Source organism: Meleagris gallopavo, chromosome 17 (genome assembly GCF_905368555.1).
Source record: "Meleagris gallopavo chromosome 17, MGAL_WU_HG_1.1, whole genome shotgun sequence".
NCBI lineage: Eukaryota > Metazoa > Chordata > Aves > Galliformes > Phasianidae > Meleagris > Meleagris gallopavo.
The window spans coordinates 12,592,186-12,729,122 of record NC_139420.1 but is presented as its reverse complement, the minus strand read 5'-3'; the positions used below and the strand labels follow the sequence as shown (position 1 = coordinate 12,729,122).

Below are 136,937 nucleotides of genomic sequence, written 5' to 3'. Positions count from 1 at the left end.
AAGCACGTGGCTGTGAAACTGGGCTCCTTTGGCCTCATAATGGCTCGATTGTCAACACATCCACAGAAGCTAGATCTGAAAAGATGTCTAAAAGAAAAACAAACAAGCAGACCTTAAAGAGAAAGGCCGGTGGCATGTCAGAAGCTGTGTCTCCTGCTGACGCAGGCTGACCTTGAGAAGGCGCAGTCTGGATTTCTTCAGCTGGTTTCTGCTCACTTCCAACTTGGGAGGTTTCACTGTCAGTGCCCTGAGTGCCCATCTCTGCTGCAGCATCTTTGGACTCACTCATGATGACATCATGTTCTTCTCCTTCCCCTTCGTTGTTCGATGCTGCCTCTATCACTACTGAAGGGATGCTGCTGACCTTTTCCTAGGAAAAGAAATAAAATACAACAAAGGCATCACGAGAGTATTTAGTACTTTATTTCAAGTTGAAAAACATGTTTCTTTACTTCTGCTGAAGGTGGGATTCTTACATCAAGACAGAGAACAATAATTGTGCAGAAAAGTAAAAGTTCTAAGAGCTTAGAGGAACACAAGGTGCAAAAGCAGAAGTGACCTGGACCTCTTTCAGGGCTGTCCCAGAGTCCAGGTGTGAAATCCATCATACACCAGAGCACCTTCAGGACTGAGGGAGGTTGTTGCCAAGGGCCATGGGACACATTACTGTACAGGACTTACTATGGGATGTTTAAGGGAGAAACCAAAAGCAGTGGGTGGATTGAGGTGATCTGGGGAGGAACAAGTGTGGGACAACAAAGGCACAGATAACAGGATAAATGGGCTGGTTGCATGTAAGCAGTGGATAGTTCAAATGTTATCTGGCCATGCCCTGCACCTGATGAGTGTGGTCTGTCCTATCTTCTCATTAAGTTGCTTGCTAACTCTTCTCCAGGGTGAGGGCTGTCCATTGTTCTTGCCCATGTATGCACCAGGGTCAGATCATGGACTGGAGGGCCTGTGTGCCCATCTGCCAGCTGCATGAGAGATCCAGGTGCCAGCCACTGGAGACACTCAGCTGAGCGGACTTGAGTGACATCAGCACGTATGTAAGAATATATATATTCTCACGAGTAGATCTCTACCCTGCTCAGCCAGAGGTGAACGTGATGAGGCTTCTGGTAATGCTTGTGTTTGTGTGAGTACCCCGCGTGTCTGTCTACGATTTCCATGGCTGTCTGTGCATGTTCCAATATCGTGTCTGTGTGTGCTCTGTGTGTGCATCGACTGAGAATACACGCTCATCCTCGCTGCTCGTTGCACCCTGGGGCGTGGAGCTGCATCAGCCTTGCCTGTGCTGGGAGCTGCTGGATCTGGCTGGATTCCCTACTGCTCCCCCACGCAACAACAGGAGGTACCTGAGAAACACCAACCTCCTTTTCTTCTCCCTGAGGTTTGTCACCTTCAGCAGCAGCCTCCTGTGCAGTGGGAGCAGCACCTCACCAGCTCTGCTGCCACCACCTCGCCGTCTTCCACTGCCACTGCCCCATCCGCAGCAGTCACCGCCTGCAGAACAAAAGGAGAAACCTTTCAGGACATGAGCTGTGAATATCAGCTGGAGATTTCCTGTGCTCTGCGATCTCCTTAGGTGCTGCCGGCCCCTGGCTTTGGTTTCACTGGGGTTTCTCCTGACCCAAGGGGGAAAGCAGCACTGCAGGCTGCCATCCTATACCTGAAGCACCATGTGGGGAGCACAGGGGTAGGCTTGCACAACGAAGCTGATTTACAGGCAGGAGAGGGACATTTACAAAACCTCCCTGCGAACATGCAGTAGAGTTTCAGATGGGTATTGCTAGTGTAGGAGAAATTTCTCAAGGCTCCTGTGTTTTTCACTCTCTTCTTTCTCAGACATATACAACGGCCTCCTCCCACTGCTCTCTGAAACAGTTACGTGACTGATTCTCAGGGCTGATTGGCCTCCAAGCTGTTTGGTGTGAGAAATTCCCTGCAGGTTCATGGTGAGTTGAAGCTTGGCAAACTGTCCGGAGGTCCACGTGCCAGTGAAAGGCTGTTCTTGGGAACAGGCTACAAGTCTTCTCCAGCTGCTGTCTCCAATCTCTGGACCTGGACTGCCTTCAAGAGCACTGCCTTAATTAGACTCCTTCTGAGCAGAGATGTGCAACTTGGGCTACATTAGCTGAAGCAAATATACTCTACAGCTAGATAAAGGTTAGAAATATTCAGATGTCATCAGGTATCAGAAAATGTTAGCCTACAGCTAGGCCAATTTTAAAAAAGAAAGAAACATAAATAAAGGCCCAAGTAGAACTGATATGACTGAATCATTTGTCATTAGCCTGTGCTGAAAAGTTAGTATGCATTTTATTTCAGTTATTGAAGGGTGGAGAGAAAAGTACCTTCCTAAAGGCCCTGTTAAATCCTTCCTCCGGCAGAGAGAGTTTATGTATCACCCTAACATTTGTGTTGGTACATACTGGTATTTGTTTACAGCAATATACTTGAATTAAGTTGACTGTAGATTCCTCTTAAGGCTTGATGGTGAAGGTGAATAAAAAAAACACATTCTGCCAATTCAATTAACTTCAGGGAGTTTTTAACACTAAAGAAAAGCTATTTTCTAGGTACCAACGTCAAGCTAAGTTTAGCAGAAATTCAGTTAACAGCCTGATTCTCTGTTTCTCAGTTTGATTTTCCACCCATGAATGAGACTAATTCAGCTATCTGAGCTCAACTTGAACTACCTGCATTCATGATCATTCTTCAGTCTAGTGACTGATCTTAACTGATGTGATAAATAAATTCTTCTGCAGTCTTTGGAAGCAGAAAATACTCTAGTGTTTTGCAGAAATCACTGCAGAAGTTTCAGCTTGAACTGAAAATTCTGCCAGGGAAGGATGCTCTGTCACAAACAGAAGTAATATCAAAAGACATGGATGAACGTTCACATCTTCTCCTGTGACTTGTAAGGCATGCAAGCCTGTCTCTCAGAGCATTACCAATTTAGCAGTCTTGACCCAGGTGAGTATTCAAATAAATGGTGGATGCAAAAGAGACCAGTATGAAAGGAAGGGAACAGAACGCATACCAGACTGATTTTATAAAACGTGCTTCATAGATTAGACGGTAGGCCAGGAAGTCTTTCAGACTCTGGACACTGTACCAAGTTGGTTTGTGGGTGTGTGCGTTTTGTTTTTTTTTTTCCTTTTTAGCAACTGCCAGCTATGAATCTGTTCTTCATTTTAGGAGTGCTGTATAAAGGATTAAAGGCCATGGTGTTTTTTGGAACTTACTGGTTTCCTATTAAGTTCATCATTTCCTGCTGTGGATTTGTGTATGTATACATAACCAAGTGAGGGCACTGATGGAGACACCTGCCTGGTACCTACCTGCAGTGTTGTATGATGTGAATACTGACAGATGGAATAGCTGACTTTACCAACAACACGATGTTCAAACCGGTTTCCAGGCTCTCTTCTCAGTTCTTTACGCGTTTTTGGAATGCCGAGTTAGTGATCACGTTCATGCTCATGTTTCCAGTCTCCCTGAATGTATTCCTCTCTGTTCATGTCATGTGGAAGAAGTCTTCCCCAAAACCAGAGAACGTTGACTGGCAGGGAATATGGAGAGGTTGATGCGTGGGGACCTGCAGTGCCATGGGATTTCACTCTTGAACACCTGTGGGAACCCGAGAAACTAAGCAAGTATTTAAGTCAGGGACGGTGCAGCTTAGACAGATCTGATGAGGCACAACTTGTTTGGGGCTTGGCTTGTGCTTACCGAGCTCTGTGCAATACTATTCTGGAGAGAGAAAGTTTCCGAGCTGAGGTTCAAGCCAAAGGGGGAAGTCTCCAAATCAAACCTGATCACTCACACGAGGTACCATTTTCGATGTCAGCTGCCCTGTGGAGGGACAGAAATGGAAATGGGTGTCCTCGCATTCAGAACAGAAAGAAGACGACGCTGAGGAAGTAGAGGAAGATCCAGGCCAGGGGCCCTCCCCAAAACCACCGTCACTGAGAAAGGCAATGGAAAAAACTAAGAGACGTGGAGAGGAGAGCGAGGAGGAGGAAGTCACTGTTACCATTACTCATCGAACTCTGAAGATGACTGAAATCCAAGGCTCAAGAAAGGAGTTTACATGCTGCCCAAACAAAGCTATTCACCTGGTTGCTTCGGAGCTGGGACAATGGGGCCAGCAGTGTGTTTCTAGATGGTAATGCAGCTCACCAACTAGGAAGCATTGCCAGGGACTTAGCTACTGTCAGAGGGATTGGTAGATGCTTGGACAGAGTTGCCACCCTGGGAACGAATGTTATCAGCCGTGAAGGAAAGATAGCCCTTCAAAGGCTTGATCTGAAGCCTGAGATGAAAAAGTGGAATACTGTTGAAAAAGGTATCTGGTCTTTGAGGGAAACAGCCGAGATGGAAATGTTGTATGAAAAGCACTGGTCACATACTTACAGACATAACATATACATTTTCATTACGTTCCACAAAAAGGGGCCGGAATTCTAAGAAATTATTAACATATTGTCCCACCCTCTTGAGCATGAGTCCTACAAATGTGGTGGGGGTCTCCAGCGGTCACTGGATGAGGGCCAGCAGTCTACCCCACTGTGAACTCCCAACCTCTTAAGGGGCAGGGACCCCCAAGTCCTTCTCCTCAGGGCTGCTCTCAAGGAGATCTTCCCCCATCTGTGTAAGTGCCCTGGATGGCCTGCACTTGGCCTTCTTGAACCTCATTAGGTCTTCATGGGCACGAATCCACTCCAGTTCTGTGAAAAGGCTGTTCTCACAATACGGAAAGGCTGTTGTCATGATTCAGGAGACAGAGCTGGGGAATGCATGCATGGCACCTTAACTCTGACCAGCAAGGAAATCAGGAGAACAGAATGCAGACACTGCCAACTTCTACCAGTTCAAATCTACTTCAAGACGCACTGCAAAGTCTTAACTGGAAAAAGTATCACCTTAGTGTATCCAAGAAAAAGAACAGTAAAACATCTGCTCTTTCTACTGCCACATTTGATTGATGGTTGTAAGGTACATAAAATACCCGTTGAATTTCTTCTTATTTTGCTTGGTTTTGCACTTCATCACGTGAGAAATGTGAGCAGGAGGTAGAACCACAACGAGCTCTCCCTTCACCTTCACACGCTTTAGCAGGATTGTCTGCTTGCAGTTTCAGTCCATGCTGGGGCTGTTGGTGCATCCTCAGTGCTGGGGACTGACTCTCAACAGATCGCAGCGAGGGAGCTGCTCTTCTGTGTACAAAGCCCTGACCCCGAATCGGATCATCTACACATCATTTAGCACCAGGCTCCCTAAGAACATGAATTACGTAGAATGCAGTGTTCTTCAGCTTAACTGGGCTGCTTCGTGATCGTCGTAGCCAAGACGGCCACCTGCTGCCACCTCACCTGCTGGACCCCTTCAGATTACAAGCAACAAGTTTAAGGCAGCACCTTTCCCACTTGGCACTCAGTGCATGTGCCAAGAAGTTATCACCAACACGCTTTAGGGATTTCCCGGGCCTGCTTTTTTGGCTGTGTGGTATCCCTCCTTACCATCTGGGAAGCTGGTCACCCATCAGGGCAAGTGAGGCTGTTCCAGAGATATCCCTTAATTCCTTAAAGAATAATTAATTGCTATCATTGTCCTAGCCGGGTGGCTTACACTAGTCTCCCACACTGACCCCCACTTTATTTCCTTGCCCCTTAATCCAGACCCGGAGCATCTCAGCCGCGTCACTGCCAACTATCAGCTCCATCCAGCCCAGCCCACCGCTACACACAGCAACACCATTCCATCTCACCTGTCCTGCTCATCTGTCCTGGAGGCCCAGAGCCATCCATCACACACAGCACACCAGTCACAGGACCCTTCCCACCACGCCTCATTTATTCTGCTGCTGATGTAGCTCTGGAGCCAAGCTAAACCTTCTAGCTCCTCTTGCTTATACCTCAAGCTGTGTATATTTCCTATAGAAACATGGGAAAAGTGCTCCGGTGTGCACAGCTCCAAGTGGAGCAGCCAGCTATCTTGGCAGCATGCAGTGCCTCAAACTTTGAATGCCAACGTGAAAACCCAGTAATGCTTAACAACCCTGCACATGGAGATCTGTAGGGCTGCTTGCTACCCTGGGAGCTCTGTCTGCACGGCTGAGTTGGTTCCAGTTGGTGCAAAGATGGCATGGGACAGAGGGCATTGCTTTCTGCCAGCTTACCTGCTTGCCCCTCACTCTCCCTACCTGAGCTGCTGACCCCTCACTCTCCCTACCTGGGCTGCTGGCCTCTCACCTGCTTTTTCTTCATGCTCTTGCCTTTTCCTGCTACTCGCTCCAAGTCTCAACACTTGCCTGCTCTGCTTGCTGCTTTGACAGCTTGCTCTCAGCTCTGCTTGCAGCTTCACTCCTTCTGCAGTCCCTTCTCTACTCCCTTCTCGTGCCCTTCAGGCTTTGCCTCCCCTTGCTGAGCAAGGCCATGACTGTAGCTCCCCTTCAGCCTCCTCCGCCCTTTGCCTCCCTCTACAGAGATACTTCTGGCCAGCACTCCTGCCCGCTGCCGTGCCCACAGCCCACATCTCTCGGGGAGATGCAAGGTGGCCTGGAGCTCCCCACACCTCCTCCCGGCCATGGCTTCTCAGCTTGGCTTCAAGCCCACGACCCAAAGCAGCTCCTCTTACCTTTGGGCCCAGCTTCTTCTCCTTCCACGCAGCTCCTGTGGCAAACCGGGCCTCAGCTCTTCCCACATTCCTCCATTCCTGCAAGGTTGCTTGCTGTCATTCACTGCCTTCCTTTGCTTTCCTTTGCTCTGCTACGCTTAGCTTTCCTACTTGCTTTCTCTACATTTACCTGCATTGCTTTTCACTTTTTATTCTCTTCTTTACCTTTATTTTTCTCTGTTTTCCTTTCAACACTCCCATTTGGTTTTTTTTTCTTTTTCTATCTTTTCCTTTTTTTTTTTTTCTTTTCATTCTTTTTTGTTGTTGTTTTTCTTTTTTTCCTGCTCCCTGGGGATACGTTATATCCTCCTATTCTCCCCCTTTATCACCCTCATCCTGCCTATATCTGTGCCTCTACCTACGCCTTCTCTCCCCACATTCCCGTCCAGCATCCGTTGTAGCCCCATATTACCCTCTATTTCCCTGGGCCCACACAAGCCCTCTATTGCCCCCCTACAGCCTTTTATAACCTTATATCTCTCCATGTGCCCCCTATGCCCACCCACAGACCCCTGTCAGGCCTGTTTCTCCATATCACGCCTATAGCCCTCCCACTGCTCCCTGTAGCTCCCACCCCCTTCTATCCCACCTCTATTCCCCTACAGATGCCCATAGAACCATATTTTCTTAGATCCTCCCCCACCCCCTATATCCCTTCCTTAGCTCTCCCCAGCCCCTCCCACCCCCCAACACTCCCTTTAGCACCGTGTCCCCCCATTACCCCTCACAGCTCTCTGTTGCCCTAAATCCCCCCGTACCCACCCCTATACCCCACATACCGATACCACAGCCCACTGCAGCCCCGTGTGCCTCCCCGTACCCCCAGCCTTCCCAGTCGCTCACCCCACAAGGCTTCCTTCCCTGTCCCGGTGCCGCTCTCCGTCCCTCCCGGCTCCGGCTCCGGCTCCGCCGTGCTCAGCACCGCTCCCGTCGTGCCGCAGTTCCGTCCCGGTGCTGCCCGGACAGCTCGGGCGCGCAGCGGCGGTGCAGGGTGGCCCGCACTGCGGGAGCGCCGCCGCCTGAGGGGAGAGCGGCTCGGAGCCGGCTGCTAACGGCCGCTCCCGCGCGCCGCACCTCAGCCAATCGGAGCCGGCGGCGCTGCTACTGACCAATGAGAGCCCAGGGGCGGGACGGACCTGCACCTGACCAATGAGAGCCCGGGGGTGGGGCGGTGCTGGGCTGTTGGTGGGAGGAGCACGGGCAGGGGGCGGGGCGGCGCCTCGGGGGGGCGCCCTACTGCTACAGGGGGTGGGAGACGGGACTGGCATTGACAGGTGGGAGATGGGGTTGGGACGTGGGGTTGGGAATGAGGTTTGGAATTGGGGTTAGGAGGTGGGGTTAGGATGTTGGATGTGGCATTGGGATGTGAAATTCAGGATTGGGGTGTGGGGATATGGATACGGGGTGGATGTGGAATGGGAGATGGGAAAATGGAACATAGATGGGATGGGCTTGGGACGGACATGGGATGGACGTGGGAGGAATTGGGATGGATTGGGGATGAAATATGGATATGGGATGGGATTGGGATGATAATGGCATGGGATAAGTATATGGGATGGACATGGGATGGATGTAGGTTATGGATTTGGGATGGACATGGATATGGGGTAGGGGATGGGGATAGGATGTGGGGTATGGATATGGGATGGGTTTGAGACGGCTGTGGGGTGGATCTGATGGACATGGGATGGGATAAAGTTGTGGGATACGGATAAGGGATGGCTACGAGATGGGGCTGCAGTGGTTATGGGGCCATAGGGGCTGTGGGGCCAGGATGCTGCTGTGACCTCCGTCCCCAAAGTTTACCCCGGTGTGACACATGGAGCCCCACAGCCGCTGCTCTGCCCTGTATTCTTTACCTGTGGAGGACATCCCCAAATCCCCACTATCAAAAAATAAACCTTAATTACAAATTGAGGGCTGCCAACCCCGCCCCATGGGAACGACGCTTCTGTGGGGGAGGGCACAGATGGGGTCCCCAGAGGGCTGTCCCAAACTTTGGGGGGTGTCCACAGCTCGGCTGCGCTCAGCTTTCCTACTTGCTTTCTCTGCATTCACCTGCAGTGCTTTTCACTTTTTATTCTCTTCTTTGCCTCTTTTTTCTCTGGTTTCCCTTCAACCCTCCCCTCCCCCTTCCCGCTCCCCTCCCCTCCCCCCTCCCTCCCACTTTTTCCTCCCTCCCCTCTCCCCTCTCCTCCCCTCCTCCCCTTCCCCTCCCGTACCCCCTCTTTTCTCCCTTCCCCTCCCCTTCCCCCGCCTTATGGGAAACTCACCTTTCTGCTCTTCACTCACTCCTTCGTTCTCCTGCCTCCTGCTGCTCCTCTTGCCTTCCCTGCCCCTGCTGTGCTCTGCTTTGCTTTCTCTGTACTCGTTGCCATCCAGTCTGTTCTCAACTGCTATTCTTTACTTTTTACTTGGATTTTTCTTCTTTTCTCCTCATCTCTTTTTTTCTTTTTTTATTTCTGCTCTTTTTTTTGCTTTTTTTTCTTTTAACTTTTTCTCTTTTTCCTTTTTTTCATATTTGTTTTTTTGTCTTTAAATTAATTTCACTCTTATTTTTTTAAAATCTTCTTGCTTTTTCTTTTTTTCTATTTTTCTTTTTTCTCTTTTTTCTCTTTTTTCATTTTTTTGTCTTCTTTCATCTTGTTTTTCATTTGTTTATTTTTTCTTTTTTCTTTTTCTCTTTTTTTCTATTTTCTTTTTCTCTTTTTTTTCCTTTTTTCTTTTTTTCTTTGTCTTTTTCCTTTTCTTTTTCCATTTCTTCTTTTCTTTTTCTTCTTCTTTTTTCTTTTTCTTTTTTCTTATTCTTTTTTTCATATTTCTTTGTTTTTTTTTCAATTTTCTTTCTTTTTTTTAATCATAGATAATCCTTAAACCCCCTTTAACTCCTCCCTTCGCTTCCCATTCTTTCTTTTCTCCCTTACCCTCACCTCCCCCCTTGCCATAGCCTACGATTCCCTTGCCTGCTCTTCTTACCTGAGCTGCTGTCCCTTCCTTTACCTACCTGAGCTGCTTCTTCCTAAAATTACTTAGCTGAGCTCCTGGCCCCTCACTTTCCCTGAGCTCCTGGCCCCTCGCTACGTACTTTAGCAGATGTTTTCTCACTTAGCTTCCTTACTGCTTGGCTCGTGTCGCAGTTGCTTGTGATAATCAGTGAACTGAGCTCCTCCTCCTCACCTTCTGCCATCATTTACTTCCAAAGCCTCCGTGCTTGTCTGTGAGCTGCTGTCCTGTGCCAGCATGGCAGAAATTAGCTCAGCAAAAGCTGGTGAGTGTTGTGCTTTAAATGGTCCGTGTAAGTTCCTGGTGAAGTTCAGAGCAAACAGGGCTGCTCTTGTAGTGCTACAAACGAATAGATTGGCTTGGCTGCCTCTTGAGTTGTGCGCACACTTTCCATGGCGTGAAAAGCTCTCCTTTGTTTTGCAGCTTTCTGTCAAACACTTGCCTTTGTTAATTCCAGGACAGCCTTCATCAGGCTGGGATTCTATCGGACAACCATCTTTGCAGAGATCTTGCTCGTGAGCACATCTGGATGTGGATGTCTGATAATAAACATTCTGTTACCATGCAAACATTCTTGTCTTTTCTAGATGGGAAAACATGGGTAATTCCCTGCCTAAGTGGGAGAAGTTACCTCTGCTATTTGAGGCTTGGAAGCCCATGCCATGTTAGGCTTGTGCTAGTGTTTTCTAAACCATGTGTACTGTAAGATGCAAGAAATGTAAAGGAAATTTAACAGCCGTTGTTTTTCTTTCAGCGTTTGGAAGAGGCTGGGCTTGAGGTCCAAACTCTTGGAAGAGAGTCCTTAGGGGTTATGGAAAGGCTGTGTAGGATCTGCACAGGAGAGTGTAATTTGTCCTGGGTTGGTCCGGGATGTGGTGTGATCTCTGGGAACTAAGCAGCACAAGGAATGTTGCTGCTGTCCCAGTGCATCAGCTGCACTGCCTTGAGTTTAATTTGCTATCCGATTCCTAGTGATATAAACAAAGCCAAAACTGGAGGCAAAGCCCTATGGTACAGGAAAAAGGAAACTCTAACCTCTAACATGCCTATGACTCTTCAGAGTCGGGGGGAAGTTGTTCACAGAGGGAGCTGAGGCCCTGACAGACCGTGGGTGCCCCATCTCTGCAGGTGTGCTCGACTCAGCTCCCATTGCAGTGAGTGGAGACAAAGGGAGGGACGTGGCTGATGATCTCAAACGAACGGTGGCACCGCAGGGCAGCGGTGCTTTCACCCTGGAAAGCCACCAGAGAAATGACCGCATCCACCTGCTGGCTGTCTCCCGTCACACATCCGCCTGTCACAGCAGCACAGGGGCCGGAAGGACGAGGTGACCTCACGTCAGCCTCCCGCAGCTGCAGCAGTTCCGCACAGGCAGAGCCTGCCAGCCGGGGAGCCGCACGTGGGGACCGCAGCTGCGGGACAGCCTCCCAGGGCCACCAGTCCTGCCCAGTGCCCACGAGCACCGATGCGCACGTGAATTCCCCAGGTTCCAACACGAGGCGACGGGGGCACTGGCACCCGCAGCTCTCGGGGCTGCCCACCCCAGACATCCCCCGCTGCCGGACGCGCCGTGTGGGACGGGCACCTCGGGCACTGTCTGCCGCTGCTCGCAGCCCGCCTGCGCAAGCACGGGGGACGGCGCGGTGCCGACTGCGGGGACTGCCGTGCTGCAGCGGTGCCCACGTGCCTCCGTCCTGCCACCGCAGGGCGCAGCCCGGCTCCGTCCTCTCCTGCGGGGACCGACGGCCGTGCCCGGGATCCCCCCGAGCGCCTCTGCTGCAGGCTGAGCCGCCCCAGCTCTCCCGCACGCAGCCCCGCGGCTCCGCCGGCGCCATCGTGCCGACCCTCCGTCCGCGGCCGCCATTGGCGGAGAGCCCGCGCTCGCCCCCCTCCTCCGCGCTGCCATTGGTCGGTCCGCCGGATGGGGCGGGCGCTGCGCGTGGGGTCCTTTCCGTCCGCGCCCGCGCAGTCATTGCGTCATCACCGCGCGCGTCCCGCCTGGCCCTGGCCCTGGCCCTGGCCCGGCCGGCCGGCCCGGCCCGGCCCGCCCCGCCCCGCGCCGTGCGCCCGCTCCGCTTCCAGGGCCCCGGGCCGGCCGGGCTCCGGCTGGGGCTGCGGAAGGACGATGAGGAGGGCGGGGGCCCGCAGCGAGGCCGAGCCCGCGTCCAGATGGCTCTGCGGGGTCTCAGTGTCCTCAGGCAGATAACGGGAGGATGCGGGAGCTGAGGGGGATGGGAGGGAGGGGAGCGTCCTGCCGTGCCGCCGGCAGCCTGGGGACCACGTGCTGTGGGTGCCAGCACAAAACTCCTCCATCCGTCACCACGGAAGCAAAATGGTGATTCTGACATTATCTTTTGCAGGCGAGGATAACCAAGTCTTTGAAAAGTACAGCACCTCCCCGAGGGTGACGAAGTGTGCCTTTCTGATCTGAGTCCAGCAGACATTGCAGTCCCCAGCCGGGATTGTGACCCGGTGTCTTTCCAGTGCAGCCCACCCCAAGCGCAGCCCGAGTGCCCGGACAGCAGCACCTCCATGAGGAGCAGGTCGGCATCGCTGAGGAGCAGCCGAGCCTCTTGGAGGAGGACTTAGAATCAGGCAGCCGGTCCCAGGCAGCGGGCAGCACACACAGCTGTGATGCAGTCACACTTCTGTGTGAATTCTGTGCTTGATTAAATCCAAACAGATCTCTATGCCATGATGAGCAAAGCTTGCTATCAACCAAACGAGGTCAAAATATTCTTTCTCACCATTCCCTTCCCTTTCCCTTTGCTGAGGTCTTTATTGATCACTGGAGGATGTCAGTGACCATCAGGGTCTTTGCTCTTCTTCAGAGGACTCCGTTGGTCAGCAGAGGATATCAGAAGGTGTCACTGACCATGGAGAAGCCTCGTCCCTGCAGGGTTTGTGGCCCAGGACTTTGGGCAGGAGGAGGGCTGTCAGCAGCCCAGGGCAGGATGTGGGTCCCCTGGGGACAGCAGCCACAGCCCCGATACCATCTCCACAGTGACCCTGGGCCATCCGTAGGACAGCTCGAGACCCTCCTCTGCACAGCCCCTCAGAGCACGAGGGAAGGTCTTGGGGTGGCAGTGGTCCTTCTGGAAAGGGGTAGGGGGATGGTGCCCTCCATCCCCTCCATTCCCAGGCCCTGATGCCCAGTGCTCAGGGCTCCAGAGAGCCCCAGGGTCCCTCATTGTCCCTGTTCCAGTGCCACGCTTATTGTAACAGAGTTCTTCCTTATGTCCCATCTAAAGACTCTGTCCCTTGCTTTTTGCAGCCCCCCTTGGGATACTGAAGGCCGCCCTCAGAAGGTCTCCCCGGAGCCTTCTCTTCTGCTGGCTGCCAAATTCGATGCACATCATGAAATGCTTCATAAAGACAAAGCAGTGGAATGTCTTTAACCTCAACAAAATAATTTTTAAAGGTCGGATGGACTCTGCTATAGAAGCAGATGTCGAATGTGGCTTTTCTCCATCGAAAACTGATGCCTGGCAGCTTGAAGACTAATGTATATATGTACAGAGATTTTTTTTCCCTTCCAATTATAATAGTAAATTGAGACTATACTTTGAATTCATGATGAAATGCTAAAAATGTGTACTGTCATTTTCTGCCAGTACTCGGCTGACGGAGTTTTTGGCCGTTCTGTGGCATGTAATGCAATCAGCATGGAAGCATCGTTGGTCGTTGTGGATTTTGAGTAAGATTTCTCACCCTCTGCTCATGATGGGTGAGAGTTCAGCTGTCCAAAGAGAAGACTTGAGCTCTGCTTTTCCTACGTGTATTTTTGTGTAAGTAAAATTGAACCGCTGACTCAGTGCTAAAGCTGACTAAGCTCTTTGGAAACGTGTGGCATTTCACTGCTATATAAAGGCTCTTCCTGGTGGCTCCCATTGTATATATATCTCCACTTGTTCTAGAACACAGCTGGCGTGGCTAATGACTGGTGTGAATGACTTTGACTGATCACTGCAGGAATAAGAAACTTGAGGTTAATCTGTTTTGGTCATCTGTAGCAGCAGACACGTGCTTACCACGTGTATTCGTTGATTATACATTAGGTTAAATTATAACGTGGGTGCCAAAAATTGTCTCCGTATTAAGCTACCTCATCATCTGTTTTCCACTACTTTTTGTTCTTTGCAGTAGGCATCGAAGGTGAGACTGAATTGGAAAGTGAACGTGTGACTACTTTGGAAAATCAACCAACTCCTGGGGAGAAAACTACAGCACAACCTCTGCAGGCTCCTTCTGCATCTGCCTGGGGCACTGGCAGCAGTGCTGAAGATGAGAGTCCAGAAGGCACTCAGGCAGAAGTTAAAATTCAAAATGTGAAAGTAAGAATGAAGGCTTTAACAGAAGTTTTTGTCACTAAATTCAGAGAATTATTCTCAAACCTCCAAGACGTGACTGTTTTCACTTTGTGAGGAATAAGACATGCAGCAGAAGAAACACTATCTGACTCCTTTCACTGTGGCTTTCTGTTATTTCCTAGAACCCTGCTAGTTTTCTTTGTTGTTTTTCTTTCATCTATTGCTTTGCTTTGCTCTTTTTTCCTTTGCTCTGCTGTATGAGAGCTGTTGAACCACAGCCTGAACCACTGATGGAGCAGCTGAGGAAAGGACCCAGCCAGCCCTGGGAGCACAGGTGAAGGCAGTTCAGCTCCGTGGCTGGAAGGGGCAGAGCCTGGCTGCCCCTCTCTTGGAGCTCGTTTGAGGGCTGACTGCCACGGGGGAAGGGTTTCTTTCTGGCAGTTTCTCCACTGTGGGGTTTGTTCTGTGGGTGTAAATCCTTGGAGGTGAGTGGGTGGGCAGTCCTTTTCCTACCTTCTTAATATACTGCCATTGCACTGGTGTTTCTGCTGTTACTTATGTTATGGCTTTCTTATTTGCTTTTGTGTGTGTGTGTGTGTGTGCTGGTGCAGGGGGGGAGGGGGCCGGGGGCCGGGGCCGTCACGGCCGGGCCAGGTTTCCATTTCTTTGTGTACTGGTGTGTTGTTAAAACACGTTCTCTCCGTGTTTGTTGTCATCCCACTTTCTTCCCTCTGTTTTGCAGGTCAGCTCGTGCTAGAAGTGATGGTGTCACTGTATGAATGAAGGTCAGTCCAGGAGCAGCTGCTGATGGAAGGAATGAAGTCCACGTTACTAAACTGAAGCATCTCCTGGTAAGGTGTCAGAGCCGGCAGCAATGATGTCTGTCACTGTACAAACCAGAGGGCTGGCTCCTCCAAGTGCTTGCTGACTGATGTGTGAGAGCATCTGCCTTCTCCAACTGAATGATAAAGCTAAAGATGCTGAATCGTTACAGCTTATGCAGAGGTTGTGAATGTGCTCTCAAATGTTTCCTTTAGTGATAGAGTGTGCTCTGGCACTGTGATGGTCCTATCTCTGATCTGGAGCACTGCATCTCTTGCAAGCCTTGAGTGCCTGTTTCCATGAACCTTCCTTTCTTTCGCTCTTCAGAATAAGTGCAGGGTGCTTTTGGGGGAATCATCCAGGAGGCTGTCAGAAAGCCAGCTGTGACACGAAGGGATGCAATGGGAATGGACTGTCATTGCCACCAAGCAGAAGTGAGCTGCTTATGTCACGAAAGATATAATCTTGATTATTAGTTATGAGCAGTTGCAGTTGCAATAGGCGACCTCGAGTAACTATTTGTTCTGGAGCTCAGGGAAGAGTCATGAGAAGTGAAGTGGTAGTTATTGGCTTGGCTGTCAAAATGGTGGAGCTTTACTGGGAGTGAAAGGTGTGGGCTTTCTGTAGGCAGGCCCCGGGTTTATTTCTGTAAGCAGCCCCCCTCTCAGAGATTGGTCTTTGTTTGCTGCTTTGCTGTGCCTACCTGCCTGCTCCCTGGGCTTGCTGCATCTCATCCCCTCGTTTTTTCATGGCATTTGAACTTGTAGTTTCACTTCTAAATGTGAGAGCGGAGCTGGATAAGGGGAGGGTAAGTTGCTTCTTTATTTTCTGTTCTCCCAGGTGGGTCTGTATATTTTGTGCCCAAGTTGTGGCAGCTCTGTAACTGGGAATGTTCCTAATGGTCATAAAAAGACACTGCTGCCAGCACAGAACTTGGCCACAGGCCTGCCTGCTGGATTAAATTCTGTAGATTGATTATATGCTGTTTGAGATGGTATGTTCTGTTTATTTTTTGCAAGACGATCAGGTTTTGAGGTTGCTGAGATGCACTGATTAATCAATCACTTGCAGCTTGTTTGAGCTTGAAGCAGCTGAATCATCCCACACAGCATTGTTAAATAAAACCTTATAATCGCTTTGGAATTGTAGCTCTGCGCTAGGCTATGCCACTGGTGTGAATGTCCTTCCTCATCCTCCCACTGTGCTCCTCACTGGCAGAGGGTATCACAATCAGCTTTCTACCTCACACAGCAGTTTCTATCTGAGCAGAGATTTGGTCACTTTCCAGTTTCTCTGTGGCACCCCCCTGTGCTGTTAGTTCTCTCTTTCTGTTTTGGTGTCCTGTCTAGTCTTCAGTTTGCCCCAGGATGCCAGGCCAGCTGAAAAGAATTTTCAAATTATATCCATCCTGATTTCTTTATGTGTTGTCCTTCTTCTTGATGAGGAACACCGTAGAGTCTTCTGAAGAAATCACCATTTCAGACGTGCATACTGTTTACCTGTATAACCAATTACTCCTCTCAAGGCTCTTGTTCTCTAATGTGTTCAGTTCAGGATCAGTCCATGTCCTTTGTCCTCCCTGCTTTGCTGTCCTGTACGGATTTACCTGAGGTTTTTCTTCAGCCTGCTTTCCTTTCAGTGCTGACAATCATGAGGAACTCTTAGTTGTATGCTGCTGTGTTTGTTTTCCTCTTGATGTGCACATTCCTTCTTGATGTATAGCAGGTGCTGGTGATAGCAGAGCCCCTGTTCTCTGTGAGTGACTTGTGCTGAGCCAGTGTTTATTGAGCTCTGATCTGCAAGATTAAACATAGCTTCAAGCTACTTGTGTGGAATTGTGGTTTGCACTGCTTTGAATTTAGTCCTGCTGGCCAGAGATGGATGAGGCAGGGATGTTGGGATACTGAGAAAAGTGTTGACGTTTGATACTCTTGGTGGATTTTATTTTTTAAGCGAACATTGGGAACCAGTGAAGTTTAGCACAGGAGCTTTAATGATGTGGTTGTATCAGGTGTACCTGATTTCATGAAGATATGTGGCCTTTTAGTAGAGTTTAGGCTCTGACCCCTCAAAGCAGTGAATGGAATGAGTTCTGGGTGATACCAAGGCTAATAAAATAAGGTTTCGATGAAGCTGTCACAGAAGAGTTACCTGTCCTTACCAGGCTGGGTGGTGTGTGATGTACATTACTGAGACACTCCTTCCTCTGTGTTTAATGAAGTAGATGCTGTTACATAAGGGCATTAAGGCATTGGGTCTTACCTTCAAAGCACAGTGAAGGCAGTTGGAAGGCAGGAAGGTGACGAGCTGGGATCATATTGTGAGCCCAAATTCAGCAAACCATTACTGCTAAACAGGGGCCTCAGGCGTATGTTGTTAAGTTTTTCTGATTCCTGTAAGACTTAAACGTCTGTTTATAGGTTTGCAGTGTAGATATCTAGGAGCCATGTTTTTCCTAGGGAGAACGGTGTGCTTGCGTATCTTGTGTGCTCTTCAGCAAGGACATGGTAAAAACCAGTCCTGGATGTTTGGTGAGGGAGCAAAGTGAGAGAGGAGAGCCCAGTTAGTGGTGGGAGTCCTGAGCCAGCGGGTTTCTGTGCCTCTGTCTAGAGCAGAGGCATTTGGAAATTTTCAGATTAGCTTTGGATAAGCCTCTGAGCTTCTGGATGCTTTTCATGACCAGTAGAGTAGAGTAGAGAACAGTTACTCTGATTTTTTTCATTTTACTGAGCAGTTGAAAGCATCAGAGAGGACTTGCTGGCATCTGGATGAAGAGAGAGTGTTGAGAGGAAGAGGAAGCCGAGTTAAGCCGAGTTGTTAAGATCTGTGAAGGAAGGAATTAATTACTGTTTGCATTGGTATTTCATAGAATCATAGAATGACAAGGCTGGAAATGACCTACAAGACCATCTAGTCCAACTGTCCTCCCATCACCATTGCCACCACGAGCACTAAACCATATCTCGTAGCTCCTCCTCCAGATGCCTCTTGAACACTGCCAGGGACGGCGACTCCACCACTTCCCTGGGCAGCCATTCCAGTGCCTGACCACTCTCTGAGAGAAAAACCTCAGAGAGGTCTAACCTAAACCTCCTCCAGTACAACTTGTGGCCATTTCCTTGGGTCCTGTTTGTTACCTGGGAGAAGAGGCCAAACTCTTCCTCGTCATCACAACCTCCCTTCAGGAAATTGTAGAGTGCAGTAAGGTCTCTTCTGAGCCGCCTCTTCTCTACACTAAACAATCCCAGCTCCCTGAGCCGCTCCTCATAAGATTTGTGCTCCAGACCCCTCACCAGTTTTGCTGTCCTCCTTTAGATGTTGGGGCCTCAGTGTCTTTCTTGTAGTGAGGGGCCCAAAACTGAACGTGGTACTTGAGGTGTGGCCTCACCAGTGCTGAGTACAGGGGGCTGATTCCCTCCCTGCTCCTGCTGGCCACACTATTTCAAATGCAGGCCAGGATGCTGTTGGCCCTCTTTGCCACCTGGGCACACTGTCGGCTGCTGTTCAGCCAAGCACCAACCAACACCCCCAGGTCCCTTCCTCCTTACAGTCATCCAGCTGCTCAGCCCCAGGCCTGTTGTGCTGCGTGGGGTTGTTGTGGCCAAAGTGCAGGACCTGGCTCTTGGCCTTGTTGAACCTCAGCCTAGTGGTCCAGCTTATGCAGATCCCTCTGAAGGGCTTCTCTGCCCTCAGGCAGATCAACACCACCTTCCAGCTTGGTGTTATCTGCAAACGTACTGAGGGTGCACTCAATCCCTTCATCTAGGTCATCAGTAAAGATATTAAACAAGATGGGCCCCAGTACTGACCCCTGGGGGTTGCCAGCTGGACTTAGCTCCGTTAACCACTACCCGTTGGGCACAGCCCTCTAGCAGTTCCTTAGCCAAAGAAGGCTATACCTGTCCAGGCCATGGGCAGCCAGTTTCCCCAGGACAATACTGTGGGAGACCGTGACAAAGATTTTGCTGAAGTCTAGGCAGACTATATCAATAAATAGCCTTTCCCTCATCTACCAGGCTGGTCACCTAGTCACAGAAGGAGATGAGGTTTGACAAGCACGACCTGCCTTTCATGAACCTGTCCTGGTTGGGCCTGATCCCCTGGATGCCATGCGTGTACCATGTGATCTCACCCAAGGTGATTTGTTCCATAAGTTTCCCCTATCTGGGGACTGGCCTGTAGTTCCCCGGATCCTCCGTACAGCCCTTCTTGTAGATAAGAGTCACATTGGCAAGCCTCTGGTTCCTCTCCAGTTAAGCAGGAGCGCTGGTAGATAGCGGAGAGTGGCTCAGCAGTCACCCCCACCAGCTCCCTCAGCACCCTAGGATGGAGCCCATCTGGTCCCATGGGCTTGTGACAGTCCAGATGGAGGAGGAGCGCTCTGTCTCCACATGAATCACTGGGGGTGTATTCTGCATAGCATCCCAGACTTCCAGATTGGGACATAAAGTGCCCTGATGATAACTGATCTGCCTTTTAAAGGCAGGTGTAAAAAAGGCATTGAGGACCTCAGCCTTCTGCTTATCCTCAGTGGTCACATTCCCCCTGCATCAAGAAAAGGATGGAAATTCTCCTTGGTTGTTCTCTTACCACTGATATATTTATAAAAGGATTTCTTACTCTCTTACTGCGGTGGCTAATCTGAGTTCAGATTGGGCTTTTGCCTTCCTAACTTCTTCCCTGCATAGCATACCTTAGCAACTTCCTTGCAATCTCCCCAAGTAGCCTGTCCCTTCAATTTTGTCACCTTACTGCCCTTCTTGTCTCCCTAGGGCCCATCTGACTTCTGGGATTGCTGAATAGCTGTGGTTTGCTACCTCCTGCCTGTAACAGCAAAAACCAGTGTTAGAAAAATCAATGGGAATTTGGTGGTGTAAGTTTTCGAGTATTGTTTATTTTAGTAAAATGCACTGAATGTCTCAGGATGAAAGTCCAAATACCTACCCAAGTGTATTACAGTAATCATGGAATTTCTATTTCAAAGTCTTTTTCAAAGCCCTTCAAATGGAAAGACAAAGGGAAATGCAGCTTTGGAGAAGTAAGTGGTGCGTACTAAGAAAACAAGCATCTAGAAATGTTAAAGAGGACTAACTTATGAAAACTGACTCCAGTAATGTTAGCGTATAGCTTTCTTCATGAGGGTACTCAGGAATTCTTTTGATAGTGAGTGATACAATAACAACTCCAGGTGCACACTCAGCTTGGAAATGCATGCACATCGTGTTTGGTTGGCCAGCTGCTTTGACTCCGTCACATTGCATCATCTTGTCCTGAACTCTTTCGTCCCTCTGTCAAAAGCTTTGCTCGATCTAGACTCATTGCAGGTGCTGAATCTGTTATTTTGATCCATGTGAGATTGATACAGAGATTAAACAGAAAGTAAGGTAGGGTTCTGCCACACTAATTCGAGTGTCTTAGGAGCACGATCTTGCTTAGGATAGGGTGTCTGCTAATGATCATCGCCCCACAGCCTTTGTGGGACTCAGACTTGTAGAATTAGCTCCTTGAAGAGAGAGGCTCCCAAGGTGTTAATCCACGTAAACTTCAGAGTGCCAGGTTGTGTGATGGCATTTATAGGGCAGAACCCACAGAGAATGTGCCTCTGTTGCCACTCTGTCTTGTGATGACGCAGCACCTGCTGTAGCATGGGGTCAGTGGGACTGCAGGCACAGTGGGGTGGGAGTTGAGCCAGCCACAGCCTGGTGTACGCCGTGCAGGGTGCCCTGCCTGGTGCTGGGCTTAGTGCTGCCCTGTGCTGGTGAGGCTGCTTGGGGGTGTGTGGGGCAGCACTTGGGGCAGCTTCCTGCCAAGCAGGACCCCGAGCAGCAGCAGGTCACTTGTGTGAGCAGGGGCGTGGGAGGAGAGCGCATTGCACTGCTGTTACTGCCTCAGAGGAATGTTGTTATCTTTAAAATGTTTCTATCTGCTGTAGGACTCGTGTCATTCTCACATCCCACTCTAGAGCGCTCTGTCGCTACATTTGAGTACAGGCGAAGAGTACAAGCTTGTTGGATTTCCTTTTATCTTTGCTATCCACAGGAAACAGTGGGTGGCTTCAAAAGTAGTTAGAATTGTCTCTGCTAAGATGAAGTTTTGCTGCATGTAACACAGAACCCTGAAGTTTTGGTATTTTACAGCTGATACAACCAGTCTTTCCGATCTACTGAAGAAGTAGGCTTAGGAACACAGAGAATAAGTCCCAGCTGCAGTAGGTGATCGTGTAGCTTGAGAAAGGCTGACCCTGGGGGCTCAGGCGGTTCAGATCTTAGTACCTTTTGGTATTCTAAAGCGTGAATAATTCAGCTGATGTACTTCTCCTTGTATTGTTGCTTCTTCATTGCTGATGGATAATTTCAGCAGTTTTTGCTGGGCCGGTTGCTGGTTAGCAGACAGGCTTTTGTACTTATCTTCGTAAGGCAGGTGGATGCGAAGAGTAACATTTTGCTAAAGGCAAGGTGGTTTTAAAAATCATGAATGTTCTGCTTCCGAGTGATTTTCTCCCGTTTTTTGATTCAAACAAGAGGAACTTATGATTTTTTTTTTTTTTTAATGCCAGGCATTGTGTTCAACTTAAAAAAATTAACACATTAAACTTAGCTTTGTTTACATCTTGGTAACTGCTGAGGCTTGGGCTGACAACAGCTTTCAGCTATGTCTGAACTAGACTGGATTTATCTCATGCTTTTAATATGTCAGTATTTCTCTTCCAGACCTCTGAATCAATGACTCCTCTGCTATCTGTCTTTTCTGGTTGCTGGAGAGAAGAGTTACTATGTTACATCCTGATTTGTAAGATCAAGCTTGGTGATTTTCAGTAATTCAGGATTTTCTTGCTTTTCTTTAAGTGAAATAAGTGCTAACCTATCATATTGTGACATTTCTTTTTCTTTTCCTGTGTGTAATGCAAAGGGATGGGGTTGGAGGTGCCTGCTGGTTCGTGTGGCATCCCGGATTTTCCTGTGCAGCTTAAGTTACATAACAGGAAATTCTCAAATATGGTAAAAACTTGATTTCTCATGTTTTGGTATGTATGTTAAAGTCACTGTGGTTCCAGTTCAGACAGCGTCGCCTCGCATATGTTTGTTGTCTCATAGTAAAAAATTATGTTAATAATTTGGCTACATACATACTCCACCCATAGTTTGCATATTGTCTTCTTATGGTGAGGTTTGCCTGTTAAGTAGAAAGACAAAGTGAGCTTAGATTACAGAAGCAGAGAAGCAAAGACAGCTTAGAGGCTCAACACAGTACAGATCAGTAGAGTTTTGCTTTGAAGTTGTAATGCTGTGGGTCTTACGTGGGATGAGATACGGGTGTGAATGCTACAGACAAGTGTTTTTCCTGGGTCCATTGTTTACCTGCTGCCATGCAAGCCAGCTCTTTTTTTCTCTGCCTCTGCTTTTATTGTTCATATCTATCTGCATCACAAAATCTCTAATAGATTTTGTTTCTAACATTGTATGGCTAGAAGAAGGGCTTATCTCAGCCTTTATATCATCATCGGATGGAGATTGGTAGTGTATGGGAGAGTTTGCATAAATTATTAGCATCTTACCAAAACCAAAGAACAGGAAAAAAAAAAGCCCAAAGAAATGATTATAGCCGAGCCAGCAGGAAACATTATCTTCAGTTTGTGGAGTCTACCCTTTGTCCCCATTTTGCTCAGCACTGGCTGGATGGGGTTAACATTGACCACTAATGAAAGCGCTCTGCTACCTGTCTCAGCAGTGCTCCGGTCTTTGTTGCTGCATTACGACTGTACTGCTCCTACTGATGTGTTTTCTCACATCCTCAGTTGTTATCTGAGCAGTAGTCGCCCGCACAAGCTGTACAGTCAGTGACTGCTTGCTCCGGGTGCTACGTAAGCACAGCAGAAGGATGCTAGGGGTTTGCAGATAGTGTCTGCACGCTGTTGCTCTTTCAAAGAAGCCTCTGTTCTGGCTAACTGTAGAAAAAACCATTTTTTTCCATCATAAGATCCTTGGAAACACAGTCCAAGTGTATGGAAGTTTGAGTGTAAATGTCTTTTTGCAGTAGGTGCAATGAGGTTCTCTATTTTTCAGGAAGATAAGTGAGACAGTAAGGAAAACTGCTGGCTCAGGCTTCACCTCATTGTTGTGTTACCCACTCACAGGTATCGTGTCTTTGGTAACAGGGTGTAACACAGTGACTCCTGTACCAAGACTGCTGTCATAGGCCAACAAGGGCCTGTGATGCCAGGGTGAAGGCTGATATTGCAGATTACTTCCAGTCACTGGAATAGATGGAGTTTACACAGCCTTGGACATGGGGCTGTGCTTTATTTTTCTTTTTTGTTTCCTTCTTGTTACAGGGAGACCCTTCTGCCCCTGTGAAGTCACTCTGTGGAATGAAAGGTTCTGCAGCTGTGGAAGGAGGATCACTGCATCAGGAGAGGCTGCACGTTCAGACACATGGAAATTGGTGTGTTTGCCTAAAGATGTGTTCTCAAACTCAATCCCCAAAAACACTGAATTGCTGTAGGAGGCTAAACGTGCTTTTATAGGCTAGATTCATTTGCTTTAAAATGATATTTGTTTTGATGACAGGGAAGACAATTGAACACTGCAAAGATCTGTGTTTATCAGACAGGAAACAGTGGGCGTTGGCCTCCTGTGAGCTGGGCTTGATACTGATCCACCAGGACTGCTCTGTCCTGGATTTCTGCAAAGAACATTGTCCTAACTGCTTGTAGTTTTAAAGTGTGGGGAAGGAAAGAAGGAGAGAGTGGTAAGGAACTAAGAACCTGCAAGATAATTTTGGATAGATGTAACCGAGGCAGTTAAAGCCAGTGTTTCCCTCTGAATAATCCAAGTGTTTTGTGCTGTGTGTTACTTCAACTCCCCCAGACTGATGTTTGAGTGTGCTTGTCTTCTCCAACTGAATGATGAGAAAGCAAAATATGTTAATTAGCTACAGTTTGTGCAGACTTTGTGAATATGTCCCCGAATACTTTACTTTGCTGACAAAGGATCCTCTGGAATAATGTTCCAGCACTATGATAATCCTGTCCCTGGCATAACCTGGAGAAGTGTCTCTTTGCAAACCTTAGGTGCCTATTTCCAATGAGATTGTGATTGTCTCAACTAAGCATATCAAAAGAGCTGCTCATGAAGTATTGCTTTCTTACAGTATGAAGATGATGCAAGTGGCCATCCACTGAAGAACAGAATTGCTGAAATACAGGGCAAGAACGCAGGGTCTGAAAAACGAACCGAGAGAGGTAGAGATAGAAAACAGGCGAACATACCTGTTCAGAGTATGTTTCTTGGCTTTGCTTTCAGTTGCAGCTTTGCTTTCCATTCTTTGCCTTGCCTTGCTTTGCCTTCCTTGTTTCCTTGCCCATGCCATTCCTCTTAGCTTGCCTTCACTTACCTGATGCTGTCTCTCTGCCTTGACTGCTGTGTTTTTTCCTTTCCTGGCTTCTGGAAGTGCAGGCAGCTCTCTAGGCTTTTGTGCAGTGCTTGCTGCATTTGCAGCTCCTTCTCGGTTTCCCAGGTGGGTCCACGCCTCGTGGGCATCCTTGCCTCTTGCCTTGTGCTGGCCTGGCGGCTTTTCCTGTGCTGGCTGGGTGGATCCATGCCCGGTAGCTACCCTTCCGTCCTCCTTGGCATGTCTTCAAGTGCTTTGCCTTCCTCCAGAGAGGTGTTTTGTTCCGACTGGCAGGCACAGACTCCTTCTGGGCTGGTGACCCTGAAGGTGCATGTGTGGTGGAGGCAGCAGCATGCCCAGTAGCTACCCTTTCCTCCTCCCGGGCACGGATGCCAAGATTTTGGCCTCCTGCACACTCGGTGGTCATCTGTGCTTTGCCATGTCCTTGTATTTTTTTGCTTTTTCATGTTGCTGCAGAGGCTGCTGCTGCTGCATGGGTTGATGTTGGTTTCCTTGGTTTGTTTTCCGTGTTGTTTTTCTGTGGTTTCTGCCTTGGTTTCCTGCTTCTTCTGCATTGCAATGCATTGTTTTTTTCTTTTTCCAGTGTTGTTTTTTTTTCCCTTTTATTTCTGTTCATGGAACTGCTTTTTCCTTTCCTAAGCGTATTCTCCTCCGTTTGTGAGGATTTCAATTGATTTTGCTTGGCTCTCCTTGGCTTTTTATTACTTACTCTTTCTTTTCTTTTGCTGGTTTTTCCTGGCTTTGGTTTGCTCTTTGGTTATTGTTGGTATCGTGGCCTTGCATTGCTGTTTAATTTTCATTCTTTCTTTCCACTGTTAAGCACTGGTGAGCTTTTTTCTCTCTTTACTTTGCTAGGATTCTTTGCTTTGCCATGCTAGTGTATTGAATTCATTGGCTTTCCTCTTGTATTTCTCGACCTCGTTTTGCTTTGCTTTGCTCTCCATCCTTGTTTTGCAATTTCTCATTTGTTTTTTTTTCTGTAGTAAGCCTTTTTTCTTTGCTTTGCATTGTCTTTGTTTCATATTTGTAGGTTCTTTGTCTTTCCTGCTCCTTTCTTTGCGTGATCTTGTTCCTTGCTGCAAGGACTCCTTTCCTGTTCAGAGTATGTTTCTTGGTTTTGCTTTGGTTTTTCTTGCTTTTTTATTGTTTTTCTTAGTTCTCTTCTTCCCTGTTCCTTTCTTTGCTTTCTTTTCCTTTTTCCGAAGAGTTTGACTTGCCTCTTGTATGGGGCTGCTGAATCACGGTCTGAACCTTTGATTGATCACCTGAGGCGAGCAATGAGTCAGCCACGGGAGCACAGGTGAAGGCAATTCACCTGTGCTGCAGGAAGGGGTGGAGCCTGGCTCCACCTCTTCTAGACCTATTGATGAGCTGACTGTCTGTGGGGAAGGATCTCTCTGGTGATCCGCTCCATCAGGAGTTCATCTCTCGAGCCCAGGACAGGGTGAGTGACTTTCTCTCATTTTCTCCCATATAAATTAAATTAGCCAAGCTCCTGGATATATATATACCATCTATATATCTATTGACTATATACCATTTGTCTATCCATTGATTAAACAATTGGCGAGCCAGGCCGGCCAAATCCACTTTACATCATGTTTCTCTTATGGATTTTCTATAAATGGGTCAAGGGGGAGAACACCATTCCCCTTGATGAAATGATCCCTGGGCAGATCCCAGGGTTTCTGGGATCTCCTTATTATCAACTGGCAACTATAATTGAGAAATGAGGTCCCCTGTGTTTCCCCAGTATGCTTAACAGAATACTTTCAGGGACTGGACAAAGATGTCTTAACTACGAAAGCAAGGCAATTAGCTGCATCCACAGTGGCATAGCCACTGTTGAATGCTTTAAATCAAGCAGAGACAAGATCAGGTAATTTAGAAAATGAAAATCAGCTACTAAAAGCTTGGATTGACAAATTGGAGGAAGGACTTAATGTACTGACGGGGAAAAAAACAATTTTACAATCTCTAGGTCAGGTCCGTAGTATTTCAATAGATGATAGTCATACCTCTGAAGTAGCGGACCTGGTTCAAGAGGAAAACAGGAGTTCCAAATCAGACCTAGAGGCTCCAGTTATGGCGGATCCCCTGGAACTCCGTCCTATTATAACTCAAAAAACAAAAAAAGTACAAGATAGACCGGCAGGGGTGCCCCCGACCAATGGCCCCCTGCCGAAACGCATTTGCATGTGACAGCCAGACCATACACTCCTACTGAATTAATGGACCTGGTGCAGCGATTTCGGCAGAGGCCGAGAGAGAGTATACCTGCATGGCTGCTCAGGTTATGGGATTCAGGAGCAGAAAGTGTTATGGTTAATGGGCCGGAAATGGCAAAGCTGGCCACCATAACATTACATCCTGCTGTCAGGCAGAGACTATACGCTGCCATCCAGTATAGCAATGAGAACCACTCAATAATAGATTGGTTAATGGCAGTATGCCGGATGGTCTGGCCAAATAAAACAGATATTCCATTAAACATAGGGCTATGGTCCTCCATGGAGGACCCTCAAAATTACATTCACGACTTAGGCATGAGAGAAGCAATATATGAAGACTCGTATGATAGCCCAGATATGATCAAGTTCTCGGCGGGCATGCGAGATTTAATTTTACAACAGGCCCCTTCCCACCTATATGGGACCTTGGTTTCAATATTAAACCCTCTGGTGACCTCGGAAGCCGTAGTTCAGCAGGCTGCTCAGATAGTTGCTGATCTGCGGGAGACAGAACGCCTACAGACCAGGTGCAACATTCGGATGTTAGAAGAAGCTGAGCTCCTGCCGGTGACTAAAACCAAGACGCCGGCTATTCGAGCTCCTCGATCGGGACCCATAAGGGTTTCCCAAAAACAAATGTTTAATGACCTAATTCGAGCTGGGGTCCAATTTGCTAAGATTGACCGCCAGCCCAACCATGTCCTTCTCCAGCTTTGGAGACAGCTAAAGGACAATCAAAAATTTCAAAACTACCCTAAGAAACCAAGGGTAAGAATTATAGAGAGGATACCAACAACAGCATGGAACCTAGAAGACTTCATTGTTCCTAATAGGAAAAAAGAGCTGCCTCAAGTGTCTCGGGCCACGATGCCTGAGCCATCGGAAGCAAAAGAATTGGCCCTAGCACAGTTCATGGCGTGACGGGGGATGTTGGGCCTCCAGACGGGACCGGAGGCCCTATGTAGAATTAACGATTTATTGGTCCCGAAAAAATATTCAGAGAGTTATGGCATTAGTGGACACTGGAGCAGAAACATCAATCGTTTACGGAGATCCAAACAAATTTCATGGAAACAGAGTGATGATTGGTGGTTTTGGGGGACAAACTATTCCTGTCACCCAAACATGGTTAAAACTGGGGGTTGGGCGTCTCCCACCCCGGGAGTATAAGGTATCTATTGCCCCAGTCCAGGAATACATCTTGGGCATAGATATTCTATGCGGTCTGGCTCTCCAGGCAACCGTGGGAGAGTTCAGACTCTGACAGAGATGTATCAGTATCCGGGCGGTGCAGGTAATATTAAGAACCCATGCGAAACATGGGCCAATTTGTTTGCCAAAACCGCGCCGGATTACTCATGTGAGACAGTACAGACTCCCGGGGGGGCAGGACAAAATATCAAAAACAGTGCAGGAATTAGAAAAAGTGGGCATTATAAGACCTGCCCACAGCCCATATAATTCCCCCATATGGCCAGTGCGAAAGTCGGATGGCACGTGCAGAATGACAGTAGATTATAGGGAATTAAATAAGGTCACGCTGCCTATTCATGCAGCCGTACCCAATATTGCTTCCCTAATGGACACATTGAGTAGGGAGATAAAAACCTATCATTGTGTCCTAGATTTAGCAAATGCGTTCTTCAGTATCCCAATTGCTGAGGAATCGCAAGATCAGTTTGCGTTTACGTGGGGAGGCAGGCAGTGGACCTTTCAGGTCCTGCCACAGGGGTACGTGCATTCACCAACATGTTGTCATAATCTAGTGGCGCGTGACCTGGCCGACTGGAAAAAACCTGATAATGTTAACTTGTATCACTATATTGATGATCTCCTGCTGACATCCGACTCACTGGAGGCAATGGGACAGGCGGTGGATTCATTAACCGCCTATTTACAACACAGGGGATGGGCTATAAATCCCCAAAAGGTGCAAGGTCCGGGCCTGTCTGTAAAATTCCTGGGGGTGGTTTGGTCAGGAAAGACCAAAGTACTGCCCAGTGCTGTCATCGAAAAGGTTCAGGCGTTCCCAGTCCCTACAACATCGAAGCAGCTGCAAGAGTTTCTAGGTGTATTGGGTTATTGGCGTTCTTTTATACCTCACCTAGCGCAGCTGCTAAGACCACCGTCTAGACTCACAAAAAAGGGGCAGCTTTGGGATTGGGGGAAAACAGAACAGGATGCTTTTCAACAGGCGAAACTGGCAGTTAAACAAGCCCAGGCATTGGGTCTATTTGATCCTACCCTCCCAGCCGAGTTAGATGTTCACATCACTCAAGATGGCTTTGGTTGGGGCCTGTGGCAACACCAGAGTTCTGTTCAGGCCCCCATTGGTTTCTGGTTGAAAAACAGTTATTGGCTGCCTATTCGGCATTGCAGGCAGTAGAGCCAATAACTCAAACAGCTGAAGTTATAGTCAAGACCACTCTGCCGATTCAGGGGTGGGTGAAAGATCTGACCCACCTTCCGAAGACAGGGGTGGCCCAAGCACAAACAGTGGCACAATGGGTCGCCTATCTCAGCCCAAGGAGCAGTCTGTCTTCATCCCCTTTGAAAGAAGAACTCCAGAAGATCCTAGGCCCACTAACATATCACAGTGATGCACCAAAACGAATACTGGTTGCTCCACCGCAGAAGAGTCCCATTCAGGAGGGAAAATACCCTATCTCTGAAGATGCTTGGTACACAGATGGATCCAGCAAGGGCAATCCGAGCAAGTGGAGAGCAATAGCATACCATCCGTCTACTGAGACAATCTGGTTTGATGAGGGGGATGGTCAGAGCAGCCAATGGGCAGAACTGCGAGCCGTGTGGATGGTTATAACTAAGGAACCCGGTGATGGTATCCTGAACATCTGTACGGATAGTTGGGCTGTGTACCGAGGGCTCACTTTGTGGATTGCACAGTGGGCCACCCAAGAATGGACTATCCATGCCTGGCCGATCTGGGGCAAGGACATGTGGTCAGACATATGGAATACAGTCAAACACCGGACTGTACGTGTCTACCATGTTTCTGGTCATCAGCCCCTACAGTCACTGGGAAATGATGAAGCAGAGATCTGGCCTGAGTTCGATGGATTGAGAATTCACCATCCAAGAACATCATCCGTTGGTTACATCAGAAGCTAAGGCATATGGGACAAAAGGCAATGTGGGCAGCTGCTAAAGCGTGGGGACTGCCCATACAGCTACCTGACATCGTCCAGGCATGCCGGGATTGCGACGCTTGCTCAAAGATGAGACCGAGACCGCTGCCCGAAACAACAGCCCATCTTGCTAGAGGACACAATCCTCTCCAGCGATGGCAGGTCGACTACGCTGGGCCCCTTCCTCAGTCTGAGGGGGCGAGATATGCCCTGACCTGTGTTGACACTGCAAATGGGCTACTGCAGGCTTATCCAGTACCGAAAGCAAACCAGGCATATACCATCAAGGCACTCACCAAACTGATGTCTGCCTACGGGACACCTCAAGTCATTGAGAGCGACCAAGGAACTCATTTTACTGGTGCACTGATACAACGCTGGGCAGAAGAAAATAACATCGAATGGCGATTCCACCTGCCATATAATCCAACGGGGGCAGGCCTCATTGAACGTTATAACGGTATTCTTAAGGCTGCCCTGAAGACAGACTCCCAGTCCCTGCAGGGGTGGACAAAGAGACTGTATGAAACCTTGCGAGACCTGAATGAAAGACCCTGAGATGGTAGCCCCAGTGCCCTGAGAATGTTGCAGACAACGTGGGCTACCCTGCTTAGGATCCAAATGACGGGCACTGATCATCAGGTAAGACCCCAGATTGGTAATGAAAATCATCTTCTGCTCTCTGCCCCTGAGAATTTAGATCCTGGCACCCACGGAATAAAATGGCCATGGAAGGTGCAGGTAGGACCCAAGTGTTGTGGCCTACTTGCACCTTGGGGGAGATGGTTGGAGGTGGGAGGCTCAGTAGTCCCTCCAGTAATAGGTACATGGCCTACTGATGTTGTGGTCAACACTCCGATTTTCATTGCTAAAGGGCCCCCCATCATATCCCTGTGGCAGATCAGGACACCTCCTTTGGTGCCTGATATTATTATGCAGCCGCAAACATCCAGCCAGAAAGTGTGGTACAGGCGGCCAGGACGTGCCCCTGTACAAGCAGAAGTGTTGACCCAGGATAGAAACACGGCCTGTATGTTGCCCTGGAGGGCAGACCTTCCCCTCTTGGTACCTCTGAAACATCTGTATTTCTCCCCGTGAGTCTTTGAGCCTTCAGGATCACCGGAAGGAATGAAATGTCATCAAAACGTTCCAGTGTTACTGTCAGATCATGTGTAACACCCGGTGATGGTCTGCATGGGACTGATGGAACATAGGACGGACCTGCACCTCACGACCGTATGCCTCCAGTAACATCATCGAGCGCTGGCCCGTAGAAGGAAGTCAACTTTCACCGATCGTCACTCATCTTGAAATTTACCAACATGTGTCGCGATGAAATTGTATAAGCGTCGCAGTGTATTGGATCTCTGTATTAGGGAAAGCTCACCCTTTTAGTCAACCTAATCATTGGTTCATGCAGTGAAGGGGTGGGGTGTATGGGGCTGCTGAATCATGGCCTGAACCTTTGATTGATCACCTGAGGCGAGCAATGAGTCAGCCATGGGAGCACAGGTGAAGGGAATTCACCTGTGCTGCAGGCAGGGGTGGAGCCTGGCTCCACCTCTCCTAGACCCATTTAAGAGCTGACTGCCAGTGGGGAAGGATCTCTCTGGAGATCCGCTCCATCAGGAGTTCAACTCGCGAGCCCAGGACAGGGTGAGCGACTTCCTCTCATTTCCACCTATATAAATTATATTAGCCAAGCTCCAGGACATATGTATACCATCTGTATATCTATTGATTATATACCATCTGTATATCCATTGATTAAACAAATTGTTCTTCAAATTGTAACTCGAAAGCAAGCAGGTCATATGTAACCCTCACCAAATGGACAGCCCGGAACCATTTGCTGTGAACGTAACTGGGAAAGCCTTAAGCCTAATCAGAACAGGGAAGCCTTTATACTTACACAAGAGGGTAGCCCTTAACCATGCCTCCATGTGGGAATCCTTTACTCCTATCCAATGTGGGAACCATTAGCTCTTATCACAAAAGGGAAGCCTTTCATCCTAACCCAGTATGGTAACTCTTCACCCTAAACTCTAACCAAAGCAGTGACCTTTAAGCTAAAGGGTTTTCCTTAAACCTTAACACTAAAGCTGTTGCCTTCCGCCTCGCTTACAGGCCCACCGCCCAGCCTTCTAGGCCCCGCGCAAGACCCAGGCCATCCTCCCATTAACCACACCAATATGATGTGAGGTAGAATGGCGTTTATTGGCAGTGTGTTCCTTGCTTATATAGATTTTGTGTCCCCGCCTGGAAGCTGCATAATCATTGGGTAATTGTTCATTCGCCATCTTTTGCCACGTATTATCAAGCAGGAGGCATAGGGAGGGATCCTACCACGTGACACCCGACATGGTGCCTAAAACAACGTCTCCCGCTCCCCATGCCCGAAAAAGCCTTGCCCCGTTTCAGCGTGACCGCAAACTAACTAAAAGGATTATTCTATAATGCTTCACGAATTGTATGGTACTCCATCCTCTGGCTAAAGGCATCGTCGAGCATCTTTTCAAGGCAGCCACTAACACATTGCATGATGCAAGGGATTATCGTAAGCAGAAGCAGAACTGCAATCAGCACTAAGAAAAACCCTCTAACTGAAGGGATTAGCCATGAGCCCCCGCTGCCGAAAAGGTTATGTAGCCAATCCGACAACGGGTCAGTCTGTACCATAATTTTCTCGGTGTGTACCTTCAGCCATTGCAATCTTTTATGAATAGACTCTGAATGATCGCTTAAATTGAAACAGCACATCCCGTCAAAGTCTTGGCATCCATGTCCATGAGCTAAAAGCAAAAAGTCTATAGCAGCTCTATTCTGGGTCATTGCATGTCTTATCCCGTCAACATCTGATATGAGTTCCGTCAGGAGGTCCGATGTCTCGTTGGCCTGTTTCACTGCCAGACACGCCAAACGCTCAATCTCCTTTAGTGCGTGTGCTGTACCAAAGAATGGTAATATGGATGCGAAAATGCGTGCAGTCAGCCCCCAGAGACTTACTTCGTCACCACAGTCTGGGCCCAATGTTTGTAATGATCGTTTTCTCTGTGCCACACCTCCTATACTGGCAGCATTATGTTTTATGTTCCTTAATGTGGTCTGATTGAGGGTCAACACTAATAACCTCCCTATGTAACACGGACCACCTAGGGGTTTTTGAGGAATACCCAGCCAAGCGCGATCCCCACAGATAAGGAATAAACCCAGGGGTAGTGCTTTAGCTGTGTCGTCCTTCCCCTGAACTTTCTTAGGATAACGTGGTATTGAACCGAAACAACAATCATCTGCTCTTGTTCTGGTCCGAGTGTGGTTACAGGGGGGTGATGTTCTCCGCTCCCCACTTGGAAGCGTGAAGGCATGGGTGATATTATAATCAAACCACTCTACATTGTATATGTCCCTGCTGCTATACCAAGCCACGTTTTTATAGACACAGCCTGCAGTGCTGTTACTGTATCCTCCATGTATCATGGGAGCGGAGAATCCACAGTAGCTCCCCCACTGCTTGTACGCAGGATCGTAAGGGCTAACAGATGTAAATCCGCGGGCTAGTGCAGGCCACCTTCCAGAAGCTAGACCGCCAAAGAATATGCATGCAGTAGGATATGTCCAGTTTCCAGCCAAGGTCCATTTTTCGTTCTCGATTCCCCGAGATCCTAATATATCTAGCTCCTGAGGGCCCCAGGGAAGAGAAATGTTGAGAGTCTTGAGCAAGCACTGTGTTATTTCAGCCTGATCCTCTACTTCTTGCCTCACCACACTCATAAAGGTTTTATTGGTTCTTTTAAAGCATGATCCCTTTTCACCATACTCCTCCCACTGTGAATGTCTGATATCTGGGTACCCTATTAGGCAGGTTCGAAATGGAGAACTTGCCGTTTGTAGGCTAAGGCAAAAATCTTTCTGCCCCGTTCTGTTAGCCCACTCCACCCACACATTGAGCGGCCGCGGTATCCGGTAAACCCCTTCCGCTTTACTAATTATGCACGATAGAATAACACACAGACACAGCTCCAAGATCTCAATGTTACTTCTCATGGACAACAATGGCTGTCTATCGGATCCTTCCTCCCTTTTTGGACCTTTGTGAAGGAAGGGTCTTGATCCTGATCCTCCAGACACTTTTCTTCCGAGATGTTTAGGGGTAGATCTTTCTGTTGGATCTCTGGGCCTTCCGAAGAGTAGATCCTACAAACAAATTTACTCATAACCTGATTAGTCCTTGCTAATATCTGGCCGCACCTTTCTGGAGGGGATCCAAAAGACCTTTCCCGAGTCTTGGTGTTTAACTGCGGCATACCCACGTCCCCACACTAGTATAGACCATCCTCTTTCCCAGGGACCACTATCTGACTTAATTTTAACCGGAGGTCCTTCACTCAGTATCTTTGGCTGCCAATATTTTTGGATCGGGGTTCAACTGTTCTCCCCCCGCTCAAAATGATTCAATGCAAATATTGCCCGGGCCAGGATTTCGAGTTGCCAACTTACTGGAATCCGGCCCCTATGTCCCTCCCCCTCCCCAAGGGCACGGATCTTGTCCTTGAGGAGGCGGTTAGCCCTTTCAATAATAGCTTGGCCCTGTGAGTTACCAGGAATCCCCGTAATGTGCGATATTCCCCAACGCAGTAGCCACTCCTGGGTCGACCGCGACACAAAGCAAGACCCATTATCAGTCTTGATTTGGCGTGACATTTCCAGCGTCGCTATAGCTGTCGCCCAGTGGTGCTGCGCCGCAGAGGAGTTGGCGCGTGCATGCTGGGTGGCAACAATGACAGAAGACGTGTCAGTCGTAACTGCAAGCCACTGTCTCGGCGCCATGCGAGGTTCTAAAGTAAAATCCATTTGCCAGATTTCCAGTGGGGCAAGGCCACAGGGATTGACCCCTGCCCCTATAACCGGTGCTGAGTTACAATGCGAGCAAGCCTGAACAACTTCGCGCACTAATGATAGCGGGATCAAACAGGTGCGAGCCAGTGCCCATGCTCCTATATGCAGGGTGGAGTGAAGATCACGGGCGGTCTGCAAGGTTAAGACCCGTGTTCCTGCTAATCAATCTGCGACCATATTTCCCATAGTAAAAATCCCTGGTACTGAGGAGTGGCTGCGAACGTGAAGTACAGCCATAGGTGCGGACCTGGTCGCAAGAGCCTCCTCTAACAGGGAGGCCACAATCGTGCTCGGCAGTCCCTCTTTTCCCATTCGGATAAGGAGCCTGGCAACAAAGGCGGAGTCAGACCCCAGGTCTTTAATTCTGCCGCCCTTTGGGTTGACATAGCTCTCTGAGAGAGAGCCGCGGTTAACGAATCCCACCTCCCAGGGTCATATACTTCATAGGGAGAATTTAAAAGCCCCTCCTTTTCGAGGAGCGTAAGGATGGCAGCCACATCCTTCCTAGAAGGAGTGGACTTGCCGCAATAGGTCTTACAAGCATGTAGCAATACCTTAATGACGGATTCCATAATGGCCCAGGGATCGTCCCTCCGCCCTTCCATGCCTCCAGGAATGCAGACGTGGGATAATTTACAGCACTGTGTAGCCCCAGGGGGGTCCACCCCCCTCTAGCTCTTCCACCGCCTTACCGCGGTAGGCTCCTGCGTCTGTCACACAGCCAGCGGGCGTAACTATAAGGCTCAAAGTGAACCAGATCACGTCGGGGTCACCATTTGTTGCCTTCCGCCTCGCTTACAGGCCCACGGCCCAGCCTTCTAGGTCCCGCGCAAGACCCTGGCCATCCTCCCATTAACCACACCAATATGATGTGAGGTAGAATGGCGTTTATTGGCAGTGTGTCCCTTACTTATATAGATTTTGTGTCCCCGCCTGCAAGCTGCATAATCATTGGGTAATTGTTCATTTGCCATCTTTTGCCACGTATTATCAAGCAGGAGGCATAGGGAGGGATCCTACCACGTGACACCCGACATGGCGCATATTGCCTAATACAACAGGGAGCAAACTGGTCTATGTGGGAGAAGATGCCATCTTCACTGGAGCAAGTGTGACACTGAGTAGCGTCAAGTAGTCTGATTGGGATGAAATGTGCTAGTATTTCTGGGAGAAAATGTCTAGTTATGGAGAGAAAATGTCCTGTTGTGGGGGCAGAAACTGGTATTTTGGGGAGAAAATGCCCTCTTGATGGGAGTAAGATTCGTACTGAGGAGTGTCAAGTAGTATTTGTGATAGAAAATGGGAGGTATGTGCAAGAGGCCCAGTATTTCGGAGAGAAAATGTCTTGTTTTGGGGGGAAGCGTTCACGTATGTGTGAGAGAAGTGTGTTTCTTGGAGCAAATGGGCGGAAGAGATGATGTATTTGCGAGAAAGCTGGTGTTTCTGGGAGCAAATGCCATCTTGTTGGGAAAGAAAAGGTATTTGCGGGCGAATGAGTGGCCTAGTTCTTAGCAAAGTGGTAAATGTGGGAGCAAATGTCATTGCTTTTTGGTGGAAGATGAGATCTTTGGGGGACTCACGTAGTGTTGGTGGATGAAAATGTCACGCATTTGCGAGAGGAGTGGTATTTCTGGGAGCAAATGGCCTGTATTTGGGATAGAAATGGTCTCTGAGTGATCCAATGCCCTATTTCTGGGAGAAAATGTCATCCTGTGGAGTGCAATGTAGTCTATTAGGGAGGAAATGGGAGGTATTCCGAAGCAAACGGGCATTTCTGGAAGAAAATGTCTTATTCTGGGGGGGAAAAGGTCATCTACCTGTGAGCAAGCTGGTGTTTCTGGGAGAAAATGTCCCCATTTGGGGGACAGAAATGGTATTTCTGGTTGAAAGTGCCACATATTGGTGAGGCAACTGGTGTTTCTGAGGGAATATGCCATCTCTTTGGGATACAAACGGTATTTCTGAAATGAAATGCCCCAACGTCTGAGAGTAAGTATCATAATGAGGAATGTCGTGTAGTCTATTTGGGAGGAAGTGGGAGGTATTTCTAAGAGTGCCGGTATTTCTGGGAGCAAATGTCCTACTGAGGGAAGAAATGCCCTATGTGGAGAAGAAATCTACTACTTCTTCCCAGAACTGTCATGCAATGTGGAGAAAATGTCCTATGGATGGGAGAAAAGTGGTATTTTGGGGAGAAATTGTCCTCTTCTTGGATGCAAGTGTCCGATTTGGTATTGTCATTGAGCTGGTATTTCTGGGAGAAAATGTCCTATTTTTGTTGGAAAAAGTCCCATTTGGAATTGTAATGTAGTACTTAGTGGATGAAACATGAAGTCTTCTTCTGGTAGCAGATGTTATCAATTTGGGGAGAAGACTAGTTGTTGAGGGAGAAAAGATCATTCTTTGGGGAGAAGATGTCCTATTTCAGATGGAAAAGTAGAACTTCTGGGAGAAAATGTCCTCTATTTGGGCAAAATCTCATATTTCTGGGAGGAAATGAGTATATTAGAATAGTGTTTCTGGCCGAAAAAGTCATGGATTTGTGAGAAGACTGGTCTTTCTGGGAGAAAATGTCATAAATGAGGGAGAAAAATGGTATTTCTGTGACACGGTGCCATATTCTTGATGGTAAGTATCACATTGAGTAGAGTTGTACTTCTGGGAGCAAATGTCATCTCTTTGGGAGAGTGGTGGTATTTTGCTGTGAGAATGTCATATGTTTGGGAGAAAGCTGCTATTTCTGTCAGCAAAGGTCATCCTTTTGGCTAAAAAATGCCATCTTTGGTATTGTCATGTTGTACTTTTTGGAGAAAAGGTGAAGTATTTCTAAGGAAACAGACCTTTATTTCCAAGTAACGGAAGCAAAGATGTCAAGGTGATGCTTTTCCAGTTTGCTGAAGCAATCGAATACCATGACTATCTAGGCCAGCTGCCAGCAGAACTGCACTTGAACTATCTTATAAGAGTGCCACTTCATATCTGCTTTAATTCTGTCCCAGAATTTCAAAGTCTAATGCAGGAAAGTACATGAAAGAATTCCTCCTTCAATCAACTTCTCCTTGTTCATATACAGAAGAGCGTCACCTTGCTTTCAAAAGATACAGGAAATAAAGCGAACAACCAAGGGCTTTTATGCCTTTTGAAAAAAGGAAAATGGAGCAGGAATGGATCGTGAATGTCTTGGTCGATACCTTACAGAGCTGAAATAATAAGCAAGAAAGAATGTCTTCTGGGAAGGAGCCTCCCTGCTTGAAGGATGTGCCTTGACCTGCAAATGGTAAGCAAGCATCTATATACTGTTTCAGTTTGAATTTGAAACAGGATGATACCGGATAAGAAGCCAAAAACAAGCAAAAAAGCAAAATCTGTTGAGATGACTTCTTGCCTTAAACAATACCAGCAATAGCAATATGCCTGCTGATAAATTGACCTTGATAGACCTGCTGGATACTAAAGCAATTTCAGTTCCTATCAGAGCTCAGTTGAAGAGTTTTTCCAAACACCAGCAAAAGAAGTGGTTGGAGAACAAGAATACCCTCCTGTAGTCCATTACCATCTTTCAGCTTGATTGCTCTCGCAGCTTCTATTAATCACATTGCCTACAGCCATTGTGAAATGAACAACTAGGTTACGAAAAGAAACAGTCAAGTGATGCCTTACCTCCATTAGTCTTTAGTTTTCCCTAACTCGAACACTTAGGGTCATAAATTAATTGCTTGTTGCTATTCTTTCAAGAGCTGACCTTAGCTGAAGAATTTTATGGCACTCAAATATCTCTCCAAGACTCTAAGGATTTGGTGTCCGCATAGAACTTCGAGGGAACAAACAAACCAACAAAACTTGGATATACTTCAATTCAATTCCCATGGGGAAAATAGCCATGCTAGAATCCGCAGAAGATCCACACTGCTGACCTTCAGCAAACAAAGCCAAATGTTTGTCCCATCAGCAACAGAGTACTGAAATGACAGCAGCAACAATTTCATTTGAAATAAAAGCAGGTAAGACAAAAAAACAGGGTGTGGTCCGGCCATGCGGAATTTAGCATTTAGCAGAATCAGAAAGGCTTTTCTATGCTCCTTAAAGAACACTGCAGCATGCATCAACCGGAAAGTTATTTTATATAGGCACTTAACATTCAACAACTCTCTCAAGAAACAGACTCTTGGTTTTGGATGAAGTTCAATAAGGGTACCTACCATAATCAGCAGATGATAGGAATGCAGTAACTAGAGATTTCTAGATGCCCATCTGCGTAAGTACATGGAGGCCATTGCTCAACAGTGCTCTGCAAAAAGACATGAGCAACGTTCTGGAAATATAAATGCCACACGTAGGTGATAGATGGTGTCAATTACTACTGACATCAAACTGAGAACTTCCTGGGTATAGTCAGAGAGCCCTTCTAGCAGCAGAATTCTGCTATTGATCATCTCTCTTCTTCAATGTGTCTTTTGAATCGAACTCGTTTCAAAGCAACATGGAGGTTCCTGCAGAAGGAAGAACTAAACCAGTAATGTTCAAGTCCAGTAAAGTAGAAAGAAGTTCTGGTCAGTTCAGCAGCAGGAATTCAGCATAATACACGCTTGTACTGGCAGCTCCAGTTCAAGTGCTTTCAACAATGACAAGTGAACACTGGTTCACTTCCATGATGAGTTGACAGCATCCCAAATGGGCTGTAACAACTCCTCATAAAGCTTCTCACTTGCCAAATCTGGCAGCTCAGAAGTATTACTTCTCAGGAGCAAAAGACCTCCATTTTAACTGCATCTCAAGGTACAGGAAAGGACGTTTCCATTTGCTAGGAGAACTTGCTAATATCCTGCTTTCTGCAAAACTGCTTCTTTGCCATGAATTTGGATCATACCAAACTCCTAACCATCCCTACCCCCAACATGTAAATTCACCAGAGACAATGTTATCAGAGGGCTACTTTGAAATTCTTCCATCTTAGACTTCATTAATTCATTACATTGCAAAGCAAATCTAATTTCACTACTTGACCATGGCCATTGCTCTGCAACTTTGTGTCTGTAGATGAACATTCAGGAACTGCATAGTTCCTGGTGCAGTGGTTAAACAACGTTGCACTTGCCTAGTCAGATGGAACCTGAATTTTCAAGCTACGCTTGTAGATACCAGCAAGCTTATCCCTGCTATCTACCTAATTTGCCCAAGGTCAATCCCAAGTTAACTATTCCACTCTTTACTCTCATGCTCCTGCAGGCAATTGTTTTCTCCCTAGGCTAAAGCAAAACTGAACTAAATTCATCTACACAAGCCACAAGACTTGTTCTATTGTGAATGCTTTCTTGATCAAACGTTTCGCCACTAGGAAGTCTCGTAGGTGTTCCAGTCATACCAGAACTAGCAATGTAGCATATTCCTTTTTAACTGAAATCAGTCTGTTAAAAGAGCTTGCACTCGCAGCTTGAAAAGCCCATCTAGAAACATAGGTGGCACCAGCAGTGCGTACCATCTCCTAAGCTATTCAGTGTATTTATCAGGAGCCAAGTTACTTGTTTCAGAACAAAATGTCACACTGAGCTGAGAAAAGGGGTTTTAAAATGTAAACTCTTACAGAGCGATGCAAAGATTAGAGAAAACTCATCTACAGAGGCTTACGAAGGATCAAAATTTTACCCTGGGATCAATGTTGCTTCTCCTACAGGTTCTTTTTTTGTTCCACTGTAAATGGTGCTAAAATACAGAGTAGCTGAAAGTGTAATCAAAGTTGCAATCCAACCATGATGCATCCTAATCTGGACATGAATCTAATTACACAGGCATCCATAGAACTGCAGAAAACAAGTGAGATTTGGGCAAAATTCACCCTAGAAATAAATTCAGAGCATACCATCTCCACTATCTCCACCAAATTCTCTCCAGGACAATGGATATCCCCAGAATGAGTTACCAGAACTCACCCTTAGAAGATAGTTTGGCTAGAGGAGGTTGCACTGCTTTGCCTGCTGCTTAGTACAAGAGCCATGTTAATGCACAGCTACACTAGAGAATGGACTTGACGTTACTTCTGTGATTACGGTCATGGGCACAAACAATCCGAAAGCTCTCAGAGCTCTCCTGAAACTCACATCTCCTGAGTAACTCATTCCAGGTGATAAGCAGATGGCAGATGTCCACCACCAGGCAGTGCCACTGCTTTGCTCCCACGTGTTGATGAAGGATATTTCTTTGCCCAAAAGCTTTTCATTCCCAACTTCCTCAGCTTTCAGGCTGGAAAAGAGGTCAAATCAATGAGACGTATTTTCACAAAATGGTTCTGCTAAGGTGCTATCTTTAACAAAAAGACGACGTTTTGCAATGAGAGGAGATTATTTTCTTCTCAAACTACATACTACATAGTTAACTTTTCAGGTTTGTGGGGACGAGGACAAGCTAACAGACAGAAACATTAAAAACTATATTTGCACAGTGGTTTGGTCTGGATTTTTTCTCTTTTGATGGCTGCTTATGTTGTATTCCAAATGAAAGCACAGCACAACATGAGGATTTGTCAGTTTGGGCATCATTTGCAACTCAAGGCTCTGTTTTTCTTACCATATGACAAAACACCCACTTTTAAATGCTGTGGCTGCTAGAAGAGTTTAACTTTTTTCTTTCAGATCCTCTGTTTGCATGGGGTTAAGAGAATACAATAAACAAGATGGTAGGGGAAATAGTCTAGTTCTTTTTTTGGTGTTAAGCAAGCGGGCATTCACCTGAAATGTTTGCCACCTTAGGGAACCATATACACAGGTCCTAAAGGGTTTTCCCTGCGGAGTCAGAAACCTTGTGAGAAAGGATTTCCAGCTGCTAGTTAATCTGGATGCTATCCACCAAACATCCTCACAATTATGGCTACCATATTATGGCCAGCTAGTCTGCCAGTTTATCCCAGAAATAGTTACCATCATGAACAACCCAAAACCATTCAGCCAGGTTGATGAATGCATGTTTACAGCAAATACACACAGCCATTTCCAGAAACTGCTCATTACAGACATAAAGCTAGGTCTGCACAAAGGGGGGCAGTGCAGCGCGACGGCTCATGTTCAAGACAACTTTGACTTACGTATCATCAGTCTTACACTGTGGTTGGACTGCCCTAGGCAAAAAACACAAAACTACAGCTTCCCTCTTCCTTCAACCTTTTCACCTCTTTCCCATACGCCACAAGAAAAAGCACTGTTGGTTCACAGTAGTACCTTTAGGTCACCACAATGCCTTTTACTTGAGAGTAAAAAGGTGCAGTTGCACTGAAACAAGTACACTGCCACGAAAAGAGAAGTAGACAGTCACAAAAGCAGAACTGGCCTCACCTGCAGAAACTTACCAAAACAGGCTCATTTTCCCTGGTGTTTTTCATTTCATTACCAAAAAACACTGAAGTAATCAGATGGAATTATACTCCAATACATATTGGTCATGTGTGAGATGTTCTTTTTTAAATCAAAAGCATGTCTTCAGGTAACGGGGAAATGTACAGCCGTGAGAGATATGCATTGTTCATCCAAAGCGAAACGAAAGAGGAAGACAGAAAGGAACATCATTCTCTTAAAGCCACAGCTCCCGTGGTTCCTCTCTACCGCTGTCCCCTTCCCACTTGAAGTGCACCAGTTTCTGCTGCCATGAGCTGCCACCTCTGCCCAGAAGGAAACTCCGTCAGAGATCTCAGTCATCAGATTTGGATCCATTCAGCTGAATTGATGTCAGATGCCATTTTTCGGGTCTGTCATCAGGCCAAACATAGGCATAGCCATGACAGTAGATTAGCCTCCTGCCAAATTTTCAGTCTCTTGCAAAACCCAAGGGATTCTCAAGTCAGTGGCTGCAAGAACCAATATAGCAGAACAACGTATTCCACCCTGTCTTACTTAAGCTACGAAGATCAATCATTTTGATTTCAATTAGTCCAGAAATGTAGGCTGAGGATTATCCCTAACACAGTTGTTGTCAACCTGTATGCCAAATGTCAACATGCATTTCAAGCCATCTGATAGTCCAGGGAATTATCGGAGAGCTGCATCTACTAGGAAAAGAATTAACCCATCAATATGTTGTGAATCAGAAAGATTCCGAAAGATTTCTTACAGAACAAAAGAAGGAATCAGAGTAGGAAAATCAGTCCGTCACAACCAGCAATCTAGATTGTCGAGAATAGTAACAATTCCTATTGTGTTCAAGCTGATCCTTCAGTTTTAGGCAACAGCATGAGCAAATGCAGCAACTGTAACAGCAAGATCCAGTAGCCCAGGCCACACGAGTTCAGCATATAATCTCTCGGCCATAGCTAATATCTAGAGGCTGCTTTAAATGTAGCTTCTATTTTTCTTAGACTTTTGAAAAGTTCCACCACAAAACTCCATCTATATTAACAATCTGTACTAACGATTCCCTTTTCTCTCAGAAAAAAACAGTGTGTTTCATTGTGAAGAAGTAGAATGTTCTGTCTTAATCATTTTTTCTAGGAAAGATCTCACTTATGTTTCAAGAAAGTAAACTTAGATTCCTAATAACCAGGAACAGAGGGCGATATTCATTTCTTTACAACTGTCCGTTGCTGGATAAGAGACCAAGAGATAAATAAACAGAAATGAATCCTCCTTTCATGTCATTCTCCGAGATTCTGTGCTATAAAAACATCCCATTTATAGTATTTCATTACTTTCTCCTCACCAATTTTCAGCTTCTCAATGATTAATCCCTTCCCCCTTCTCCGCAGTCTATCACCATGGCCACATCAGGAAGAGTTAGAAGACACATGTGTAGGGAGCCGGGCCCTTCTTCCTATGGCACCCCTTCCCTACTCTCAAGTTCTTCTGATTCCACCACAGCACTGCATGCAGCTGAATCTGCATGGTTCCAAGTTACCATATGTGACAGCATCTCTGATTTGATAAGGCACTCGTGAGCTCATGAAACTCTTCTGGTTCTGCATATACTCCAAGATGTAGACGATGAATAACTAAGTCCACAGATTCTCAAGCCGGTCAACTTTTCTCACCTGAAAGATTTTGCTGTGTAATTCCATTACCTTTGGAATACTCCCTGTCAGACCTCTGTCTGTCACCCAATTTCAGGCCATCTCTAGTGGAAAGCATTTCCCCAGCGCATGTTGAGCTCCTGGTTAGAAAACTGTTGGAAGGAAATAACTCACTCTGATTATGCCATGCCAACTCTGGGGTATCCTTTCTCAGAATGCAGTTGGATGATATTTGGAAGAAAATGATGGAAAGCAACAAGAACTCCAAAAAACTGGCCTTAATGTTCTCAATTTGCAGAACAACTGGTACTCATGGGCCAATCAAAATCGTTTTTTTTTCCATCTCCATGGACCAAACGCTAGAGTGCTTCCTTGAGTTATTCTTAAAGACTTGCTCCTAGCACTTTTCACTATTCCCTGTCTTTGTTCCCACACAAGTGCCAAGATCGCTACTCTGAAGACTAATGATGAAACCAGAAATCTGAAAATAGAGAGACCCTCCTAGATGCAGGACAGGCTCAGCATGGCCAGCAGCTGGGCTCATCCTACCCACAGAGATGAGGAAGCAGCAAAGAAAGATGAGTATTGTCTGGGTATTGTGTATGGTCCTCTTCTCTGACGCTTGCTGGTGACTTTTCTAGAGAAGCACAACTTAGTCCATCGAGCTCAAACAACCTTGGATTGACAAGAACATGCAGCCTTCTATGAGAATGGAAAGCAAGGCAAATTTATTCTCCCATCGTTCACTGCTTGGGCAAGGAAGTTATTTCTATGTGAAGCAACTCTTTTGAGATGCAAGTCAAAATTCAGTGTTAGACTAAGTTGTCAAAAGTCTTGATGACTGAATTGTTCAGGATCTCTAAATCAAAACTACAAGAGCTCATAATTTACAAGTAGAGGCCGTAAGGCCTTTCAAAAACTCATATACAGACATTCCTTGTCCAACACAGAAGGAGAATGAGTGGTGGCCTCATCAGTTAGACCCAGAGCAAAGTCTTTTTATTTACTTCAGCCACATTCAACTTCAAGATCAATTTAATCGTAACAAGAACTTCTCAATCTACCATGCTGAGATTCTTTTCACTACGTAGATTCAAGTGCAATCTTTCCTAATGTCAAGACTATCTGGAGCTGCTGGAGAGTTACAAGGCATCAAAACAGACACAGAAGAACAACTGTTTTGCACAAGTCATTTGTTCAGCATTGGATTAATATGTCAGCAATATAAAATCCTGCTCTTTTGAGACCATTTGATACTGGAAGAAAACGCTAGGAGAAAATTCCAAGAGTTACAATCAAGAAAGCACTGATCGTATCCGCGTAAGTGCAGAGCTCTTTCTGTTTTGTTATGCTCCAGTAATGGACAGAATGGTGTTATTTGCATCCAACCCAAATCCCATTAGACTGTAGCTGCTGCTTTCTGACACTCTTCAAATCATACTAGCTTCCTGAATTATCACGTCTGGGGCTGTTTTAAAAAACCTACACAAACAGTTGTTATGTTTTTATGAGGTGAATCATTAGCATCATACATTTAGAATGGAAACCCAAAAGTATTCAGAGTAAAAGACATTTCTTTTACTGCCTGCAGATGTGCATTCGCTGGATTGTCTGACTAAGGAAAGCTATGTGTTCCTGCTGCTGTTAGTATACACCAACAGGCCTTTCCTAAATGACAGAAAAATTGAAGCGAGTCACCTTTAGAAAGTAATACGCAGGAAAGTAACGGCAAGAAATCTTCCTCTTTTTCCTGAGGGTAATTTTCATATTGTCTTATTCTTAGAAGAAAAAAATCATTTTCTTTTGAATCTTCTTGATTCATCTACTCGCAGCGCACTTCAGTCAAACACTGCTGGGGAATCTAGCTGAGCAACAGTAGGAGCTGGGGCTGGGGCGTGTTACGTCCTCAGAAGGCCTACACTGCAAGACTGGAAGCAATCTATTATTTACTGTCATATCCTTTATACACATGACGTTAGTGTAGCAGAAAGCATTAGAGACTCTAGATCATATGGTAATTCAAGATTCTTCAAGAAGTTCCTCATCTTGTATCAAAAGACATCAAGTACGTCAAGTACTCATGAAAGCACCATCCTTTCAAGCCCATATGTACTGGCGGCTACTTTTGCTAATCACACTCACGCAGACTTTTCTGGAATGGTTTCTAAGTTGAAAGTACAAATCAGCCATCCTACTGTATCTGACAATATGGTTAAATTGGAAGTCATGTAACACCTCACCTCAGAGAACTGAAGAAGGAAATAGCTAATGAGAAAGTCTAATGACAACTCTTGCTCTGCTACCATTCAAAAAGCGCAGGGCAGGTCTTTGGCCAAAGATGACTTAACTCTGTCGTGATCTACTGCTGCAGAAAGGAAGAAACCTCACTGAGACCACTGAAATCTGGAGCAAGTTCAAAATGTCATCTTCACTATAGCATTCTAGTAATAATAAAGCAGAAGATGAAAAGCTGTTTCGAATCAGCATCCTGATGAATGTACAGGGTACGATGATCAGGTATCCTCACAGCACAGAACATAGCACTAGCCTCCCCAGTTCTTCAGCTACTTGCTGAAAGAGGCTGTCCTACAGCATACTCATTCTCAGCCTGTCCGTACAAATTCATAGGTAGCAGTAGATACAAGCATGCTTTTTAAATCATGCTTTTGAACTTCATGGACAGAAGTTTTTTATTACTGCCTGCAAAAGTGGAGTTTTTTCAGGCTTTGAGTTTCAAACCGGACTCTGATTCCAGTTATTTCTTAGCTAAGACTTCTGCCTGCAACCAAGACTAGGACATTTTCCCCAGAAATACCACTTTTCTCACATACATAGGACATTTTCTCCACACTGGATGACATTTCTAGTAAGAAGTACCAGTTTTCTTCTCCACATAGGGCATTTTCTTCCCTCATTTGCTCCCAGAAATACCGGCACTCTTAGAAATACCTCACATTTCCTCCCAAATAGACTACACTGCACTCCTCATTATGACACTTACTCCGAAACTTTGGGGCATTTCATTTCAGAAATACCATTTGTATCGCAAATAGATGGCATTTTCCTTCAGAAACAGCAGTTTCCCTAATAAATATGTGGCGCTTTCGACCAGAAATACCATTTCTGTCCTCCAAAAGGTGGCATTTTCTCCCAGAAACACCAGCTTTCTTACAGATAGATGACCTTTTCCCCGCCCAGGGAAGACATTTTCTCCCAGAAATAGCAGGTCTCTTAGAAATTCTATAAATTTTCGACGAAAAATACTACTTTACAATGCCAAAGTGGACATATTCTACCAAAAATATGACATTTTCTGACAGATATTCTGACAGAATATTACCTTACAATCACAAATATCAAATGAATCAGAAATATCACATTACCATCCAGATATACCACGCTCATTCCAAAAATTAGACCTTTTCAACGAGAAAAACAAGTTCCCTGCAAAAGAGATGTCATTTCACATCAGAAATATCAGCCTTCTCCCAAAAAAATACATTTTCTCCAAGAAACATCTGTTTTCTCCTAGATAGAGGATATTTTTTCCGTGAAATACAAGCTTTCTGTATGATTGTGAAGGGAAAAGATGATCTATTTGTGCCTGGAAAGCTGGCATTTCAGAAAGGAAATGCCATATAAGGGCAAAACAAGTTATTTCTGTGAGAAAATGACATATGTTTCAGATAAAAATGGTATATCTGTCAGAAAATGCCATATTTTTGGGAGAATATGTCCCCTTTGGAACTGTAAAATAATATTTTTTGTCCAAAATTTATAGAATTTCTAAGAGACCTGCTATTTCTGGGAGAAAATGTCTTCCCTGGGCGGGGAAAAGGTCATCTATCTGCAAGAAAGCTGGTGTTTCTGGGAGAAAATGCCCCCATTTTGGGGGATAGAAATGGTATTTCTGGTTGAAAGTGCCACATATTGGTGAGGCAACTGGTGTTTCTGAGGGAAAATGCCATCTCTTTGGGATACAAACGGTATTTCTGAAATGAAATGCCCCAACGTCTGAGAGTAAGTATCATAATGAGGAATGTCGTGTAGTTTATTTGGGAGGAAGTGGGAGGTATTTCTAAGAGTGCCGGTATTTCTGGGAGCAAATGTCCTACTGAGGGAAGAAATGCCCTATGTGGAGAAGAAATCTAGTACTTCTTCCCAGAACTGTCATGCAATGTGGAGAAAATGTCCTATGGATGGGAGAAAAGTGGTATTTTGGGGAGAAATTGTCCTCTTCTTGGTTGCAAGTGTCCGATTTGGTATTGTCATGTAGTATTTTGGGAAGAAAAGGTCCAATTTCCAAGTGGAAGGTGGTATTTCTGGGAGAAAAGGACATGTGTGTGTGGGAAAAGTGGGCCATTCTGGGGAAAGAGTGTCTTCTCTTGGAGAGCACGTGTGGCATTTTTGGTGTGAGAACTGGTCCTTTGGGGAGCAAGTAGGGTGTGTATGGGAGAAAATGTCCTCTTGAGGAGTGTCAAGTAGTATTTTGGAGAGAAAAGGGAAGGTACTTGTCAGAAACGTGCTCTTTCTGGGAGATAATAGCATCCTTGGTTGGAAAATGACATCTGTTGGTGAGAAAGCTGGTCTTTTGGGAAAGAAATGCCATGTTTCGAAAAAGAAGCTGGTATTTCCAGGGGACTATGTCTTATGCTTTGTGAGAAAAATGGTACATCTGTGAGAAAATGCCATTTTGACACTCCAAGGAATTCACACAGCTTTAAGTACCACCATTTAGACACAGACTCATATCACACCATAGCCACCAATGGCCACTGTCAGCCTCTCTATTCCTTCCACTATAGCACTACCATCAGTCACTCTTTCCACTCGAGACTCTCCTGTTTTCTCAGTTACTCAGTTATCTCCTTTGCTGCACTAAGGAAAGGGTATTGCCATTAGCTACCGCAACCACCACCAACCAAACTAAAACCAACAGAACTATCAGAAGGACCAAAAAAAGAAACAAAGCCACTCTGTTTGTCAAATGCTCAATGAGCAGTGCACAGAAATAAGAGAGATGGCTACTTGGCTTCTGACCCTAAACCTTAACACAAAAGAGTTACCCTCAGCACTTAACTATAAACATTGTACACTTCTGGATTGGGCTAACTCTTAGGAACATAGAACCAGCAATGTTAGAAACGACCTCTAAGGTCATCCAGTCCAACCATCCACCTAACACCTACATCTCCCACTAAACAGTGTCCCTCAGAACAACAGTGAAACATTCCTCAGGCACCTTCTAGAATGATGATTTCACCACTCTCCCCACCCAAAAGGATAACTCTTGACCTTTAAATCTAACCCAAAGGGGTATCTTGTAACCATAGCTCAGAAGGGTAGCTGCAGACAAAGGCAATATCAGATATAGTTGCTTTAAACCAGTCCTAAATCGCACATGCAAAAAAAAAAAAAAAAAAAAAAAAAAAACAACCACAGAAGCTAGTAAATAAAGACAGAATTGCTTACCCCATTCAGAGAAACAGGGCAAACAAAACACAACAAAAGAGCAAACCTCCAAGCAGAGATCCCTCCCTAGGGGCAGCCAGACCTTAAATGAGGTTAGGGATGGGTGCAACCAGGCTGCGTACCCTTTGTGATACAGATGAATTGATTCCACCTGTTCTCCACAGCAGAACAAGGTTTAAGCAAGATTAAAGCCCGTAAAATTAAATTGACTAATTTCCTGCTTCTATCATCATGTTCTTGTGTTAGCTGACTGTAGTTCCAACCAGGTGGTCTTACAGGGTCTTGTAAATGACAGCTGGAAGCAGCTACAGACCTGAGCAGGCACGGCACCCTGCAAGCTCCAGCTGACTGACAGCAGCCAAGGAGGCCTTTGGGCTTTGCAGGGTCCGAGTGTGGAGCATTACACACAGGAGCAGCTGAGCATCAAGATGAAGGCAGAGCTACAGAGCTAACCAGCACAAAGAGGCACAGTGGCTCAGCTCGTTTCCCGCTATAACACAGGAAATAAGAGCCATGATGAAAACAGACACCATCTACCCCGTCAGAGGGGAGGAATGAGCCATGCTTCCACAGAGACGTTCCTCTCACAGCCCCTCGGCTTAGAGCACTCCTGGATGCAGGATGGGAAAACAGCTCTTGCCTGATTGCATCCATAAAACATAAACAGAGACAAACTACCTATTCTTCCTGAATCTACGCAAACAGCCAGTCAAAGAAAGATGCAGCACCTCTAATTTCATTACTTTGTAGACAGTCTGCAAAAGCACAGCACTCACCCCAGTTAGCAAAGCATCTTGCAGGTCTGCTGACATCTCGATTTAATGATGTCTGTTCGGTCCTTATTAGCAGTGCCCCAGGATACATCAAAAGCTAGGACGAAGAGTTCATGATATTAAGTCGGTGAAAATTAGCATAAAAAAATATTTGTCTCCATAACTGCTGCAACTGGGGATGTGGGGAGAAAAAAGAGCAAAAGGAAGATACGGGTAAGGAAGAAAAGAAGAAGAGGAGTACAGATGCAGGAGAGGAGTGAGGGGGATACAAGGAAGAAGGAACAGCAGAAGAGCAGTGACTAAAACTGAGGGAGAAGAGCTGAAGTGTAGCTGAGGAAAAGAGCAGAAAAGGGAAGTGCAGAAGAGGGAAGAGCAGAAAAGACAACACTGTCTGTTTTGTCCTCGCTAGCAATGCCCTGAGATACAGCCAAAGCCAGGAGCAAAAGTCCCTGATAGAAAGTTAGTGATGTTCTTCGAGGCATAAAGGACAGTATCAAGTTGACAGTACCAAGCTTGGCATATGCTGCATGGGCACAGACTCATTCCTGCAGTGTTCTCAGCTAAATCAGGGCTGTCCTACAGAAATCACTCTTTTTCATTATAACCTGCCTAATTGGCCTAGCACAGCTGCTACCACTTTCAAGAAGTGGTAATTAATGCTGACAGTTTAAGTTCTTAGCCATGGGCTAGATAAAGATGATTTTGGGTGGTGACGACTGGAAATCACTTGGACGGGATATCCTTCTTGGGAGGGGAAACCATCCCCGGGGTGAGAACTCACTGCAGCGATAGCAAATCCCTACTGGGACAGGCAGACCCTTGGGAAGGAAGAGCACTAGGCTGCAAAATGCCCTCGGGATGGTCACTGATCATTGGGATGGGAAATGGCTGGGATGCGAGGGATACGCAAAGTCAAACCATCGCAAGCCTGGGGGAAAGGGGCTGACCCCAACGGTCACGGAACCCCCCTGGGGGGAGGGGCTCCCCTAACTGCCACTCTCCAGCTGTCGTGGCAGGTAAGGCAGCAGGCTCCCCCTGCTCTTCACACTCGGACCCTCCAGGTGATGCCAGCGCCGCAGATCTCAGCCCAGCGCCCCTTCTGGCATTTCCCTATAGAGAGATTCCCTCGAGGAGAGCTGATGGTCCCTCTGACACCTGACGCCACTTTCGCTATTGCGACTGTGCCACCACCGGACCCCGCCTGGATGCAGCCCACCGTCCGCGGACCAATGCCAACCCTTCCCTGTCCCCACTGCCACCCACCTGGCACCTCAGGCCTCTGCCTGCCTTGGGGTACCAGCTGTCTGAGGACAGGCAGCGCAGCTCCTACCTGGGGGGCCACCCCCAACTCCAACTCAGCTGCCACCTGGGGGCCTGACCCCAACTGCAGGGCCGCACTTACCGGTGCTGCTGCTCCTACCTGGGGGGCTGCACCCAGGTACGGTTTCCTCCACCACCGGGAACATCCCCTGCTGGTAGGGACACTGCTGCCCCAGCAGCCGTTGGGGCCGTGGCCCAGGGCCGTGCTCCTCCACAGGGAGCCCCCACAGTCCGCAGGCACCTGCCTGCCGCAGGCCCCTGGCCGCCCCGGCCCCCCACCAGTTCTTTTGCAGGTACCCTCACTGCAGGAGCAGCTGCTCCCTGTGCCCCGCATCCTGCCCGCCAGCTGGGAGGCACTGATGGAGCCCTTCCAAGGCATTGTGGAGGACCAGGGGCACCGACGTGTGCCCCCATCCTGCCATGGCTCCGCTCACCTGCAGTGCTGCCACGCTGGAATCAGGCAGTGAGTTCAGGGGCTGCAGGGCAGGAGGCAGGCTGTCTACTCTGTGGGGCTGTGGGAAAACTGGCATTGCCCCACTGGGGATTTTCTTCCATTTTCCAGATGCAGTGACTGGCGCAGATACTCTGGATGACTTCGCAGATGTCGATGATCTGCTTATCTGGATCAACCATGGTGAGTCTGGGCAATGAAGAACTGGCAAGAGGGTGTCCGCACTGAGTGGGTGAGCAAAAGCTGGCATTGACCCGCTGGGGATTTTCTTCCTTTCCCAGAAGCAACAGCGAGCACTAACATCCTGGAAGACAACATGGAAATTGGCAATTTGCTCATGTGGATCAACAACGATGAATGTGGAGGCTCTAGAGCTGGTGGGTGGGTGTTTGCAGTGAGAGTGTGTGGGAAGGCTGCCATCATTATTCTGGGGGATGCTCTTGCTTTTTCAGAAGTGCTGAGCACTCTGGAGGTCCCACAGGAGAACCAGGACCTGCCTTATTATCAAAAGGGAGGAGATCAGAGGCACTGGTGGAAGAGGAAAATCTTGGGGACCAGCTGCTGCCGGAACTGGACAGCCATGAGAATGAAGAACTGAGGAGGTGGATTGCAGCCACGGAGCCACCGAGCCTGAACGTCCCCAGCAGTCTCAACTCCTCTCCTTTTATCGCTGACTTCCCCAGGAGCAGCAGGGAGCACAGCAAAGAGACACAGACTGATGCCGGGACCCTCAGCGACCCATTCTGGAGGCAGCCAGCATCCAACTTTGACTGACACTTGGGGACATTAAGGGACACTGGGTGACATTTAGTGACACTGAGGGACATTTCGTCACTTTAAAGGACATTGGGGGACATTGAGTGACATTGGGAGACAGTGGAGGACATTGCAGGAAATTGGGGTACACTGGTGTATGGGAAATGCTTGGTCATGGACTGAACTTCTGATTGATCACCTGAGGCAAGCAATGAGTCAGCCACAGGAGTACAAGTGAAGGCAATTCTCCTGTGCTTCTGGAAGGGGTGGAGCTCTTCTAGACCCCATTTAAAAACTGACTACCAGTGAGGAAGGATGTCTTCTGGAGATTGGTAAGTAAGCTCAGGATATGGGTAAGCTTTCTATCTATTCTTTTTTTTGTTATTGTGATCTGCTTTCCCTAACTCTCTTGTTTATTTCATAATTATAGCATCTTAATATTCATTGATTATACATGCATAAACTCTATTATATATTTTACATGCAGCTCAAGACAATTCCTTTTCACTCAGTGTGGCTTGGCACTTGTGATTTAGAGGGATAGCCCACACACTTGAAAGAATGATATGTGTGTATATATATATCAAAAGGCAGGAAAGTTGATGGTAACCAATCAGGATGTAACTGTGGGACTTGAACATGCTGTAAATTATATGGAATAAGGAGCAGATATTGCATTGTTTCCAGATGGGACAGAGTTGATTTTCTTCATAGTGTCTGGCTTTGGTAGAAAAGTAATGTTGATAACACACCCACATTTTGTTTGTTGCTGAGCAGTGCTGAACAGACGATCATAGAATCTTTAGAGTTGAAAGGGACATTTAAGGGTCACATAATCCAATTTCCCTGTAATGAACAGGGATACCTATAGCTGAATCAGGTGCAGAGCCCCACCCAGCCTGACTTCCAATGTTTCCAGGACAGGGCAACCACCACCTCTCTGGGCAGCCTGTGCCAGTGCCTCATCACGCTTATTGTAATAAACTTTTTCCTTATCTGACATCTAAATCACCCCTCTTCTAGTTTGAAACCACTCCTCCTCATCCAACCACAACAGATCCTGCAAAGGAGTTTGTCCCCTTCTTTTTTACAGCCCCTTTCGATACTGAAAGCTGCTCTCATGTCACCTCAGAGCCTGCCTTCTCTATGCTGCACAGCCTCAGCCTCTCCTTGCAGGGAGCTGTTCCATCCCATGCAGCATTTTTGTGCTCCCCCTGTGGACGCTCCAACAGTTCCATGTCTCTCCTGCACTGAGCACTGCACATCTGGATGAGCACTGCAGGTGAACCAAGGACATTTCAGATTCTCATACTGTCCTGCCAGCAAGGAGCTGAGAGGGGACTGTGCCAGGACAGCTGACCCAGGGATATTCCTTACCATATGATGTCACCTGAGAAAGCTTTAAAATGGATAGAGTTGGCTGGGGGGCAGCCACTGCTCAGGAAAAGGGTGGATGGTGAGCAATCGCATTGTGCATCACTTGTTTTGTAAATACTGCATACGTACATAACATCATTGCTGCTATTATTTCTCCCTTCTTTCTTAGTAAATAACTTTATCTCAACCTACAAGAAGTCCCACTTTTTTTCCCCGATTCTCTCTCCTTTCTCACTAGGAGAGGGGAGTGAATGGCTATGTGGTGCTGAGCTGTCTTCCAGATCAAGCGACATGTGTACAGAGCAGGGAGTGTGCTAAGGCAGGAAAAGGTGTGAGACAGCAGAGGAAGGAGGATGTGGAATTCAGTTCTGGGATAGAGTTAAGAAAGAAGCAGGGATGGATCTAGGATATCTGGGTTTGGAGTCGGAAATCAGCTGTCCTGTTCAGTGAAATATTCAAGGGTTCAGGTGGCATCACCAGTCACCTGCACCATGCTGCTACCTGTAAGCAGTGCTCACCACTTCCCACTTTCTTTCAGCCCCAGGGAAAGGTACCTCCACCAACGCTTCCCTTCATGGCTTCATCATTAGTGACAGCCGTCAGGGATGCATTAAGAGCCCCAGAACCTGGAGGCTTGTGGCTGACTTTAATACTTCAAGACTTGTTCTGTTCAGGTCTTTAGAAGCTGCAGTTTGGAAACTTGGCACCAGAGGGCTCATGGAAACACACAGCACCTTTAGAAGCCTCTGCATCTTCTACATTATTTACTCTTCTGTTCCTGTCAGAGAAATCACAGAAACACCAAGGTTGGAAAAGACCTACAAGATCATCTAGTCCAACCATCCACCCATCACTGTTCTCACTGACTCCACCACCTCCCTGTGCAGCCCATTCCAGTGCCTGACCACAATTTCAGGAAAGTTGTATTTCCTAATGTCCAGCCTGAATCTCCCCTGGCGCAGCTGGAAGCCATTTCCTCTAATCTTATCACTGTTACACAAGAGAAGAGGCCGACCCCCAGCTCATTACAACCTCCCTTCAGGTAGTTATAGAGAGCAATGAGGTCTCCCCCTATGTGGTCTATTAAAGAGATTCCAGGAGTCTGGTGTAAATGAGTGATTTCAATGTGAAATAACAAGACTTTTTTTTTTTTTTTTTTTCCAGCATTCTTTGTTTTTCTGCTTCAGGAATAAGCAGTATCAACAATCTCCCGTTCATATTGATTCAGACTGTTGCATTTGAAGTCTGAATAGGTGGGGAAAGGATTTTTGTTAGATACAGTATGGGCAACCTTCATCCCAGCCCTCCTAACCTGCCACTTCTCTCATCAGTCACAAGGGACTTCCACTACTCAAGTTAAAATCTCAGCTTTTCCCAAGACAAAGCCATTGCTGGATGTTTCCACATCAGTTCCCACCAACTCTGCTTGCAGAACTGGCTGCACACAGACGTGGGTTTCTTCACATGAACAAAACAAAACGCATCTCCTCATTTCACCAAGGGTAATTTTGTGGTAACCGAACGCGTTCCTGACATCCACACATCTCTTTGTGGAACCCAAGCACGTTTGTTAACCACACAACTGTCTCTCGAGGGTACACAAGTACATTCCTGGAGCTTTTTCCCAGGGCAGTCATCTCCTTGGAGCAAACAGTTCTCCTGCGAGTCCCAGGGGGAGCCCAGCCATATCCCTGGGGATCCCACCCAGCTCCACACTGAAGCAAAGCACTTCCCTGGGCCATACAGGGCCTGTCACGTTGATGTGATGAGCATCCTTGTAAGCTTGGCTTTAGTGAGCTTGGCTGAGCGAAGGGCCACGTGTTTCTTCAGTGATCATTGCTTCCCTGCTGCCCACGTGGTCAGAATAGCAGAGCACTAATCAAATACATACAACACAACTAATTAACAGCAAATTACTTTTTGCTTTTTGTGCTTTGAGATGTTGAAAATTACAGGTTGTCAGCACCATGCAAGTATTCTGGATATTTCTTCTGCAGCAGGCCTGCCAATTAATGACTTTTACAAAGTCACAGATAACTTTAACGATCAAATGAGAAAACTTACTTCTGCTTAATAACAACCATCAGGTGTCTTCACCAACACGCGCATGCACAGGTAAGTCGAAATATTGTCGCCAGAAGCAGGGATTATGGACATCAGTACCGGTGGTCACGGGGACCGGGAACGCCTCTTCTGCGGCCGGGGCCACGACGAGACCGAGAGGATCCGAGCTGCGAGCTCACGGGACGCAGCCACGGCCCGCAACCCGCGCCTGCCATCACGATCTACACCTGCCATCCCGACCCCCTCCAACAGCCCCCCCCCCATCACGATCCCGTTCCCATCACGGCCCCCCCCCCCTTCGTGCCGGCGCGGAAGGGGCGGAGCCGCCGCCCCATGGCGGCGGTTTCGCGGCCCGCCGGGAGCCCGGTCGAGAGTGCGGCCGGCCGCAGCAGCGTGCCAAGGGCGGACAGCCGGTGGAGGTGAGCGGGGCGGGGCGGTCGGCGCCGCCGCCGTCGGATCCCGGCCGGTCCCGCTCCCAGCGCCCGTCCCCTTTGTCTCCCCGCGCAGGTCGCGGAGCCGCGCTCCGTCCTACTGCGACGAGTCTCTGTTCGGCAGCCGGCAGCCGGCCAGGGCGCTGCGGATGGGGAGAGCGGACGTGGCCAAGCTGCACACCCTGCTCTGGAACCCGCCGCCGGCCCCTCGCCGCCAGCCCGGCCTCCCCTGCGGCCCCGCGAGCGGCCCCCTGCCGGCCGCCCGACCGCCAGACCGCGCCGAGCGGGCCGCCGCGAGCTCCGGGACGGCTCGGCGGGGCCGGCCGGGCGTCTACGAGCATCTCGAGGGCTGCGCGGATGCCGGTATCCGGGCCGCTCCTCCCGGAGGATGCTCGCGGTCCCTCGGCCGCCCGAACGCCTCCTCAGATCGCCCTCGCCTCGCTTTGGGCCGCGCCGAGGCAGAAAGGCGTGAACTGCGGGGCTCTCCTGCGGCAACCGCCGCCCTTCCGCCCCGGGCTAGGCCGAAAAGCGCGTGCGGGCCTTTTGCCGGGAGCTGCACGGCGGGGCGGGGCTGCGAGGCCAAGCCTCCGTGGCGGTAAAATGAAAGCTCGCTCCGCGTGTGTGCGGCCCTCACCTACATGAGCCGGGCACCGACCGCCTGGCGAGGACGTCTGCCGGGACTTGTGGCCGATGGAGGCCACGAGTGGGGCAACGGGGAGGATGAAGGAAGCGATCACAGTGCTGGAAGGATGGCGAGCCGGGCGGGAGGTGGCCCTGTGGCAGCGGAGCGGGATGTCCGGCTGTGCCAATGTCCGGCTGTGGTGGCAACGGCAATGTCCACCTACCAGCAATCTTCAGAAAAGATGAGGTAACCAGTCCAATTCCTTTTGCTGTGGTGTCTGGCCAGGAAAGCAGAGCTGCGAGGGACAGGACCTCCTCCAGCAGACATCCAGCTGCAGGAGAAGGCCTGGCTGCCAGGCCATCATGGCTCAAGCTGGGGTGCAGATCCCAGGTGGAGCTGCAGGAGCAGCTGGTGCCAGCACGGTTCCTGGAGACACTGGGTGAAGAGTCCAGAGGACAGGAAGCGTGAGGGGCAGCTGAGGTTTCTTTTGGGTTGTCGAGTGGAGTCAGGAGTTGGACCTGATAATCCTTGTCCTTTCGACTCAGGATATTCTGTGATCCTTGGCAACCACTGATTTCGATAGCTTCTGGTGATTTGTGAGTGCTGACTTGGATGCTTTGTGTCAAAAAACGTGATTTATATTGAAGGTTATGAGTACTGCTGCAGCAGTGCAATATTGTAACCAAATAAACGATCAAAGGGAAACTTGCTGGGTCCTGTGTTTTGTATGCAGGGTGCTGCTGGGTGATCTGGCCCTGACAGCAAGCCTCGGCACAACTCATGTCTCCAAATTTTTCAGCAAAACCATCCCTCCTCCCTTTCTGCCCCACAGGTGGTAAAGAGTAACTTGGTCTTCAAAAGGAGTGCCTCTAAAAAAAGCATCAAGGAATGCAGGTAGCGAGAGAAAGTCTGGTGGTTCCCCTCCCACACTAGAAAAATGTTCTCTCAAATCCAATCGAGGACAAACCATTCCAGGACAAGCACACTATGATTCTCCTTCAAAGCCAGCTGGGCCTTCTTGGTGCAGAGTTCAGCATTCAGCCTGCTAAGGCAGCAGCTGCAAACTGGGGAGCCTCTAGCAGGTGCCCTGCACACCTGTGTGGATCCTGCCAGCTATCACAAACTCTGGTTGAACTGCATGTGGCTGCCGAATCGAGCCTTTCCAGAGCAATCAAAGCCAGGAAACGAGCCTCAATTGGATATTTCAAGAGGTGCTTGTCCAAATACCTTTGTGCTTCTTTGAACTCCCCCACAGTCCCTTATCGTTTGGAGGCACCGTGGGCACTGACTCGAATGTGAGCCCGATAAGCTTCAGTGTATACTGGGGCAGCGATACAGGCTGTTAGGTCTGCAGTTCTTCCAAGGGGCTGAGAGGAGCAGAGGTGCGATTTGGACACTAGATGGAGACAGCAGGATTAAGAATTGACATACGAGAGCCCCGTTCGCTAACAGCAGGTGGATGCTGGGAAGCAAATCAACGAACTGAAGCAACTGTCCTGAAACCGCCTGGGAGAACTGCTGAATCAGAGAGCAGGATGCAAAGCGCAGTGCTGAAGTGGTGGAGACACTGAAGGACGGAGCCTCTGAAATGAAGAGATCTTATCTAAGGAAATAGGTTTATGGTGGCTCGGCTCTGCTGTGTGACCAGCTGCGGCCAGCTCAGCACCGGCTCAGACTCACAGGGCGCTCACAGGCACCCTGCCCTTTGCTCACAGGCACTCTCCTTACCTTTGACCCAACCCTGACTCTCACTGTGTCTCTCAGGAGTAAACCAGTTTCCCGTTTAGGGCACTGCTCAGCTTCCAGCCCAGCGGTGCCCGGCCCCGCACACCGACGTCCGTCCATCACACGGCCGTACGGGCGGTCACCCGGCCGCAGACGCGGCCCGCGTTCCGCCTGAGGAGCCGCGCAGTGACCGCGCGGGCGGCAGCCCGACAAGGCGACACGGCAGCACCACAGCGGGCCTCGCATCCTCCTGCAGAGCCTTTCCGACAGCCAGCCCCGACTGTCGGCGTTCCGGTGCGGGCCGTGCCGATGCTCTGGTGCCGGCCGACACTTCCACCCCACCGCCGTTGCCGGGTGACCGCCGCGCTCACATCCGGCCCTGAGCGGAAGGGGCAGGGCGTCCTCAGACTGCGCAGCCAATAGCAGCCCGCTCTCCCGAGAACCCGCCCTTTTCGTTCCCGTCCGTAAGCGTAGGCTCGGCCCGTGATGCCGCACGCGTCACTTCGAGCCAATCGGCATCCTCTCTTCTCCAGATAAACAGCCCCGCTGCCCAATTGACGGGAGGAAACGCTCGAAGGAGGCGGGAACAATCCGGCTCCTCTTTGCCGGGGGGGGGCGCGGCAAGCCGGTGGTGGGCGGGGCGTAAGGAGCTCCGAGCGCCGATTGGCGAGCTGGGAGGAGGCGCACCGCCGGGCGGCCAACGAGGGGCGGAGGGGCGGAGGGGCGGGACGGAGCGGCGCGGCGCGGCGCGGCGCGGCGGCGGGGCCCGTAGCGGTACCGGTATCGGCGGCGCAGGCCGGGCCGGGGCAGCCCGGTTTCGAGTGCCGCTCGCGGAGCGGCGGAGCGGCTCGAGCCCGGCGGGCTGCGGGAGGTGCGGGCCGGCCGTGACCTCGCGGGGACGCGGCGCTGCCGGGGCCCGTCATAACCGTGCTTTGCTCCTCTCGGAAAGGACTTCGCGACGCCGTGCCGCCGCCGGGCGGAGCGCCGCAGGGAGCTCCGTGAGTGCCGCCCGGCCCGGCGCTGCCATGCTCCGTGCCCCGCGCCCGGCCATCCCGTTCTCGTGGCAGCGCGCTGTCCCGTGAGCGGCCGGGCGTGGGAACCGCGCTGCTCCGATCTGCGGCGTCCGGAGCCTCGAAGTGCGGGGATGGGGGAGCGCGGCTCCGCGTTCCGGCGGCTGCGGGAGAGCCCCGATGGGAGCCGGAACGGGAAAGGGATCTGACGGAACCGAGCCGTGCGCGGAGTTGGAAAAGGCCTCGTTCGACCTGCTGGGGGAAGGAGCTTCGGGGAGGCCGGGATGGCCGTCAGCATGGATGACGACGTTCCGCTCATCCTCACCCTGGATGACGGTGGGAGCGGCGCCTCGGCCCCGCGGGACAGCGCGGATCGAGAGGAGCTGCCCGGCCAAAGTAAGGCGTGCTGCCTTATTTCATTTCTGCCCGGCCAAAGTAAGGCGTGCTGCCTTATTTCATTTCTGCCCGGCCAAAGTAAGGCGTGCTGCCTTATTTCATTTCTGCCCGGCCAAAGTAAGGCGTGCTGCCTTATTTCATTTCTGCCCGGCCAAAGTAAGGCGTGCTGCCTTATTTCAATACTGCCCGGTTAAAATAAGGCGTGCAGCCTTATCTCACCTTTGCCCGGCTCCATGTCCGTGTCGGCAGTGCTGCCCTGCCTCGGGCCGCAGCTCGGCACCGGTTGTGGTGCAGCTCGGTGCGGACAGAGCTGTGCTGCGGCAGAGGGGACAGGACGGGGCGGACCAGCCGTCCTTTTCCAGCACGTTCTGTCTGTCCTCTGCATACCGCACTGTAACTCCGTGCCGCTACACTCAGCTCTCCCGTTTGGTGCAGAGCTACTCCTGGCCGTGCTGCTGTGCCGTCGCGATGTCAGGTGCAGAAGCTGCACTGATGTAACTTGCTGTTTTCCATCAGGAGCTGGCTTTTGCAGCCGTTGTTTTGCCTATCTATAGTTTACGTTCTGAATTCTGCAATAAGGACACAGATGTGTGCTGATAGACCTTAAAATTCTTGTTGTGTTGTTATCAAAGAATCAGGAGCATTTGGAGACAATTTATACGCAGCCCTGTTAACCCAGCTGTTCAGTGGGACACAGCCAGCCTTGGGGAGAGGGAACACAAAAACTCCCATCGCTCAGCAGCTCTGCTTTCACCTCAGTGAGCGTTTGCTAGAGCTGTTACCCCTCAGCAGGTGAGAGGCAGACATCACGTGTACAGAAGCGTGTTTGTGGGCTCCTGTTTGATGTGACACCTCATGAATGTGCTTTAGCAGCTTTGTTGGACACATCTCTCGACTCCCAGCTGATGTTGCAGGTGTGCAGACCTGCACAGCTCTTGTGATCCTGTGCAAGCTCTGCTTCTGCAAGCACAGCATTTCTATCAGACGCGTCGTTTCCTGGCCTGTAGCTCTTCATTGCGCTGTGCCCCTTTTCCCCATCTCCTCTGTGATTTCTGTGGTTTGATTTCCTCTTGAAGTCACACAAGTTCCCTTAGTTATCTCCTCTTCTGACTCCCTGAGCTAGTTCCTGGTTTCTGACAGTCACAGTCCCAACCCTACAGCACGCATCTGTGGCTAAATCACCGCTCCGTTCTGCACTGCTGCTCCATCACATCTTCTTGTTTTAGTTTAAGCAGAGACTGCGTTCCTGTTTTGTCATGTATTTATAGGCTTTCTACTGAATAACATGGAAACGTATTAACATAGTGAATTATTCACTTTTCTGTCCCTTTTTCTTCCACCCTTTAAAGAAGTTACATGGGTTTTATCATTTGATTAAAGCCAACAGGGTTGTATTGAAGCACAGGTGTGGGAATGATCCTACTAATATGTAAAAATAGTCCACAATTTGCTCCCTTTGAAATACAGGAAAATTGCTGAGGAACTAATTTTCTGCTTCTTAGAAGATAGCTGTGTGGTTTTTGAGAACTCATTTCCTGGAATTCCTTAACCTGGGTGTCTCCTGATATTGAAGAACTGTTACTTCACTATATGTTTTTAATCACTGTTAAAGTTGAGCTTGCTGGAAAAATATTAAGCCTGTTCTATGGAATTGATGCTGGATTATATGGAGCCCTCTGAAGACAGTGGTGTTGCAGGCATGGAATGACAAATTGACATGGAAAGGCTAGCATCAACACCTTGAGGGGCATCTTTATCTCTGTGAAATGGGAGGCTTAAGCTAATGAGTGGACCAGTGCCATCACTTGCAAAATAGGCTCGTTAAAAATGGGACATGGGGTCCAGCTTTCCTCCTTGCTTGTGAAGAAAACGTTCTGTGCAACACAGAGAAGTTGTGTCTCGTGGAAGCTGTGAGGAATTCCAGTGTGTCCTTGCTCTGCTGACTGGAATGGCATGCACTTCTGTGTTCTTATCAGAGGCTTGTCTTTTGGAGGGATGAAGTGTGTGAGAAGTCCTGTTTTCAGGAGAGGTAAAGCTTGCCAGAGGGATGAGGAAAATCAGAGGATAGGGAAAATCAGGGGCTATTTCCTTCTGTTTTATTTTTCTTATGCCTAAACTCTGATCAGAGAACATTGAGCCAGAACTTGGAGCATCAGCTCAGCCGTTACTGTGCCTGGCTGTGGGCTGCTGCGGGCTGGGTGGCAGGTTAAACACAATGCATTTGGTCAGGTTTATCCCCAGGTAGCAGCTATTCGCTGCAAATCACGCACTGTAAGCTTCCCAGGTGACTCTGAGGGAAAGGCAAAGTGTGATGTAGTGTAACTGAAAGTTGCACGCCTGTTCTGTGTTGCTGTGTCATTCACCACTCCAAACTTTAACCTGGATTCCAGGCTGTCTCAGCCCTCTCTCACTAAGATGTGTGTTCAGGTCTCACTAGTGTTTTTCATTTGTTTGTTTTTTGAAGGAACTTCTTGTGCCATTCTTAAGTTGATCCATGACACAGCTTTTGCCACCAGATCCTTTGACAAATGAATCTCTATTCTAGACTCTGAGATTTGGTTGTCTGGAAATGCAGACAAATTACAAGGTTGAAGCAAGTAACAATAGGGTTCTTTGAAAACAAACTTGTTGCTGATGTAAAAAAGAAAAGACTGAAGAGCAAGAGTATGTTTCTTTCAGAATCTTGCAGGAGAGGTCTGTACTGGGTAAGTGATTGCTTTGGGATTGGAATAAAGGAGCTAAATGAGAAAACTATGTGGAAAATGTCATTCTTAAAGAAAATGTCCAGCTGCAAAAATTAATCTCCCTAATCATGCAGCTTTTAGCTCATAATGGAACAAAATACTTGCGTGGGGAGGAATATTAAAGCTCTGCCTTCCTCAAATTGTGCTGAAATACGTATCTGCAGGGAACTCCTGCTTTCAACTGCCCTGGAAGGTCAGAGTCCTACAGAGCCAACTGGAATTCAGGCTGAGCCAGAGAAGTATGGTTACTGCATTGCAGAAGGTTCTCTGAATGCAGTGTGGAGGACTGTGATGCTGGGTAATTTTTCATACAAGCTCCAGCAACTGGAGGAGACAGAGAGAAGAGCTTTCATCCCTTGAATCCGTAGCATACACTAATTAATACAAATCTGCCCTTCCTTAGTATAACTTATCTGAGAATCTGAATACTCTGTGTGCTGTAATTAAGCTTCCCAATGCTTGTCATGAATGGATTTTACAGAAAGCAGAAACAAGATGCTGTTGTATGACCTTGCCCATAGCCGTGCACTGTACCTGCTGAGTGCACTGTACCTGCTGAGCAGCAGCCTGGGCCGGGTGATTTCTGGTCCTTCCCGGAACTCCAAGGAAGTGTTCAGAGTTCTCGAAGTGTGAGGTATGTTTTTCCTGTACAAACGCAGCATGGATAGCCTGCCTAGGACAGTGCCTCTCCTTGAGCTGATGGGAAGCGTAAGAAATAAATGAGTATTCATTGATTTATCCCGTATTAGATCAGATATAAAATTCTCCTTTGCCTCCTGCATGGAAATTGCTGTCGCCTCAAGTGTGTTTAGTGCACAAAGTACAGCTTACAGTGTTGTGCAGGGAACAATGATATTTTCTGTTTCTCCTACACAAAGGATAATGGCAATAGATGTCATCGTCTTTAAATTCTGGATTCTTATATGAAAGCAACTGCATCTGCTATTGAGGTAAAAAGGAATTACTGCATGTGAGTGAAGAAGTGGGGGGAGCAAACAGCAGCAAAGTGTCATGTTTTCTACAAGCATTGCTGGAAAAAAGGCGTTTATAACTTTGAATGGTGAGGTGAGCTGTTTGTTCCTGCTGCCCAAAGAGTAAATTTTCAGGAAGAATGGATTCAGTCTGACCTTTTGTGTAGAAATGATGGGGCTGTTGGTAAATGTGCCTCCCATCTGTGCACTGCTGAGGAGCAGAAGGCAGCCCAAAGTGCATAAAGAGAGCACACCTCTTTCGAGAGGGGATGGAGGGGCTGGGTTTGGATGAGGTGAGTCACCTCTGTGACTGCTGCTTGCCTCTCGTGGAGCAGAGCATCAGAGTGCAGGGCCTGCTGGCTCTCTGGGGCTGCCGGAGGAGGGTCTGTCTTGGCTTGCTTCTGCCTGTTCCTTGATGGAATGTGCCGAGAGGCACCTGGCAAAGCTGTTCTGATTGACTGATGGAAACTCTTGTGATATTTTTGAACACAAATTACAGTGTGAATTTGGAATTGTATACAACAAACTCATCCTTCTTTTGAATAAACCATTTAATAAACCAGGTAAATGCATGCCTCCGGGAGTGGCACAGCGTCCTGGACAGCTAATGGACGGCTAATGTTCTTTTGAGACAATTGTGCAGCCCGGATTTCCATGTTGTCAGTGATCAGTACAACCTACAGTGATGGACTTCTCTGCAGGATCTGTTTCTAGAATATGATTCTATCAGCAGTAGAAGGAAAACAAGTCTGTCCTCAAAGTCTGCAACTTATCTGGTCAGCAGGGCCCTGTTACCTTCCTCCTCCTCTTGCTTCCTTTAGTGCAGAGAGTGGAGGAGGGACATTGCAAGTGGGTGGATTTTTTGTTTGTTTGTTTTTTCCTGGGCTGCAGGAATGGACAAGTCACTAGAAATTGAATAAATACCTGTTTTTTGGGAAAATGCTGTGATCACACAAACCTGTAGTAGCACTTTGTGAGGAACCACTGTAGCTGTTGTGAAAGCATTCTGACTTTGCTTCTTTTGAAGAAAAATAGGTGCTTTAAATGCTATCTAGCAGACTTAAGTAATCGTCTGGGATCTTTGATCATCTGGCTTTTGATCTTTGAATTCAAGAGAGTACTTAGAAGGTGTTTGCATGGACTTGGGCACTAGTTATGCTGTGGAAATGCTGTAGCTAACTTGGGAAGAAATAGGGGATGAGTGAAAAAGCAAATGCTTGCCTCGGCCTTGCAGACCCCGAGATCTCTGACAGACTTTAGATTATCTGGTTGCTTTCTTGAATGCTACACAGGATATTCTCTCCCATCGTGGCTCCTAGTTTTACTAATTTGCCTTCAATTAGTTCCAGTATCAGCATTTTCTCTGTGGCACTTGAGGTGAAGCACAGCCAGGACGCAGGCTGGGATCTTGTCTCCTGAAGCGACCTGGCTCTGCGTTGAATCTAGTCCTTAAGAGACACTACTTAATACTGCTGTGGTTAACCTGCCTCACCTGCAAAGTGTAGGTGCACCGTTGTGTGGGAATGGGCAGGTGGGCAAAATTATTTTATTGTCAATAGCATCTGGTTTGCAATTCTGTGAATGATTTTGCTTTTCTTATTATGTACCTGCTTAAAATTTATATACGGGGAATTGTTTTCTCTGAAGTGCAAGTTCCATGCTGAATTGTTCTTTATGCCTCTGAAAGTCTCTTCTCCAACCTAACAACCTTGCATTTTTGCAGCTCCTGCCAGTGCTTCTCTAATCCTTGCCTGGCCTAGATGGGTTGTAATGAATGCTTTAAGCAAGCAAAGCAAAACTGCGTCTGATATGAGCAAGGGGTGAAAATCTTGGAAAGGGAAACGAAGACCCAAAACATAAGAAGATTATTGTTTTCCCCTTCAGTCAATTTTTCCTCTACAATTCATTTCCCTCGGTGATGAGCTCCGAGGAACTCAGAGGAAGGAGGCAAATGTTGCTTTTTAGGATACGTTGGGCTTCCTTCAATATCATGTTAGAAGTAGTGGAAAATGCGTTTCTGCTGTGAAGCTCCAAGTACATCATCCTCTGGAATCTCATTTATACTGAGAATTCATGTTTTAAGGCAGGACTGCCTTGGCTGCACTTAAATACTTGCAGTAATGAGAGGGTAGAGCTGATATCTGTGATTCGAGAGGAACAGCAGTCCGTGTTGTCCAGACATCACAAAAGCATTTTTATCAGATTTTCAACATAACTCTGAAAACGTGGCACCTGGAGAAGAGAAACTGTGAGCAAAGTACCAGGAAGCATTGTGGGCTGCAATCAGAGTGTATTTTTTCGAAGCCTGCCTTGTTTTCGTAGCCCTGCAGGAGATCGGTTTGCACAACGCAGACATTGTGTGTTTCACAGTAGGATGCTCTGTCAAACAGAATCCCTGCACTGTTGACTCTTTCTTGCTGTAAAAAGTCATAGTGATTTAGTCTTGAATACCCCACGCTGTTCAAATCTGAGTGAGTAAAAGCATATACAAGGTAAGGCTGACTTGGGTTAGCGTTGCATTATCCCAGAGTCAAATGGTTCCTTCTCCATTGTCATCACTAGTGCTCTGGCGATGGATATCGTCTTTCGTGCCCGTAAATTTGTGAGGAGGCTAGAGGATAGTGAGGGTTCTGGAAGCTTCTTCGTGCTCTGTGCAGATGACCTTGCTGCTTAGAGGAAGCAGCCGATCCCTTCGCACATCTCTTCCCCAGCACGCTGCTCTCACCCCCCAGCTGTGAGCACGGATCAGGTGAGGCTGTGCGTTTCCTCCCTCAAAGGACTGCGTTAGCCAGAGATGTGTGCATACAGCCCTGTGCTTTTCAGACAGGTGGTCCTGGATCTATAAAAGATGTTAAGGAGTCTGAGAGTGTCTGAGCTGCAATTTTCAATCGACTGCTTTCCAGCTCTATCCGGTCACTCCTCAGCCGCTGCAGCTGACTTGGAAACATTTGGCTCAGGAAGCGGAACAACAGTTGGAGACAAACAGCGATTAGTTTTCTCATGGCTTCCCAGGGAACGCATCAGTTTGTTCGCTTTTCCTCTCATTTTTGTGGCTCCTGTGGATTTTTAAGGCCCTGTAGTTGCAGGATATTCAGTTTAGCCAAGCTTTCTTACTGCCAGATTAAAATGAGCCAAGGCAGAGCACGCTGAGTTCACTCATCATAACCGATACGATGCGTCTCAGAACTTCCTTTGCCCTTGGAATCTTCACTGAGGAATCCTGCCTTCTGCTGTCAGCCCCCCTGCGTTGAAATCCCATTTCACCCATTTGAATGCTGTAAGAAGTGCTGTAAAAACTAAACAGGAGCATCTGTGAAGTGGTTAGAGTTGTTGTTGATTGCCTTTTCCTTATTGCCTTCAGGGGATTTAAGCTCGAATTTGCTGGAAGTAGAATTTATGAGCCAGAACGCTCCATTTCTGATCCTTAAGCTGGGAAAAGTGTGGTGAATTTGATAGGTCTTTCTCTCCCCTCCAGTGTCTCTAGCTTTTGGTCTGGACCGCACAGGGCTCTCCCTCTGTCTCTAGCAAAATTACTCTTGCATACTGAGACATAGCCTGATTTTTACAGGCTGCTTTCTTTACAGAGAACAGCCGGAGCAGCTTTAGGATTTCAGCCATCTGCTGCTTGGAGCAATGCAGTAGGAAGCTGGGCTCCTGTGCTGTTGGCTGGGCTGGGGGCAAGGAGGGCAGGGGCTGTGCTCAGCTCCGCACTGCTCTGCTCAGCTCTGCTCTGCTCAGCTCAGCTCTGCTCTGCTCTGCTCTGCTCTGCTCAGCTCTGCTCTGCTCAGCTCTACTCTGCACTGCTCTGCTCTGCTCTGCACTGCTCAGCTCAGCTCTGCACTGCTCAGCTCAGCTCTGCACTGCTCAGCTCAGCTCTGCACTGCTCAGCTCTGCTCAGCTCTGCACTGCTCTGCTCTGCACTGCTCAGCTCAGCTCTGCACTGCTCAGCTCTGCTCAGCTCTGCTCTGCTCAGCTCCGCACTGCTCTGCTCAGCTCTGCTCAGCTCTGCTCTGCTCTGCTCAGCTCTGCTCTGCTCAGCTCTGCTCTGCTCTGCTCAGCTCTGCTCTGCTCAGCTCTGCTCTGCTCTGCTCTGCTCTGCTCAGCTCTGCTCTGCTCAGCTCTGCTCTGCACTGCTCTGCTCTGCTCTGCACTGCTCAGCTCAGCTCTGCACTGCTCAGCTCAGCTCTGCACTGCACTGTACTGCTCTGCTCTGCACTGCTCTGCTCAGCTCTGCACTGCTCTGCTCAGCTCTGCACTGCTCTGCTCTGCAGTGCTCAGCTCTGCTCTGCACTGCTCTGCTCAGCTCTGCACTGCTCTGCTCTGCACTGCTCTGCTCTGCACTGCACTGCTCTGCTCTGCACTGCTCTGCTCAGCTCTGCTCTGCGCAGCTCTGCACTGCTCTGCGCAGCTCTGCACTGCTCTGCTCAGCTCAGCTCTGCATTGCTCAGCTCAGCTCAGCTCAGCTCAGCTCTGCTCTGCTCAGCTCTGCACTGCACTGCTCAGCTCTGCACTGCTCAGCTCTGCTCTGCACTGCACTGCACTGCTCAGCTCAGCTCTGCTCAGCTCTGCTCAGCTCTGCTCTGCTCAGCTCTGCTCTGCTCAGCTCAGCTCAGCTCTGCTCTGCTGCAACACTGCAGTGCCTGCAAAAGGTATGCAGGGTACTGGGGGGTCTGCTGACATTGAGTCATAGCCTGGAGTATGCAGTGCTGCTCTTCTGATCTCAGTCTGGCTTGCAAGGAAAGGCTTTGCTTTTTGTGCTCCCACAAAATGAAATCGAGGATGAGCGTCCATGCACTGTTAAGTTTTCTGATGCTGGGGGGCTGATTGGGTTAGCAGCTCTCTGTGACTGCCTCTCACACGTGTGCGTAGATGTTGTCAGCTGGGAATGCCTGGTCACCTGCATTTTATTCCAACTATAACCGTATTTTTGAGAACACTTGCACTATCTTCAATGAGTTTGGGAAGGTTTGTATGCAGGAGCAGTGCAGGCCTCTGAAGGATTTCACTGGCTATGCAGATGTGTTCCTCCTCTTGGTAGCTAAACAAACAAGTGCCTGTAGCATTAAGACTCGGTGATCCATCCTGCTGATGGGAATGCTAAAACCTCTCCAGGGTCAAACTGCACTAGTGAGTGGTCGTGTGTCTCACAGTGTGATCAGATACAGGTGGAGTGACAGGCTGTCAGCCTGCGGCGCTGGGGCTCCAAAGGCAGAAGCCTTACCAGCATTTCCACAGCCTGTCTCCTCCTCGCCGTGGGATGGTCACGCTGGATGAGGAGTGATCAGAGCTTGCTTAGAGGCACAAGGGCTGGGGCATAATCTGTCCCCATGTGCAATGTTCCTGCAACACTGGCTGCATACCCAGCTGGTTGCATAGCTCACTGCTGGTGAGTCACCGCTGAAACAGGAAAATGCTGCTGTTGGCTCCACAGCTGCTTGTTTTTCCTGGCACAGATGGGACTGCTGTCTGTGCAAGGCGCTGAGCAAACCAGAAGCACTGGAAATGTGATTGAGTAGAGGAGCGTTTGCTGAAACTCTCTTGGATCTGCCCTGTCACTCTTGAGTAGTATTGAATGCTTTGCTTTGTTCTGATCTGCTGGCAGGTGCAAACAAGTTGGTCCTGATGAATTGAGAAAATGCTGCTGAGCAACTTAGTACAGAGAATGTTGGCATTTGGGTTGGGAAGGGGGAAGAAAGTGACCAAGGCTGAGGCCCTTCCTTTTAAATACAAGATTAGTGACAGGGCCTTATCTCTTATAGCTGTGGAAGGAGAGGCTTCAAAACGCTGAGTGCTAGCTGATTCTGAAGTTCAGCATTTAAGTATCAGCAGATTTTTATTTATTTATTTATTTTTCTTCAGCCTTTGGGAATGACAGTCTGACTGCTGCTAAGACAGTGTCTTTCTTCCAGCCCCAAAAGGAGATCAACAGGACAGTGACTGCTGGTCAGCCAGCCAGACAGGATTTCCAAGCAAAATAATGGGAAGCCAGCAGTAGCTCTTCTAAAACCTGGAATTAAAGGGCAGTTTTCTGTGTCAATCGGTGTGGGCTTATGAGCAAGAGCATCATATGAACCCAAAGTCATGCATTTATTTATTTGTGAGGTGACAAGATACTTGTCTTGGCAGTAGCATAGCATTTTCAGCTGATGCTTTCTTAGGGGCACATGTATTCCTGCATTTTTCAAATAAGTAACAGTCATGGGGGGTGGGGGGGTAATGCTTCCATCTGTGCTGGCTGCAATAATGGATGTGTGTTAATGCTTGGCATGCTTACAGTGCCCTCATTCCAGCTCATCTGAGGGCTGAGCAGAGCAGTGCCCTGAGCGGGAGGCTGTGAGATGGGGCAGGACCAATGCCTGCCTGCTGGCTGAAGCTGGAGAGGTTTGGGCAGGTGTCTGACAGCAGGGTTTGGAACCATGCTGGAGGACTCAGGGGATCTACAGTGCTGGTAACTTTTGTAATCAAAATGATGTGTTTCAGCTCCATATGAGGTCAGACCTGATGTAAGGACCGATCTGGGGACAGCCCTCTGACTTCTGGCTTGAACCTGCCAAACTGATGGTTTAATTCCTTCTTTCTTCTCCAACCTGTGACCTTTCTAGTGCCTGCCAGTAGCAGTGTCCATCAAATATGCAGGAATCTTTCCTTTTTAAAAAATATTGAAGAGAGTAGTTACACAGCACTGGAGGTTGGGGTTTTCCCCTTTCTTTAATGAGCATCTTCCTCTGCTGTTGGCAGCCTGCTTTTGCCTGGCTGGGACATTGAGGTTTCAATGTGGCAGTGCTGTATTTCAAAAGAACTGGTGTAGCAGAGTCCCATCAACACCACAAACTCTGCTGGGCTTTGTAAATCACTTTTTTTTGGTCACAGTGTGCAGCAGAAGGACAGAAGAATATTGCCATGGAATTATTGAATTTTACTTGTTCTCTTGCTATAGCTGTGTCTGCAGGCCAGCACGACACGTGTCCAGTTACCGTTGCGTTGGCCATCTGCATCCGAGTTGTGCTCCAGGGCTGGCACCAAGATGCAACACGTACTTGGGCTGCAGAGACCAATGGAGGTGGAGGGCCATCATTTAGGCAGCTGCCTCTCTGCAGTAGTTGAGAGAGCTTCATTGCAGGGCGCTTGTCCTCTGCAAAGAAACTGGCCCAGATTGCCCTGGGCTGAGCTCTGCAGAATGTTACGAGTGCGAGTTGGTGTTGTGTGGTGGGGAGCTCTGCTAATTTGCAAGGACCCTGAGAGCTATAGCCATGCAGGTTTGTTGCTGAGATTCTTGCTGCTTTCTCAGGGAAGCAAAGCACTTCCTCTTTGCTTCCTGCTGCTGATGTTGCAGCTTTCCCAGGGAGCTGCAGGCAGCTGTAGCTGGAAGGCGGACCTGGCCGGGTTGCAGCTCTATCGAACATCTTTCCAAACTGCATCAGGAAAATCCAAAGGCTCTGCTTTGGGAAGTCAAGATAAGGAGCATGTTTTTAAAATGCTGACGTTGTGTTGATACTAAAGCATCGTGTTGAACGTTAACGTTTTAACATGTTAAAATGATGAGGCATTCATTTCCCCTTTTTGGAACAAAAAGAGGAAATGCATTCATGTAACAGGGTGTGTTTAAAAAAAAAAACAACACAAACCTTTATCTGAGGGATTCTGATGTTGTCTCTTTCATTTTCTGTTACTTCCTTATAAAATTATGGGTTATAAAAATGTGCATACATTTCATGTCTGGCCTTTCTCCCAAGTCAGAGCTTTGGGCACAGCTTGTCTCTTTTTTAGTTGGATTCAACAAAAACTGTAGTGTGTTTGGTTTGGTAGGTTTTTTTATCCATTCAAAGTGAGCTGTTTCAACAGCTCACTTATTTAATTTCAGTTACAGAATAATCTTATCTCTGTATTTCTAAAGCCCTGGTTGCTGTAAAGTGGTTGGGCTGGCAGGATCATAGGGCACGTCCCTTGCTAAGAGTTGGGTAATGTGAGGCTGTAGGAGATTCTTCTGTTGTGACTTTGGCTTCTCCTTGTGGTACGGAGGTAAGATCACAAAGTGTGTGAAGCAGGCAGCAATTTGGCTGAATGCAGAAGCTGAGGCTGTAATTCTTAACGATGTTTTCCTAATGCGGCCTTCCTCTTCTGTGACTCTTGCTGATTATAAATGCTTTGGATCCAGCACTGCAATTCTAGCTTTGTTAAAAGAAGCAGAGCCTCCTCTGTTATGTGCACTCACACTGTGCAGGTGCCTGGTTCTGGCTCCCTTGTGGGAGCGTGTGGACCTTTCCATGAAGTCTATGAATTGCTCTCATCCCTGTTTTCTTTGAAGCCTATAACTGTTTATTTTCTTTGATTTTACTTAGGAATGTCCCATTGTCCCCAGCAGGGAGGAGCAGGAAGGAAACGTTTGTGTGAATCCTCGCAGCTCAGCGGTTAGTGAGCGCAGAGCAGGCTGTTACCTCAGTGCTGGCTTTGCTGTCTGAGAGCAAGAGCTGTCTGGAAGCACGGCGCCTGCTGGAACAAAGCAGTTCCCTGGGATGCTTTGGCTCTTCTGTCACTGAGTTTAGCTTGTGCATTGGTGTTTTTAAGTGTTCGTGGTGCAGATGTTAGCGAGAATATGGCGGTCCTGTAAACAGCCCGGAGTTTAAATTGTATTCCATATAAGAAGATAGGCAGCACAGTTGATAAGAGGCAATAATGTACAAAAAGTGGCTTACCGTGCTGAGGGGCATCTGCTCGTCGTTCGTGCGGATTCAGCTCCCTGCAGTGTGGCGGATGGCAGCACGAAGTGAGCTGGTGTGTGTGCTGCAGGAACTCACTGCCTCCTCAAATGGAAGGACAGGAACCTGCAATTGTCTTCTAGCACTAACAGGAAGAGGCAACATGCGTGTTCTGAAAGCTTGTGTGTGTTACCTGGGAAGCTGGAGCAGCTTTGTTTGTTGAGGCTCACAGCCAGCGAGCGCTGTGAGAATTCAGCAAGACAAAGAACCCGAGGCTGCTGCTGCGTTCTGACTCAGTTCTGCTGACTTGAGGTGTTCAGCAGCGTGCTGTTTCTGTGCTCTGTTGGAGATGCCCTGTTTTACTCATGCTGGTAAATTGTTTTTAGGCTTCCTCCTCATGGCTGTTAAACTCCTTCCCATAGCATCTCCTGAAAACAAGATGGGTAGTGGGATATTTTGGGTCTAAAGGATTTGTCGTGGGATGCTTCAACTGGCACAGAGATGAAGTGGCAGCCAAGCACTGACAGCAGTGTCTCTCACCTCTGAGATGCATGGCTAGGAGCTAAATCAGCTGTGCGTTCTAGGCAGCTTCCAGCTTTCTTTCTCCCAGGTTGGCGAGCCTGGCCTTGAAGAAACAAATGTGTGTTCATGCCTCAGCACCTGAATAAAAGGAGCAGTTTCTTATTGACTGCATTGGTGGGGAGTGAAACAGTGAATCAGCTGGAGGTGAAGCTATGTGGCGTTGTAGACACTTGGAAGAGGAAATGCTATCGTTAGTGCTGATGCAGTGCTAACAGACTGGACACCTTTAGGATCTGCCTACGTCCTGGACATTGCTGCTTTTGGGGTTTGCCTCCCTTGTGTGCTGTTTCAAATCTGGGCTTTGGGACTGAAGGCCTTGTGTTGAGGAAGGGTTGCCATCTTTTTTTCATGTTTTCATGAAGTTGCATCTTCTGTAGTATGTGAGCCACATGGTTCAGCTGATGAAGAGCTATCCTGGAGAGGATTGCTTCTGAGAGTCTTTGGAGGTACCAAAGACTCTTTGCCATCCTATTTCTGTACTGTTGGTTCATGCTCTCAGGAGCTGAGAACCAGCATGGCAATCTGATGCTGCAACCAGTCCCAGTGCTGGATCCCCAGGACAGCTTTGGTGCTGCTGGGATCTGCCATCTTCCATGGTGCAAGTACAGCATTGCTGGATTCCTGGTTATGTTTCCCTTAAACTGAAAGCATGAACCTGTGTCTAGCAAAGTTTGGGTAATAATGGGTATGCAGTCCAGACAGATGGTAACAGAGATTGAGGTGGTATGGTACTGAGAAATGCAGTGCTTGAAATGAGAAGACACTAGTTAAATGGTGAAGTGCAGCAATCATTGAGAAACTGCAGCGTGGGCTGCTTTTGCTCTTGGTGCTTGCACAGGGATCAGACCCAGCAAGGGCGATGCTCGCACACTGAGCCTGAGTTGCACAATTCTGTGGACTTGTGCAGCACACTTTGGAAACATGCCTAGCTCCAAGAGCCTTGGTCAGCAGGCACTTCTGGATCGGTGTCCAGCTCCAACTGGGGGATGCTGCTGTCCCCAGGAAAGATCTCTAAAAGTGTGCTCCTTGACAGAGCAGTGATGTACACACTTGTCAGGGACTCTCAAGGCAGTGTGAATGAAGATGTCCTGCCTCCTAATTCTCAAATCCTCTGCACTTCTTTGTTTGCTTGCCAAGGGAAATGCTTCTAGTGAATGCAGCTCCTCACACTAGCAGATTGCATTTTGCTGTCCTACAATGAGTGTATGGGGTATGTCAGCAGTATGAATGGCGTATTTAGTTATAGGAACAGTTTTGCTGAATGACATTACTTGCCCTGCCTTCCATGCAGTTTGCAGCTCTCTGCCAACAGGGTGTGCTTACTGAAACAGCGCTGTGTAGACAGCATGGCAGCCAGCAGCAGCACCAAGACCTTCCTCAACCTTCTAAGAGAAGGCCCTCTTAAGTCAGGTGAAGATGCATGGCTCTGGATTCTAACTGGAGCCATCTAAAGCTGCTTCATTGAAACACTGTGAACAGCCTCTTGGATCTGGAAAGCAGAACATCTGCAAAGCAGGCTAATGAGAACCAAACTGAGGAAGCTCGGAGGCAAATGTAAGAGCTAGCCTGTAGCTAGCTAGCTGGTAGGAGGTTAACCAGTTGGATCTTTAAATTATTTCGTTTAGTAAAACAAATGCAAGCACCAAAGATCAAACACTGAAAATGCTAATTGTCTTCAGCTTAGCTTAAAATAGGCTGGCTGGGAAGGTTGGCTTCTCCCTGCTTCCTGTGAGCATGCTCTCTTCCCCATCCCCTCCTTGGCCCTGCTCTCTGCTCCCAAAACTGCTGCAGGAGCCCGCCCCCCTCCTCCCTCCGAATGAGAGAAATTTGTTTGCCCGGAGAGCATTTAGTTCCCCTAAGTAGGGAATTTGTTTTGTGAAGGGAAAGGTTTGGGCTCTGGAGAGTTTATGCTCGCTCTTCCTTTCTTTTTGTTTTTTATTTTTTATTGTAATGATGACATATGGAAACTATTTACACAGGAGCATGCTCCACTGCACTGAATGGAAATGTTGGAGTCCCGGCAGTGTCATTCCGGATGCCTTGTGTAAGCAGCCAGCTGGTTTTGCTTTTTCTTTTTCTTTTTTTTTTTTTTTTTCTGCCTTTCTTTTTTCCCCTCCCTCTTTCCCATCTCAGGGAGCACCAGGGAAAAGTTGCACGAGTGTGGAAGGAAGCTCTGCCATCTGTGAGCAGCTCCATTTGCTTGCTGTCATGCCCCTCACACCGTGAACTTCACCAACCTCTATTTTCTTTTTTTTTTGTGGAGGGAGGTAAGGGAGAAGTCTTGCTATGACGAGTCAGTGGTGTCAGCACTCTGACTCTTTTCCCATTAGTTCCTCATGCTCTCTGGTGAGCAAATCCTGCTACGTGCCAAAATAAGAGAGCTTGGTGTGCAAAACCTGCTTTACAGCTGCACTCACACTTAAAATCCCTTTGTCCAGCAGCAGAACATTCAAACATCCTCCTCTAGGACAGCAGCGGGGAAGCACTGCACAGCAACTGAGATGTGAGCCACCTTCAAAGGGAGGGCAGAGCGCGTGTAGTTCTGCAGAGAGCAGAGGAAAATGCTGTCCCAGAAGTGAAGACTGGCTTTGAGACAGAGGAGTCTCGACTCTGCCTTACCTCCTGCTCACAGCGCTCCTGTGCCACGGCTTCCAAGCCTGCCATCTACCCCAAGGACTGTGGGAGCCCCGTGGAGAGATTCTCCCATCTCATTGACTCAGTACTAATGGTAAAACTGCTGGGGATGTCCTGCAGCACGGAGCAGGGGTTGTATTAGTCTGTGTCATTGTTATCATGGGAGCAGCTGAGGAAATTAGCTAGCTGGAGGGCTGCCAAGTAAACAGTCAGAGATGATCTTCGAATTTATTATTATTTTTTATTATTTGTTGCCCAGATTATGTTCTTGCCTCGGGGATACTGAGCAGCCTTCTGGTACCTGATGGGGGAAGGAGCTGATCCTCAAAATGCAGCTCTGCACTGGAATGCTTTGCCAATATGCTGTTTGTTCTCTGTGCCTGCAAAATGCTGCTGGTGTAGACATGAGGAGGATGTCTTGGTTTCTAGAACTTGTTTGTTTGTTTGTTTGTTTGTTTGTTTGTGGCTTCTATCTCTGAGAGCTGTTTAGTATTTACAAACTTGATCTTGCTGGGCCATCCCTTCTGTGTTAGCTGTGAGTCTTCTGTATGTGAAACACAAAGGGATATCCTCTTTTTCTTTTTTCTTCTTTCTTATGGTACAGCTTTTCCTTGAGTTAGTCCTTTACAAAGCCAGCTTTGTCTCTGAAAGAATTATTTGAAAATTGGAGGTAGCTTGGCACCTTTTGGTAGGTGCAGCATCCCGGCATTTTGTTCAGTACTGCACAACTTTGTAGATTTGCTCTGATGTCCTTAACACTTGAACGTGTTCTAGTAACACAGTGGCACAGCTGGTAGCCTGGTTTGCACGTCCCTTTTATCTGGAAGAGCTGGTGTAGCCAAGGTGTTGTTGACTCGATACCTCTCAAATCGCAGAAGGTGCTGGATTCCTCCAGGTGCTCATTGTTCCGAGGAGCTGTGCAGGGCCCTGGGCTCTGCTCCTGCAGCTCCACCAGGCAGCCCAGGCCGTTTGGAGCGGGCAGCTCAGGAGCTGTGGTGTCATGCTTTAGAGCTGTGCCAGTAGTGCTACGGCTGGCACAGATGGCTTTGGTACACTGGGAGGAGGCTGGGCTGGCACATGTCGCCCAGCAAAGCCTGGGGACGTTGGGCAGCAGTGGGCTGCATTGGAACTTTCAGGCTTGCAGTGGTGTTTTAGAGAATGGAGAAGCGAGGAAGAGAAGCAGGCTTAATGCTGTGGGAGTGTCAGCATCTGCTCTCACGGCTCAGGTAGGAGGGAGCTTTGTGCGATGTGGGTGGGAGAGGCAGCTGTGCTTTGGCATGGGACTTCCCGACCTTGCAGGGCAAGCAGTGCTATTTCTACTGATGTGCATGTAGGTTTGGGTCAGACTCTTGTAACTCCTGAGGGCTTTCTAGAAAACCTGAATCTCCTGGTTTAGCAAGGATTGTTTTATCATAGAAAAGAGGTGCAGCAAATCCTCAACATGCCTTCATAAGAGAGGAAAAGAATCTTTCTGTCACTTTTCTCTACTTTCCTAACACAAACACAGTTCCTGTGCTTATAAAAGGGGGAAATCAGCACTTTTTGCATTGTCAAGATAATGTCAAGATAATTTGAGACGTTTCCTCTTTGGCAACAGGAGACTATGGAGGATAGGAGTGCCTAAGAGCAAGACTCTGTGTGGACTGGGAGCTGTCAGGTCTGGGGACCTGAGTGCAGGGGCAGCCCTTCACATAGAGCCCCAGAGCTGCAAAATAAAAGTTCCCTTCCCGGAAGAAGAAACAAAATGATGCTATCTTTTTGCATGATACATGATGACTGTAACATTTTTTGGCTTCGTTTTCATGTGTCTTAATAGCACTGAGGCTGTAGAACACAACACTATCAAGTATTGTGGAGTTTATACAGGTGCCCTGCTTAGCTTTCCTGGGAAGGGCACTCAGTGTACATGCTTGGCAGTTGCTTTTTTGCAATTGAATTGTATATTTAAAATGGAATTTTTGGAAGTCTTGTGCAAATGTTTAATAAAGCATTACTTTATGCATCTCTTAAACAATTTAAAATAAATCTGAGATCAGCAAAATCCATTTTTTGACTTTTTTTTTTTCTTTCATCGGAAGGATATCGGTACTCTTTTACACCAAAAGGAGGGTGCAAAGATGCATTGTTTAACGACTGTGGAGAGCTCTGACAAAATGGGATGTTCTTCTGAAAATACCGTGCCACTGCTGTTAGCGTACCATACAGCTTTTGTTCTTAGACTGGTTTCCCGTGTTGTCTGTAGTCCTCTGCTCCCTTCTTCACTGGACCTCTTATATGCAAAAAACCAGCGTTTCTCTTGCAAGCTCATGTCTACTTAGCGGGTTGCACATCCCCAGAGACCTCTGTTAGCTTATTTCTAGTTTGGCTGCTGGTTGTATTTTGTGAATGTGACAGCACAGATCAGGTCCTGCCTTGCCAACTTAATGGGTTTTATGGTGGTGTAACTGTTAGTGGACAAGGGAAGAGCTGCTGGTCTTATCTGTCAGGACTTCAGTAAGGCCTTTGACGTGGTCCCCCACTAACATCCTTCTCTCCAAATGGGAAACATGGATTTGATGGGTGAACTCTTTGATGGATGAGGAACTGGTTGTGAGAGCATACCCAGGGAGTTGTGCTCGTAGTGGTCATAGTGTCATGGCTCAATGTCGGGATGGAGATCAGTGATGAGTGATGTCCCTCAGGGGTCAGTGCTGGGACCAGTGCCCTTCCAAATCTTCATTAATGACGTTGACAGTGGCATCGAGTGCACTCTCAGCAGTTTGCAGATGACACCAAACTGTGTGGTACACTCCACACCCAAGGGACGGGATCTTCAACAAAGCCAAGCGCAAGGTGTTGCACCAGGGTTGAGGCAACCCCCACTACCAACGCACGCTGGGGGACAAAAGGATGGAGCACAGCCCTGCCGAAAAGGACCTGGGGGTACCGGTGGATGGCAGCTGGACATGAGCCAGCACTGCGTCCTTGTAGCCCAGAAACCAACCGTATGCTGGGCTGCATCCAAAGCAGTGTGGCCAGCAGGGCGAGGGAGGGGATCTGCCCCTCTGCTGTGTGCTGTGAGACCTCACCTGCAGTGCTGTGTCCAGACAGGGAGTGCTCAGTGCAGGACAGACATGGAGCTGTTGGAGCACGGCCGGAGAGGGGCCACTAAAATGCTCCAAGGGATGGAACACCTCTCTGCAAGGACAGGCTGAGAGAGCAGGGGCTGTGCAGCCTGGGCAAGAGAAGGCTCTGGGGATACCTCAGAGCGGCCTTCAATATCTAAAGGAGCTGTAAGAAAGGAGACGACAGACTAGCAGAGTTTGTTGTGATGGGAGAAAGGGAAATGTTTTTTAAGTAGAAGAGGGTAGATTCTGGAGAATTTTGTGGGGTGACCTCATTGCAGTCTTTCAGTACCTAAAGGGAGCCTACAAATAGGAGCGGAGTCAACTCTTGGAAAGGGTAGATGACAGCAGGACAAGGGGAAATGGTTTTAAGTTGAGGGAGGGAAGATTTAGGTTAGGTGTCAGGGGGAAGTTCTTTACTATGAGAGTGGTGAGGTGCTGGAACAGCTGCCCAGAGAGGCTGTGGATGCCCCGTCCATCCCTGGAGGTGTTCAAGGCCGGGTTGGATGGGGCCCTGGGCAGCCTGGGCTGCTATGAAATGGGGAGGTTGGTGGCCCTGCGTGTGGCAGGGGGGCTGGAGATTTGTATCCTTGAGGTCCCTTCCAACCCTGGCTATTCTGTGATTTAGATTGGATATTAGGAAAGTCTTCTACAGTGAAGGTGATTTGGTACTGGCACAGGCTGCCTGGAGGGGTGGTGGATGCTCTGTTCCTGCAGACACCTAAGGCCAAGCTGGACGGGGCGCTGAGCAGCTGGTGGAGCTGTGAGTGACCTGTGCATTGCAGAGGTGTTGGCCAAGGGAGGAGCCTTTAAGCATCACTTCCAACTCAAGCAATTCTATATTCTCCTGTGCCAGGAGAACCACTTATTGCATTAAATAAGTTTTTTGATGATTTTCTAGGAGCATTCCGATGTCGGAGTGCTGAGTCCTGGTGTGTCTTTTAAAATTTCCTGTTGGAACAGTCTGTTACTCCGTGTACAAACTGCCAGTTTTCTTGGCTTCTCTGCCATGTCTTGATGCTTATATCTTGTCCTACCACCTTGCTATTTTGTATTCTCCCCAGTCAGTCTCTACTCACTTAATTGCAAACCAATTTTTCTCTTTTTCTCTTTTTGTACTGCTACAGATGGTGGTAGCTACGACATTATAAATGATGCATCCAGCCCTGCTGCAGGGGACTGCTGTGCAAAGCAGAGCTCTGCCCAACACAACTGGGAAATGAACTACCAAGAGGCAGCAATCTACCTCCAGGTGAGCCCTGATGCTTGGTGTGCAGTGCAAAAAATAGTCTTCCGAAGTTACGATAGTTCTTGGTTTTAAGGAGAGGGCTTCAGTCTCCAGGTTAAAAAAAGAAGTAAATAGAAGTTTTAGAAAGGAGTCTGCTCAAAGAATGGGAATATGCCAGAGTGTATCTTGAAGGGTTTTACAAGACATTTGGGGACCACGGAAAATGGTGGTGCTGGCTCTCTGGTCATCCTTCCTCCCTGCTCCTCTTTGTTCTCTTTAAAGAGAGTTGCATTGCAAGTTTAAGTGCTTTGGACCCAGCTGGTTTTGTTGCCTGAGCTGCCGCAGGGTGTCTGATATTTGCTCCTCCTAGCTCCTACCCTGCAGAACTGAGGACTGTTGCTCCCCTGACGGTTTATAACCTCTATGCTAGGACCTTGGTAACACTTCAGCTTGCAACAGAGTGGTAACCCCAGCCTGTCCTGGGCTTGTGTTTAAACTCATGATTATCAGAGATGTTCTGCAAAGCTTCACTGAGTTGCTGCAGTGTCTGATGTTAATGTACGCAGCAGGCTCGGCCCTTCAGATGCAGATTAGTCTTGTTGCTGCCTTGACCAATGTCCATAATAACAGTGTCCTTGAAATGGAGTAGGCATAACTTAAAAAGTATGCAGATTGTTTACGTGAACCAGTAGCTGCAGGCAAACATCCGGATAGGAGACTTTACTGCTCAGCCACGTTTATAATTGCTTGGCTACCAAGAGGCAGAATTTAGACTGTTTTTTCATTCTGCAAATGTGTTTTTTCAGGCATGAATAAGAATGCCCTGCTGATGTAAGCTAGCTCTCCTTTGGAGCTGGGGGCTTGCATTGGATGGAGCTTGCTGTTGCTTTTGTCCTGCTCGCAGTCTGGCTCCCTGACCTGGCAGTGTTTGTTTGCTTTTACTCAGAATGTGAGCTTGCCTGTGAGATGCCAAAATGAGAAGTATTTGAAACTGTCTCCTGAATGAATCTTGAGTGCCTCCCCTCTTAAAGGAGGTCCTGTTTCCTAGTCTTGTTTCTAGTCTTGTTTGCAATCAGTTATTCTGTTGCAGTAGTAATTATTTACCATCCTTACAGTAATTGCTTACCTGGAAATATATTTAAATAAATACATACATGAAACCTAATGAGGTTCAATAAGGCCAAGCGGAGGGTGCTGTATTAGGCTGGGGCAATCCCAGGTGTTTATACAGACTGGGGGAAGACCTCCTTGAGAGCAGCCCTGCGGAGAAGGACTTGGGGGTCCTGATGGACGAGAAGTTGGACGAGAGGCAGTGCGTGCACGCAGCCCGGAAGGCCAACTGTGTTCTGGGCTGCATTAAAAAAGGGGTGGCCAGCAGGGAGAGGGAGATGATTGTCCTCCTCTACTCGGCTCTTGTGAGGCCCCATCTGCAGCGCTGCGTCCAGGCCTGGGGTCCCCAGCACAGGAAGGACGTGGAGCTCTGGGAGTGGGTCCAGAGGAGGCACTGAGATGGTCAGAGGGCTGGAGCAGCTCTGCTGTGAGGAAAGGTTGAGGGAACTGGGCTTGTTCAGTTTGGAGAAGAGAAGGCTGTGGGGAGACCTCACTGTGGCCTTCCAGTACTTGAAGGGAGCAAATAAACAGGAGGGGAAATGACTGTGAGGGTGGGTGGTGATAGGAGAAGGGGGAATGGTTTGAAACTGAGACAGGGGAGGTTTAGGTTGGATGTTATGAGGAAGTTTTTCCCCCAGAGGGTGGTGAGGCGCTGGAACAGGTTGCCCAAGGAGGTTGTGGATGCCCCATCCCTGCAGGCATTCAAGGCCAGGCTGGATGTGGCTCTGGGCAGCCTGGGCTGCTGGTTGGTGACCTGCACACAGCATAGAAACTAGATGGTCATTGTGGTCCTTTTCAACTCAGGCCATTCTATGATGCTTCAGAATTGAAAAGCATCTCAGCTGTGAAAAAGTGATCTCTTAGGACAATTTCCAAGAGCCAGAAAGTTTCCCTTAGAATAGAATAGATAGAAGCCCCCTGGCTTGAACCATTGGCTCAAGAAACAAGCTGCTGGATGGTTCTATGTGAAAAAACCTGCTCTAAATTCTAAGCAAACAAAGTTTTTTCATAGAAGTGAAAATAGTGATGATGCAGCTATTTAAAATCAGCTGTAGACAATTTGTTCAGATGGAATATTTGTCCCCTTAATATTAAGATCTCTTGTTAAGAGGGAGTGACATATCAGCATAGATATGTGTTAATTTTTTGTGGTTTGTCTCTCTTTTCAAATTCCTTTACTGCCTGTTCTGAAGTTTGTTTTCACACAGGCATCCTACAAGGCCAAGATAAGGAGCAGAGCAACTGTCAGCCACATGCTCTAGAGCTTATCTTGTGTTTTTATGTTCTGTCCTGGAGAAGTTTAATCAAAGAAGGCTGCAGACGTGTGGAAGTGGTTGCAAGTAAATGATGTGCAGTGTTTGTGTTGTGATGTAGACTGAAGTTTGCATGCCTTTATAAAGCCTTCCAGGGCTGCTCTTGTTTTTGAAAAGACTCAAGAGTTTTCAAAATGAAAGTTTGTGGATATTAATGAGCTTCATTGCTGAAATGTGCTTATGAATGGAGGGGGATGCCCCATGCATCTTCAGCGTTTTTTAGTAAGCAGATGAATGTCAGGCTGTAAAGTGAGAGTACTCTGGGAATTAGGTAAAGTTAGGTGGAAAGCTCTGGTATAGCACTGAGTCATTAATGCTGCTCTCTTCTTTTTTATCCCTACTGCCTTAGGAAGGAGAAAATAATGATAAATTCTTCACACACCCCAAAAATGCCAAAGCACTTGCTGCCTACCTCTTTGCACACAATCACCTTTTCTACCTGATGGAGCTGAGTGCAGCGCTGCTTCTCCTGTTGCTGTCTCTCTGCGAGGCACCAGCTGTTCCTATGCTCCGTCTTGGCATCTTTGTAAGTACTTTGGGGGCATAATGTAGAATTCTGCTTGTTTTGCAGGGATGGGTAAGAGTAAAAAAAAAGTTTAAAAGGAGAGGAAGAAGGTAGCAGTAGCAAGAGAACCATCTGGCTTGTTCTGCAAAATGGTTGACAGCAGATATGCCAGCCAACAAAACATCCTGTTTTTTCTGTTTTCATCTGAGGTGCATAGACCAATTTTGAAAGTGGTACCTTTCAGGTTACCAAGTTTGTGCAGATCTTCACTTTTGTAGCTACTTAGAAGCCTTTTTTATTATTTTTTTTTTCCTTGAGAAAGCTCAGGAGTGTGTATGTGCTTTGATAGGGAGGCTTAATGGAATATAACAGGGGTAAGTGTAAAGTCTTGCATCTGGACAAGAACAACCAGGTACCAGTATAGGTTGGGGACTGACCTGCTGGAGAGCAGCATAGGAGAGAGGGGCCTGGGAGTCCTGGGGGACAGCAGGATGACCGTGAGCCAGCACTGTGCCCTTGTGGCCAAGAAGGCCAGTAGCATCCTGGGCTGTGTTAGAACGCCTGTGGTTAGCAGGTCGAGAGGGGTTCTCCTCCCCCTCTACTCTGCCCCATGAGACCACATCTGGAATATTGTGTGCAGTTCTGGGCCCCTCAGTTCAAGAAGGACAGGGAACTGCTTGAGAGAGTCTAGCTCAGAGCCACAGAGATGATAAAGTGAGTGGAGCGTCTCCCTGACAAGGAAAGGCTGAGGGTTTCTTAGCATGGAGAAGAGGAGACTGAGGGGTGACCTTGTTAATGTTGTAAGTATGTAAAGGGTGAGTGTCGGGAGGATGGAGCCAGGTTCTTCTCAGTGACATCCAGTGACAGGACAAGGGGCAGTGGGTGCAAGCTAGAACATAGGAGGCTCCTAGAACACACTGGTTCTCAGCCTGGGACAAGTTGCTAAACCTTCTCACGTCCTCTCCTCCTGCAGTTGTGAGAACTCCTTTTAACTCATGTGTGTTTAACCTGAAGTTTGATGTCTAACCCTCAAAAAATACAGTTTTAAAGAAGGAATGGACAAGCCGTGGTGTGTAGTATTGGTCCACAACAGTTTCATAAGGTACCACTGTCAGGCACAGTGCTAGGAGCACTGCTGTTCTTGGAGAGAGAATCTGCATCTGCTTTTGGAGCTGCTACTGGCATCCTGAGCGTGTGTCAAGGAGTAAAGGAGTTTGACAGCCTTTGGATCCAAATGTTCCTCAAAATGTGTCAGAGCTGCATAACAGCATTTGAGTTTTAAGGATGGCTAAAGTGAAAGTTGTAAGAAATTTCTGTCTTTGTGATACATTTTGCATGACTCAACAGAGAAGGTGTCCTTTCCTGCTGCCAGAAGCTCCCGTGTTTTTACTGAGCTTGATCAGGACACTGTCTGTCGTTATTTGCAGCCTATTCCAAGAGAAAACTCTTCTCTGTGTAAATTATCTCTGCAGCTCTATTTTGTGCACTTCAGCTAAAAATTTGCAATCCCAAGCTGCCAAACTCACATGCTTCTTGGAGAAAGAAGGGGCAGAAGCATGGCCTCTGTGCTTGTGTTTGTAATCAGAAGCGCTGGTTTAAGCTTTGCTGTATTTTAACAGGTCCATGCAACCCTGGAGCTGTTTGCATTAATGGTGGTAGTCTTTGAGCTCTCAATGAAGATGAGATGGCTGGGCTTCCACACATTCATTAGACACAAGAGGACTATGGTGAAGGTGAGTTCACAGAACTGTGGAATCGTAAAGGTTGGAAGGGACGTCTCGAGATTACCTAGTCCAATTCCTTCTAAAGCAGATTCCGTGCAGCAGGTTGCACAGGAAAGTGTCTAGGTAGGTTCTGAATACCTCCAGAAAAGGAGACTCCACAAACTCTTTGGGTAGCTTGTTCCACTGCTCTGTCATCCTCGAAGTAAACTTTTTTCTCATGTTCAAATGGAATCATAGAATTCTTAAGAGTTGGAAGGGACCTTTAAAGGTCATCTGGTCCAACACCTCTGCAATGAACGTGGATATCTACAGCTTGGTCAGGTGCTCAGAGCCTGGCCCAGCCTGGCCTTGAATGTTTCCAGGGATGGGGCTTGTGCCAGTGCCTCACTACCCTCACCATAAAAGACTTTTTCCTTATATCCAATCTAAATCTTCCCTCTTTTACTTTGAAACCATTTCTCCTTGTTCTGTCACCCCAGACCCTGCTGAAGAGTCTGTCCCCTTTTTTCCTGTAGCTCCCCCTTAAATATTGAAGGCTGCTCTGAGGTATCCCCAGAGCCTTCTCTTGCCCAGGCTGCACAGCCCCTGCTCTCTCAGCCTGTCCTTGCAGAGAGGTGTTCCATCCCTTGGAGCATTTTAGTGGCCCCTCTCCGGCCGTGCTCCAACAGCTCCATGTCTGTCCTGCACTGAGCACTCCCTGTCTGGACACAGCACTGCAGGTGAGGTCTCACAGCACACAGCAGAGGGGCAGATCCCCTCCCTCGCCCTGCTGGCCACACTGCTTTGGATGCAGCCCAGCATACGGTTGGTTTCTGGGCTACAAGGACGCAGTGCTGGCTCATGTCCAGCTGCCATCCACCGGTACCCCCAGGTCCTTTTCGGCAGGGCTGTGCTCCATCCTTTTGTCCCCCAGCGTGCGTTGGTAGTGGGGGTTGCCTCAACCCTGGTGCATATCTCAAACTTGGCTTTGTTGAACCTTACAAGATTCTACTGGGGTCACTTCTCTCTGTCCAGGCCATAATAATGAAACTTCCTGTGTTCCAGTTTGTGCCCATTACTCCTTGTCCTGCTGCAGGACACCACCAAAGAGGGCCTGGCCCCTCTTGACACTCTCCCTTTAGAAATTTATAATTATTTATAAGATCCCCTCTCAGCCTTCTCTTCTTCAGGCTGAACAGCCCCAGGTCTTAGCCTTTCCTTATAAGGGAGATGTCACACGCCCCTCATCATCCTTGTGGCCCTCCACTGGTCTCTCTCCAGCAGTTCTGTCTGCTTCAAACCAGGAGCCCAGAACTGAACGTAGTGATCCAGGTGTGGCCTCTCTGGGGAAGAGCAGAGGGTAAGGAGAATCTCCCTCATCCTGCTAACTATGTTCTGTGCAGTGTATCTGAGGATACTATTGCCCTTCTTGGCCACAGGGACACAGTGCTGGCTCATGGCCAACCTGTTGGCCTCTGGGAACCCAGGTCCCTGTCTGCAGAGCTCCCATCCAGCAGGTCAGCCCCTAACCTGTACTGTTGCATGTGATTATTCCTCGCTAGGTGTAAGAGCCCTACGCTTGCCCTTGTTGAACCTCATTTTCCTCTTACCCCCCAGCTCTCAGCCTATCCAGGTCTTTTTGAATGCCGGCACAGCCTTCTGGTGGTTCAGCCACTTCTCTCAGCTTTGCATCATCAGCAAAGCTGCTGACAGCCATCTGATTGATTGTCAGTGTTCCTCCGTCAGCATCTTTGGGAACCAAAGAACCACAGTAACTGTTGGCCTTTACTGTAGAAGCGCAGCTTAGAGAAGTGTCTTAGCTGCCAAATGATTCTTGTGAGGTTTCCAAGCTCTTGGAGACAGTTCCCACCTTGCAAGTGCCTAAAGAAATGGGTGATCAGTGAGAGCTTTGTCTTTCCCAAGGGAGACTGCAGCCGTGCCTCTCATTAAACCCCTTTTTTGCAGACCTGTGTGCTGTTTGTACAGTTCATAGAAGCCATTGTGGTGTTGGTGCGCCAGACCTCGCATGTCCGCATAACAAGAGCTCTGCGCTGCATCTTCCTGGTGGACTGCCGCTACTGCGGGGCAGTCAGGAGGTGAGTGGTCAGACCCCTGGCTTTTCTGCTCTTATGGAGGAGGTGGTGGAGGAAAAGCAGGCTGGTCCTGCAGCAGGCAGGCAGGCAGGCAGCTCAGGGAAAAGAAGTATCTTTCATGAGCAGTTCAGTTCTCAGCAGTCTTCTGTAATTGAGATTGAAGTGTTCCTGCTGCCTTGCCTACATAGGGAAATTCCATAGGTAGTAACTTTGGCTCTAGTTGCGGAACACGAGCTGATGTGTGCTGTCCTCATCAGCATAAGCTACCTCATGGAGCACAAACGTGTGAGTGGGGATGCCTTGCCTTTGGCTCCTACATTTGCCTTTTAAACTGCTCAGTGCATTTACAGAGGTATGTCTTGAGTCTGGAGAAAGAAAGCTGACAGTGGTACTCGTCGCTTGCAGTACCTGAGCTGACTGCAAAGGGGAAGATAAGTAGCTTGGAGTCAGTTTACCTTGCTCTCTATTTTTAATCCTTGGAGGAGGAGTGGGAGGAAGGTCATTCTCAAGTGTGCTGTTTTGTTGGTTTTTTGTCACTTATCACATAGAGGATAAAATATGCAAGTTTTAGTTTATTGATGTTTTCTCCATTTTCAGAAACCTGCGTCAGATCTTCCAGTCCCTCCCACCATTTATTGACATTCTTCTCCTTCTGCTTTTCTTCATGGTGATCTTTGCCATCCTGGGTGAGTTGTATTTATGGAAGTGTTTTTGATGCTCTGTCAACTTCAGTAAGTTTAGTCTGGACTTCTATGAAGACGTGTCTAGCATACTTGTTACAGTCCTATCTTCAAAATATTTGTTTTCCTAAAAGATCAGTGAAATGGCACTTGTTAATATGTCTCAGTAAATATGGAGAAGACTTCCCAAGTACTTGAGGAACATGGGCCTGGCAAAGAGTAGAGTCAAGACCCTGAACTTCAGGAGAGCAAACTTGCAGCTCTTTAAAGAAATTATAGGATGAGATCACCTGGGAAAGTGTCTTCAGGGACGTAGGAATGGAATGGAGATGGCAGTTCTTTATGGACACCTTTCTGAGACCACAAGAGCTCTCCATCCCCCTGCATAAGAAATCAAGCAGGAGAGGTGGGAAACCAGCATGGCTAAGCAAGAACCTGCTGATCAAACTGAAGGAAAAGTACAGTCAGTGGGAGCAGAGATAGGTGGCCTGGGCAGAGTACAGGTTGCCCAGTTGTGGATGCTCCATCCCTTGAGGCATTCAAAGCCAGGCTGGATGGGTTCCAAGGCAGCCTGATCTAGTGGTTGGCATCCCAGCCCACAGCAGGGAGATTGGAACTAGATGATCTTGAAGGTTCCCTCCAAACTAAGCCATTCTGTGATTCTTTGCCTCCTAGATATTCAGGGATGGGATCAGGAAAGCCAAGGCACAGAATTGGTTGGATGGTCACATCCAGAGGGTTGTGATCAATGGTTCTATGTCCAGATGGAGGTTAGTCATGAATGGTATCCCCCTTGTCTTGGGACTGATGCTCTTCAACATCTTTATCAATGACACAGATGACGGGGTTGAGTGCATCCTCAGCAAGTTTGGTGATGACACCAAGCTGAGTGGTGCAGTTGACACAGTCAAAGGAAGGGATACCAACTAGGGCATTCTGGGACAGGTTCTAAAAGTGGGCTCATGGGAACTTAATGACATTCAACAAGTCCAAGTTCTGGGTGTTGCACTTGGGTTGGGGCAATCATAGAATTGTAGCTTGGGTTGGAAGGGACCCCAAAGATCATCAAGTTCCAACCCCTCTGCCACAGGCAGGGCTGCCAACCTCCAGATCTGGTACTAGACCAGCTTGCTCAGGACCTAATCCAACCTGGTCTTGAATGCCTCCAGGGATGGAGTATCCACAGCCTCTCTGGGCAGCCTGTTCCAGCACCTCACCATTCTCCCTGTGAAGAACTTTCCCTTCACATCCAGTCTAAACCTTCTCTCCTTGAGCTTAAAATTCCAGATAAGTGTACAGACTGGGAGAAGAACTCTTTGAGAGCAGACCTGCTGGGAAGGACTTGGGGCTTCTGATGGAGGAAAAGCTGGATATGGGCATCTGTGTGCTTTGGCAGCCTGGAAGGCCTGCCTCGGCTGCATCAACAGAGGGGTGGTAGTGGGCAGGGAAGGGATTATCTTCTTGTGTTCTGCCCTTGTGAGGCCCCATCTGGAGTACTGCATCCAGGCCTGGAGCCGCCAATACAGGATGCAGAACCATAGGAGCATGTCCAGAGGAGGGTAATGAAGGTCCCAGAGGGCTGGAGCACCTCTTCTACGAAGAAAGTGTGAAGGAGCTTGGCTTTTTTATTATGGAGAAGAAAAGACTCCAGGGAGACCTCACCGCGGTTTTCCAATGCTGAAGGGAGCTCATATAAGACAGGAGGGACCAACTTTTTACATGGTCTGATAGTAACAGGACAAAGGGGAATGGTCTTAAACTAAAACAGACAAGGCTGAGGTTAGATGTTAGGAAGACGTTTTTTACAGAGAGGGTGGTGAGGCACTGGGACAGGCTGCACAGAGAAGCCGTGGATGTCCCATCGCTGGAGGCATTCAAGGCCAGGCTGATGGTTCCTGGGCTGTCTTATCTAGTGGATGGCAACCTCCTTCCCACAGCATGGGCTTTGGAACTTGATGGGCTTTAAGGTTCCTTCCAACCAAAGCCATTCTATGATATTCTGTGCTCTGTGATGCAGGAGAATGGCTTTCTGGTTCCTGGTGTGACTTTGTTCTTTGTGAGCAGAGATCCCTTGCTTTCACTTGAAACTAAACAGACTCCATGTTTCTTCTCTCTCCTCTTCTCTCTTCTGTTTCTGTAGGTTTTTACTTGTTTTCTCCAAACCACTCGGATCCCGTGAGTGCCACTGAGTCTTTGGGAGCTGAAGTGCTATCTTGTCTAGTTCAAGAATCAATTATTACTGTATAGATGTGGCTTATTTCTGTATGGTGAACTGGGAGGCCAGATGTTAGCTGGTGCTAGCAGTAAAAAGAAGTGCAGAGGCTGTGTGTGACAAGGCAGCTGGCAGATTTACCCAGGCTTAACACCTGCTGGGAAGGAAGACTGTACTCTGAGGGAGCTTCCTCAGAGTCTCAAAGGAGCTTTCATGTAATTGTTCCTTGTGTCTTAATTCAGTCGAATAAGCCACTTGCTCCTGTCCGCAGTGAAAGCTTGACTTTTCCAGATAGTGACTGTCAAAGTCCAGCAGCCACTTGTTGCTGCTGTGCAATAAGTCTGTAACTTACTAGGAGTGATTGCTACAAAATGTGTAGATTAGCTTTTAATTGTTTTAAGCCTTCATATGCCACCTTTCAGGGACCTTTAAAAAGGACCAGTGCTAAAGTACCCTCCTGCTAGGAGGCATGGGGGAACTGTAGAAGTGCCTGTATTGAAGTGTTGGTTTTATAGTTTGTTTCTGAATGAAACACCACTGTGAAATTCTGTTTGCGTTTTATCATGAGTGTTTTTTCTTTCAGTACTTCAATACCTTAGAGAACAGCCTCGTGAATCTCTTTGTACTTTTGACCACTTCAAAGTAAGTTTGGAGCTAGGAAAGCATCTTTCCTTTTATCCCAAAAGAAATCCTGAGCCTTTATTTGTAGAAATGCTGTCTGCAAATATAACCAGTTCCCTCTGCATGAGAGAGATTTTCCTGGGTTAGCCTGCATGGGAAGGACTGGTATTTTGTTTAAGGACGCCGTGACCCCAAATGCAGAGTTATCTCTAGGCCACTCAGGCCAGTTCATCATTGTGAGGGCAATAAGGGCAAGGTTGGGCCCTGGTCCAAGGAGGGAAAGTTTCTGTTTGACTCCTTTGTTAGATAGCAGTTTATTGTTGTGAAGTAACTTCTTATTCCTCTGCTTCACTTCCCCTATCTAGTAAAAAGGGGATAACAAATATTGACCTGCTGTTAGGGAGAGCTCTGAGGATTACAAAATTAGCAAAAGACAATAAATCTTAGGTTGCATTCTGTAGTTCTCCTTATACCAGGGCTATATTGCTGTCACTGCTACATGTTACAACCCTTAGCCATGCCACAAATCCACTTTCTTTGTTTTTTATGGAACAGTAAATTTGCTTTTTCCTTTTCTTTGTACTGTGCCTCCATGTTCTTGCTGCTTATTGTTAGTGCCATAAGCAGCTGTGATTTGCAAAAAAGTGCAGGTCCATGAATGTGTGCACACACAAACTGTTACCTATGTAGTGGAAGCATAGCATTCCAGTGCTTCAACTTGTCTTTTGGATACAGTTTCCCTGATGTGATGATGCCATCTTATGCTCGGAACCCTTGGTCGTGTGTCTTCTTCATAGTGTATCTCTCCATTGAATTGTACTTCATTATGAACTTGGTGAGTACCCACTAACAGCCTTTGACTTCTCTGCCCAAATTTGGAGTTCACTGCCCAACAGAGTCTTTCCTGTTCCCTTGGGAACACTGTATAATAATCTGAGACCCTGTGGCAGAATAATTAAAAAAATGGCAATTTATCTACATTTAGAGGCCTTCTGATATTTGACCCTAAGGAAATGAACTAAATCACAGAAAATTGAATGATATTGAGTATCTTTCAGCTTTCCTCACATTAATATCTTGCTAGGAGTGACATACTCAGTTGTACAAAATGTATTGTCCTTTCCTGTCTTAATTATTCATCATAAAATGGCATTTTATTATTTGGACTTTGCTGAAATCCCTTTTAAATCAGTTTGAAAGGGGTGGAATTGCTAAGGATGGCAGGATTTGAAGAGTGCTGACATATGCAGCGTGAGAATGGCTGCTGTACTTTTTCTGCTTCTTGAACCATCCAGGGCAGGGCCAAAACCAGCCCAGCTGAGGATGTGGGCAGTGAAAAAGGAGTTTTCAAAGTTGTTGATGAATTCTGCAACCCGAGGGAGATGATTTTGATGTCTGGAAGAGGCTTGGATTTCACCATTGCTGTACTAGATGGATTTGACACATATGCCAGAGCTCCTGTGTCAGGGATGAGTTGTGACAGCAGCCTTCAAAACCCACTTTCCAGGAAGGGCATTTTAGCAAACCTTTTCATACTGCTTTCTGATAGAGTACATGAGATTTAGCTTTAGCTATGGAAAACAATAGTGAATAGTTAAGAGACCAGACCCTCCTAAAAAAAGAAGAAAAAAAAAAAAGAAGGGTCAACACATATGTGATGTGCTGTTTGCCCTTATGACCAGTAATGCCTCGCTAACTCCGTTCTGCTTCAGCCAACGCAGCACTCTGTAAGATTCCTCTTGCAGGCAATGCCTCTCTAGACTGAACATTCCTGCCTGTTTGAGAAGTGCTGACTCATATTGCTGCAAAGAATAATGACCAAACCTCTCGTCTTCTCTCTGCAGCTTCTTGCTGTTGTGTTTGACACTTTCAATGACATTGAGAAGAGGAAGTTTAAGTCCTTGCTGCTGCACAAGCGCACAGCCATCCAGCATGCCTACCGCTTGCTCATCACCAAACAGGTACAGCGTGCTGCAAGGAGGCTGAGAGCAGCCTGTGCTGCGGCAGGTGGGGAGGTCAGCTTCTGGAGAAAAGGAATTTGAATGTTAGCCCCCACATGGAGCCATGGAGGTAGCTCAGTAAAATGAGAGAACCTTGTCTTGGAGCGCATGTGGTCATTGATTTCTTCCTGTGGGTGACCTGGGGACTTCTCTGCTGAGCACCAGAGAAGCTGAAGGCACAGCTCAGCTGCTAGCTGCTGCATGAATAAATGGTGTGCGGACAGAACTAATTCACCTACTAACAATTCTTTAGGGGGGGCAGAGCATTTTGGAAGGGAGTTGGTTTCTTGTTTAACTTACAGAGCAGGAAAAGAAATAAGGCTCAAGAATAACTCTCTTTCCTCCAGTAAATTGATTCACATTAAGGGCATGTTGGTTGTATTAAGGATTTCCGAGGAAGGACTTTGTATAATCAATGAATATACAGATGTTATAATTATGAAATAAACAAGAGTTTGGCTAAGCAGGTTATTATACCAAAAAGAGAATAGATAGAGGGCTTACCCTTGTTCTGGGCTCTTTGTAAAACTCCAAAGGAGGGATCTCCAGCAGAGATCCTTCCCCACTGGTAGTCAGCTCTTCAATGGCTCTAGGAGAGGTACAACCAGGCTATATACCTTCCAGCAGCACAGCTGAATTGCCTTCACCTGTGCTCCCGTGGCTGACTCATGGCTCGCCTCAGGTTGACCACCTGATTGACCATTCAGGCCGTGATTCAGCAGTTTCCATACAGGCTTGTAGTCTGACAAAGGTGTCAGTAATAGGGACCTGTTAGGACATCTGATTTCCCAAGAAGAGTGGTTGAACTCTGCTTGGTATATGTCTGGTTGAACGGCTCTTAAAGGATGAGGGCAACAGAGAACAGCTCTGCATGAGCTGTAAGAACCAGCTGCCAGGAGAGCTTTCTGTGTTGTGGGATAAAGTCAGCAGGTTAAAATAAATAGCTTCTGGTGCTTTGGGAGTTGGTTATCATAGCATCCTGCAGTAATACAGAGACCCCGCTTAAAACAAATCCAGAGCGGTAATTGAATATGCTAGTGTGTATGTATTTCTGTCTGATGTCCCTACCGTGATATTCCTTTTTGTTTTCCTAGGGGCCACCTGGAATTTCCTTCAGGCATTTTGAAGGGCTATTGCGGTTTTACAAGCCTCGGATGTGCAGCCGGGAGCGATATCTCACTTTTAAAGCACTGAATCAAGGCAATACTCCTTTACTCAGGTAGGGTGGTCTTATTGTAGCTCCCAGAGCTTTGTGCCTTAACGTGCCATGAAGAAGCGTTGAAAATGGCATAAGGAGAAAGGCTGAATTCTTAGATGTAGACACTTAATGATAGCACTAACAGCCTGAGGATTTCAGCATCCTAGCTTTCCAACATCTAAAAGCTGTTACAGGTCTGACACTGAGCACCTAAATAAGCATTTATGTTGTTGTTTTTTTGTTTTTGTGTCCCTTTTCACTTTTTGTTACATTGAAAGGAACATTTTCAAAAGTGCTAGAAGAGGGTTATACAAGTAGTTAAGGCAGTCCAAAATTTCTTCATGGAGAATAGTGCAATTTCTGTTCCTTGGAGCTTGCAGTCTAAGTCTGAGGTCTTTCCTCAGTGGTAGAGTTCCAGAGTTAGCTGTCAGTTTCCTCTGTGGGCTTTAGGTCTTACAGAAGTAGGTAGCATTGCAAGCCATTCTGAGTATTGTCAGCCAGTAACCTCTGGCCAGACCAGGAAGAGGTCAGTGTTGAGTTATCAGCTGTGGCTGCAGTTCTAATAAGGAGTTTGCAGTTTCCAGAGACTCTCTACTGATGATGCCTGACAAGGATGATTAAGGATTTAATCAACTCCAAGGCTCTGATCAGATGTTTCTTTCTATTTTGCAGTCTAAAAGATTTTTACAATTTCTATGAAGTTGTTGGCTTGAAATGGAAGGTAAGTATGTATTGGGTGGAGAATAGGGGAATTGCATGGGGAAAGGAGAGCAAAGGAGGCCAGTGATTAAAGAGAAGGTTGGTGAAAAACAAAGACAATTGAAAAGCAGATGGTAGGGATAAGGTGGGTCTCGATCACTGCGTGTTTTCCAGGTGGATGTAGCATTGGTTTATTTTGATTGTGGCTCTTGTGCTTCCAGGCAAAACGAAATCGTGAGCACTGGTTTGATGACCTTCCACGGACAGCATTCCTTATTTTTAAAGGTAACAAGCTGTGTTTAAATGACAGCATGTGTTGAAATAATAAGGAAAGCATTTCTATACAAAGAAAGGGTCCTTTGAAAGAGCTTCCTTGCTTTACGTAGAATAAAGTAACTCTTGGCAGTAGTGAACTAAACACTGTGTGAGGTCATGGAGGGCTGTTTTCTTTTATCAGCATAGAGGTTTTTCAGAGCAGGGGATTTATGGTTGCTGAGTCTAGCAGAGTTTACAGTTTGTTTCTTCATAGCTCGTGTAGCAACTCAGAGCAGTGACTGCGGAGTGGGACTTCTGTTTTCACAGAAGCTGCTAGGCTTCCTAGTCCCACTGCATGAATGCAGAGCTCATACAGACCAAGTGCAGCTGCTCAGGATGGGGAAGGAGATCTGAAATACCTGGCCATGTAATCTGCCTTGCAAGTGTCATTTATCTTCCATGCCCCAAGTTTCCTGATTGCATGTAGCCATTCAGAAATAAGTTCTTATTTGTAATTTTGTTTTTGTGTTGTGTGCTGGAGGGAAGCAGACAACAGCATCTTGATTCAAATGTACAGCTGCCATAAAAGTCCTACCTATCTTGGCTTTTACTTTCTTGACAGCATGTGTTGTTCCAAAGGTGGGCTGTTCTTCATCAGTTGTTTTTACCTCTGTCCACATCACAGAACTAGTGTATAGGGGTGGGGAGAAGGTGTCTGAGGGTTAAGGATACTGAGTTAATTGCCACTAAAATTCCTGAAGAAATTTCAACTTAGTCCCAAAAAGTTTCTAATCTACTACTCCTCTTAAATTTTGTGCTGAGGGTTGGTATGAGAAATATCTCAAAGTAGATAGAGGAAGCTGTGTGTAAGGTGTAAAAGACTGCTTAAACATTTATTTTGTCATACTTTCCTTCCTGTAGGCATCAACATCCTTGTGAATTCCCGTCTGTTCCAATACACCATGTGTGAGTAGCAGCAGCAAGCTGTTTCTCTGTGATGCTCCCTGGATCTCATGGCTCAGGGGTGCTGCCTGTGCCAGGCCCTCCGAGGATGCGGCACGTGGGGCCTGGTCTGTGGGCTGAGCTGCGATTCCTGTATGAATTCCAGGATGGAGAGGGAGGGAATGTGTGCTTGTACCGACCATACTGCAGCTTGAATGCGCAGCTCTCACAGTGTTGAGTCTTCTAGAGAGGCTCATGTTTCACCATTTCACGATACACTTGTGATCTCACTGCGTAGGAATTGGCTTGTTGCATTTAGATACGTTGGTGGTTAGCTTTCATAAGCCTTGAGGTTTTTATCTTACAACTGAAGGGTGCTGGATGAAGAACTGCCTTGCCAGTTGGCCTGTTTGCCTTTCAGAAGGTTCATGCATCGTTGCTGCTGGAGAGATTGCTTGGCAACTGGACTGCCAAGGAGAACGATTCTCTGCTCCTCTTGAGGAGAAGTGCTTACTCGCGGTGCTGCTCCTTGTGGCCTAAACAGTCTCTTCCCGCTCAGTAATTTGTTGGTTGTTTTTGAGCATCAAAGGGGAGAGATTTTTGTAAATTGAGATGCTAAACAAAAGGACAGGTAGGGGTGTGTGGAGATCCGAGTGAAAGGGTAAAATCCTGCACCTTCAGATCCTGGGTTTGAATGGTGGGAAGCAGTGATAGAGCCAAGACGACTGGGGCCTAGCACTGCTTGGAGCACTTCCTCTGTCCTGTGCTGCTGGGGACATGGTGGTTCTCAAGATCTGGTTGCAGAACTAGGATGAAGCTGAAATGTTCTGCCATGCTATTACCTGTGTATAAAATAATCTTGGGGGAAAAAAATAACTGAGCGTGATTCAGATCATTGGTTTGGTTTCTTTCTTTCTGGAGACAAAAGTCTGAGTTTTGTGACACTTCCAAGCTACAAATTCAGTTAGTTGCATTGGAAATAGTGACCCTCCCACATGGCCTATATTGTAATCTTTTTGTTAGCCTAGGAAGTAGTTATCCTGTGATCCACGAGTGTTTTTGTAATGGATTTTTACTTTGTTTTTCAGATACTGTGGTGGCTGTGAATGGAATTTGGATTCTTGTTGAAACCTTCATGCTGCAAGGTAGGAAACTTTGTAGCTCGTTTCTTGGCTATGATGTTGGGTGATTGAATAAAGGGAGGGTTAGAAAAAGTTTTTCTTGTGTCTTGCAGGAGGGAATTTCTTCTCCAGAAATGTCCCATGGAGCTACATAGTCTTCCTCACAAGTAAGCTGATGCCACCCAACATGACTGTGTCGTTTCATAATGAGTTGAGAATGGAGTGAGGGAATAGACAGAGATTCCCAGAGAAGACACTCACAGGATGCTGTAGGACAGAAGGAAAAGTAGATGATTCCTCTCTGAGATCTCTTCCTGCAGGCCAAGCCATAGCATCCACGTGCTGGATATTTTCTTATGGGATAAAAGGAAGTGCGCAGGCAAGGCTGAATTCTGGCAGAACATTCTGGCCTTATGTATGGGAGCTTGTGCCTCAGCATTTATAGCATGTTAGCCAAGCTAACTATTTTGTAGGCCACTCATGTTGTTTTGGAGGGAAACTGTTGTCCTTTTCATCTCACCAAGAGTGAGGGTGACCATTGGATGTCTTGGAACCAGTGTTCAGCATTCCTCTGCTCAAAAGACTGCTCACCTGTGCAAAGTGCAAACCTTTGTATAAGCTCTCCATATAACGCTGCTTATTTCTGTTCATGGCTCTCAAATTCTTTTACAGTCTATGGTGTGGAGCTGCTCCTGAAAACCACTGGATTGGGGCCCGTCGAGTACCTGTCCTCAGGCTGGAATCTGTGAGTGCACAGTAATGTTTTGAGAGGTGATAAAAATTGCTGCATTAGAAAGACTGACTTCTAACAGGAAACAAGCACAGGCTTCTGCTTGTAGCCTTGTGCATCCTGCTTGGGTGAAGCAGCACCGAGAGTCTCCTCTCTGCTGAAATACTAGGGACCTATCATTGCTCTTACTTTTTTTCTTTTTTCTTTTTTTTTTTGTTTCCAGCTTTGACTTCTCAGTCACCCTGTTTGCATTCCTGGGGCTTATGGCACTGGCGTTCAACATGGAGCCATTCTACTTCATTGTTGTCTTGCGACCTCTTCAGCTGCTGAGGTGAGGGAGCAGAAAGAACAGGTGGGGAAGAAAACGGCAATGTATGTTTTCCATCATTTCAGCTGGGGACTGAGCTCCTACCCAGGAGAGGGCAAGGATTGCTCAGTGGGTACGTGACCATGGCAAACACAAATCATGCAGAGTAATGAGATTAGCCAGCGTTATCAAAATGAATGATAACAAAAACTTGGGATGGGATATGAAATCCCGTGCTTTGGAGCTTAAGCTGATCTCTAATAGAGATCAAGGGATTTACCGAGGGCAGATTATCCTATGTCTGCCTTCGTGGTGTTCTTACACCTCCTCTGAATGTCTGATGCTGTTCAGAGAAAAGCTCCTCTGCCAGGGTGAGACAGTCTGAGCCAATTTAATAATTTCCATTGAATTACCTGAAATTACAGTTTTCAAAGGATACTGCTTTCTGGGGTGAAGTACAACCCTGCTCTGGCTGCATCTCACCATAAGCGAGGCTGAGGCTTGTAACCTCTGCTGCTCACTAAGATGGGTCTGATTAACCCTCTTATTTTAAGGTCTGTTCACCATTGCAGGCCACTCAGAGTGTGGAAGGTATTTGAGAAGCAAAGTATTGCTTTGTTAAAGACAAGTTAATGCATTTAGCTCTTCAATGAGGATTTAAAGAACATTTTGATGCTCAAGTGGGGGGATGGAATGCTGTCCCCCTGCCAAAGCCTGTGTTTGGCAGCTTAGCTTCTCCATAAAGGCTGATGGTGCTGTCAAATTTGAAATTAGCAGGCACATTGTGGCTTCCTTTCATCAGTTTTTACACAGTCACAGAGTAAACTCAAGAAAGTTTGTGTCTGGGAAAAGGAATATTGAGTCCTGATTCTGTACGCAGGACAAATTGAGGCTCTTGTGACTTTTTTTCCTAAATAATAACAATAATTTAAAAATATTTGGATGTGGGCCTTTCCTTGAGAGTTGCTAATCGTGTAGGTACCTACCTGGATGTGTTGTATGCATTCAGATGAAATAGCAGAATGTTGTTCAGTAAGCAGATCACTAGAACAAGTAGAGATCCTGTGGATTTGGTGTCAGAAAACCTTACCTGTTTGTTAACCTGTGAGGTTCAGAGAGCTGTGATATTCTTTTTAATATTCCCAACAGCTCTGGAGAAGTTGCAGTGCATAGGTAACTTCTGGCGTCTCCTTTCAGACTCTTTAAATTGAAGAAACGCTACAGGAATGTCCTGGACACTATGTTTGAGCTGTTCCCTAGGATGGCCAGGTACTGATTCACACTCTTAGAATGGAAAAAGGGGGAGTGAAGTTAGTGTCTAGGGCTGTGGTCCTTTTTCTTTTCTTCTTTTTTTTTTTTCTTTTTGGAGCAATTTGTGATGGGAAGCTCTTCTGGGACACCTCCTGCTTCTATAAAGATAAGTAAGAGTTGATGTTTAACTTTTCTACCCCCTGACTTCGGTGAAAGGGAGGCTTATTTGTGAGGAGTATCAGCAGGAATGCACTCAATCCCAGGTGTTTCCTTGTCCTTCATACAGACACTTCAGAGCATTATTGTGGAATGGTGGGGCAGAAGGAGCTTGGTGTTTGAGTGGGGCATCTTTGGATGTTATTTTCTTGTAGCAGATCTGGGCAGAGCATTTTAGGTAGAGAGCATTGTTCTTGGCACTGTTCCAGCATCTAAGGATGTGGAGAGGGCAGAACCAGTGTGTTGGTTTTCTAATTAAACAAATCTCTCCACAGTTTTTCTAGCAGAAAAAATACAGACTGGGAGGAAATCCAGGCTGTTCTATAATTTCTTAGAACATTTCTGCCTTGAGTGAGAGGAAAGTTCCTTGTCCAAAGACCTTTTGAATGAATGCACAAAGAACAGCAGGGCAATGCTGGCAAAGAGGGTGGTGTGTGGTTTTTCAGTTCCGCTTCCTATCCTTTGGAAATTCCTTCCACAGCAACCAGCCTGTGACTTTGTGTTTTTCCTGCCTTAGTAGCTTTTCAGTGTTACGGTATTTGTGGTTTTTGCCTCCAGCCTAGGTTTAACCCTGCTGATCTTCTACTATTGCTTTGCCATCGTTGGCATGGAATTTTTCGCTGGTGCGGTCTACCCAAACTGCTGCAAGTGAGTGCTGCAAATCCATCCCTGTCTACAGTGGGTTTGGTGCTAAGCTATTAGTAGTGCCTCTGGCAGCCCTATCTTCCTAGGGGGAAAGGGCCAGAAAATGTGTCTGAGTGGGGCTTTGTACCTAAGGCAGTGTGCTGGGAAAATCTATGTGACGTGCTTCACTTCTTGTGGTAAGATTGCATGAAATGGCTTTTACATTGCTTTTGGAAAGGAAAGATCTGACTGGTTTTAATGAGATCTGTATTGCTCCTCATCTAGATGTACTGGAGAACTGGTATTGTAGCTAGGAATGCTCTTAATTTCTGCTGTAGAGCAAAGTTGAGATTTTAATTTCTGTTGCACTGGAGCTGCTCTGCCATATGTTACATATTTAGACCTAACTTTCTACACAATAAATTCACCTTGAATTCACTTCATCTTAGAAGCTAAGCTGTCCTGTGCCCTTTGTATCGTAAGTGATGGCAGACCGTGTGGAAATGCTAATCTTTAAAGATGTGAGCCAAGGAGACAAAAACATTTGGGTTCTCTGGTCTCATGTTTGCTGAATGTATAGAAAGACTTTCTGTGGTTTGTGCTAAGCTCTGAGGGCTTTTTCTTAGAGAAATAACTGTTAGCCAAGAGGTAGAAACTGCCATCCAGCTCACCACCATCTAAGCTTCTGTATTTGTAGCCCTGAGATATTGCTGCTCTCTTCTCATTCTTTGTCATGGCTTCTTCAACCAGCACAAGCACAGTGGCAGATTCGTACCGCTGGGTGAACCACACAGTTGGCAACAAGACAGTTATAGAAGAAGGTTATTACTATCTCAACAACTTTGACAACATTTTGAACAGCTTTGGTAAGGACGGTTCTTTCCCTAGCAAAGATTGTTCCTTAGTACCTCTGCATTCCTGCAGAGCTGGATAGCAGCACTGCAGTGCTTGTGTAGACCTGGCACTCTCTAAGAGTTGTCCTAGCACACCTCAGACAGCATCCTTCTCTTCTGGACAATGTAATGCTGAGTAATAGCCTGCTTGCTTTGCAACAAAGTCAAGACACATCTCTTAAAAGCCAGTGTGAAGCAAGCACATCTGTTCTGACTGGTAAGCAGAGCAGATTTCCGGAAATGTTTAAGGAGGGTTTCAGCTTACTGCCCTTCTGCAGAGCTAGCAGTAATGCTAATATATTTATTTAAACTGACTGATAAAGAATAATTTTAATATGGTGATTATTCTTAACAATTTTTCTTAATGCGTGAGCAGAGATATTTATCTCCTGGGAATTTCAGTGCTCTCCATGCTCGGTTTGGAAAGGGTCAAGTCTGTTTCTGACTCTGAAGAAATACAGATTAAGCCACGTTCCTGTTTCTGTGTATCTACTCCCTTTTGTCATTAGTGGGAGGATGACAAATTGCAGTGATGAGGGTCTGCATTCTATATCTGGAATTGCTGGCTGTGTTGAAGCTTGGTATCTTGCTTCAGTCTTCCCTGTCAAGTCCCTTATTTAGAAATTCTAAAGCAGGTCAGGTTGGATAAAGCAATTGTCTTTATTTTCCTCTTACTTTTATGCAGTTACACTGTTTGAGTTGACAGTCGTCAATGATTGGTACATAATCATGGTAAGTAAACCTCAGCTACAAACAGCACAGTCTGTTGACAGACAGTTGAGTTGATCTTTCATGCCACCACTGCTTTCTTCCACTTGCACTTGGAGCTGGGCAGGATTAGTCCCAACACTGTCACTTGCTGTGGTCATGTGATTGTTCCTTTTTAATCCCTGGGTGATGTTTGACCTCTGTGACATGCCACCTGACATGTTTTCTTGTTGAACTTGACCAGCCCTCAGGCTGAATTTTGCAATCTGGACAAGTGAAGTCATGCTTTATTCCAGTTTATCACCCTGCTGTCCAGGCTGTATTCTCATAGTAGCAATGGTTCATACAGCCACAAGCTTTAAGTGTTCGGTGTGTTTGCATATAGGATCATCTCATTTTACCTTTAAAGAGAGATTACCTGCAAGACCCAGCTGGGGCACTGAGCATTGTGCAGGCAACCCCTGGTGTTAGCTGTGGAGCCACGAGTATGAGATAGATGGATGGTATTCATGCTGCCTTACTTCTGTTAGCAAGCAGTTATCAACAAGCTCTTCCTTCTTATGCGTACTGGTGACTTTTTTCCTGTCTTCTTTAGGAAGGGGTGACATCTGAAACCACTCACTGGAGCCGCCTCTATTTCATGATCTTCTATATTGTGACCATGGTAAGTTTCTGAAGATGCTTCCTGTATCAAATTGGGGTTAAGGGGAAACATCTTTTACTGTGTTACAGAGGGAGCTTCCATCCCTAAATGAGCACACCTTTGTCTCTCTGCATAATGTCTTCCAGAAGAAGGTGTGAGCCCACATCACTTGCAGGAAGTTACGTTTATGAGCATTGACAAAGTTGGTGCTCCACAATCTGGGCCTGGGATAAAGACGAGAGCAGCACAGTCTTTTTCTGGTCCGTTTGTGGTTGACTATCACCGGCTGACATTCAGGCAGATGTGTGAATTGGGATGTGTGCATCTTGGAGCACCAGGAGCTGAAGCACAGACCAAAATGCTCAGCTTTCTGTTGTTGAATTGGACTGCAAGAATATCCCAACAGCAGCCTTCTGATCTCTTGTATTCATGTCCTCTCCCAGGTGGTGATGACAATCATTGTGGCATTTATTCTGGAGGCTTTTGTCTTCCGCATGAACTACACTCGGAAGAACCAAGATTCAGAAGGTTAGAACTGAGCACTGGCTGACTCAAACATTGCATCTTCTCTCTGGTGTCTTATGTCTAATTCTTTACTATGAGAGTGGTGAGGTGCTGGAACAGCTGCCCAGAGAGGCTGTGGATGCCCCGTCCATCCCTGGAGGTGTTCAAGGCCAGGTTGGATGGGGCCCTGGGCAGCCTGGGCTGGTATGAAATGGGGAGGTTGGTGGCCCTGCGTGTGGCAGGGGGGCTGGAGATTTGTATCCTTGAGGTCCCTTCCAACCCAAACCATTCTATGATTCTATGATTATGTCTGGAGGAGAGTATCAATTGAGTAGCAAAGACCAGGTGTTTTTATTTTTATTTTTTTTTTTAAAGCCTGAATTCCTAAGCTCATTCTTATCTTTTTGTATGATATTTCTATCTGACCTTTCTGTTCTGCCCATCACATCTCCCTGCCCTGCATGCATAGCAAGAAATGCTGCCTATCTAGTCCTCTCTGTCTCCCAGTTATACTTAGACTGGTGACCATATGCTGGGTTTGGATGTACTTTTATGTACCTTTTAAGAACAGACTGTGACTGGTCTCTCCATCCTGTTGCACTTCTGTGAGTCATCACTTCCTCACTGTCCTTTGTCCCCTGAGCTGTGCATCTGTAGCTTCAAGGCCTCTAATTTAGGTATCATCAATGTATTAATTTCTTGAAGACCTTCCTCGCTATTCCCAGGTGATTTACACCCAGACTTTTCAAACTTTGTGTAAACTAATCTTAATTCTTCACAATTTTCTGCAGAGAAGGTATAGCTACTGCCTTTGATATGCCAGAGAATCTTCCTTGCAGAAAGATGCAGTGAAGGCCCCAGTCACAGGAATGGCTGTGATAAGCTCATCTGATCTTTCTTAGGTGCCAGAAGATCCAAATATGTGGTGTCATGTCAGTAGGAGCCAGGCATTATTAGTTACAGAACCACTCCTCATCCTGATCCTTCAGGTACCCAGTTTGAAGGGTGCAATGAAAGGCATTAGTTAACATTTACTTCTCAAGCTGTGTTGGGCAGCTCTAGGTCAAGAGGCAGCAATTAGTGTTTGTTTGTTTTGCTAGTTAGCTTGCAGGTGGCAAAAAGCTACAAAGCTTTAACACATCAGGCTCCTTGGTATCTTAAAAGCTGAGACATGCTTGTTGACCCTACGTGCTGATTTTCTTCATTCCTCTCTTGTTGGAGAACAAGGACATATGTGTTCCAGTCAAAAAAGTAGATGTAGACTGTGCCTGAATCCTGCTTGGGCCTGCTTGCTTTGCCTTCCAGGGTCATGGAAGTAACATTCATCTTGCTGACTTCTCTTCCTCTTTCTTTTTCTTGCCTGTCCAGAAGACAATGGCATTGTGCTGGAGAAAGAGATCTCCAAGGAGGAAGTGATTAGGATCATCGAGCTGTACAAGCAGAGTTCACCTGCCACTGAAACTTCTCAGCTGCAGAAGATTGTTTTGCAAATGGATAAACATGGGGTAAGAGGAAACCCATAATGTAGGTTCTTGGCTTGAAGGGAGGAAGGCACACCAGACCCGCAGGTATGTTTTTGCTGTCTTCCAGAGAAAATCCGTATGCATCTTTGTCATGTTTAGAGCTGAGCTGCAAAGAGGAACTGAGTGGAAAGTAGCAGCTGAATGTCCTCTGTCCTCTATAGCCCTGACAAGGACTCATTAGACTCATTACAGCCTGCAGACTTCATATAGAGCTGTCCTGGCCCAGTACTGGCTGGAAAGAGAATATTTATCTTTCTTCAGAAAAGCCACAGTCTTATTCTCCTGCCTCTGTTTCTGTGCCATCATACACTTAGGCCCAGACAGTCCTGAAACATAATGCAACAGCGCATTCATACTGATTCCAAACACCAGCTTTCTGTTCTTTGCATCATTGCTTACCTTTTCCAGGGCAGGATGGACAATTGGAAAGATGAGCTGACCTGGCTAACTGTTGCTGTGTCTGAGAACTGCTGGCTTTTGCATCTGAGAGGAGTTTAAATGGTTGTTTTAATAACAGTTATCGTATTTCTGCATCCTTTATGCAGAGTGCCAGTCCTACAGTCCCTTAGTGGATCTTTATTTACTTTGGTTGGCTTGGTAGTTAAATGTTGAGTTCTTGTTCACATAGAATAGTGATAATGATGCTACTTAGAAACAGATTTCAAGCCAGTTAACCAGAGGATGATGTCTTCAGACTTGCAGTGGAGCACAGAATGATGGTCTGGAGTTTCTTTGGTTCTTAGTGCTGTTCAGATGACTCATAGGCAGAGAGTAATTCATAACTCAGCCCTCTGCTTATGTGATCTAAAAAGTCTAGGCCTGTGAAGTAAGTTGTATGTGCTAAGCAAATGAGACCTGAAATTGTTCTAAGCTGAGATCTTCCTTTGGAAGGTTGGGTTTGAGCCTTGTTCCAGATGGTATGTTCTTCTGACAAAATTGAGTGCCTCTGACACAGCTGTGTCCATTTGAGCTAGTCTCCTGCAGCTCTTTGTAGCCTTCAGGGATCCCTGCAGTGAAATACATCTCAGTCTGGAGCAGATGCCTGCATTTAGTCAGGTGATGTGTGCTCTAAAATACCGTTGTCTCCTGGCAATGAGAAGAGCCTGGAACAGCCTAAGCTCTCCATTGGGTGACAGACTGAAGCTTCAGCACAGCTCCCATGAGCTGCTCAGTGACTGACGAATGCCATCTTTGTGTTCATCTTCTTCTTCCCCCCAACTCCTTAGCAAGTGTCAACGCTGTTTCTGGGACGCAGATCAAGGACCAAGAGTGACTTGAGTATGAAGATGTATGAGGAGGAGATCCAGGTATGTGGGCGTAAGTTGGAAATATCAGTAAGCCTCTGTCATTAACAGAACACTTCATGTTGCTTAGAATAACAAACTGACATTTCTAAATGCAGGAGGTGTTCTCCCTCTGAGGCGCAGGCAGCTCTATGAAGGGAGCAGGCAGTAGAGGAATTGTGCTTTAGATCAATTATTGCTGGTGTTCGGGGGCTTTGTTAAACACGTCAGAGCCTCCTTGGTGGGTTCAGGAACCCAGCTGTGTTGATGACATGCATCAGCAGTGGCAGTAACAGTGCTGGCTGCATGTACGTGCTTGGCTTGTCCAGCTTACCCGCACTTCTAAAGGTGGGCATTGGTTGCTGGGCTAAGAGCACGTGCACACTGTGTTCCTGGGACTTGGCTGCATGACGCTAATTTGTTAAGGCACTGGAATGTGATTGTGTTTGAGCTTGGGTGTGTCTGTGCAACAGAAGCCAAGTGCTCTACACACACACTCATTCCTTCAGAATAGCAAGCTAATGAAGATGGGAAACGTTTAAATCAGCTGATCCTCTGGATTGTTTAAGGCACTGCTGTTAAATGTTCTTTGAGGTTAGGAGCCTTATGCCATGAATTTGATTACTGTTGAAAGGTCACGGACTAGTATAATGATTAGCAATGAAGGCATTAATTTCATAATCATTAGAATATTTCCTTTGTCCCCTGGGCAGCTAGCTTGTGGATGAGTCTTCAGTCCTGCTAACAAAAATAAGCACGCTAATCATTGTGGAGCTGGATGGTAATCCGCAGTGAAGCTCCCTGCTTGTTGTGCTTGGTCTCTGACGCAGGGATGTAATGTCCTGTAATACCCTGGGTGCAACTTTGTAAGCTGCAGATGTCACTGTGATGTCACTATGACTGTCCCTGGGCACTGGGGGACATCTGAGCGTGATGTTTCCTTGCTCTGGTTTGTCAGGCCTGACAGCTCAGCCAGCTGTAGCTGAGCCACGGCTGCTCCTTCTTGCCCAGGCTGTGAATGCTGATGTGTGAACACACCCTTCGTGGCTGTGCTGAGGTTGATGAGGTTGTTTATGTGGGCCATAAATAGAGCCTTGGAAGAAGCCCCTCAGTCTGAGCACACACAGATTGGGGCCCTACTGGTGGCCATGTGGGTGTTTTGGGGCAGAGACTGATCTGTTCTGATCTTCTGTCACAGGAATGGTATGAGGAACATTCCAGGAAAGAGGAATCCCAGATACCATTGCAAGAGTCTGCATCTGCTTTCCAGAGCTCTCTGAAGCCCCTGAGCCTCCGACAACGTTCCCAGACCGTCATCTAGGCCTGGCTAGTGCAAGCTGCCTTCTATGCAATAACCTAGAGTATTACTTCACAGCATATATGTTGGGGTGATGTATATAGATCTGTTCCATGTACTGGTTGGCATTAGGGATAAAAGCTCTTCTGTTAAGTGCAAAAAAACAGGTGGACTCTGCTACATGCAGACTGAGCACGATGCTGTGCTCAGCACAGAGCAATCTCCTGGACAGAAATGGAGACCTTCTCCCTCTGAGCTGCTTCCCAAGCTCAAGCCTGCTGTTTGTCTTAGCAGTAACAGACTCTGGGGAAAGGGATGTGTAATCCATTAACAGCAGGAAATGCGTTGAAGCTACATGCTTACAATTTAAAAAAGAAAGTTTAAAAAAAAAAAAAAAAAGGCCCTTTTTGAAGGTCTGCTTCACTTAAAGGGTACTATTAACCTAGGAATAAAAGATCAGGGAGGGAGGTGGTTTTTGCTTGGTGTTTTGTTTTTGTTGTTTTTTTTCCTCTCTGCCCTCCTTTTGCAAAGCAGGAGGAGGTGCTATGGAACTTCAGCACTTGTGGAGAGTAGTCTGCCTTTTCCCTCCTTCTTGGTACACCTGGATGCACTCGCTGCAGTAGATTCAGTTCTGACTGTGAATTTAGCTGTCCCTGAGCTGTTCTGTGGCAGCTGGTGAGGGGCAGAAATCTTGTTGCATTATGACCATAGTGGAGACAGGAATTTAGGGAGACAAACTCTTTGCTTTGGCTGTGCAGTATCTGCATCTCTGCAGGTCGGTTATGCCCACAGCACTGCCAGGGATCAGAATCATCTCTGTAAACCCTTTAGCTCTCATCTTCCTATGGAAGGGTGATTCTGCTGGGTGAGCTCTGTCACTTAGCCACCTGCTTGTAAATGGCAAGACTTTGGCTGGTCATTAGTTCAAATAGATGACTGGGAAGGAGAGGACTTTGCAGGTCCAAACCCGTGGCTTATTTCTGCTTGGGGCTGAAACTTATGGATAGAGTCCATCAAACAGTACTGCTTATTGGCCCTCAGGTAGGTCATTGCTTTGTTCAACAGGAGGGTCAGTCAGCACAGCAGCATTCCTCCTCCCTCGTTCTCACCCATGCAGAACTGTTCCTCGAGCTGGCAAGTGCTGACTGGGTCGGATCTTAGGAGGATCCTCTGCTGAAGGGCTTTACTGTTCCCTTGAATTCTGGATGCAGAACTGTGAAGGACAACGATTCTTCTCATCTGTCTGCTTTTCAGTGTCTGGCACAGAGGCTGCCAGACCAGGTAGCTGGGGGAAGAGGAGGGAAGAGAAAAGGGCTCCTTGGCCAGCTCTGACACACAAATTCTGGGATCGTAGCAGATTGCTTCATCTCTTGTGTTTCATTACTGCAAAGCGGTGACAGCCTGTCTCTGAGTTCCTTTCTTATCCTGTCACCACAGAAAGTGCTGAGAGTGAACACTGTCTTTCAGCGTGGAGGTTCCCCATACCTCTTGCTGTTTGATCTTTTCTCAGGTTCAGATTACAGTGGATCTGGCAGGGGTGGGAGGCTTTCCCCTTCCTTTCGGTGAATGGGGTGGTGGGATGTAAGAAGTGGGCACGCATCACAAGTACCTGGTTTTTCCTAAGTAGCACCAGCACATGGCACAAGGACAGGGGGACAGGACTGACCCTATATGGGTGCACAGAGAACATTTTTGGGAAAAAATGAGATTTTCAGAGGCAGGCAACGTGATGTGTGCTCCTCATCTCTGAACAGCCACATTCTCTGGGTGCCTTAGGGCAGCTCTTTGTTTCCCTTCTGGGCTCTGCAGATGGTATGAAAGTAATTCTGAGCTGAACCGTGAAGGACCTTAAAGGGCTATTTTCCAAATCATAAATTTGACCACAAATTAATGAGCAGTGCAGTGTTTGTCTTGCAGTTGCTCTGTGTGGGGCTGCAGACTGGGAGACTTACCTGCGTTAATCCTGGGGCTGGGGGAGATGTTTTCAAGTTATGGGCAGGATGAGCATTGTGAAGGTTGGAAAAGGAAATGTGGATTTGTTTAAAGTCTGTGTCACCATGGCAGGGCTGTCACTGACCTGTTCTGGAGCTGCAGCTTTACGCTGTGCTGCAGAGGCACTGACCTACTCACACATGGGAGCAGGGCTTTGGTGCGGGGAGCAGCATTGAAGCCCCTGGTCTGGACTGGGCAATAGGGCTCAGGTGCTGCTTTTCTGGTTTTATACTGAGATTTGGGTTTGCCCTCATTTACACAATGTATTATTTTTTAAGCAAGGAAGATCACAGAAGTTTACTTCTTTAGAAGGAAAAGAAGTAAGAAGTTTGAGTATGGGGCCTCCCCTACTATTTACTCTTCCTCCCTACCTTACCCACAGACTAACGACAATCATTTTGTAGGGAATGAGGGAGGAACACTGGAGGGTTTTGTATGTTGGTCTTTTGTTTATAATTTTATGGACGTGTCTGTAAAATGTTCTCTAGATTTTTCAAGCACACTAATAAAGAGCATCCTCAGCTTTGTAGAGGCAGCAGCTTGCTTTCCTCCTGCCCGCTGTTTCAGAAGCAGGGCTCGGTTTCAGTTTATGGATTGCTACATTCTCTGGAGAGGAACTGTGCCCGCCCTCTCTCCAGTGGCAACTGCTTGCAGGAGCACTTGTCACATGCATGAATTCTTGCTCCTGGCCCTTGCCAACTCACAGCCCAGCTTTTTTCTGTGCTCCTGCCAGTTTTTCTCTCTGTTACCACCATACTCTCAAACTTACGTTTTGTTTTTATAGCTACCCCCAAAGGGCAGGAGGGGCTGCAGAAGCTGTTGCTCCTTCACCTCGAGGAGTCTGTGCTGCGTGGTGTTTGTTGGAAGCTGAGGCTGGCACTGGTAAATTGAGTAAATCTGGTAAATAAGGCAAAGCCAATAGCAGCCAGCAAACAGCACCTGAATTCTTGTAAAAGCACTTATCCAGCCAGAGAATGGAGGAATGATCTGGGCCCAGAAGGAAAGAGCAGCAGGCTAGGAGAGCCTGAAAGCTGACGGCAGCAGAGTGCTGCTTGTGCAACTGCCCTCTGTCCCCACAGAGCAGCAGTGGGCTAACGACAGCACTGCATGCCTGCATCAGGCCCAGTGGCTCCAGTCAGTGCTGACCCATGCTGCTGTGACAGCAACTTCAGCTGCATGTGACTGCTGTTGGGAAAGATGCAGGCAGTGACCTCAGAGGAAGCGCTGCATGGCCTCTGCCTCACCACAAGCAGCCCCAGGTCCTCCCTGCAGCCCTGCACACCCCCCCCCTCACAGCAAACACCACCCGTGGAGGCTGTGTAGTCTTTAATTGCAAATTGTCCGTTCTTACAGTGTCTAAACCTGAGGCTATCGGGCACATGGGAGCCTCCGAGAATCAAGTCCTTTGCTACAGCTCTGTGCACCTTTTGAGTATCTTAAATTCAGACTGAAAAATATTGCTTTAAAGGAAAAAAAAAAAAAAAAAAACAGGAGAAAACAGGCTTCCGTGGGCTTATTATCAGCTTTGTGTGCATTAAGCCCGAGAACTGCTCTGGTGCTTTGCCTCACCTTAACATCTCTGCTTGCTCTTTCAGTTCACCTGCTGAAGGCTTGCTGCCCCTTGCAATGACAGACATTCCCAAAGTTGCACTCAAGCCTTTACTTTCCAGTTTCTCCATAGCGCCAGCCCCAGAGGAGCCCAGATGGGGAGATGAAGGGGTGTCCTAGCACGTGCTCCCCTGCAGCTACTCCAGCCCTATACCTTGGAGCAGTAGCCAACCAAGCCTTTACCCTCATCATTGTTCAGAGACACCCCAAGTTAAATGAAGTTCAACAGAGTGGAGCGAGGAGATGACTAGTGCTTAACAAATCCTCTTTCTTTCCCAAAACACAACCAGCTCTCTCCAGAGAGCAAATGTGTGGCCCTGTGGGCTGCGGCAGGAACGTGGCCCTGCAGCACTCAGGTGGGAACTAGGTGGATCACCCGGAATTCAGTGAGCAGGGCCACACAGAGAAAAGCCAAGTAGTAGATGATGAGGCAGGTGCCGTATGCCCTGCCCAGCTGGAAGCACTGTGCTGGTACCACCACAAAGGAGAACACCAGGCTCAGTCCCAGGGCTCCAGCCAAGATCCACACCAGCAGACTGTCAGGCTCCAGCTGATGGAGAGACAGAGGGACACCGAGTGACGAGGGGATCCCATCAGTGCCAGTCCCACCGCACTGCGGCTGGCAGCCTCACCTTTACCACTATCTGGCTGCTGGTCATCTGCAGCAGGCAGCCCAGCCCCACGCCCACCAGAATATCTGAGGGCAGTTCAGGATGAAGAAACAGCACGGCATCCACCCCAGCCCTGGGGATGGGGACAGCACCATCCCTTTCTCCCAGCCTGCATAAGGCCATCAAAGTTCAGAGTGCTCGAGGACAGGTGGCTCTGGCATGGTCTTGGGGCACCCTGGGGAGACACAGCCTCTTCCCTTCCCTCCCTGTGGCAGACTCCAGGATGGATCCTGCACAACTCAGGTCCCCTAGAAGCAGGCCCAAGTAGCACCCCACCCCCCAGCACCCAAATCCCTGAAGGATACTGAAGATGATGCCTCCAAAGCAGGCAGAGAAGGCCATGCGGGGGTAGCCCTGCCGTGCCATGGTGAGGTCAGAGAAGGTGTCTGCAGGGCAAGAACAGGAGATGCTGGGGCTGCCTGCATCCCACTGAGGTACGGTGTGCCACAAAGGCAGATAACACGGTGCTCTTACCTCCAATGCTGTTGCCCCAGGCCAGCAGGGTCAGGCCCAGCACAGTGTTGCTCAGTTCAAAGATGATGCCCAGGGTCCGCAGGACGTTCACCAGCTCCGTGGCTGCTGCATTGATCCACATAGCACTGACCAGGAACCCGAGGAAAGCAAATACCTGCCGGGACCAGGTGAGCTGGGCCCTGGCTGCACCAGGTCCTTGCTGCACCCTCTCGGGGCAGTGGAGGTACGGTCCTTGCCCACATGGTGCTCAGGGCCAGGGGCACCTTACACAGTGGTATTTGGGTGGGTCTTCATTGCGTGTGGTCACAAAGATGATGATGGCCAGGACGGAGCCAGCCAGTGCAACCAGTACCCAGACCGGGAAGACGCCCTGGATCTGGTACAGCCCATCTGCATCAGGGACAGAGAGGGCAACTGTGTGGCCCCACAGGCTGGGCAGGACCTCACCAGCCTGGGGGCACAGCACCGAGTCCAGTCCCCTGAAGCCAGCGCTCTCCTGCCCTGTTTCTCCCCCGAGATCTGGATAGAGGGGCCCCAAGGAGCTCAGTGCTGGGCAATGGCTGCAGTGGTACAACGGGAGCCCCCCACCCTGCTAGGAGACCCTGGGGGAGATGGAGAGGATGAGGCAACCCCACTGCAAGCCAGGCCTCCAGCATGGGGTTTCGGGGCCTTCCCAGTCTCAGCCCCTCCACAGGGCTGTGAGAACACCACAGGCTCTTACAGGCCCCTGACTTGAGGGTGAGGATGCAGAGCAGGGGCCCGGTGACGATGTGCAGGCAGTTGAGGGGTCTCTTCCAGTTCAAGTCGTCCTTGTCGGGATCCACCACAGGCACGGTGAGCAGCAGTACCAGCTCCACAGGGACCTGGGAGGAGGGGAGGAGGGAGTGTCGCATCCCCCAGCACAGTGCCCTCCTCCCATCCTCTCCTGCTCACCTTGAGCACCTTGAAGAGCCGCCAGTACCAGGGCTTCCTCCTCCACTTTTGCTTGTCCAGGGGGTTGAGGGCAGTGCCAAGGATGTGCAGTGAGGAATCGCGGTAGGGCAGCAGGGGTCGATACTCCTCACCTATGTGGGGCCACAGAGCTGTGCTCCGCAAGACTCCCCCCACCCGATCCACTGCTGGAGATGGCCCCACAGCCCACCCTACCGTAGTCCCCGCAGTTGGTGCCCGAGGACTCCCGCTCCTCAGCATCTGTCGGTATGGCTGTGTGGGAGCAAGGAGAAAGTGGAGGGTGCCAAGGGATTCCTCCTGGCACCGCAGAGCACTCCTTACCTGGCTCCCACGGCCCGGGTTGGGGCGGCCCATCCCCACGCTGCCAGCGGTGAATCCAGGTGCACAGCACCACAGTGAAGACATAGAAGACGTAGAGCCCCAAGTACCCTGCCATGGGGCCAGAAAGGTTACGGGACCCCTGGGCTGCCCCACCAGCCCCCGCCCCACCGCGGTGCTCACCTAGAGCCTCCCCCAGTGTGATGCGGCCAAAGAAGAGGATCAGGAACGTGAGAAAGATGGCCACCATGTAGAAGATGACGTCCCGGAGAAAGGGCCTGGAGGCCGCTGTGAAGGGCTTCACCAGGGCAATGCCGCCAGCCACCACCGTGGTCACAAAGATGCCAGCACCTGCCAACGCAACACAACCCATCAGCGGGATCCCGTGCCCTGCCCCCAGCCCCTTTTAGCCAGCACAGCCCTCACCAAAGACAGCCCCGACTGCTAGCCCAGCCGTGCGTGGGTCGGAGAATGCCACCACAGCACTGAAGACGTCCGGGGCCCCGTTGCCGAAGGCCAGGAAGGTGACACCATGGAGAGCGGGCGTCAAGGAGCGTCCCACCGCGCCGGGTCTCCGTCACTCCCCTCCCCCCCATCGCCCCGCACTCCCATCCGCAGGCGGCCAAGGATACTGCCACGTTATGGGAGAGCTTCAGGATGGTGGAGATGGCCGACAGGTTGGGGCAGAAGCTGGAAGAGCACAGAGAGGGGTGATGGGGGCACGGGGCCGCAGCGCCGGACCGTTCTCCGCTCCGCACGGCCCCGGGACAACTCACAACTTCTCCGCCGTCACGCCGAGGAAGACGAAGAGGTAGAGGAGCCAAAGCACCTGCGGGCAGAGAGGTGCCGCATCGCCCGTGGCTTAGCATCTTCCAGCCGGGGCCGCCCGCCCACCTCCCCCTGTCCCCACGCTCACGTAGAGGCCGACGGGCAGCGGGAGCAGCGCGGCGGGGAAGGCGCAGAACGCTCCGCCGAGGTAGTCGAGGAAACCGTCGTCCAGGCGGCAGTCCGGGGTGCCGCGCAGGAAGCGGCACCGCTCGGAGCTGTTGCGCTTCCGTACCTCCCGGCACTGCGGGAAGAGCCGCGTGTCCCACACGCGTGTCCGGCGGGTCACCCCAGGGTCGCGACCGCTTCCGTCCCTGCCTCGCTTTCCTCCTCCGTCCCACGTCCTGGGGCGGCGGCGGAGGCCGACGCAAGGGCAGGACCCGTCACCCCGCCGCCTCGCATCCCCACTCACGTCCACGCCCCGGTCTTGTCCCGCGCCGTCACCCCGGGTCCCCGCGTCCAGAGCCACCGGCGGCCCCGAGCGCTGGGACCCGTCGTGCCCCGCCAGCGCCCCGGCCACGCTCAGCGCCCCGGCCACGCGCAGCGCCCACAGCGGCCCCATCGCGTCCCACGGCTCGGAGACGGCTCGGGCTCGGGGGGCTATTGCTCGCGGGGGTCGGGAGCCATGGCCGGGGAGACAGACGGGGACAGGAGCAGGAATGGAAATACGAACGGAAAGAGAAAACAGGGATAGAAATAGGAGTAAAAACGGGAGAGGAAAATGGAAATGTAAGGGTTAAAAATAGATCTAAAAATACAAACAGAAATAGGAATTAAAAGAGGCCACGGGCTGCGGCTTGGTTACCAGCCCCGGCACTGGACCGAGCCGCCACGTCCCCGCTCCGCTCCCGCGGGAGGAGGAAAGCGGGGCTGAGCGCGGCACAGGGCACCGCGGGGGGAACCCAAATCCAGGGGACAGCGGCAACCCGACGAGCGGCGAGGACGAAGCCCCGCTGGGGCCGGGGCTGCCGGAGCTACCCGGGAACCCGCCCCGCCCCAACGCGTCACGCAGCCCCGCCGCCGTGCACGGGCAGCTGATTTCCCTCCCCACCTTAAAGGGGCCGCCACCCTCCGCTCTTAAAGCGACAGCGCCTCTTTGTGGCCCCCCGCTCGGCGTGGCTGTGGGCGCGGGGCCGTAGGTCGGCCTGGCGGCGTAACGCCTCCGACACGAGTGTGCCAGGTCCCGGTGGGCACCTGCGGGGGGTCGGAGTGCGGGTGCCGCAGGGCCGGGCCGAGGGAGCAGCGTGTTCCCCGCGGGTAGGGGGGCTCCGAGCCCTCTGCCCCCGCTCGGCGTCTCCCGGGGACTTTGCCCGCCGAGCGCAGCGGGGAGGGCTGTAAACAGCCGTGATTGCGTAAGGCCAGGACTGCCGCCGCGCTCCTGCATCACCCGCGCTCCCGTGTCACGCACAACTCAGGCGGGGGTGGGCGGCCACGGCCAGGAGGGGCCGCGGGGCTGCCAGCTGCCAGCTGCCGGGCACGGCGTGGCCGGGGTCGAGGCGTTGACGGTCGCGTCCGCCCTGCGTGGGGCTGGGAGGGAGCGTTTGTGGCCGCGGGGAGGGGGTCGGCACGGATGAGGGAGAAGGAAGCGTGTAGGGCGGGAGATGTCGGGGGACCGGGGCGTCCACAGGGGAGCGCGTATTTGCAGGGCAAGGGATGGCCGGAGGAGACCCAAGCACCCGGGCACGAGGGGGCGCGGCTTGTTTCGTAACCCGCCCGCCCCCTCGCCACGCCCCCGCCCCAGGCTCGGCTCCGCCCCTTCCTGCGATGGCGGTGGTGCGGGCGCTCTTGGTGGCCGCCGCGGTGGCCGCGTGGGTGCCGGGGGTCGCGTCCGGCCCGACCCCTCCGCCCCGCAGCGCCTCCGTGCTGCTGGAGCCCGGCTCGGGCCGGCTCCGCGTGCTGCCCGGCCGCCAGCCCGCCGCCATCGCTTGGGCGGAGCTCACTGACCACATCCAGGCCGTCGGGTAAGGGCCCGGGGCCGTGCGGGAACGTGCGGGGCAGCGCGCGGCCGCCCGGGCGCTTCCCGCTCTGAGCGGCGCCCCGTGCTGCAGGTGGGCGTTCCTCGAGGTGTCCGCCAACGCGTCCTTCAACGACAGCCTGCAGGCTTACGCCGCGGGGCTGGCCGAGGCCGCCGTCACCGAGCAGGTGCGGGGCGCGGGTGCGGGGCGCGGGTGCGGGGCGCGGGTGCGGGGCGCGGGTGCGGGGCGCGGGTGCGGGGCGCGGGTGCGGGGCGGTGTCGGCGGCGGTGGATGCCAGCGCCATGTCCGCAGCTCATCTACATGCACTGGATGAACACGGCCGTGGGCTACTGCGGGCCCTTCCGCTACGAGACGCAGTACTGCCGCCGGCTGCGGGGATACCTGGAGGCCAACCTGGCCTGGATGGAGGAGCAGATGGGCTCCGGCCGCGACCGCGCCTACTGGCACCAGGTGAGGCCGTCCGGGCCGGGGCCTCGCAGCCCTCGGGAGCCGGCCCCGCACCGCGGCCCGAAGGTAACGTCCGTCCCCGTCCTGACCCCCGTCTCCCCGCCTCCCCCCAGGTGCGCCTGGCGCTGCTGCAGCTGCAGGGCTTGGAAGACAGCTACCGCGGGCGCGTGGCCCTTCCCACCGGCCGCCTCTCCCTCTCGCCCTTCGGCTTCCTGTAAGGAAGGGGTCCGCCCCCGGGCCGGGCACACCGAGCCCCCCCAGCCCCGGGAGCGGTGCTCGGTGTGGGTTGCCGCGGCCCGACGCCCCGCTGCCTGCAGCCTGCTTCAGCTGGGGGGGGACCTGGAGGACCTGGAGGCGGCCTTCAACCGCTCTGCCCCGCAGCGCCCGCTGGGCTCAGGTTCGTGCTCGGCGCTGCTCAAGCTGCTGCCAGGCAACCGGGACCTGCTGGTGGCCCACGACACCTGGGCGCCCTACCAGTCCATGCTGCGCCTCATCAAGAAGTACACGCTGTCTTTCCGCGCCGAACCTGGTGGTGCGTGCGGGGCTGGGTGCTGCTCCGTGCCCCTGCCTGCTGCCTGACCTGCTCCGCTCCCCCAGGCACCGCCCGTGTCCCAGGCAGCGTCCAGGTGTTCTCCTCCTACCCCGGCACCATCTTCTCCGGAGATGACTTCTACATCCTGAGCAGCGGCCTGGTAAGTGTGGTTCGCAGCCCTGCGCCCCCCGCCGGCCCTGCTCAGTCCTCCCGTCCCCGCAGGTTGCGCTGGAGACCACCATCGGGAACAGCGATGAGACACGCTGGCAGTACCTGCGGCCTCAGGGCAGCGTCCTGGAGTGGCTGCGGAATATCGTGGCCAACCGGCTGGCCCGTAGCGGTGCTGAGTGGGCCAGCATCTTCCAGCGCTTCAACAGTGGCACGTGAGCTGAGTCGGGGCTGGGGGAGAAATGTCCTCAGGGCCACCAAAGGTCACCGTGCCTTCCTGCAGGTACAACAACCAGTGGATGCTGGTGGATTACAAGGCATTCTCTCCAGGGCATGCTGCCCTGCAGCAGGGTCTGCTGACGGTGCTGGAGCAGATCCCGTGAGTGCCCCTCGCTCCCCAGTGCCCGGCCCACAGGCCGCCCAATGGGCCAAGGTGGGCTTCCTTTGCTGGTGGTGGCCCTTCTGCCAAGGTGTGACAGCAGCAGGGCTGCTGCTGATGGCTCTCCTGCATGTGGGTGATGGCTCTCCTGCATGTGGGTGATGGCCCCTGGCGCCCTGCTCGAGACCCCCAGGTGGGTTTTCCCTCATCCCTGCTGTGCTTTGCCTTCTGCTCTGACTGCTGCTATCCTCCTGCCACAGGGGCTTGGTGATGGTGGCTGATAAGACAGAGCTGCTGTACCAGCAGGGGTATTGGGCCAGCTACAATGTGCCGTAAGCTTCATCCAGCTTCACCTTTTTGCCCTACCATCCCATGGTGAGGGCCGGGGAGGCTGACTGTCCATGCCCCCCCATCCAGCTACTTTGAGGAGATCTTCAATGCCAGCGGGAACCTGGAGCTGGTGCAGAAGTATGGTGACTGGTTCACCTATGACAAGAACCCCCGCGCCCAGATCTTCCGCAGGAACCAGACTCAGGTCCATGATGTGGACTCCATGGTCCGTCTGATGAGGTGGGTGCTGGCCCCAGGGATTTTCCAGCCCTTGTGTCAGATCTTCACCACAGTTGTCATGTTACTTCCTGCACCCCGTCTCTCTCCCCGCTGCCTGGCAGGTCCAACAACTACCTGCAGGACCCACTGTCACAGTGTCGGGGCTGCGACCCGCCCCACAACGCCGAGAACGCCATCTCCGCCCGCTCTGACCTCAACCCAGCCAACGGCACCTACCCCTTTGCCGCCCTGCGCCAGCGCTGCCATGGCGGCACTGACACCAAGGTGGGCACAGCCCCGGTCCCTGCCGTGCCGTCACTTGCCGGCACTCACATCTCCATGTTCCCCCCCCCGGCCAGGTCACCTCCTTCGGCATGGCCCGCACCTTTGGGCTGGTGGCTGCCAGCGGGCCGACGTGGGACGACGTGCCGCCCTTCCGCTGGAGCGCATCGCCCTGCAGCCACCTGCTGCACATGGGCCACCCTGACCTCTGGAGGTTCCCTGCTGTCAAGGTCCGATGGGACTGAGCCGGACATCCCCACGCCTTTCCCTGTTTCTGCAGGATGGGGGGCTAGAGGGAACCGCTCCTCGCATTTTTCTCCCCGTGCTTCTCTCACCATTTGCTGCTCCTGAGCCCCATCCGTGCCACCGTGGCTGAGGTCGATCAGTGGGCTCTGACCCCGGTCCCAAAACCAAGCACGGAAGGAAGGCCTCCCACAGGGCTCCTCATTCTGGGAGGCTGTTCCTGGAAGATGGGTTCCAGGAGGTGGGGCTGGTGCTGGGACAGCTGCATGGCAGGAAGGGGTGAATGGCCGGGGTTGGTGTAACAAATAAAACGCTGTGTGCAATGGAGATGCTGGTGAGTGCACTTTATGCTCTGCCAACATTCTGCGGTGCATGCTGTGGTACTCCCGTGCAGGGATGTTGTTCTGGTATGCTTCCCTCTCTGCTGGGTGCTGCCCCAGGAGCACAGAGCAGTGCCTGCAGTGCAGTGCTGGGACGCAGCGGGTCGGGGTTCTTGGCCTCTGCTCAGACTGCTCAGCGATGCCTCCCTTGGGTTGCAAAAGAACAGGCAAGCAGTGAGGGAGTGAGGGCAAAGCCTGCCCCAGGACAGGGTGACCATCCTTGTCCCTTTTGCTTCCCCTCCTCAGCCACTTTTGTGCCCCCCAGCCCCAAAACCTCCAGTGCAAAATCCTGTTCCTGCAGCTCCCTTGATCCGCTCCATGCGATGTGGCTCGTTAGGAATAACGGGGTAATTACTGGGGGATTAATGAGCTGACATTAGACAGTGCTTTGAAGGTACGAAGTTCCCACTGGGTCCAGGCTGGCTGATGTCTCATGGCCTCGGACCTGGCTGTGCCCCTGTCATTCCAGGCACACACTGGCATTTGTCACCTTCAGAACAGCACAGCCCTGTTCTGCCAGGAACCCATCCTGCTCCTCCCTGCTTAGGGCAGAGCCAGTTCTGAGTGTGTAGGGTGGGGGGGCCTCACCTGGAGGTTGACGAGAAGAGGCAGTCCCAGGGCACAGCAGTGCAGCCCTGCCAGGAGCCCTTCCCCCAGCGCTCAGTGTGACCGGGACACGCTGTGCCAGTTCCGGTGCCAACGTGTCATGGTACGGCTGCCTGGAAGGGCTGACTGCCATCCTGGGCCAATGGAACAAAGTCCTCAAATCTGCTGGCAAAGTACAAAGACAAAGGACCCGGGGACAGAAGCGCAGCCCCTCCGACGTCACTTTGCCCTCCTCGGTCTCCAGACATCGTTCTGGGACGTGCAGTGAGCCCCGCACCAGCTCTCACGTATCATCCTGCAGTGATGGCAGCCCAATGCGGAGGGGGCGAGAAGACCTTCCACATCGTGTCCCCGCTCCTGGAGAGCCTGCCCCTGTCCCGGGCAGCAGGGACCCAGGTCTACATGAAGCTGGAGAACGTGCAGCCCACTGGCTCCTTCAAGATCCGGGGCGTCGGGCGCCTCTGCCAGGAGGTGGGCGTGCTATGTGGCTGTGTGGCCTTGGGACACCGTGGATACGTATGGCCACGTCCTTCCTCTGTTTCCTTCCCTCCCCGCAGGCTGCCAGGAAGGGCTGCCGGCACTTTGTTTGCTCCTCAGGTAATTGGAACCTGCGTGGGGCTCAGGGGGGCTATGGGATGGGGGTGCTGGGGAACACTCCCGTGCTCCCGGCCCCTTGTCCTTGTGCCCTCCCACCGGGTTTTGGGGCTGGGGTTGATCCAGGTCGGGTGTCCCTCTCCCCCCTAGCAAAGTTCGTCCTATGGGTCTGGGATGAGCTGGGGGATGGGGGGGGGATGGAACTGCTCAACTCACTGCTTTTGGCAGGGGGGAATGCTGGCATGGCTGCAGCATATGCAGCCAGGAAGCTGGGGCTGCCAGTCACTGTGGTGGTGCCCAGCAGCACCGGCCCCAGCACTGTGCGCAGGCTGGAGGAGCTGGGGGCAACGGTGGAGATCTATGGGAAGGTACGGCACCCACACCCCAAACTGTGGCTGGGGGGGCATCACAGCCCTCTGTGAGGCTGTGGATGTGTGCAGACCCAGTGTCCCTGTCCCAAAATGCGTCACCCACACTCCGCTTGGATTTCCACTGTCCTCATGGCAGCAAGGGAGGGGTGATGGGGATGGCGCACTGGAGCTGACTGCAGCCCCACTGAGCGCCCACCGCCTCCCAGGTGTGGGATGAAGCCAACCAGAGATCCCTAGAGCTGGCGCAGAACGAGGGCTGGGCCAGCATCCACCCCTTTGACCACCCCTTGCTGTGGTGAGTGCCACTCGCCCCTGTGCTCTGGGCAGGACACAGGCAGCCACCCACTGTCTCCATCCTGCAGGCAGGGCCATGCCAGCCTGGTCCTGGAGCTGAAGGACGTGCTGGACACAAAGCCTGATGCCATCGTGCTGGCAGTGGGAGGTGGAGGGCTGCTGGCTGGTGTGGTGGCCGGGCTGCAGCAGGTGGGATGGCTTGATGTCCCCATCATCGCTGCTGAGACCTGGGGGGCCCACAGCTTCCACGCGACGCTGAAGGCTGGGCACCTCGTCACCCTGCCTGACATCACCAGGTGGGTGCTGGTGTCAGCATGGGGGCACCTCCATCAGCGTAGGGGTCCCCCGTCTGATGGGACACAGAAAGTGCAGGGGGCTTCGCCTCCGGTGCATGTCATGAGTTGGCAGGTCTCAGCCAACGCTCTAGTGGAGCCCCAGGGGGACTAAGGTTCCCCGGGCTACTCTGACTCATTCTCCAGTGTGGCCAAGTGCCTGGGGGCCAAGACTGTGTCAGAACGGGCGCTGCAGTGTGCCCAGGAGATCCAGATCATTTCAGAGGTGGTGGAGGATGCCGAGGCAGTGCGTGCTGTGGAAAGGTTCCTGGGTGAGCGGGGCACGGGGACAGGGACTGTAGAGAGGTTTAATGGGGACCGGCACTCAGCATGTCTCCATCCCTGCAGATGATGAGCGGATGCTGGTGCAGCCAGCGTGCGGAGCAGCACTGGCCCTGCTCTACTCGGGGCGACTGCAGCAGCTGCAGCGTGAGGGACGCCTGGGGATCCCGCTGGGCCACGTGGTGCTGGTAGTCTGTGGTGGCAGCAGCATGACGGCCGCGCTGCTGCAGGACCTGAAGAACCAAGTGGGCCTGGAGTGACCCTCATGCCACCCCATGGCCCCCTGTGCTGCAGTGTTGGCTGCTGGATGTGCCCATCGCTGTGCAGGATGGGGAAACTGAGGCGTGGCGGTGTTCCTCCCTCTGCCCCCAACAAATGGCCCTGGAGACAGCTGCATCCCTTGAGCTGCTGTGGCTGGTGCCGACCACGACTCCCCACTCCAATTAGCAAATGCTCCCTCTGACTGATTACTTTGCTACCGTCTAGATGCATTATTATTCTAATGATTATTAATTTTTACAATCTTCTTCTGTTCCTGCTGCACTGTCTGCAGCCAGGTGGTTCCTTGGCAGGGCTGTGGGGCCTTGCTCTTGCTGGCGTTCCTAGCTCTGACTGGTATCCGTTTTACCACCACTGCTCCAACTCACTTCAGTTGATCTATTTCACTCGTGTCCATTCTGCCCTTTCCTGCCACAAAACCCCTCTCAGCCTCCTCCCTCCAGAGCAGTTAACAAGGCTCCCCTTGCCCAGCCGCCTCCCAGGAGCCCCCTCCTCCCCACTTTCTGTTTTCCCTTTTCCCCAGTAAATCCCCTCAGCCTGGCCAGCCCACACCATGCTTCCCAGAGGAACCACCCCATAAATCAAATACCCACCACTCCATTGTGGGCAATATCTTATGTAAAAACGTGTTTCTAGGCAGCGCTAGAGGCTGGAGAGTCTTATTACAAGGCACACAATTAATTATAAGGAGTCATCCCAACCTCCTCCCACAATTTTTTATCTTGGGTCCAGAACCAGATTACTTTCCAGCTTCTGCAGCCCGACCTCCTCACACGGAGCCCCCAATTTACTCCAACCTCCCCCCCTGCAGCCTGGGATGAGTGCTGCGGGTTGGTGCACCCTGCAATTAGCAGGACAGTAATAACACAGTGCTCATAACAATAGCAGCCAGCACGTGCCCTTGTGCTCTGTTTTGCAGCCCTCCTAATGACAGTGGCAGGAGGGTCTGCCAGCCCTCACACCACCCGTATGCACCCTATTGTGCTGGGGTCCCAGTGGGTCATACTGTGCCTCAGTTTCCCCCATGCTGAGTCCTTCGGGTGCCCCCAGCTTGGCTGCGGCCCCTCATTACCACTCGTCATGGCACAGGAAGGATAAATTCCTCCGCTTGGTTGAACAGGGAAAATACGCAGCGAGGTGGCTGCCTGTCATCCATCACTGGCTCTCGGCGGCACCACCATGCCGGGACTTAAAATTCAGGTCAGAGAGAGGGGCTCTTGGAAGCCAGCGAGGGAAGGTAATTTATTCTGTTTATATCTTTTTACTACAAGACAAGGTGGGGGGCGGGGGGAGTCACACTCTTGCCTTGATTTTGCATTTTAAATATTAGCTCAGCGCCACTCGTCGCTCAAACCCCACAATGAAAGGGACCAGGTGCCGGAGCAGGTAACTAAAATGATTTTTATTCACATCGAACAACACGAGCTGGTCACACTGACAGTCTCCGCAAGAGGCAGCAGGGACAGGAAACCCACGCTCAGAACACAACTTTTTTTCCTTTTCCATTCTTTTTCCCTTTTCCCCCCTCCCCTCCCCGCTCTGTCATCTCTCCTTTCACTCAACCGCCACCCTTTCCCAGCCCCCAAAATAGAAAAAAACTCAGAGCTTCCGATGACTAAAAGTACAATAAATAATCAGTAAACACAAAAACATACTTTATTTGTTTCTCCTTTATACAAAATAAAGAAACTAGAAGCAAAAACTATAATACATCCTCAGACCGCGGGACCGGGGGGGCTCGGCCCTCCTGCACTGCCGCACTGCTCGGGTGGGTTTTGTTCTCTCTGTTTTTCTCTCTGTTTCTGTTTGCTTTTCCCATTTCTGCCTCTTCCCGGGTTTCCCAAGCTCCGCACACCCCTCCTCCCCGCTCCCCCGCTCATCCATCACCAAAATTCCGGTATGAAACCACCTCCTCCTCGGGGATAAAACAGGATCAACGGGAACAAGGGCCCGGGAGGGGGCTTAGGGAGTGTCCTGCTGTCTCCCGTTACCCCCACCGTAATGCTCGGATGAACGGAGGCTGAGGAAGGGGATAATTAAAATGGGTGCTAATTAGCGAGCGAGGAGCCCTGCGGCAGCCCCCGCACCGGTGGGACCCGCGTCCTGGCGAGTTCAGCTTTGGTCCGAGAGCGGCGGTTCCGACGCGGCGGGGGGAGCTCCGGGCCGGGCGCGCTTCGCCCCCCTCTCCCCCACTCATAACAGCACGGGGATGCGGAGCGGGGCGGGCGGGCGGGGAGGTAGCGCGGTGTCCCCGCGGGGGGGAGGGAGCGGTGGGAGGATGCGGTCGGACGTCGGAGGGCGGCCGCGGCGTCGGGGGGGCCGATATCCGTCGACGGGGCCGCGGAGAACCGTGCCCCGGGGCTGAGGGGCGGGGGAGTCCTCCCCTTCGGCCCTACCACACCGCTGCCTCGCTCAGCTCCGGGTTGGGGTGCGCGAGGGCCCCGCTGTAGCCGCTATTGCTGGACATGGAGAAGGGCGGACTGGGCCCCCCGCTGAAGACCTCCCCCGGGATGGGGTGCAGCGAGCCCGTCATCCCCGGCTCGGGGCTGGGGGTGTCGGGGTGCGAGATCATATCCGTGTACCTTTGGTTTTCTGAGGAGTGGTGTCCGCTTAGGGGGGGCTCCAGGGGTCCCAGGGGCGTGGAGCCAGGTCCTGAGTTCTGAAGGTAGCTGGGGTCGGCCGGGGACTGGGCCTGGGAGGGAGGCCCGTGGGGGAAAAAGTCATAGTTGCCTCCCGGCCCATAGTAGTCACCTTGGTAATCTGCAAAGGTGGGGAAAGGTTGGAGCCGGTCCCTGAGCCACCACTCCGAGCTCCTGCGAGAAGTAGGGCTGCGCCCCCACGCAGGGACGGGCATGCCTCCCTCTCCCCCCTCCAAAATACCCTCCTGGGGAGCTCGGTGCTGCTGGAATGGACGTGGGGCTAAGCAAAGAGAAAAATGGGCACCTCTGTCCTAATGGCTGCAGTGCTGATGGAATGGGAAGGGGGGGAAGTGGAGAACAGGAGGGGCTTGGGGGAGCCTCGGGGGGAGAAGGAGAAGGGCATAATTTCGTTCTTAATTACTAAGAAAACTTAAATAAATTACTAAGAAAAATATAACTAAATATATAACTAATATAAGAAAAAATAACTAAGAAAAATACATGCATCTATATACCTACACATATATATACACGTATGCATGCATTTATAAATATGGATAAAAGTTATATACATATCTAATAGGAAGATATACATAAAATAGATAAATAAATAAAGGGGAGGTGTAGGAGACACATAAAAATAAAATGTGGAGTACTTATATATAGGAGGAAAAATAGACATCATACCTATATATATCAGCTATAGAGGGGTTCTGGCAGCAGTGGGGGCAGAGGGGAATTGGTGAGAGCTCTTTGCCCAAAAGCGGGATATATTGCCCAAATGCCGTGGGGTTCCCTGTCCCACCCCGTCCTGTCGGGATGGTGGTGAACTTCCATATGCTGCAGGCCCGGCGGGATAATTGGGACAAATGCAGCCTGAAAGGGGCACAAAAGCCCGCAGCTGGGGCTTTGTTTCCAGGGAGAGGGGACGCTGCTGCCACCGCCACCGCTGCCACCGCCCCGAGTCCGGGCGGCAGGGGAAAGGGAGAGCCGAGATGGGGAGGAACAAAGGCAGGGAAGGAAACGGGGGAAGAACGCGGTGGGACGGCACGGGGACTGGACGGCGGGCCCAGCTTCCTCACCTCCGTAGTACGTGTAGGGGGTCGAGCCGAGCATCTCGGACTCGTCGAGGCGGCCGCCCAGGGGCCGCATCCTGCGCGGGCTGCGGAAGAAGGCGTGCCGGCGGGCTCCCAGCGCGCTCAGCTGCTTCATCCGGCGCTCCTTGGACCGGCGGTTCTGGAACCAGACCTGAGACCGGGCCGGCATCAGCACTCGGGGCCGGGTTGCCGTGGGGACCCCAAATCCTCGGGGCCAGCCCTCCCCACTTAGGCCAGGGATGGTTGGGGGCAGGGATGGGATATCTCGTTGGAAGGGATTTCCCAGCTTGGGGTTGTTTTCACACTACCCCCTGCTGATAACACCCTGGAGGCAAGGAAAGGGGTCATTAAAGCCCCGGCACCTCACTGCGTGCCGTGTGGTGCGTCGTCCTCACAGCCTGCCTATGCCCGGAGAGTTTTCTCCAATGAGGGAACGGGATAAAAGGAGGGGATAAATGGGGGGGGGGGGGTCACGGCAGGAGGCGGGGAGGGGGCTGGAAGCAAGCTGGCCGACGGGGATGGGAATAAAAGGGAAGGGCGGTGCAACAGGGAGCATTCCTGCCTCGGGGGCATTCTCCCTCCAAAGCACAGCTCTGCTGGCCTGGGGGGGGATCTGCACTATTTCCCTCGACATCTGGGCACATCTGGAACACGTCCCGCGGGTTCTGCTTCCCTCCGTTGGGAGCTAGGCTGCTTGCAGCAGAGCCGGAGCGTCCTCCCCTATTAACGCTGCTAATAAAGCCCATTAATCCCTACATTTCCGCAGGGATTTTCTTGCCGGGGGGTGGGGGGGGGGAAGGAGGGGAGGTTGGCAGCGCGGTAGGAAAGTACAGGGCTGCCTGCAGGGCGCAGTGGCCTCTCCTTTTCTCCATCTCCTGTGCTCACATCCAGGGCCCCTTCCACATCCCCATCCCTTCCCTGCTGCCACCCCAAACTCTGCCGTCCCGAATCTGTGCGGGTCAGGTTGGTGACGTCACGGGCCAGCCCAGTGAGATCAAGGGGGGTGGTGGGATGGCTGTGGAGTGGCTATACCTGGATGACCCTCATGTTGAGGCCGGTCTCCTGGGCCAGCTGCTCGCGGATGTGCCGAGTGGGCTTGGGGGTGGCCGCGAAAGCAGCTTTGAGGGTTTCCAGCTGCTTGGCCTTAATGGTGGTGCGGGGCCCTCGCCGCTTGGTGCCCGAGTTCTGCTCCTCGTTCTCGTTGTTGGTAGTCTCCTTGTCCGAGGAGGTGGAGTTGTCCGTCTCCTTGGTGTCGTCCTGCATGGGGTCCTGGAGATCCGGGGACAAACTCCTGTCTGTACATGAGGACACTGTAAAGGAGACCCAGAGAGGGGGCGGGGGAGGGGGGGGGGGGCGGATGGCTTAGGAGAGAGATCGACCCCCCTCTCCGCTGCCCTCCCCTTCCCACCGAGCCCGGATGCTTTTCAGGAGAGGGGAGGAGGTGCTGGGCAGCAGCAAGGGGTGCAGATGGCCGTTGCCCCTGAGGAACCCTGAAGCACCCCAAAGAACAATGAGCTCGGGCTGCATCTCACAGTTCGGCCCCCTACATCTGAAAGGCAAACTCGGCGGCACCCCCCGCCCACTGCTGCACAGGGGCCGTGCAGCCGGGAGGGGGCACGCTGAGGAGGGGGCGTCCCCACCGAGCACCCCGCAGCCTCTGGCGCTTCCCCTCTCCCCCCACGCCGCGCTTCTCACATCGGGAGCCTGGATGCGCCGCTGGGAGAAATGCAAGAATGTATGGGCTCGTGGGGGGTTCTGGTCACTGCCTTGAACCTGGCTCGCCTCCCCCAGCCGCCCCCCCGGACCCTGATGCCGGCATCACCCAGGCCAAGCTCTACTCGCCTCGCTCGCAGCAGCGGCCCCACTGACTCGCGTGGCAGGATCCGGCCCCGGGTGCTGAACGGAGAAAGAGCCCACGGCAGGGGGTGAGCACGGGCGGCCGGCACTGCTGGGCCAGCAGGAGGGGGCCTGATCCCGCGGTCCTGACGCAGAGACAGCTTCCAAGGAAGTCAAATGGGAGCTTTGCCTCTGGGTGAAAGGAGGCGAAGGATCAGGCCCTCGACGCGGGGGGACCGGGCAGCCTAGCAGGGGGGGTCCCGGGATCGGAGGGTTCGTGGGGGGCTCGGTGGGGCAGCCGCGGGCTAAACGCGTGTCTGCGTCCCGCGGGGAGCACGAGATGAACGCTTGCACCCCAAACCCCCTCCCAGTCCACGGGGCGCTGTAGAAACCTCGCACCGGCAGCGCCGGGAGCGGCACCGGGAGTGCTGCGATGCCCGTGGGGAGCGGGCAGGATTCGGCCCGGTGCGGTTCGGTTCCCCGGGCTGCGCCGCGCGTACCTGAGTTGAGGCTGCCTTCCTTCAGACTGGGAGAGTTCAAATAGTCCTCTTTGCAAACAAATTTGTTTTCGTCTATGATATACAGTTCCTCGCCCGTGGAGAGCTGCTTGTTGCAAACCATGCAGGTGAAACAGTTCAGGTGGAACACTTTGTTCCGGGCTTTCCGGACTAGGTCGCTGGGAGAGATGCCCTGGGAGCAGCCGGCGCATTTGGTGCCAAACCTCCTGAAGGGGAGAAAGGCGAGAGGTGAGAGCTGGGACGGGACCGCGCTGCTCCCCTCGCGTCTCCGAGGCCCCCATCCCCAACCCCATCCGAATCTCGGTTTTCGGGTTCCCAGAGAAGTCCCACTGGGGTCTCCCCAAAAGGCGAGGATTTCTTTCTCCGTGCCCACCGGGGCAGAATTTCAGTTTCCCCGCGTTCCCAGCACATTGCTGCGGGACCGGGAGGTGCCAGCGGCCGTGGAGCCGGGGGCAATTCGGGGTGCGGTGCGGGGCACCCCGAGCTCCAAGTTGTTTTTTTTTCTCTTTCTGGAACCGCTGCTTTGCAGAGCTCCGGTTTCCCTTGTCCAGGAGATACTTTTATTTTTATTTTCATTTTTATTTTATTTTTTCCAGGGAAGACGAAAATTCAGAAAACGAACACAATGAGGGGAAAAAAAAAAAAAAAAAAAAAGATAAAACCTTTCATATCGGCTGCCAGGCCCGGGGGGGCACCGGGACTCTCCTTTTCCCTCTTGGCCGCGGCACAACTTCAGCCCCCCGCGCTGCTGCCCGTGACGTTGATGTAGTGAAGGCATTACAAGTCGTAAGTCATTTTCCCCTTCCCATGCTGGCCCCTAATTTCCTCCTCGGCACCTTATCGCAGTCATTAGGGGCGTTTAAGGTGCGGCGCAGCGTGGGGGCCCCCGGACTGGAGTGCTGCACGAGGAGTGGCGTTTAGGTGGGGAAAGGCTCCTGTGACGGTCGAGAGGGGGAAAACGACCCCAGCCCTGAGGACCCCGGGCCTGCTGCGAGGCGGGGGCGGCGGCAGAGCGGGCCAAGGGCCCGGCTGCTTTCGGAGACAAGGTCACCCGGGGCGGGGGGGGGCGAACAGCCTCGCTCGGGATGCAGCGCAGCCCCCGGGCAGCGCGGGGCTGCGACCGCGCCGGAGAGATGCGGCGAAGACCCACGTAATAGATGGGTGAAGATCGGAGGGGTGCCTCCAAGAGCCCTCCCCGCCTCCCTAAGATCCCAGAAGGAGTCCCAGAGTTCTGCTGTCCCGCCTGGCCGGGAGCAGCTGTTCCGCAGCCCCTGGAAGGGCTTGTGATTGCTGGGGGCTCACTCACCTGAAAAAGTCATTCTTGCAGTAGAGTTTTCCTTCCCTGGAGAAGCATTTCTCGGTCAGGTTGCATTTGCACTCGCAGCACTGAACGCATTTGATGTGCCATGCCCTGTCCAAGACGTTCAGTAGGAAGCGGTCCAAAATCGGCCTCTCGCAGCCCGCACAATGCACCATCATCACCGCGCCGGGAAGGAAATGCACAGACGAAAGGAATCAGCCCCGCGCCGGCAGCACACGACGGGGTCTCAAAAATTCAGACGTTGGGAAGAAAAATGCTATTAAAAAAAAAATCCCCAAACCCAGAATCAACCAACCAACCAAAAAAAAAAAATTAATAGTAATTAAAAAAAAAAAAAAGAATAAAAATAATAAAAAGAAATAAGACGAATTAACAAAAAAATCAGGGAGGGGGAGCGGAGCCTCTGTCAAGTTCTTCCCCCTCTTCTCTCCGGAGCCTCGGTAGGAAAAAAGCGGTGACCCGAGCGAGAGAAGCCCGAGCCCCCCCGCGGAAGCCCCCCGAGTCCCTGCGGAGCGGGCGGGGAGCGGCGGGCGCGCTGCGTGCGGGTGCGGGAGGGGTGCATGAACGCCCCCGCAGCGGCCGGCGGCCCCGGTGCCTCGCTGTGCTCCGCCGCCGCGCCGCCACTCTCATGCTGTCCCCATCGCCAGCTTTGTCCCCCGCCTTAGTAATTCGCGCATCCTTATTCAGATTTGGTGACGTGGGGGCCCGCGTCGGGCGGGCGGCGGCCAATGGCAGCGCGGTGGCCATGGCAACCTCTTAATTTATAGCATATCTAAATTGGCTCCAGCCTTGTGCTTGGCACAGAGGGAAAAAAACAACGCGCCTCTATTGTTGAGGGTGGCTTGTACCTGCGCCGCCAAGTGAGTACGCACCTGGCCTGGGGTGCCGGGGGGGCTCTGCTCAGCCTTTCTCTCTCTCTCTTTAATTCTCTCTTTGATGGGGATGTTCGTTCCGGGGGTCTCGAGCGGGGACGGGGCGGCCGTCACCTGTTCTGTCACTGTTCGCACAACTCTCGCAGCTGTTTCCCTCTCAGCCTGCTCTGTGCCCGGGGTGGGCAGTGAAAGCACGAAGGGGGTGAGGATGTAGGGAGTGAGGAGGGGTGGGGGGAAGGAACCCCGGGGTGGGGACAGAGGAGACGAAAAGTTACGCGGCTCCGCGCAGTGCCGGGCCCCCCCGCCGGCCTTTGTCGCGCAGCCGTGTCCCCTCCGGGCCGCTCCGTCGAGAGAGGGGTTGACACTGAGCGGGTTGGGGGAGGGGGCGAGGAGGAGGAGGAGGAGGAGGAGGAGGAGGAGGAGGGGGATGCCGGAGCCGGGGGTCGCCGCACTTCTCCGCTGTTTGTGCTTTTCAGTTTCAGGTGTGGCGGAGCTGCGACAACCGGCGGCGGCGAGAGACGCCGGGACACCGCTCTTCGGCGCTGGGGTGGCCTTCCTGTTCCTCCCTTCCCCGCAGCCGCCCCTCTACATCCTTCCCCGCACTGACGAGGAAGGAGCAGAGCGGCCGGGTTGAAAGAATCTCAGTAGAGGCCAAAAAAGAAACCCCCAAACCGCAGGATAAGGGCATCACCAGGCAGGGGAAAGAGTATCGGTGAGTGTGGGGGGAGAGAACCGAAGAGAGGAAATACAGAGACCGCCAACAAAATAAGTGAAAAGAGAGGAGGAGAAAAAAGAAAAGAAAAAGAAAAAGGGAAAACAAAACGAAAAATACAGAAACAAACCAAACGAAAAACAGAACAACCGCAGAACGAAACAGAAGACAAAAAAAAAAAAAAAAAAAATTAAAAAAAAGAGAGAAAGAGGAGGAAATAAAAAGCAAACACACGAGGGTAAAAAAAAAAAAGAAAGAAAAAGAAAAAGAAAAAAAGAAAAAAGAAAAGAAACGAAAAAGGAAGGAAAATGGAAGGAAAAAATAAAGATAAAATAAAAGAAAAAGGAGAAGATGAAAAGAAAAGGAAGCAAAGAAAGATGGGGGGGGAAGAACGAAAAAAAAAAGGAAAATAAAAATTATGAGAGAAGAAAGAAATGGAGAAGCAAACAGGGAAAGCAACAGAAGAATGGAAGCGAAAAGAGGAAAAAATTAAAAGAAAGGAATAAGAGAAAGAACGGAAAATAAAGAAAACGAAAAAGGGAAAGACAGGAAAGAGGCGCCCGAGAAAGCGAGCGAGAAGAGGAAGGAAGTGAAAGAAAACAAAGAGAGGAGGAAATTCAGAAGGCAACAACTGGAAAAGAAAGACATAGGAAGGAAAAGGGAAACGAAGCGGAGAGCAGGAGCCGCTGGGGCCCCGAGCCCTCTGCCGCAGCACCTCCGCCAAAGTTTGCCCTCGGTCCGCTCCACTCCGCAGCGCTTCGTGCGGGGCCAAACCTCGGAGCCGGCCGCACCTCGGCGCAGCCCCGGCCCCGCATCTCTCGGCGGCAGCGCGGCCGGGCCGGGACCCAAAACGAGCCGTTCGCTGTGTGCGTGCGTGCCTGCGGCCGTGTGCGCACACAGCCGCGCACCCGATGAGCGCACACCTCCGAGCGAGGGCAGCGTGCGGGCGGCGGAGCCGCTTTTCACGCTCGATTTTATTTCCACGGCGGCTCCCGGTGCGCCCCGTCGCGCCGTGCGGGGCTCCGCGCTGCGGTACCGACCCCCGGGACCAACCCGTGTCCGCCGCGCGGGCGGGGCCGCGGGTGCGAAGGGCTGAGCTCCCCCCTCCGCCGGGCGCGGCCCCCCGTTTCGTTGGAAAGCCAAAGAATACCTAAAGGCAACGGGGAGGGGAAAACAAGAGCGCAGCCCGGTGGCCCCCCAGCCCGCTCCCGCCAGACACATTCTCTTATGGTAACAGCTGGTGATTCAGGCGGCAGAATATCGCCTGTACGTAACTAATAAACCTATTGTGTTTTAACAGGGCAACGCGTGGAGGAGCGGCGTCGCTTATACAAGATGTTGATGGAATTTACTATATAAAAAAATCCCCTTTCAAGAATAAAGTGTATCAACTTACAGCACAACAAGCGACAGAGGGATAAGTGAAACAGACAAAAGACAAACAAGATAATAATCTGTTTCCAATCAGTTAAGCCCTGTAGAATTTGTAATACGCGGTTTGCATATTCCCCCTGTGTTTTGTAATTAATTATCTATCTGTTAGGATGCTCCGCCGCCGACTTTGTTGATATTTCCAACTAGTTTTGGTGGAGCCGCCGGGGAGCGCGGAGCAGCGCGGATCAGCGCGGAGAGCGGGGCTGGGAGCCGAGCCCGATCTGCGCCCGTCCGCGGGGCTGTGCGGAGCTCCCGCCGCTCGACCCCCTCTTCTTCCCCCCCTTCCTCACCCGGCAAAAGCGGGACAGTGCTGTTTTAACATTAAACAAACCCAGCAAGCATCTCCTCGCCGGGCCATAGGCGTTTCTGAGTGACTGCGTTACAAATTGTAAATTTAAATAGCTCACAGGATTCATTACCTCCCGCGTCTGATTTCACCCAGCCGTGAAAAATTGTCCTGGTGTACCACTGAGAAAGGGTTTGCTGCAAAGAGCCCCGGTCTAATCACCAGCTTTCTCTCTCCAACAAAAGTGTAATTATTTTGTTTTGGGTGTAAATATAACCCACGGTTCAAAACAACAAAAAACAACAACCAAAAAAAAAAAAAAAAAAAAACTCCAGCACCGTCTGAATGCATTACGGAGATGTTTAGAAAGATCCGTCCAAAATTAATACCAAGGTTAAAGGGGGGAAGGCAGCTGGGACGTGGAAATTTCCACGTGCTGCAGGTGGCGGAGGTGTGAGTGCGGAGAGCGCCGCGGAGAGGGTGCGCTTCCACCGCCCGACCCCGCTCACAAAGAGCCGCGCAACCCCGCTCAACGGCGCAAGCAACCCCCCTTCCCTCCCCCCACCTCCCACCAGGTCCCCCCTCTTTTCTCATCTCGGTGCCGGGGAGCGGGGCCCCCCGCCCGCCCCGGGGCTGTTTTGTTGAAAGGTGGAGAGAGGTTGGGGTGGGGACAGAAAATAAACAACCAAACAACCCCCTCTTCCCCTCCCCCCAAACCGCGATCCAAACGAGGAATCGGGGGATTTTTTAATATTTACTTTTTTTTTTACCCCTTCTTTTCTTATTTTTAACGAATTGATTGTTCCCTTCCCTCCGAGCTCCAGCCCGGGCTGTCGGAGGAAGGGGAGGCAGAAAACGAAAGCCGGCGTCAAGGTGAGGCCCCGGAGAGGCAGAAGGCTCCGCGATTAGGTTCGCTCGGTGCCGTTTAAGGGGGGCGGGGGGCAGGTGGGAAAGAGGAAAAAAAGAAAGAAAGAAAGAAGAAAAAAAAAAAAGAACAAAAAGAGCAAAAAAATCAAGCAAGCAAGGAAAGAAAGAAAGAAAACCCCAAACCCACAGAAGCAGGAGAAGGGAAGCCGCGCTGCTGCGGGATGGCGCGGATCCCCGGTGCCGGCAGCCCCGACCCGCCGCCTCCCGCTCCACTATGGGGCAACCCCAGCCCAGCCCAGCCCTGTCCTGTCCTGCCCCCGCCTCGGCCCCGCCGCTGCTCCCCATTGCCCCGTCCGCAGCTCCGGACCGGATTTCGTGGGGCACGGATTTCTCTGGTGTTTCATCGTATGCTCCCCCCTTCCCTTCTCAGTCCAGTTTAATCTGTTGGTTTTATTTTATATATATATGTGTATATATATATAATATTATATACTTTTTTTTTTCTTTTTCTCCCGCGGATGGCAGTAATTGGAGAAGATTTAATTGTTCCCACTCCCCCCTCCCCCCCCCCCGAGCCCCTCCTAGATCCTGCGGGATCTCAGGGCCCCATTCCCATTCTCTGCTCTCCCCGTCTCCGGCCGTTCCATGCTTTCCCTCCGCGGGATCCCTGCCCCCGCACCCCGGCTCTGCAGCTCCCTGAGGTGCCGCCGTCGGCTCGGACAAAGCCGGGCTGAGCCAAGCGTCTCGCAATAAACGAAGTGGAGGCTGCCAAACCAGCAGCTTCGGAAACTTATTTACTTGGGGGTTGTGAAGACCTCGCTCCAAATTTCCTCGGGCGATCCCCGGCCCGCTCCAGCCTCCCGTCGATGTGACCGCCCCCCCGGAGGGGCTGCTCGGGCCGTTCCCACCCGCTCCCCCGCCGCCTTTCCCGCTAATGAGCGTGTGTGTTGACACGGCGAGGCGATGCCCCCGTTTGCCTTTGTTTAGGAGGTGTGAAAGAGGGAATCTGCATAAGAAAAGCCGGCGGCAACCGCGGAGCTCCGAATAGAAGCTGCGGGACGGAGCGAGCCGGTGCGTGGGGATTGCGCCCCGTCGGGCAAAGCCCCTGGAGCTGGGCGGTGGCGGGAGGCAGGTCTGGACCTGAAGCTCGCCTCGGTGTTGGCAAGCCCGAGCAGGAGGGGATCTCGCCGCGGCTCCCCTCGCCCCGTGTTGCCGTCGGGGGTCGAGGCTGATCCGGTCGTGGGGTCGGGGGGGGAGCTGGAGTTCACGATAGCTCAGAGGAGGAGGGGAAGAGCCGGCGGAGCGGCGGGGCTGGGTCGCACCGAGCCCAGATGTGGATCGTGCCTCGCATCGGGGCCGATGAGGAGGAGGCACGTGTGGAGCGTGTTGGGCGCGCCCTAAAGCCGCATACCGTGGCGGATAGCGGAGCCGACAGGCACAGAAAGGGCGGTGGGAGCAGCTCCTGGCGGAGGAGGGGGGGGGAGAATCGGGCATTTGGGAAGATGCTGGTGGCGGGGAGCGGGGGTGCCCGTCTTGCGGCTTCCAGGTCTGGGAAGGAACACGAAGTTTTGCTCCGAGGCGGGTCTGGCGCCGTCCTTCGGGACGAGCCTCGGGAGGGGAAACCTCGAGGGTTCACGGGCGGCCCCGAGCCGGGCGGGGTCCAAGGCGGCCTCGGCACCGCGCTGCCCCGAGCCGCACCGCGCCCGCGCCCCGTGTGCGGCCCCGGAGCTATCCGGGGTGCTGAAAGGAGCGGCACCAGCCATCCGGCCTTCGTCCCCGCCTCACGCCGCGGGCACCGGGCATCGCGCGCAGCCCGCCGTTTCCCCCCCGACCTCCGTCCTTCTATTTCGTTCTTTAGCTCTCTCACTCTTTCCCATTCTGTTTTACTTTTTTTTTTTTTTCCTGTCTCAATTCCTTTTTTCTTTTTTCTTTTTCCCCTTTTTTCCCCTTTTTTCCCCTTTTTTCCCCTTTTTTCCCCTTTTTTTCCCCTTTTTTCCCCCTTTTTTCTCTTTTCCCTTTTCCTTTTCCTTTTCCTTCCTTCCTTCCTTCCTTCCTTCCTTCCTTCCTTCCTTCCTTCCTTCCTTCCTTCCTTCCTCCCTCTCTCCCTCCTTCTCTCCTTCTCTCCTTCTCTCCTTCCCTCCCTCCTTCCCTTCTTTCTCCTTCTCTTTCTCCTTCTCTTTCTCTTTCTCTTTCTCTTTCTCTTTCTCTTTCTCTTTCTCTTTCTCTTTCTCTTTCTCTTTCTCTTTCTCTTTCTCTTTCTCTTTCTCTTTCTCTTTCTCTTTCTCTTTCTCTTTCTCTTTCTCTTTCTCTTTCTCTTTCTCTTTCTTTCTCTTTTTCTCTTTCTCTTTTCTAGCACATCTTTTTTTGTTTTCACTATTTCTCATTTTATCCTCTTATTTCACATTCAGTACAGATCTCTCTGTCTCCCTTTCCATTATCCCCTCCTTTCCCATCACACTCCCTCCTCGCACAGAAAGGTATGTTTGCCAGAAAGCATGAAAATTTCGCAAACATGATGATATAATTAGAAGACATTCATTGGAGCCTCCCTGTCTCCCCAGTGCTGTGGAAGCATTAAGAACTTCACTCCAATGCAAGCCAAGGTATGCTTCCTGGATAAACAACCAGGTCCAGACACTGGATCCAGGATAGCTGCTGGCAGGAGCTCAGTGAGATGCTCTTATTTAGCTCAGTGGCTATAATTAAAGCTGGAAACCAAATTGCCACTGGTGGGGTGGGCAGGTAGAGCTCCTTCCCCCAGTATATGTGATCCAAGAAAAAAAATCATGAGTGAAAGGACATGAGTGTCATGGAAAAGTGATGTTCAGAAACATCCTATCTCTTCTGCAGAGATACTCCTTCCCTTGCACACCCCTTGCATTGCCCCCAGGATAGTGAGTAGGCTGGACCACCAACATGCTTGAGCCATCACTGTCACCTGGGCACATGGTCACATTTCTTTTCACTCCTCTCTTCCCCTCTGCTCCATCCCCCATGAAGGAGGAACTATCTCCTCTCCACAAAAGCAGCCCACCTCAGTGTGGTGCCACGTCGGTACCAGTGTACCAATGTGCCATGGGCCAGGGGAGAAGGAGAGCAGAGTCCCTGCAGGCTGGGGAAGCAGTTGATTGGTTGCTTTCCATTTTTCTTTAAATGATTCTCATATATATATATATATTTCTGGAGCAAAATAAAAAAAACTTCATGGGACAAGCAGGTTCAGCATTTCCACAGGAAGCAAGCTCTTCCAGCTGGGGTGGGCTGGGCTGCACATGGAGGCCAGCTGAGCGGTGTGAGCAGAGTGTGGCACTGGGCCTCAGAGACACTTGGTGAGGCAGAGGCACCTCAAGGAGCATCCTGGGCACTCAGCAGGTGAGTCCCAACATGGAATGGCCTCAACTTCTGCAGTGCCTAAGTGGTGACAAAACTCTCTTGTCTCCAGCACAGGCTGATTCAGTGGATTAGCAAAGGCAATAACAAGCATTCAAACAAGAGAGTTTGTTGGGCGGTGTCTGCTTTATTATTTTACTGTAAACAGATGACGTTTTGGGCAGCCTCCCATATAGGCTCGTGTAAGCTTGACAAGTGATTTGGGTAGGGAATACAGGCAGGGCTGATGCAGGCTTGCTTGTTGTGAAGAGATTAAATATCTCTATGGGTATGTACAAATGTGATGGCAATGCACATATATACCTCCAGCATAAACAATACAGGTGAGGCCAGGGGATCACAACCTTCCCTTGGCACTCCATGCCACCCTTACTCTGCTCATGCATCCATGCATCCCAGTGTACTTCTGCCTACATGTTTGTGCACACAGCTCCTGCGTAGAGACAGCACAGGGCTGAGAAGTGAGCATCTTCCTCTGTGCCCCAGCTCCCCAAACTCATGCCATCAATCAGAGGCTGTGTTCTCTCTGCAGTCTGAACCTGATTCTGCACCTGAAAGCCAGTGGGGATGAGATCCAGCAGAGGCAGGTCAGGTCTTCGGCTTGCAGATGCTTTGGGCTGCAGCAGGTACTGTACAGACATTGCTGAGAGAAGACCTTGCCCTGGATCACAGTTTCTTTGCACTGGTGAAGAGAACAGCAGAGAACACAGAGCTGCATCTCACAGTTCTGTGGTCACTCCTCATGCAGCATCTCTCTTTGTTTCCCACAGACCCTTTGAAAACCAGTCTTTGACTGGCCGCAAGCTGTGGACAGCAGACCTGCAGTGGACTGGGGACAAATTATGGTTGTTTTTTTTCCTTTTTTTCCTTCATAAGCATAAGGGCTAAACACAATAATTTCAAAGAGGCGATAGCTTCCCGCTGGAGAAGCCAACAGGGACCTGCTGTAAAGTCCTGGTATGGTGTGTTGCTGACACTGATTCAATCTGACACCTGGGTGTCTCCAAAGCCATCACATTGTGTGCTGCAAATGTATATTAACATTAGTATGCATTGGCACAATATGGATCCATTATTCCAAATGCTTATGAGAACTAGGTGCTGCATAGGAGCAGCTGCTGCTTTTTAAG

General features: G+C 49.9%; 9 protein-coding genes and 3 long non-coding RNA genes across 27 annotated transcripts in view; 5 read left to right on the top strand and 7 right to left on the bottom strand.

The window, feature by feature from the left end:
- Positions 1-10,787, bottom strand: part of LOC104910496 (uncharacterized) — a 16,136-nt gene extending 5,349 nt beyond the window's left edge. For 3 of the 13 annotated variants that reach the window (XR_014886978.1, XR_014886985.1, XR_014886987.1), the window contains exons 1-6: positions 7,528-8,842; positions 6,646-6,723; positions 3,739-3,861; positions 3,348-3,636; positions 1,359-1,506; positions 113-370 (exon numbers count right to left, since the gene is read on the bottom strand). This is a non-coding gene — a long non-coding RNA (uncharacterized LOC104910496). Of the gene's footprint in view, positions 1-112; positions 371-1,358; positions 1,507-1,672; positions 2,138-3,347; positions 3,655-3,738; positions 3,862-6,645; positions 6,724-7,527; positions 8,844-8,960 lie in introns of those variants that run through there. The other 10 variants (XR_014886980.1, XR_014886989.1, XR_014886988.1 and 7 more) reach the window with 8 other exon arrangements.
- A 1,072-nt stretch (positions 10,788-11,859) lies between these two features.
- Positions 11,860-27,398, top strand: LOC109364222 (uncharacterized). Its single transcript, XM_085238282.1, has 6 exons — positions 11,860-13,111; positions 13,305-13,478; positions 13,834-14,024; positions 14,743-14,851; positions 23,155-23,264; positions 23,973-27,398. The coding sequence occupies exon 6, from the start codon at positions 26,465-26,467 to the stop codon at positions 27,383-27,385; it is 921 nt and encodes a 306-aa protein (XP_085094408.1). The 5' UTR covers positions 11,860-13,111; positions 13,305-13,478; positions 13,834-14,024; positions 14,743-14,851; positions 23,155-23,264; positions 23,973-26,464; the 3' UTR covers positions 27,386-27,398.
- A 2,245-nt stretch (positions 27,399-29,643) lies between these two features.
- LOC146543213 (uncharacterized) lies at positions 29,644-38,519 on the bottom strand. The gene has a single exon (XM_085238280.1). The coding sequence runs from the start codon at positions 33,655-33,657 to the stop codon at positions 32,065-32,067; it is 1,593 nt and encodes a 530-aa protein (XP_085094406.1). The 5' UTR covers positions 33,658-38,519; the 3' UTR covers positions 29,644-32,064.
- A 16,613-nt stretch (positions 38,520-55,132) lies between these two features.
- Positions 55,133-55,990, bottom strand: LOC109370392 (uncharacterized). The gene is made up of 2 exons (XR_002120499.2): positions 55,709-55,990; positions 55,133-55,519 (listed from the first exon to the last, which is right to left on the bottom strand). It is a non-coding gene; the product is annotated as an uncharacterized LOC109370392 (long non-coding RNA).
- A 24-nt stretch (positions 55,991-56,014) lies between these two features.
- RITA1 (RBPJ interacting and tubulin associated 1) lies at positions 56,015-57,466 on the top strand. The gene is made up of 2 exons (XM_085238809.1): positions 56,015-56,127; positions 56,216-57,466. The coding sequence occupies exons 1-2, from the start codon at positions 56,042-56,044 to the stop codon at positions 56,736-56,738; spliced, it is 609 nt and encodes a 202-aa protein (XP_085094935.1). The 5' UTR covers positions 56,015-56,041; the 3' UTR covers positions 56,739-57,466.
- On the bottom strand, positions 56,017-59,815 carry LOC109370390 (uncharacterized). The gene is made up of 2 exons (XM_085238808.1): positions 58,490-59,815; positions 56,017-58,344 (listed from the first exon to the last, which is right to left on the bottom strand). The coding sequence occupies exon 1, from the start codon at positions 59,813-59,815 to the stop codon at positions 58,985-58,987; it is 831 nt and encodes a 276-aa protein (XP_085094934.1). The 3' UTR covers positions 56,017-58,344; positions 58,490-58,984.
- TPCN1 (two pore segment channel 1) lies at positions 59,752-108,803 on the top strand. Its single transcript, XM_085238802.1, has 27 exons — positions 59,752-59,892; positions 79,751-79,875; positions 82,624-82,800; positions 84,399-84,512; positions 86,448-86,578; positions 87,173-87,261; positions 89,396-89,430; positions 90,051-90,109; positions 90,824-90,923; positions 91,933-92,049; positions 93,183-93,307; positions 93,959-94,007; positions 94,207-94,270; positions 95,162-95,206; positions 96,271-96,327; positions 96,417-96,470; positions 96,976-97,048; positions 97,257-97,364; positions 98,538-98,609; positions 99,366-99,455; positions 100,182-100,297; positions 101,010-101,056; positions 101,628-101,696; positions 102,119-102,203; positions 103,548-103,684; positions 104,929-105,009; positions 106,184-108,803. Exons 1-27 carry the CDS (start codon positions 59,781-59,783, stop codon positions 106,304-106,306), a joined length of 2,454 nt encoding a protein of 817 aa, XP_085094928.1. The 5' UTR covers positions 59,752-59,780; the 3' UTR covers positions 106,307-108,803.
- LOC146543211 (uncharacterized) lies at positions 69,676-72,559 on the bottom strand. Its single transcript, XR_014887087.1, has 2 exons — positions 72,301-72,559; positions 69,676-72,209 (listed from the first exon to the last, which is right to left on the bottom strand). It is a non-coding gene; the product is annotated as an uncharacterized LOC146543211 (long non-coding RNA).
- A 780-nt stretch (positions 108,804-109,583) lies between the features above and the next one.
- On the bottom strand, positions 109,584-114,520 carry SLC8B1 (solute carrier family 8 member B1). 2 transcript variants are annotated; one of them, XM_085238803.1, is made up of 15 exons: positions 114,173-114,520; positions 113,213-113,365; positions 113,073-113,125; positions 112,929-112,986; positions 112,723-112,828; positions 112,480-112,647; positions 112,300-112,407; positions 112,174-112,230; positions 111,961-112,091; positions 111,749-111,890; positions 111,296-111,417; positions 111,028-111,181; positions 110,859-110,939; positions 110,515-110,579; positions 109,584-110,432 (listed from the first exon to the last, which is right to left on the bottom strand). In XM_085238803.1, the coding sequence occupies exons 1-15, from the start codon at positions 114,503-114,505 to the stop codon at positions 110,235-110,237; spliced, it is 1,929 nt and encodes a 642-aa protein (XP_085094929.1). In that variant the 5' UTR covers positions 114,506-114,520; the 3' UTR covers positions 109,584-110,234. The 2 variants fall into 2 exon arrangements, with proteins under 2 accessions (XP_085094929.1, XP_085094930.1); XM_085238804.1 differs by lacking the exon at positions 114,173-114,520 and adding an exon at positions 113,534-114,149.
- A 314-nt stretch (positions 114,521-114,834) lies between these two features.
- On the top strand, positions 114,835-118,024 carry PLBD2 (phospholipase B domain containing 2). 2 transcript variants are annotated; one of them, XM_085238806.1, is made up of 12 exons: positions 114,835-115,082; positions 115,170-115,263; positions 115,389-115,547; positions 115,658-115,758; positions 115,862-116,076; positions 116,142-116,236; positions 116,299-116,459; positions 116,528-116,623; positions 116,884-116,955; positions 117,041-117,193; positions 117,295-117,457; positions 117,532-118,024. In XM_085238806.1, the coding sequence occupies exons 1-12, from the start codon at positions 114,886-114,888 to the stop codon at positions 117,697-117,699; spliced, it is 1,674 nt and encodes a 557-aa protein (XP_085094932.1). In that variant the 5' UTR covers positions 114,835-114,885; the 3' UTR covers positions 117,700-118,024. The 2 variants fall into 2 exon arrangements, with proteins under 2 accessions (XP_085094932.1, XP_085094933.1); XM_085238807.1 differs by lacking the exon at positions 116,884-116,955.
- A 789-nt stretch (positions 118,025-118,813) lies between these two features.
- On the top strand, positions 118,814-121,078 carry SDSL (serine dehydratase like). The gene is made up of 7 exons (XM_010720582.4): positions 118,814-119,154; positions 119,241-119,280; positions 119,506-119,645; positions 119,855-119,943; positions 120,011-120,238; positions 120,422-120,546; positions 120,623-121,078. Exons 1-7 carry the CDS (start codon positions 118,987-118,989, stop codon positions 120,814-120,816), a joined length of 984 nt encoding a protein of 327 aa, XP_010718884.1. The 5' UTR covers positions 118,814-118,986; the 3' UTR covers positions 120,817-121,078.
- Positions 121,079-123,200: 2,122 nt separating this feature from the next.
- Positions 123,201-128,786, bottom strand: LHX5 (LIM homeobox 5). 2 transcript variants are annotated; one of them, XM_085238333.1, is made up of 6 exons: positions 128,232-128,786; positions 126,908-127,131; positions 126,414-126,599; positions 125,604-125,881; positions 124,557-124,722; positions 123,201-123,595 (listed from the first exon to the last, which is right to left on the bottom strand). In XM_085238333.1, exons 1-6 carry the CDS (start codon positions 128,402-128,404, stop codon positions 123,228-123,230), a joined length of 1,395 nt encoding a protein of 464 aa, XP_085094459.1. In that variant the 5' UTR covers positions 128,405-128,786; the 3' UTR covers positions 123,201-123,227. The 2 variants fall into 2 exon arrangements, with proteins under 2 accessions (XP_085094459.1, XP_085094460.1); XM_085238334.1 differs by lacking the exon at positions 126,414-126,599.
- Between the last annotated feature and the right edge of the window lie 8,151 nt (positions 128,787-136,937).

Coding starts and splice junctions, on each gene's coding strand:
- LOC109364222 (XM_085238282.1), top strand. CDS start 26,465: ATGGACCTGGTGCAGCGATTTCGGCAGAGGCCGAGAGAGAGTATACCT.
- LOC146543213 (XM_085238280.1), bottom strand. CDS start 33,657: ATGAGAAGTAACATTGAGATCTTGGAGCTGTGTCTGTGTGTTATTCTA.
- RITA1 (XM_085238809.1), top strand. CDS start 56,042: ATGGCGGCGGTTTCGCGGCCCGCCGGGAGCCCGGTCGAGAGTGCGGCC. Junction 56,128..56,215: donor AGGGCGGACAGCCGGTGGAG/GTGAGCGGGGCG, acceptor CTCCCCGCGCAG/GTCGCGGAGCCGCGCTCCGT.
- TPCN1 (XM_085238802.1), top strand. CDS start 59,781: ATGGCCGTCAGCATGGATGACGACGTTCCGCTCATCCTCACCCTGGAT. Junction 93,308..93,958: donor GGCAATACTCCTTTACTCAG/GTAGGGTGGTCT, acceptor TCTATTTTGCAG/TCTAAAAGATTTTTACAATT. Junction 94,271..95,161: donor AGCATTCCTTATTTTTAAAG/GTAACAAGCTGT, acceptor TCCTTCCTGTAG/GCATCAACATCCTTGTGAAT.
- LOC109370390 (XM_085238808.1), bottom strand. CDS start 59,815: ATGAGCGGAACGTCGTCATCCATGCTGACGGCCATCCCGGCCTCCCCG.
- SLC8B1 (XM_085238803.1), bottom strand. CDS start 114,505: ATGCAGGAGCGCGGCGGCAGTCCTGGCCTTACGCAATCACGGCTGTTT. Junction 113,126..113,212: donor CGCTGCCCGTCGGCCTCTAC/GTGAGCGTGGGG, acceptor CTCTGCCCGCAG/GTGCTTTGGCTCCTCTACCT. Junction 110,433..110,514: donor GCAGCCAGATAGTGGTAAAG/GTGAGGCTGCCA, acceptor TCTCTCCATCAG/CTGGAGCCTGACAGTCTGCT.
- PLBD2 (XM_085238806.1), top strand. CDS start 114,886: ATGGCGGTGGTGCGGGCGCTCTTGGTGGCCGCCGCGGTGGCCGCGTGG. Junction 115,759..115,861: donor CTCTCGCCCTTCGGCTTCCT/GTAAGGAAGGGG, acceptor CGCTGCCTGCAG/CCTGCTTCAGCTGGGGGGGG. Junction 116,956..117,040: donor TGGGCCAGCTACAATGTGCC/GTAAGCTTCATC, acceptor CCCCCCATCCAG/CTACTTTGAGGAGATCTTCA.
- SDSL (XM_010720582.4), top strand. CDS start 118,987: ATGGCAGCCCAATGCGGAGGGGGCGAGAAGACCTTCCACATCGTGTCC. Junction 119,155..119,240: donor TCGGGCGCCTCTGCCAGGAG/GTGGGCGTGCTA, acceptor CCCTCCCCGCAG/GCTGCCAGGAAGGGCTGCCG. Junction 119,944..120,010: donor TTTGACCACCCCTTGCTGTG/GTGAGTGCCACT, acceptor TCCATCCTGCAG/GCAGGGCCATGCCAGCCTGG.
- LHX5 (XM_085238333.1), bottom strand. CDS start 128,404: ATGATGGTGCATTGTGCGGGCTGCGAGAGGCCGATTTTGGACCGCTTC. Junction 126,600..126,907: donor GGAAGGCAGCCTCAACTCAG/GTACGCGCGGCG, acceptor CCTTTCACCCAG/AGGCAAAGCTCCCATTTGAC. Junction 125,882..126,413: donor GGGCCGCTGCTGCGAGCGAG/GCGAGTAGAGCT, acceptor TCTCCTTTACAG/TGTCCTCATGTACAGACAGG.